This window comes from Syngnathus floridae, chromosome 6 (assembly GCF_059516105.1).
Source record: "Syngnathus floridae isolate MCC-2025c chromosome 6, RoL_Sflo_1.0, whole genome shotgun sequence".
Lineage (NCBI taxonomy): Eukaryota > Metazoa > Chordata > Actinopteri > Syngnathiformes > Syngnathidae > Syngnathus > Syngnathus floridae.
In genome coordinates this window covers 1457736-1560000 of record NC_142418.1, presented here as the reverse complement: position 1 = coordinate 1560000, position 102265 = coordinate 1457736, and the positions used below count along the sequence as shown (strand labels likewise).

General features: G+C 42.6%; 2 protein-coding genes and 2 long non-coding RNA genes across 7 annotated transcripts in view; 1 reads left to right on the top strand and 3 right to left on the bottom strand.

Moving 5' to 3' along the window:
- The window catches only part of chst6 (carbohydrate sulfotransferase 6), a 49826-nt gene extending 32780 nt beyond the window's left edge, over positions 1-17046 (bottom strand). The window contains exon 1 of the mRNA XM_088379888.1: positions 16685-17046. The gene's annotated coding sequence lies outside the window, so the exon portion shown is untranslated. The remainder of the gene's footprint in view (positions 1-16684) is intronic.
- Positions 17047-19679: 2633 nt separating this feature from the next.
- Positions 19680-90656, top strand: tmem231 (transmembrane protein 231). 2 transcript variants are annotated; one of them, XM_088379890.1, is made up of 8 exons: positions 19680-19794; positions 20093-20179; positions 20288-20454; positions 20549-20677; positions 37731-37874; positions 83890-83971; positions 88644-88749; positions 88904-90656. In XM_088379890.1, the coding sequence occupies exons 1-8, from the start codon at positions 19695-19697 to the stop codon at positions 89064-89066; spliced, it is 978 nt and encodes a 325-aa protein (XP_088236016.1). In that variant the 5' UTR covers positions 19680-19694; the 3' UTR covers positions 89067-90656. The 2 variants fall into 2 exon arrangements, with proteins under 2 accessions (XP_088236016.1, XP_088236017.1); XM_088379891.1 differs by having other exon boundaries at positions 19685-20179.
- Positions 58263-69518, bottom strand: LOC148395936 (uncharacterized). The gene is made up of 2 exons (XR_015859261.1): positions 67078-69518; positions 58263-59376 (listed from the first exon to the last, which is right to left on the bottom strand). It is a non-coding gene; the product is annotated as an uncharacterized LOC148395936 (long non-coding RNA).
- LOC148395935 (uncharacterized) lies at positions 71644-81640 on the bottom strand. 3 transcript variants are annotated; one of them, XR_015859259.1, is made up of 4 exons: positions 81058-81640; positions 78827-79550; positions 77738-78088; positions 71644-75542 (listed from the first exon to the last, which is right to left on the bottom strand). It is a non-coding gene; the product is annotated as an uncharacterized LOC148395935 (long non-coding RNA). The 3 variants fall into 3 exon arrangements; XR_015859258.1 differs by having other exon boundaries at positions 71644-74146; positions 81058-81638; XR_015859260.1 differs by lacking the exon at positions 78827-79550 and having other exon boundaries at positions 71644-74146; positions 81058-81635.
- Positions 90657-102265: the final 11609 nt, after the last annotated feature.

The window sequence follows — 102265 nt, the reverse complement described above, 5'->3', positions numbered from 1 at the left end:
TTAGGGGGAGTCAAAGAGCCATATTTTCAAGAGCCACACAATTAACTAATAAAATATTGATGATTTTGCAAAGCCTGAGGTTATTTTTAAAGGTTTCAGGGTTTTCTTGCATGTATAGATTTTGTATTTTCTTGGAGAACTCTGCATTGCCACAGCAACAGCACCGGCAAAACCTCACACTCACTCAAAGTCACTCAAACTTTGTGTTTTAGCATCATGAAGGCCTCAACAGAGAAAATTTGAAGTACATTTGGTTAACCCTGCCAGAACAGCAGAGCGGCTTTAAAAGTTACTTTGTTCTTATTGTCGCAATATTTATAGTGCTAGTCTAAAACAGTAAACAAAGTCATGTTGAATCTTTTGGAATTCAATCACAACCACTTTCAATAATTTATTCTTTACACTGTCTAAATCCTTTAAACAAAATCACTTTTATTAAAAAAATTATATTTATTTTTATTCAATTATTCGACTCTCCATACATATACAGGAATAGGACTTTATTGATATAGCACTTTCACAACGTCTTTTGTTGTATTATAACTACCGTAATTTTCGGACTATAATTCGTGTTTTTTTTCATAGTTTGGGTGGGGGGGGGGGGGCGACTTATACTCAGGAGCGACTTATATATATGTTTTTTCTACAAAGTTTTACTTGATCATTAACACATCATTTACTTACAAATATAGTTGACCACTTCACATGTTATTTTTAGTATAGTTGATCACTTCACATGCTTTTATATCTTTATCTTGAACATATTCAAAACATGAAAAATGGAGAGAAAAAAATCAAATAAAGCAATTAACACTTAAAAGCGCCATATCCAAGTCTACTGTCTGCTGTATGCACACTTGCTCCATTTTTGCTCCTCTTATATTTAATATGTTATTTAATTTGTTATTTGTTTATTCATCACACTTATTTATTCATTGTTTGTGCCTTCTTTTTATTTTTTGTGTTGTTTACTTGTATGCATATTGTGTACTATGTCTTGTCACCGTGGGATAGTGGGAACATAATTTCGATCTCTTTGTGTGTCTTGGCATATGAAGAAATTGACAATAAAGCAGACTTTGACTTTGATGAAACAACCAAATAAACAAAACAAAAAACAGTTATTTTCAGACGAAACTGGATGAGGGTGCTCTAAATTTTACCGTTGGCCGTGACTCATCAACTGGGAAGGGCTTAACAAAAATGGCACCAAAAAGAAACTCATATTCTGCAGGTTACAAACTTTTTCAAAATTTCAAAATTCAAAAAAAAAAAGAAGAAGAAAAAGTTAAACTGCGATAAACGAACCGTGATGTAGCAAGGGATTACTGTAATTTGAATTTCAAGTGACATCAGTGGCACGGCGCGGCGGTTGTTTACATAAAGGACAAAGATTCGATCACGGGATGACGAAGGGCCCCACGTACTACCGGCATCAGTCGCGGCTTTGTTTGAAAGTGACACGGAGGACGAAGAGTTTGAAGGATTTAATGATTAGAAGTGACGTAGAAGGTTTGGAAAACATTTTTATTTTTGTTATAGTTCTTTGATATATATTTTATTTTGTGTAGCAACTTCTATATGTTTTTATCGTTACAGTTCATAGTTGTTGGCTCGTTGAACTCTTGTTTTGTTAAATAAAGGGCCGTTTACCAAACCCACGTCTTCCCTTGAACTTTGTTAACGCTACAATATATTTATATACTACATCTGTGGAATAAAACGAGTCGCAACTGACCCACGAGGCTGATGTCAGCTGCTCACGCGCGGTGTTGTTGACATAAAGGATGAGAAATTTGGTCGATGGATTTAATGATTTGGAGTGACACAAATGGTTTGATAATATTGTTGTTTATGTGATAGTTATTTAAAATATAGTTTATATATTGATGTATGGGCCTGTGGAATAATTTGAACTGCGGCGCGGCACACCGCATTGTTGACAGAGGACGATCGATAAAAGACGAGAAATTTGATCGATGGATTTAATGATTTGGAGTGACACAAATGGTTTGATAATATTGTTGTTTATGTGATAGTTATTTAAAATATAGTTTATATATCGTTGTATGGGCCTGTGGAATAATTTGAACTGCGGCGCGGCACACGGCATTGTTGACAAAGGACGATCGATGGATTTAATGAATTGGAGTGACACAGATGGTTTTATAAACGTGTTATTTATGTAATAGTTTTTCTAAATAACTCTGAATGTTACGTCAGGCCCGTTCTCAGCTCCTTGTTTGTGTTTGTCATGTTAGCATACCGTATCGTTTAGCCTGTTGTTGCTTGTTCATGTCTGTTCTTGGTGTTGGATTTTGTCGAATAAATTGCCCCCCAAAATGCGACTTATACTCCGGAGCGACTTATTTATTTTATTTTTTTTTCACTTTTTGGGCATTTTATGGCTGGTGTGACGTGAACTCCGGAGAGATTTATAGTCCGAAAATTACGGTAATTGTAATATAGAAGCTGGTGTAACAACAGATTTTTGGTTTTGGTGTGCCTAGAGATTTTTCCAATGTAAAGCTGTGCCGTGGATGAAAAAAGGTTAGGAAACACTGCTTTATGGAGGAAAAAAATAATAACAAAAATAATAATTTCTACAAAAACAATATGGCTCTCGCAGCGGTCGCAGCTTGGGCCTTAATGAAAAATAATTTCCGCAAAAATAGGGACCTCAAAGTGGTCGCTAATCAGGCTTCCAAAAGAAGAATTTCTACAAAACAATAGGGACCTTATAGCGGTCGCTACTCGGGCTCTAATAATAATTCCTACAAAAACAAAAGGGACCTCGCAGTGATCGCTGCTGGGGCCCGAATTGGTTATATTTCAAATACTATTACTCAATATATACAAGGATAATTGAACATTATTGAAAGCGGGCACTCATTCCCACAAGATTCCAAGTGATGCTCTCGAAACTATATATGGTGGCTGTTAGGGTTTTACAGAGTATCCTTATCGTATGATTATGTTGGAATGCAACCGGTAATGAATCCCATTCTACACAAGGTCGTAAAACACCCCCTGATATGTTTTGACTAGAGCACAAGGGCTTCCTATTCAGTCTACTCTTGCCCCCACTCTTTCTCTTAATAAATATGTCCTTGCAGTTGGGAGAGTTTCAGACTTCACTCCTTCAACGTGTGAGCTCTCCACCTGCAGGTGTCTAAAAGGACTTACTTGTCTCCTGTGTGGTTCTTGCAAAATAAGTTGGAGTGAGCAAATCTCTAACAGTGGCTTTGTAGATTGATAATGTGTGAGCAAATATTTAACTGAGGTGTTGCAATGAGTTATTTGTTTAAAGCAGGAAATCCTTCTCTGATGACTTTTCACCAATAGGTGTGTCAATATGTTTACTCAAGGCAAAGAGATAGCTTGGAAGCATGGGCACAAATGGCGAAGGGGCGTGGGGTTGTAAATCTTACTAGTATTTACATTGTAAATATAAACATACAATTTGGCACATTAGACCATATAGTACTTGAAAAATAAGCACATTTCATTGTGCGATTAAAGCTCCCATTTCAAACGACCCACATAGGGCAGTAAAATCAAAAACATAACATCACTTTACTCATGACAAGACCCGTTGTATGAGCCATTTTTGTCCTTTTGCATTATTTCTGCATTGATGTAATAGAGGGACTCGTGTGCATTGTACTCTCTCTCGGTCGTCCTCAGACGAGCTTCCATAGTAGAAGCTATACATTGCGCATTAATAATGACTATGGGGCGCAGCTCCTCACAGCATGCCCAATCCAACCCTTAATGCTGAGTTTCAAGCAGGGAGGCATCAGGTTCCATTTTATAGTCTTTTGGTATGACTCGGCTGGGGTTCGAACCCACGACCTCCCAGTCTCAGGGAGGACACCACAAGGCCACTGAGATGGTTGGTACTGGGAAGCATATAAAACCCACGCTGAATCTGAACATCTGATTACCTTTATGTTATGAGTTATTTGCTGTGTTGATGACTTGGCTAAAAACCTGCAAGTATCGTTTTTACCTTCATTAACTCCACGCGTTTTTGAAAAAAGAAAAAAAAAACTAAAATCCCAGCCGATTGAGCATTTTCACTCATTTTTTACGTGTATGATGGCGGTGGCTTGTGATGCGGACTTCGTTGTCTGTCACGTACTCACAGCCACCTCCTCTAAATTCACTCTATCGTTTTGCTGTACTGCACTCAAACAAGCAATACTTTGCTCGATTGTAAACTGCTTGAAAGCCAATTGTTTCCGTTTCGCCATGTTCCAAAACTCCAATTGCTACTCACGACCTGTATGCCTGAGCCGGAGGTGGCTTTTGAAGCGGACGTCCGTGTTTGTCGCATACTCACAATCATCTCCTCTAAATTTGCTCCTTTGTTTTGCTGTACCGCAATCACAAAGAGCGATAGTTTGCTCAATTGTAAGCTACTTGAAAGCCAATTGCTTCCGTTTCGCCATTTTCTCTCACTCTCTGACTTCTTCCTCCATCACTCTACAACATTCCCCATTGTTCTCCCATGTAGGTTGGGCTTACAGTTTACATCACCTCTCTATGAGCCAGCAAGCGCAACTGCTATCAAGTGGGCAGAGTTAGCCACTCCAATGCACTTTGCCGGGGTGTCAAACTTATTTTGGTCGCGGGCCACATCATAGTCATAGTTTGCCTCAAAGGGCCATTCAAATTGTCAACCCAAATAAATGTATGAAAGTCTCATATGGTATATATAGTATAGGTCAGTGGTCCCCAAACACCGGGCTGATTAATTAATTGACGATCAATTAATTCAGGTCAAGACGCTCGTCCCGGTCACGTGACATTTTCCCAGTCGAGCCCGCAAAGCTAGCAAAAATGAGTACGAATTTATTATGAAAAATTAAAAAATTTGGCGAATCTCTCCCAATTACATCTGTCGGTGCATGTGAAAAATTAGCACTCTTGACACAGGACGCTCGTCTCGGTCACGTGACATGTCACCACAGTTGAGCCCATGAGGCAAGCAAAAATTACCAAGAAACAGAGAAGTTCGAAAAGGAAAAAACGCCCAATGAGGACACTGAAGAAGAAGAGGTTACAACTTCTAAAAAAAGGAAAGCTGCATTTAAACGAACATTTCTGGAGTCCTACTTAAAATATGGATTTATCGCCACAGGTGACTCTGACGCACCAAGTGCACTCTGCATATGTGGCGACAGGCTAGCTAACGAGGCAATGAAGCCTTCAAACATGCTTTGGCACATGGAGACCAAGCATCCTGCATTAAAAGACAAACCTTAACCACTTCGTGTGTCATTGTCTCCGAATACGCCAAGATGGGAACGGCTCATTTCTGAGAAACAAGCTCGGTGCTCCCACTAATTCAACCTTTTATTTTTAAGTGGTTTATATTTGTTTTTATGCCAGTCGTATCATTTTATTTCATCCTATTTATATATATAAATATGTAAACAATAAATATATAAATATGTCTATTTATATCAAGGCCGGTCCTCGAAAATATTTCTGACACATAACCGGTCCGTGGCGCAAAAAAGATTGGGGACCACTGGTATAGGTCACACAACAAACTGATGAATAACTAGTTTTCAAAACATACACTAATAAAAACTTTTCAAATATTTAAAATTGAAATATTGAAATCAAATCAAATATCTACCGTATTTTTCGGACTATAAATCGCGTTTTTTTTTTCATAGTTTGGGTGGGGGGGTGACTTATACTTAACTAACCGCGATGTAACAAGGGATTACTGTAATTTGAATTTCAAGTGCCTTTAGCAGCGGTTGTTTACATAAAGATTCGATCACGGGATGACGAAGATGACGAAGGGTCCCACGCACTACCGGCATCATTAGCGGCTTTGTTTGGAAGTGAAACGGAGGACGAAGAGTTTGAAGGATTTAATGATTTGGAGTGACACAGAAGGTTTGAAAAACTATTATGGCTTTTACGCACACCCGGTCCTACTCTACAGAGCTCTCTTTCACCTCCGTGGATGGAAGTCGGGGGCCGGTGCTCGGCCGGGTGGCTGTCCGGGGACGGTGGATGGGGCTCGGACATGGCTTTTACGCACGCCCGGTCCTATTCTATGGAGCTCTCTTCCACCTCCGTGGCTGGAAGTGCCACCTCCGGGGATGGAAGTCCACGCCGCCAAACGCCTGGAAGTAGACTCCGGTCCTTGGGGCCGTGTGGCGGTTAACTATTTATGTTATAGTTATTTGATATATTTTATTTTCTGTAGCAACTTGTATATGTTTTTATCGTTACAGTTCAGTAGTTGTTGGCTCGTTGAACTCTTGTTTTGTTAAATAAAGAGCCGTTTACCAAACCCACGTCTTTCTTTGTACTTTGTTAACGCTACAATATAGTTATATTCTAGGTCTGTGGAATAACGACGAGGCTGACGTCAGGGCGCATGCGTGGCGTTGTTGACAAAGGACAAGGAATTTGATCGATGGATTTAATGATTTGGAGTGACACAGATGGTTTGATAATATTATTGCTTATATAATAGTTATTTGATATAAATTTATATTTCGTTATATGGGCCTGTGGAATATTTTGAAGTGCAAGCGCCGTCAGCGGCGCGCACCCATTGTTGACAAAGGACGGTCGATGGATTTAATGAATTGGAGTGACAGATGGTTTTATAAACGTGTTATTTATGTAATAGTTATTTGAATAACTCTGAATGTTACGTCAGGCCTGTTCTCAGCTTTTCGTTCGTGTTTATGTCACGTTAGCATACCTATCGTTTAACCCAGACCTGGGCAAATTACGGCCCGCGGGCCTCATCCGGCCCTTTGAGCCCTTTGAGCGTCCCTGTCCGGCCCGCATGAGGCCAATCGTAAATTATATTTGATTACTACTTAATTAAAAAAAATACTTGCTTTTATTTTGAAAGGTGTCGCACTTCCGTGTAGCGTACCTGTATGTGAGCTGTGCGAGAAGGTGAACAGTGCGAAGTAATGCTGCCCGAGAAATGTGTGCTGACCCTCAGAAAAGAAAAGTTGACAAGGAGTGCCGTGTTTTCAACAAGACATGGACTGCCAAGTATTTCTTTACAGAAATGAAAGGCAAAGCCGTGTGCCTGATTTGTGGTACACAGGTCACTGTGTTTAAAGAATATAATTTGAGTCGCCACCACACAACTAAGCATGAGAAAAAATACATCTGTCTGATAAACAGGGTGCATCAGAGGCTGATGCATTGCTAGCAAAACTGCAAGCCCAACAAGAACTTTTTATCAAACTTCACACCCAGAGATGCAGCGGCTTTGTCATTTGAGGAAAAGTTAAAGAAGATAAGAATAAATTGTACTGAATAATGATTGGTTTTTTATTTGACCTATACACCACAATTTCACATAGCTTAATATAAATATAAACAGAATAATTGTATTCTTCTAATTACCACTACCAACTATTTAAAATAATTTAGTGCATTTTACAATGGAAGAAAATTGAGCAGGTTTAAGTTATCGTAGGTGTGGCCCTCTGACACAACTCAGGTTTTTCATGTGGCCCCTTGTAAAAATCAATTGCCCACCCCTGGTTAAACTTTAACCTGTTGTTGCTCGTTCATGTCTGTTCTTGGTGTTGGATTTTGTCGAATAAATTTCCCCCAAAATGTGACCTATACTCCGGAACGACTTATATGTTTTTTTTCACGTTATTGTGCATTTTATGGCTAATGCGACCTATATTCCGGAGCGACTTTTAGTCCGAAAAATACGGTAAATTTTTTTTTTTTTTTTTTAAATGAATGGAAAAAAAATAGCTAACAATATGTATTTTGGAAAAGTGAAAACAATTTGAAAGTTTGGAATTGACATGAATTCAATGCACAATTTGTCTTGGGCCACCTAAAATGATGTGGCGGGTCGTATCTGGCCCCGAGGCCTGGACTTTGACACCGGTGCTCTATAGACTTGATTTTAAGTGGAGAGGTGGCCAGTAGTCTTATCTACCCATTAATAAAATAAAAATAAGTTGACGAGAATATTCGTCAACGGGATCCTAAATCATTAATGTCATGATGAGTATTCCCGTCGCTGCCATACAAAGAGTTAACAGAACTCCACGTCTGCTTACTTTCGTATTTTTAAGTGGCTTAACACTCTATCAGCCTTAGGAATTGATTGTATAGCGTTTAGTCAATTCACCCGTGTCAGATTTTTATTTTACTTTAGATAATATAGACTGGTCTTTAAAGAATTTACTTTTATTCATCCTTTTTCTACCCGAGAGCAGTCAGAGGTTTTTCATTCATATTTTATTTATTTAAACAATGTTGGCTGCCCCAAAGAGAGTTATTTAAAAAAAACGTGTTATACCTCAGACTGGTTCAAGAACAGTTCCATTTACTTTATTATGTCAAAGTAGACTGATCATAAAACAAATGTTTATTTTAGGATTCTTGTTGAATTGAAGTAAATAAAAGGACACGCGAAAAATCAACTTTTTTTGCTTGTATTTGGAGTCTCCAGGAGTGTAGAAAAGTGTAACCTATCCCTCCAGGTGCTGTAGAAATACTTTTATGTTCTGTTTCGGGGCTATTTTTTACGCCGTTCAGATTTCTCCATTTTCTGTTATGTATTTTTATCTATTACATCACATCTGTCAGGGCGGGACAAACCAAACAAGGTAATGGGTGTTGCCAAACGGAAATCCGAGCAATAAACATGGCGGATTTGTGAATTTGCCATGTTTATTACGAATCCGCCATGTTTATTACTCGGAGAGACTTTTACAGTCAAGGATGTTGAAGTGGATGGATCAAAATGTTCTGTTGTTGGATGCATCAATTCATTGCACAACATCAGAACCTCAAAGAAGTGCCTGGTCAAATTTCCTTTTTCAAGCAGTGTTCCCACGTCTGTGGGCAAAGTCCTACTTGTTCAAAGAGTGTTTCAGAAATCTTTTATCAGTATAGAGGAGGATTCGCCGAAAGACTTCGTTTCATTGATGGTTCAGTTTCTTCAATCTATGGAAATGACGGACACAGTATAGCGCAAGCTTGAGATGACACAAAAAAAACCAACCTGTATTTCACGTTGTCTATGCACTCGTTTTCATAGTATTAGCTTCAGTCTTTCTGATATTTTTGGAGCTGTGCGCTCTATGTTTACTTCTTGTGGGTGTGTTTTGAGTAGTTGTATCAGATGAATTGCATCAAAGGTGCTGTATTATTCTTGGGGAACACAATAATGTGGTAAATGCATTCGTTAGCTTCTCGCTAACGCTTGCGCTAACATTAGTTTACTTCGTAGCTTGACTGCAGTGCTTGTTTACAAGACGTTCATAAATATTGCGAGGGGATTTATTTTATTATGTGTTATTATTTATAGTTGAATGGCCAAGTCTTCTGCCGTTGATATCCTTTAATAATCAAAATGTGCAAGTAAACGCTACCTTGTTTAAATAAAGCAACAACAACAAAATGTAAACGCTACCTCGGCTAAAAAAAGTATAAATATGCCGACTGGAAATATATTTGTGTTTCAGGTGTTTAACAGGGCTGGTCATCTTTATTCGTTCGATGGATGGATGGATATATACACATATATACAAACATATACTGTACATATACATATGTACAAGCAACTAGTAGCTCAATGTTCCAATATCCATAAACGGCACCTGCTATCACACCTCGAGATTGATGAGATACAACACAAATGCCATAGCGAAGGCCAACCAGAGCACCAGGTCAGAGACGAGTTAAATCCATGTAAAAGTCCAGAGGTTGGGGACGAAACCCCAATAAGCACAATCAAGCTGAACGAGGCAGCAACTGACCTGAAGAACAAGATCATGGTGAGAATGAATGCTCGGGAACCTAGATACACACTGCAGAGGCTAAGTGAAGTACCCTCAGAAAGTCTCCTAGAAGATGTGAATGCAGCATTGACAACAATTCCTACGGCTACCATCACTGAAACCAATGAGCTGATATACACCTCAGCAGCAGTGATCCTAGAAATGCTTGGCTACAAGAAGAATGACCATATGCGACCACAACAGTGCCCACCATGGAAGAGAAGGCTGGAGGCCAAAATCAAGATAGCACGGAGAGAAGTGAGCCAAATGACAGAGGCCCAGAAAGGTGCAATGAAAAAGCAAGTTCCCAAGAAATACAGCCAGATGCCCATACCTGAAGCACTCGAAACTGCCAAACAAAGACTCCAAGCCTTGGCCAGCCGCCTAAAGAGGTACGCAAGAGAGAATGAAGCCAGACGAATAAACAGGTTGTTCACAACACAACCAGCGAAAGTGTACGCTCAGTGGCAGGGGAATAATAGCAGAGCAGACCCACCAAGGCTGGAAACTGAACAGTACTGGAAGGATATATGGGAGCGGGAGGCATCACATAAGAAGGATGCACAGTGGCTGGTGGCTCTGAGAAAGGACCACAGCAAGCTCCCTGAACAGAACCCAGTAACCATCACAGTGGCAGACATCCAGAGAAGAGTCTCAGGAATGAAAAACTGGACAGCACCAGGCCCTGACATGATCCACAACTACTGGCTCAAGAAACTTACAACTCTCCATGAGCGCCTGGCAGCACAAATGAACCAGCTGCTAAGGGATGGGACTCACCCTGAATGGCTAACCCAAGGGCGTACGATCCTGATCCAGAAGGATCCATCAAAGGGTACAGTCCCATCCAACTACCGGCCAATCACCTGCCTCTCCACAACATGGAAGCTGATGTCGGGCATAATATCAGATAAGATCAGCAGGCACATGGATCAATACATGAGCACTGCTCAGAAAGGGATTGGTAAAAATACCAGAGGAGCAAAACATCAACTCCTGGTGGATAGAACAGTCACCCAAGACTGCAGAACTAGACGTACCAACCTGAGCACTGCCTGGATTGATTACAAGAAAGCATATGACTCAATGCCACATACTTGGATCACTGAATGACTGAATCACTTGAGGCTGTACAACATCAATGGGACTCTGAGAACCTTCATCGCCAACTCGATGAAACAGTGGAAAACCACACTTGAAGCCAATGGCAAGCCACTTGCACACGTGACCATCAAATGTGGTATATACCAAGGAGACGCTCTGTCCCCAATGCTGTTCTGTATAGGACTGAACCCCCTCAGCCAAATAATCAACAAGACGGGCTATGGATACCAACTCAGGAATGGGGCCACCATCAGCCCCCTCCTCTACATGGATGACATAAAGCTGTACGCTAAGAACGAGCGGGACATTGACTCCCTGATCCACACTACCAGGATCTACAGCTCTGACATCGGAATGTCATTCGTACTTGAGAAATGTGGCCGCATGGTGACTAAAAGAGGAAAGGTAATCCACACAGAGGGGGTCTCACTCCCAGAAGGAACAATAGCAGACATTGAGGACAGCTACAAATACCTTGGAATTCCACAGGCAAATGGCAACCTTGACGAGGAAACAAGGAAAGCAGCCACAGCCAAATACCTCCATCGAGTAAGGCAAGTCCTAAGAAGTCAGCTCAATGGCAAGAACAAGTCCCTAGCCATTAACAGCTACGCCCTACCAGGAATCAAATACCCTGCACGAATCATACGGTGGCCAAAGGAAGATATACAGACCACAGATATCAAGACACGGAAGCTCCTAACCATGCATGGAGGGTTCCATCCCAAGTCCAGCACCCTGAGACTGTACACTAGCCGTAAAGAAGGAGGCCGAGGACTAGCGAGCGTGAGAGCCACTATCCAAGATGAAACATCCAAGATCCATAAGTACATCAGGGATAAGGCCCGAACGGATCACGTGCTCAGTGAATGTCTCAGACAATGGGCATCAAAGGAAGATGAGGTGCTGGAGGGACCATCATGGGAGGACAAGCCTCTACATGGGATGTACCACCGAAACATAGCTGAAGTAGCTGATATCCAGAAATCCTACCAATGGCTAGAAAGAGCTGGTCTGAAGGACAGCACAGAGGCACTGATCCTGGCTGCACAAGAACAGGCCTTGAGCACCAGAGCAATAGAGGCCCAAATCTACCACACCAGACAAGACCCCAGGTGTAGATTGTGCAAAGAAGGTCCTGAGACAATCCAGCACATAACTGCAGGGTGTAAGATGCTGGCAGGTAAAGCATACATGGAGCGCCATAACCAAGTAGCTGGAATCGTGTACAGGAACATCTGTGCAGAGTATGGACTGAAAGTCCCAAGATCCAAGTGGGAAACACCTCCAAAGGTGGTAGAGAACGACCAAGCCAAGATCCTCTGGGACTTCCAGATCCAGACAGACAGAATGGTAATGGCGAACCAACCGGATATTGTGGTGGTGGACAAAGAGCAGAGGAAAGCCGTTGTGGTTGACATAGCCATCCCAAATGATGGTAACATTAGGAAAAAGGAACATGAGAAACTTGAGAAATATCAAGGGCTCAGAGAAGAGCTGGAGAAGACCTGGAGAGTTAAGACTTCAGTGGTACCTGTGGTCATTGGAGCACTAGGGGCAGTAACCCCCAAACTGGAGGAGTGGCTGAAACAGATCCCAGGAAAAACATCTGACATCTCAGTCCAGAAAAGTGCAGTACTAGGAACAGCAAAGATACTGCGTAGAACCCTCAAGCTCCCAGGCCTCTGGTAGAGGACCCGAGCTTGAAGGGAAAAAAGAGACCACCCACGGGGGGTGAGGAAAAGGTTTTTTTTTATATATATATAAAAATATATATATATATATATATATATATATATATATATATATATATATATATATATATATATATATACCGTATTTTTCTGACTAAAAGTCGCTCCAGAGTACATCGCATCAGCCATAAAATGCATCATAAAGGGGGAAAAACATATATAAGTCGCACCGGAGTCTAAGTCGCATTTTGGGGGAAATTTATTTGACAAAATCCAACACCAAGAACAGACATGAACCAGCAACAACAGGCTAAACGATACGGTGTGCTCTCGCTCGGTCGTCCTCAGACGAGCTTCAATCTATCCGGTTCTCCATACACCCAGCCAACTCGGAAGAGCTTTCAGCTGCTACGTCCTTCTTCAGAACGTCCACGTATGTTAGCGTGGGACATCCTCATAATCGATGCCCGCGCATGCTAACATGACATAAACACAAACGAGGAGCTGAGAACGGGCCTGACGTAACATTAACAGTGATTCAAATAACTATAACATAAAGAACACGTTTATCAAACCATCTGTGTCACTCCAAATCATTAAATCCATCGAATTCTTCGCGCCGCTGACGTCAGACTCGTCGTCAGTTGCAGTTCAAATTATTCCACAGGCCCATATAACTAGATATAAACTATATTTCAAATAACAATAATATAAACAACAATTTTATCGAACCATCCGTGTCACTCCAAATAATTAAATCCATTGGAATCTTCGTCATGTGTCACTTAAAAAAAAAAAAAAACAGCTGTTGACTCGCCGCTGACGTCAGACTAGATCAGGGGTCACCAACACAGTGCCCACGGGCACCAGGTCACCCGTGAGGACCGCATGCGTCGCCCACAGGACTGTTCCAAAATTAGCTCAAATAGCGGCACTTGTCAGTGAGCTGCATCTATTTATTTTACAGTCAAACCTCGGTTTTTGAACGTACTGGTTCTCGAACAAATCGGAATTCGAAAAAAAAAAATTGAGATTTTTTTTTTGCTTTGGTTGTCGAACAAAATTCGGAGGTCGAACCTCGGGAGGACCCGAGAAAAACCCGACCGCGCGGCCCAGATGCCGACTGACTCCGTTGTTATTGTATTTTTGTTAATTTGACCCCTAATCTATTAACCCCTAATCATGCCTCCAAAGAAAGCAAGTGGGAGCAGTAAAGCCATCCTAAAACACAAAGACGCTCTTAAAGCGCCCGGCGCTCTGCGGTTACGCGATCGGTCCGAATTAAGATCCCTGCGCACTGAGGTCCACTTAAATTTTGGAAAGTACATCAGGACTTTAAAAATATTTTCTATGTTTCAGCGACGGCTCTGTCACAATAATGCGACCAGCGCGGTGCAGTTGCACGGTGGGCGACGCGCTATGGTTGCGCGTTTGGCGGTGCGCTGCAGTTGCGCGATCAGACAAATATGTGCAAATCAAAAAATGCTTTATAAAGGCGGGTTTTTTTTGTCTGGATACGGATTAAAAAAATGTCCATTATTTGTAATGGGAAAATTTCATTCATAATTCGACCGATTCGCTTCTCGAACCACCTTCTGGAACGGATTGTGGACAAAAACCAAGGTTTGACTGTATTTTTGCTATTCTTGTTAGAATCACAGTTACATGTGAACTGGAAATGACAATAATAACATAGTGAAAGCCAAATTGAGCAAATTGACTATTTCAGAAGTGTGTGTCAAACTGGTAGCCCTTTGGCTTAATCAGTACCCAGGAAGTAGCTCTCGGTTTAAGAAGGGTTGGTGACCCCTGGACTAGATATATCAAATAAATATAATATAAACAACAATTTTATCGAACCATCAGTGACACTCCAAATGATTAAATCCATCGGAATCTTCGTCTTGTGTCACTTAAAAAAAAAAAAAAAAAAAACCACACCTGTTGACACCGGAACTACGTGCGCCGCTGACGTCAGACTACAAACGTAAAATAAATGTAATCTAAACAACAATTTTAACGAACCATCCGTGTCACTCCAAATCATTAAATCCATTGGAGTATTCATCCTCTGTGTCAATAAAAAAACAAAACAAAAAAAAAAACAGCTGTTGACTACCGACCTACGTGCGCCACTGACGTCAGCCTCATTGTCAGTTGTGGCTCCAATCATTCCAGAGATCTGAGTATATAACTATATTGTAGCTTCGTGACGTGTGGTGAGGTTCATGACTGGGGAGGCACTGACATCACCCCCCCAACCCAACCCCGGTAAAATTTGTCCGGCACCTAACCGTGTCACAAAAAAGGTTGGGGAATGCTGCTCTAATGTAGCTTATTCATTATTTCATTTGAACTATTTTAATTAAAATCTCATATCAGCAGTCTTCACACATAAAAACACTCAATGAAGCACATGAAATCAAAAACTTGTTTTCGATCGTGCATACCACTCTGTTTGAAAAGACATGCTCCTAAGTCCCGTTGTCCGAATCAAACCTTTTAACTCCGGAGTTGCTCTTCCTTTCCTGATGACCTCCTGCTTCGACCAAAAATCCATAGTTGAAAATCTTTTGGATATGTAATCCTTTATTGTAAAACAAAATGTAAAAACGAGAAAAAAAAACAAAAAAAAAAACAAATGTAAAATGAAATAAATGGACGACTGCTCCTCAGTTGTTCACTGTAAATTTGAACTGGAGATCTTGTTAGAGATTTGCTCACTCCAACTTATTTCGCAAGAACCACACGAGAGACAAGCAAGTTCTTTTAGACACCTGCAGGTGGAGAGTTCACACGTTGAAGGAGTGAAGTCTGAAGCTCTCCCAACTGCAAGGACATATTTATTAAGAGAAAGAGTGGGGGCAAGAGTAGACTGAATAGGAAGCCCTTGTGCTCTAGTCAAAACATATCAGGGGGTGTTTTACAACCTTGTATAGAATGGGATTCATTACCGGTTGCATTCCAACATAATCATACGATAAGGATACTCTGTAAAACCCTAACAGATCTCTTATTCTACAGGTAGGCACATGAAGCATCCCGGGATCACTAGCACCCCCTGCCATAAGGCTGGACAACCTTTTTTTCGTAGCCTCCGTAAAGTCTCTTTTCAAAGCTGTTTTTTTCATCCAAAGTAACACAACGTTACAGACAGATGACAAAAACACAAGATATGTCTTTGGCATGTGGAGAAATTGACAATAAAGCTGACTTTGACTTTGATATACATCAGCTTAGCTACAGAATTTAGTTAATATAGCCACAGTGTTTGAACACTTAAACAGGGACATAAAGACAGAGAGAAGTTCAGTCTAACTGCATAGCCTGTCAACATAGGCAGCCGTATGACTACACAATCCTCAGAGGAGGCTAGGGAGGAAGTTGGCTCCTCTGAGCGAATCGTCTTCGGTTTTAAAATAATTAAAAAATTCAGCGATTTTGGTTCAAAATGATACAAAACTATTGAAATGAAATGGAAAATGACTTTATAATAAAAAAACGTTTGTTTTTCCCCTTTTCATGATGGCAGGGGAGGCGTGGGTATGGTAACCGGCTCTTTATTTCACAAAACAAGAGCTCAACATATGTGTGTTTGCATATTTGTATATATATATATATATATATACACACACACATACATACGCGCATGTACATTGTACATACATAAATACATACGTGTACACACACAATAAAAGTTCATTTTAAAAAATTGTAGTCTGAACTTGGAACTGTTTGTCTCTTTAAACAATTTTTGTCCTTCTTTAAATGTAAATAAAACTATGTCTCGTTTATTTCTCCTAGTTAATTTTCGGAGAACCACCTAAACATGTAAGACAAAAGTGCATGTAATATGAGCTTGAGATGAGCTCTCACGTTTGTCTCACGAGCCATAGATGAGCAAGCAAAATTTTCCTTTGGGCCGCTAACTGCACGCCCCCTCCCCCCAAAAAAGCATTTGCCTCAATGTATTATCTCATCTTTGTATTGCTTCCGTCCCTTGGAAACTCGTTCAACAAATACGAGTCATCCGAGTGAGTGAAAAGAAATTATTCCGCAGGAAAAACTTACCGTGTGGTTGCTCCAGTATTTGTTTGAATAAATCACGCAGTTTAAGCTTACTTCGAGGGTTGTAGGATACTGCAGAGGTTCGAGACAGAGCTGATGCACTTTCCTCTACCGAGACCTCGCGATTCGTTTCTCCACACTGCTCCCTGCTCCTCTGCTTTTTCCTCCCACAGCTGCTCACCGACCGCGTATACTCCGGCTGAGTGCAATAGTGTTGGCTCGTGAGTGAACGATTCGTTCAAAACAACGAATCTTTTCAGTGAACAAGAGTGAACGAATCGCTTCCTAAAGTGATTCGGTTTTTTTTCAGTTCATATGACTTCAACCAGTAAGTGTCGGTAATGCCCATTGAAGCTGGTGTCACCTCGCCGTAAAACAAAACGAAGACGAAAATGACGTAACTTCCCATTCACGAACGAGTTGTGAATTGCATTTCCGGTTCACCAACGAACGAATCTGTGAGTGAACGAATAAGTGAGTGAGTGATTCGCATTTCTAGTTCATCGTGAGAACGGATCAGTGAGGGAACGAATCCTGACTTTCTCGTTCGCGAACGAGTCAATGGGTGAACTGCCTTCCCGTGCATCAACGGATCAGTCAGTGAACATGTTGCGTCTCCTGGCGTGAACTATGTACACTAGAATGTAGATTTACGATTTACTTATAGTAGGTTTTAAATAACGTGTATGCATATATATGCCTAAATATTGTTATCTAATATATCAACTGCAGTTTCACATTAGATTGCTGGTTTGAGATGTACTTTTATTCTTCTTCTTCTTCTTATTATTATTATTATAAACATTTATGTTATAACTTGTCAGGTGTTGTATTCCTTGTTTTTATATTCGCCAACCAAAACATAAAAATTAGACATTTGGTTAACTGCTCTATATGACAATATATATATGTGTTTTACGTTGTTAAATGAGTTGGTGGCCCCCCTAATAACAAATGTTGGCATAACGTTTTTTTTCCAACATTTTATTCAAACACAAACACATTTGGTATATTAACACAATCAACTACAAGCCAACAAATACAAAATTAAAACATCAATGTCAGCATAACGTGTGTCGGCTGGCAATGGCATAGCAGCAATGCTGTCTGTCACTCACTCACTCACTCACTCGTGAATCTTCGTGAACGACCAATCAGCAGCGCCAGTGAGCGTTAGATGGAGGAGTAAGTGACATAACTTCACATTCATGAACGAGTCGTGAATTGCATTTCCCGTTCACTAACGAACAAATCTGTGAGTGAACGAATCAGTGAGTGAGTGATTCGCATTTCCAGTTCATCGCGAGAACGGATTAGTGAGGGAACGAATCCTGACTTTCTCGTTCGCGAACGAGTCAATGAGTGAACTGCCTTCCCGTGCATCAACGGCAGTGACGTGCGGTGAGGGTTGGGGTTGGTGAGGCACAAACGTACTGTATGACGCTAAGGCACTGGTTGTTATCCCATTCTTGATTAAATTTAATAACATTTTAAACACACTGTTGGATTTTGTCCACAATTTAGGGAGCGCGTTATCTGCGCCTCACGGCAAAAGCCATTGCCAATCACCTGTTATCCAATTTACTCACTGCGTGCTCGTTTGATTTCTTCAGATTTAGGAAAATGCTAAGACACTGAAGCAGAAATTAGACTTACACAGGTTGGTTGAGTTCAATCACAATTCTTGTTCAAAAAGCTCTGTCTTCAGGAAAGTACAATACAGCGCTGGGCCTTTCAAGAGCGGAAAGTCTCCATTCAGAAAAGGCAACATTCAACGTTTTTTGGTCAGCTTATATTCAGTTGCACATGCCAGTGTGGGCTGAGTTTGATGGGTGATGAGTCTTTGGGGCGGGACAAGTTCGCAGGAGAGTCTGATTCCATGGGAGTGGGTGCTGGTTCGGTGAGAGCTGGTTCCATGGGGTTGGGTGCTGATTATGGGCGATTCGATGTGTGGGGGCTGTTGTTTTCCTTTCCGTCTTTCAGCCTTGACGATCATCTTTGGCTGGGCTGTCTCCCTCTGGCACCTGCTGGTTTTATCTCCAAGTGACCTTCCTGTAAACATTCTCCTCCATTCTTGCACATACACTGTCTCACCTAATTCTTTCATCATTTTTTCAATTTTGTCATTTTGTACGTAATTATGTGAGCTTTTGGCTGTGACATCATTAATCTATTACTGTTCCCTGACTATGCAAAGTTTGTTCTTTTGATCTCCACGTACTTGCTTACGTCATCATATTCTTAGTTTAATCCTGCTTTCAACGCCATCTGTTACGCATGGAGGAGGTAATGTGATGGTCTGGGGTTGCTTTGGTGCTGGTAAGGTGGGAGATTTGTACAGGGTAAAAGGGATTCTGAATAAGGAAGGCTATCACTCCATTTTGGAACGGCATGCCATAGCCAGTGGACAGCGCTTGATTAGAGCCAATTTCATCCTACAACAGGACAATGACCCCAAACACACCTCCAAACTGTGCGAGAACTATTTAGAGCAGAAGCAGGCAGCTGGTATTCTATCGTTAATGGAGTGGCCAGCGCAGTCACCAGATCTGAACCCCATTGAGCTGTTGTGGGAGCAGCTTGACCGTATGTTACGCAAGAAGTGCCCATCCAACAAATCCAACTTGTGGAAGCTGCTTCTGGAAGGGTGGGGTGCAATTTCTCCAGATTACCTCAACAAATTAACAGCTAGAATGCCAAAGGTCTGCAAGGCCGTAATTGCTGCAAATGGAGGATTCTTTGACGAAAGCAACGTTTGATGTAAAAAAAATCTTATTTCAAATACAAATCATTATTTCTAACCTTGTCAATGTCTTGACTCTATTTTCTATTCATTTCACAACGTTTGGTGGTGAATAAGTGTGACTTTTCATGGAAAACACAAAATTGTTTGGGTGACCCCAAACTTTTGAACGGTAGTATATATATATATATATATATATACATATATATATATATACATATATATATATATGTGATTGATGACCCAGTTCTAACACAGCGGCGCAGGTCGATGACGTTGCACGCAAGTCCAATTTCTGCTGTTTTCGCACTCTTGCAGCCTGTACACTCTGACACTTCTACTAGGTGTACACTTCACCGAGGACCGAAGGGTGCGAATTTTTTAACAGATGACACGGCACACTAGATGAGCATTATATCAAAATATTTTGTTTCAGCAGCGGTCGATCTAGCGTAAACATGTCTTTGTGAGTGTGGCCGGAATTTGTCTTCCCGTAGCATGCAGTTGGTTTGCTACTTTGATAGCTTGAATCAACCGTCTCGTCATTAGCTTGTTGCCGGGTACACAATAGAGTCATTCGTCACACGTATGAATGAACGTAAACTTATAACAAATTATGGCTTTTTATGAAATTTATTCTCATCCCGCTTTGATTCGATACAAAGCAGGTGTTTATACGAGCGCGACTGTGTTTGCCGTTGTGGTTGTGTGCCTCACTTACATCTCACCCCTACTGGTGGCGTACAGGAGCCAAGGTCAGTATCTTAAAGTTACGTGTATTAAATCAATCTGTTAAAATGTTGAGTTAAAGTGAAAATACAAATACTTGTGGGTTCAAACCAATATATTTCACCTTATTGTAGGTTTCTGGATGAAAAGGAACACTTATGAAGAACAAGCAGTAGTTCGGTTCCAGTATGAAACGTTGCTGGTGGCTGCAACAGATACAAATGGTGATTATGTGGCGTGGAGCACCTTTCACCATCTGAACAACATGCTCGGAAAGAAGCTGAGAATCCCTGCTGTCTCTGTAGGACATTTTTCCTCAACAATTTCCACAAATGTATATAACTGTTAGATTTTGTTCAATTTGTTATCATGGTTTTAACCAATGCAATCCACAGGTGAGGGAGGAGGACCAAAACCAGGATGGAAAGTTGGACCGTCTGATTTTTCAACTGCAGTTACCCCTGAAGAATGAAGAAAATGTGTACAGTGTCCAGCTGCTCCTGACATTCAGCTACCAGCTCTTTGTATGTATTTAACATGATACAGTAAAATAATTGAACATCTACAGTAGACACCATCTGTAGCATGCTTATAACTACTTAACTCAATTTGAGTCCAGAAAGCAGTGGGAATGCATTTTTATTTCACATTTAAAGCAGGACTAGATAACTTTTTGACCTTCATAAGATTTCCTGTGATGAAATATTGACTTACATCTAGTTGAATGGTACCATTCATGCCCTCGCGGCGTCTGTATTGCATTTACTGACACAACAAAACTTTGAGGAGTATGGCAGTGTGCCTCACAAAAAACTAAAAATCTTTACAGCGTACTTCGTTACGTTGCAAAGATGGAAGTCGATGAAATCGCCTACCTGCAATTATTGTTGTCATTAGCTCCACAACATCCAAAGAAACGGCTGCAAGATGTAAAGATTTGAACCTGTAACATGCATGATTGAAACAGTTCCATCACGGTGACTGTTTATGCCACTACATGCATATGAGGCGCACTCCATCATGCAGAATTTGTACTTTTGTCTTTCAAGTGATTCACGGCAACGCATGATATAGTATGATGAATAATGACACATGATGAATAGTAACTGCCTTGCTTCCTATTCTTCTCTCTCCATCGTACTCGGTGCTTAAGGAACATGCAGCTGGCTCGTGAGTAGGGTTGTCACAATACCAGAATTTCAGTAGTCGGTACCAATACCTATGATTTTCCACGATTCTCAATACTAATTCGGTACCACGGTAAAAAACAACAAAACAAAATAATCCATGTACTTTTAAAATCACGAATCCATCTGCTATAGTGCACATAGGAGGCCCATCCCTTCTGCCGCTGCATATCAATGGAGAAGAAGTCCATTTTGTAACATCCTTTACCTACCTTGGCTCCATAATCACCAGCAACGGCAACATGCTACCAGAAATAAATCGAAGACGTGCTCTGGCAGCCACTACCATGAAAACACTTTGGAAACCACTGTGAAGACATCACTCCATATCAAGGGAGACCAAACTAAGAATATATAACTCCTCAGTTTTGTCCATTCTCCTTTACGGAGCAGAAACCTGGCCTCTCAACAAGACCCAGGCTGCCAGAATCGATGGCTTTAACACCAGAGCACTGCGCACTATAGAGGGGATAAAATGGACAGATAAAGTCCCCAACTCTGTGCTGCGGGAACGCACCCAACAGCCCCCAGCATCCCACCTGGCAGCACAACGTCGGCTGCGCAGGTATGGCCATGTCAAAAGACTCCCCCCCCCCTGAACACCCGACTCACGCTATCCTCAATTTCCAACCAAAAATTGCCAGCTGGAAACGACCCCCCGGTGCCCCCCGCACTCAATGGATCGATGTCGTCACCATGGACCTACATCACCTGGGCCTATCGCTAGCTGAAGTTGAGCCCCTAGCACTGGACCGAACCAACTGGCGAAGACTAACTAAACTGATTGGCTTTACGCATGGCGGCACCCCAGTCGCTGAACAAGAGAACTGATGATGATGATCTGCTATAGCCAAGAAGGCTTGCACACACACCCTCAAAATGTGCCCAAACTTAATTTTGCATATTTGAGCTTTTGTCTGCGTATTTTGTCTGTGTTTGATATTAAATACGTTTGGTAACCGTCTTGCCCCAGCTGACTCATGCTGAAATGAAGGCACGTAGGCATTTTCGGGTTAACGTATTTATAACGTAACATGGCACAACAGTGATAGTAAACAGACGAATCTATAATTGTTCCGGTTGCATTCTCCTCGAATGCAAAATATTTCCACACACAACTCTTTGAGCGACCTGGCTTCTCAACAGGCCGGCGTGTTGGACTTCCACTTGCTGAAGCCATTGTTATTAAAGATCGAAGGTTTTCTTCTTCTTCAGCGCCGCTGACTACTGCTTTGTGCTGCACGGATGCGTATACTGCCCCCTTCAATTCCGGCAAGAATCCACACAGCTCGCCGAGTGAAAAGTTAAATATTCGGTTCTGACGGTACCACAAAAAGCAGGTATTGACATAGTTTTTGCATGTTGGTACTGAATTGGTACCAGAAGTGTCCGTTCTTGTGACAACCCTATTTGTGAGTGAGTGAGTGAGTGAGTGAGTGAGTGAGTGAGTGAGTGAGTGAGTGAGTGAGTGAGTGAGTGAGTGAGTGAGTGAGTGAGCGCCTGACTGTGCATTAAACACAGAAGGACGGCTCGTCTACTCATCCTCGGCCAGCCAAGATATCGGGCACATTTTTTAGATAATCCGTTGGGCAGAGCGTGTAACATTTTGCCCAAGCGAAAAAGTACAGAGCCCTGGGACGTCAGGCTAGTGATTTTGTGAGCTCTGGTCTGATTGGTTGTTCTCTATGTTGCCTGGCGAGTGAATGAGCGAGCAGGTGTCTGGCTGATTTTTGTGAGCCCTGGTGTGCTTGGTTGTTCTCAATGTTATTATTTGCCAACCACTTTGCCGCGGCACTGGTAGTGTGTGAAATTGTTCAATATTAATTAGAGTGCATTGTAAATAGGATTGCCAAACCACTGGTCAGTTAGTGCAAGGCCTGGTCAGCCACTTGCTGATCACACATGCGTGGCTAATTGGAGAATCTCGAGATTTCATCTTGTGTCGGTCTGATTGTGTTGCATTGGCACATCCTCAATTTGCTGCTGGCCTATTGTCAAACTGGTAAATAAAGGCCTGAAGTGATTAGATCTCGGCGTGCCATATATTGGACAAATGGCTTGGTTGTATGCGAGAGTCGTCACCTTATCGTGGTGGAGGGGTTTGCGTGCCCCTATGATCCTAGGAGCCATGTTGTCGGGGGCTTCATGCCCCTGGTAGGGTCACCCATGGCAAACGGGTCCTAGGTGAGGGGTCAGACAAAGCACGGCTCACCCAAGCCCCTTATGATGAAAAACACAAATGGACTTTGTTTTCCCTCGCCCGGACGCGAGTCACCGGGGCCTCCCTCTGGAGCCAGGCCTGGAGGCGGGGCTCGAAGGCGAGCGTCTGGTGGCCGGGCCTTCGCCCATGGGGCCCGGCCGGGCATAGCCCGAAATGGAAACGTGGGTCCCCCTTCCCATGGGCTCACCACCTGTGGGAGGGGCCGAAGGGGTCGGGTGCAATGTGAGCTGGGCGGCAGCCAAAGGCAGGGACCTTGGCGGTCTGATCCCCGGCTGCAGAAGCTGGCTCTTGGGACATGGAATGTCACCTCTCTGGCTGGAACGGAGCCCGAGCTGGTGTGCGAGGCAGAAAAATTCCGACTAGATATTGTCGGACTAGCCTCCACGCACAGTTTGGGTTCCGGTACAAGCCCTCTCGAGAGGGGCTGGACTCTCTTCCACTCTGGAGTTGCCCACGGCGAGAGGCGTCGAGCAGGTGTGGGTATACTTATTGCCCCCCGGCTGGGTGCCTGCACATTGGGGTTCACCCCTGTGAACGAGAGGGTAGCCTCCCTCCGCCTTCGGGTGGGGGGACGGGTCCTGACTGTTGTTTGTGTCTATGCACCAAACGGCAGCTCAGAGTACCCACCCTTCTTGGGGTCCCTGGAGGAAGTGCTGGAGAGCGCTCCTTCTGGGGACTCCATCGTTCTACTGGGTGACTTCAATGCTCACGTGGGCAATGACAGTGAGACCTGGAAGGGCGTGATTGGGAGAAACGGCCCCCCTGATCTGAACCCGAGCGGTGTTCTATTGTTGGACTTCTGTGCTCGACACGGATTTTCAATAACGAACACCATGTTCAAGCATAAGGGTGTCCATGTGTGCACTTGGCACCAGGACACCCTAGGCCGCAGTTCGATGATCGACTTTGTAGTCGTGTCGTCGGATTTGCGGCCGCATGTTTTGGACACTCGGGTGAAGAGAGGGGCGGAGCTGTCAACTGATCACCACCTGGTGGTGGGTTGGCTCCGATGGTGGGGGAAGATGCCGGTCCGACCTGGCAGACCCAAACGCTCTGTGAGGGTCTGCTGGGAACGTCTGGCAGAATCTCCTGTCAGGAAGAGCTTCAACTCCCACCTCCGGCAGAGCTTTTCCCACGTCCCGGGGGAGGCGGGCGACATTGAGTCTGAGTGGACCATGTTCCGCGCCTCCATTGTTGAGGCGGCCGACCGGAGCTGTGGCCGTAAGGTCGTTGGTGCCTGTCGTGGCGGCAATCCCCGAACCCGCTGGCGGACACCGGCGGTAAGGGATGCCGTCAAGCTGAAGAAGGAGTCCTATCGGGCCGTTTTGGCCTGCGGGACTCCGGAGGCAGCTGAGGCCCCGGGGGTGGATGAGATCCGCCCGGAGTTCTTAAAGGCTCTGGATGTTGTGGGGCTGTCATGGCTGACACGCCTCTACAACGTTGCGTGGACATCTGGGACAGTGCCTCTGGATTGGCAGACTGGGGTGGTGGTTCCCCTCTTTAAGAAGGGGGACCGGAGTGTGTGTTCCAATTACAGGGGAATCACACTCCTCAGCCTCCCTGGTAAGGTCTATTCAGGGGTGCTGGAGAGAAGGGTCCGTCGGGAGGTTGAACCTCGGATTCAGGAGGAGCAGTGTGGCTTTCGTCCTGGCCGTGGAACAGTGGACCAGCTCTACACCCTCGGCAGGATCCTCGAGGGTGCATGGGAGTTCGCCCAAGCAGTCCACATCTGTTTTGTGGACTTGGAGAAGGCGTTCGACCGTGCCCCTCGGGAGGTTCTGTGGAGGGTGCTTCGGGAGTACGGGGTGCCGAGCCAACTGATAAGGGCGGTTCGGTCCCTGTATCACCGATGCCAGAGTCTGGTCCGCATTTCCGGCAGTAAGTCGGATTCGTTCCCAGTGAGGGTTGGACTCCGCCAAGGCTGCCCTTTGTCACCGATTCTGTTCATAATTTTTATGGACAGAATTTCTAGGCGCAGCCGAGGCGTTGAGGGGGTCCGGTTTGGGGACCTCAGCATCGCGTCGCTGCTTTTTGCAGATGACGTGGTGCTGTTGGCTTCTTCAGGCCGTGATCTCCAGCTCTCGCTGGAACGGTTCGCAGCCGAGTGTGAAGCGGTCGGGATGAGGGTCAGCACCTCCAAATCCGAGTCCATGGTCCTTGATCGGAAAAGGGTGGAATGCCCTCTCCGGATCGGGGATGAGATCCGGCCCAAGTGGAGGAGTTCAAGTATCTTGGAGTCTTGTTCACGAGTGAGGGGAGGATGGAGCGTGAGATCGACAGGCGGATCGGGACAGCGTCGGCAGTAATGCGGACCCTGTACCGGTCCGTTGTGGTGAAGAGAGAGCTGAGCCAAAAGGCAAAGCTCCCACTTTACCGGTCGATATACGCTCCTACCCTCACCTATGGTCACGAGCTATGGGTCGTGACCGAAAGAACGAGATCTCGGATACAAGCGGCCGAAATGAGTTTTCTCCGCAGGATGTCCGGGCTCTCCCTTAGAGATAGGGTGAGAAGCTCGGTCATCCGGGAGAGACTCGGAGTAGAGTCGCTACTCCTCCACGTTGAGAGGAGCCAGATGAGGTGGCTCGTGCATCTTATCAGGATGCCTCCTGGACGCCTCCCTGGGGAGGTGTTCCGGGCATGTCCCACCGGTAGGAGACCCCGGGGATGACCCAGGACGCGCTGGAGAGACTATGTCTCTCAGCTGGCCTGGGAACGCCTTGGGATCCCCCGGGATGAGCTGGACGAAGTGGCTGGGGAGAGGGAAGTCTGGGAGTCCCTCCTAAAGCTGCTGCCCCCGCGACCCGACCCCGGATAAGCGGAAGAAGATGGATGGATGGATGGATGTATGCGAGATACTGATTGGTGTGTTAGAGTGAAGAGTGTGTTATAGTTTCTCTAATTTGGGTTTTGCTTCACCTCTAAACCAACTGGACATACAGTGGGGCAAAAAAGTATTTAGTCAGCCAGTAATTGTGCAAGTTCTCCCACTTACAAGATGAGATGCCTGTAATTTTCGTCATATGTACTGTCAATCGTGCACTTATCAAATGTAAGTGACCGGCTCTCCGTTTAAAGGGTAAAATTCTGTACTTGAACCCTTCTGCTGTAACACAGTATGCAGGGGAAACATGAATTTATTTAAGCCGGTTCGTTCTGAGTCTCACCGCTGTTCAGGTAACTAATCTATTGCTAGATCAATTCCGTCTCTTTGGACGCCAGTCCCGCTGAAATCAAAGAAACCCAAGGGTTGAGTAACTACTTTGTCGAGACCCAGGATCTCCTCAATCGCGGCCGTCAGCAGCGGCTCTCTCTCCTATTAAGATTGTTGCTTTTGTTATCCGCTCGGAATAGTTTAGCTGTCTTTGTTAAAACCGCGGGAACTCATTTATTTTCACTAGCGTACACTCACACTAGCTGAGCTTAAGATAACGGTTTCGAACCAGATCTGACACTCCTTGTTGTCAGGATTAAAGCTGTCTTCACTTAAAAAAGAACTCAACGGTTAATAGTATGACTAAGATAGACAAAGAAAAGAGATTTATAGGTTTATAAGATTAACATGTCCCCACTGTCTCAAACCTAATGCTTCTAAGCAATCCCTTAATTGAAAGTTAATGATTTAGGATAATAGAAGTTAAAGAAAAAAGGTTTAAATAGAACATCAATTTTATTCAAAACTAAAAGATTAAATGTCAGCAGTTAGTCTCAAACCTAATGCTTCTAAATAATCCCCCAATCGAAATTTAATGATTTAAGATAAAAGTTAAAGAAAAAAGGTTAATTAGAAGTTCAATGTCAATCGAATTTAAAAGATTAAAAATCAGCATTTATTATAGAAAAAGAATAAGCAATACAAGCCTTAATTATTCTTACAAACAAGATTGAATTCACTCACCAAACTCATGTCTTTTATATTGTCTGTTCTCGAGGTTCTCTCAATTGTAAAGCTCAAAAAGTGTATAAAAAGAGGATATATATCTTAAAAAATGAATGGCTATTTGATGGAACAAGTGAGTGATAAGGTCAGCTAATTCCAATCTCTATAAAAATCTAAGTAGCCACAGAGAAGAGAAGCGCCGTCCTAAATTGGCTTCTTTTTCTCTATGCTTGCCCTTTTCTCTTCTCCTTTCCAAAGCTCAAATTTTGAATAAGTCCAAATTGAAGATAGTATAAATTCATTCCAACAGACTCTGGGTTAATCTAAGTAAGAAGAAAAAAATCTATCTTTTTATAAAGGACGTTTAGCGCAATCGGACAGCATCTCGTCCCTTTGGACCAAAAAAAGCCTCGCCCTCTGTTGGATCACTTTTTTATACAGACTTGGGCTCAGTCCTCTTCCCATGACTATTTTAAAAATAAACTGAGGCATCCACCTGCTTGTGCAACGTGCCTTGTCTTCCGGAAGATGTCCATCTTCCTTGAGATGCTTTCGTGTTCCCAGAGATTCTCATCCTGATTCTCATGGATGCTACTCTGTTCTCACGGAAGCAACGCTTTCTCAGAGATGCTTCATTGACTCCCTAATTTTCCGACGCTTAATTTAGCGTGCGACATCCGTCGCCTCGTGTCAGCGTGACATCTGCCGCGGCCTGCTTTCACTCATGTTCCATCAAAAAGCACTCCCTCCCCTCTACTCAATTCTCAGTACATTCATGTGTAAGTGACACATCAATGCCACATTTATGTTGAAATGACACATTATTGCTAAATTCATGTTTAACCTTTGTTAACATTACAACTTATAACAACACGTTCTCAAATTAATTCAACAACTGATCATCTTTTGTGTACAGAATACCTTATGACAAACAAAATATAATAAGTGTATTTCAGCTTCTCTACTAGTGGTTAACATGTCACATTCTCATCTCAACAATGATCATGGGCTTTTCTAGTGAGCAGATTAAAATATTCAAGCAGTTTCAATATAATATGTCAAAGCAAAAATAATATAAAATCATCCAAAGTTGTGTGTCCATGTTTTATCCAGAATATGTCCTTCTAATCAGTTAACAATTGTGACTACCTGATAATCAGGTCAATTTAACATTAGCACCATCTCTGGTAAAATTGTTATTATTATGAATTATTAATTTGGAAAAACTAACTATTAACCTATCTTAACTCGGGCCCTTCTTCAGGTCTCTCATGTCAAGCTTTTGTCACCATCTTCTGGCGAAATTTAGAATTTCATTTAAGTCAATTGTCTAGGCCAGGGGTCTCAAAGTCCAGTCCTCGGGGGCCGCATTCCTACATGTTTTCCAAGTTTCCCTTGTTAAACACACCTGATTCAAATGATCAGTTCATCCTCACGTTCTGCAGCAGCCTGATAATTGAATCAGGTGTGTTTAACGAGGGAAACTTGGAAAACATGTAGGAATGCGGCCCCCGAGGACTGGACTTTGAGAACCCTGGACTTGGCCAAATCCAACACCATTTTAACCTCTGTCACTCCTCAGTACACTTCAACAATGAGAGATGGAAAATCACATTGTCTGATTTTTAAGAAATGTATTTGCAAAATATGGTGGAAAATAAGTATTTGGTCAATAACAAAAGTTCATGTTAATACTTTATATACCCTTTGTTGGCAATGACAGAGGTCAAACGTATTCTGTAAGTCTTCACAAGGTTTTCACACACTGTTGCTGGTATTTTGGCCCATTCGTTCATGTAGATCTCTTCTAGAGCAGTGATGTTTTGAGATAGATAGATAGATAGATAGATAGATAGATAGATAGATAGATAGATAGATAGATAGATAGATAGATAGAAACTTTATTGATCCCAGGGGAAAATTCAGTGTTCCAGCTACATTCATACCACAGAGTGGGTGTATAAAGGACATACAGATGACATTAGCGCAAACCTAGCAGGCTACAAGAAAAGGCTGCCACTCACAATGGCACCAACAAAGGAAATCAGTTTGTATGACAAGATACAAGCCATCAAGGGCAAATCAACAAAGGAAAAAAATAACTGCAGCCCTGATGGTGAGAAGCTCAAATAATACAGATTTAGACTCAGAGACTCTGAGGTCTGCAACACTGCACCCCCAAATACCCATAAGAACAATCCAAAACACACAAAAATACCTCCACAGAGTCTGCGAACCGTAAACGCAGTTCAGCGGGTGATTCGCAGACAACGGAGCGAGCAATTAGACTGGTTGTGATTCGTCAAAACCTCACAAAACAGGCAAACACGTGTGAAGCGTCCTGGGCACTCAGGTGGGACAGATGCAGATGGTACGCGTCGTCACCACAGAGCAGACTTGGTGAAGGTCGACTACATCCAAGGTCCGACGAGCACAAGGGAGCAGACGTCTCATAGGGGTCTGCGCAGCAAAGGCAAAACGCGGGAGCCGGACTCAACACCGGCTGGATGAGCAGGACGGCTGTCGCTGAGTCACGCCGGTCCCAACTGAAGCGGCACAGCAAAAATACCTGCCCGTGCCCAGCCGATCTGCATACGCCAAGGTGCGGTGGAATGTACTGGTGTCGCCGAGTGGATGGCCGAACCTGGTACAGCCCCGACCGTGGCCACACACCACTGCGGTAAAGAGGCCGCTGCAAAGAGGGAAGTTGGAGGTGCTCAAATCTCTCCCAAGTGGGAGTTGCTTACAGCTCTCCCTTTCTGCTGCAGAAGTTAAAAATGGGCAGCCGTCTCTTGTGTGGTTCTTGCACAAAAGGTAAAATGACTAAGAAAATCTCTATCAAGAGACCTCGAGGCGATCACTGCTTGGGCCCTAATAATTACTACAAAAACAATATGGATGTTGTAGCGGTTGCTGCTCCGGCCTTAATTATAAGAATCTCTACAAAAACAAAAGGGGCCTCGCAGCATTCGCTACTGAGGCCCCAATAATAGTACATAACAAGAATGTTGGGATGTACACTTACTGTATTGGCCCGAATATAAGACGACCCTGATTATAAGACGACCCCCTCTTTTTCAAAACTCAAGTTAGAAAAAAGACTGTTTGAACGCCAAATTTAATTTTTATACAGAAAATAATTACAGTACATCTGAAACAAATGATTATAACAATATATTTGAGAGAAAAAACATGTTATTTTGCCTCATTCAAATCATGCAAAACCTATCTATCACGTCTTAATATCTGAAAATTTAAATATGTAAACTAAAGTGCAATCACCTTTGTAAATGAATGGCTTCTGGTTTTTGAAATGTAAATAAACCAATCTACTGTGATAAAACAATAAAATTGCAATAACTGCATTAACCATCAAAGTGAAGTCTAACAAAGTCAAAGTCAGCTTTATTGTCAATTTCTCCACATGTCAAAGACACACAAAGAAACCGAAATTTCGTTCCCCCCTATCCCACGGTGACAAGACATGGCTCACAACAGACAAACAAGTAAACAAGTATAACAAAAGCGTGCTGAATAAATAATGAATACATAACACAACAATAAATACATAAATAAGAGGAGCAGAAAAAAAAAAAAAAAAAAGGAGCAAGTGCGCGTACAGCAGACATTCCCGAAAATAGCGCAACAGTGCCGCACGCTACGCAGAAGGGGGTAGCGAGTTCAGGGCCCTAACAGCCTGGAGAAAGAAGCTGTTGGCGAGTCTGGTGGTGCGGGAGCGCAGGCTCCTGTACCTCTTCCCAGAGGGCAGAAGGTCAAACAAGGAGTGAGCCGGGTGACTCACATCTCTGGCAATCGAGGTTGCCTTGCGGGCGAGATGGGAGGTGTAAATGTCCTTCAGGGAGGGAAGCGAAGCACCAATAATCTTACCAGCCGTATTCACTATGCGCTGCAGGGCCTTCAAGTTCTGTTCAGTGCAGTTACCACCCCAGACAGCGATGCAACTGGTGAGGACGCTCTCAATGGTGCCACGGTAGAATGTAGACAGGACTGCCTGAGGAGCACATGCACGCCTGAGCTTCCGCAGGAAATACAGGCGGCGCTGAGCTTTCTTTGCCAGTGACGAGGTGTTTGCGGACCAGGAGAGGTCCTCACTGATGTGCACCCCCAGGAACTTGGTGCAGCTCACCCTCTCCACCACAGCACCGTCGATGATCAGCGGCAGGTGTGTTGTGTGACCCTTCCGGAAGTCAACAATGATTTCCTTGGTCTTATTGACGTTCAGCAGGAGGTTGTTGTCCCTGCACCACGTGGTCAGAAGGTCAACTTCCGACCTGAACCGAGTCTCGTCGCCCTTCGTGATGAGACCCACCAGAGTCGTGTCGTCAGCAAACTTCACTATGCGGTTGTCGCTGTAGGTCGCAGTGCAGTCATGCGTCAGCAGGGTGAAGAGCAATGGACTGAGCACGCAGCCCTGGGGGGCCCCCGTGCTCAGCGTGATGCTGGCGGAGATTTTGTCGCCAACACGCACCACCTGAGGCCTCTGACAGAGGAAGTCCAGTACCCAGTTGCAGAGGGAGGTACTGAGGCCCAGCTTGTCGAGTTTGCAGATGAGTCGCTGCGGCACAATGGTGTTGAAGGCAGAGCTGAAGTCCAAAAACAGCAACCTCACATATGAGTCCTTTCTCTCCAGGTGGGTGAGGGCCGAGTGGAGGGCAGAGCAGATGGCATCCTCAGAGGACCGCTTGGCACGGTACGCAAACTGGAAAGGGTCAATGGTGGGGGGGAGAACGGACTTGATGTGCTCCATGACCAGCCGCTCAAAGCACTTTATGATGATGGGCGTCAGTGCCACAGGGCGGTAGTCATTGAACTAGGACGGTGCAGGTTTCTTCGGCACAGGAACGATGGTGGCAGCCTTGAAACACGAGGGGACGATGGCCTGCTGCAGGGAAACGTTAAAGATGTCCATGAAGACACCCGACAGCTCCCCAGCGCAGTCCTTCAGCGCTCGACCCGGGATGTTGTCAGGGCCCGCCGCCTTACGGGTGTCAATTGCGGCAAGCGCCCTCCTCACACTGTCGGCAGAGAGGCGCAGGGGCTGCTCGTGTGGGGGGGGAGCGGTCTTCAGCGGGCAAGTGCTGTTCTGGGCGTCGAAGCGAGCAAAGAAGCGGTTCAGATCGTTCAGCAGACGGACGTCGCCCTCACAGCTCCTCGGCGCGGGCTTGTAGTCCGTGATGGTCTGAATGCCCCGCCAAAGGCTACGTGCGTCCTTGCTGTCCTTGAAGTAGGTGGAGACCTTGCACGAGAACGCCTTCTTCGCTTCTTTGATGCCTCGGGACAGGTCGGCCCTCGCTGTCCTCAAGCCAGCCTCATCCCCCGCTCTGAAAGCCTTGTCCCTGGCCCTCAACAGTCTGAGGACAGCCCCCGTCAGCCACGGCTTCCAGTTCGCGCGAGTGACGACGGATTTCGAGCAAGTCACATCATCGATGCACTTCGTGATGTAAGAGGTAACAGTGTCAGTATACTCCTCTATGTCCGTCCAATCGTTGTAGGTGGCTGCCTGCTTAAACAAGTCCCAGTCAGTGGTGTCGAAGCAGTCACGAAGTGCATCGGAGGCACCCTCAGGCCACACTCGAACCTGCCTCCGAACCGGCCTGGATGCCTTTACCAATTGTCTGTATGCGGGCAAAAGCAAAACGGTGTGATGGTCAGAAAGCCCCAGATGGGGGAGGGGGGTGGCTTTGAAAGCTCCCTTTTGCGCCGAGTAGACTAGGTCCAGGAAGCTGTCTCCACGTGTCGGAAAAGGAACATGCTGGTGAAGCCTCGGGAAAACAGACTTCAGGTTGGCATGATTGAAGTCTCCAGCGAAGATGGTGAAACCGTCAGGGTGCGCTGTTTGCTGTTCACTGACAGCCTGGTACAGTTCACCAAGCGCCGCGATCCTGTCTCCTTCGATGTTGGCGGGATGTATACCGCGACTAGCAGAATCGCGGTAAATTCCCTCGGCAGATAAAAAGGACGGCACTTAATGATCACAAACTCCACAAGCGGCGAGCAGTGCTTACATACCACCACAGAGTCCCGGCACCATTCTTCTCGGATGTAGACGCATATTCCACCTCCTCGCGACTTTCCCCCTCGTACAATGGCACGGTCCGCCCGATAGCACGCTAGCCGCTCCAGATGCACTGCAGAGTCCGGAATGTTGTCACTCAACCAGGTCTCGGTGAACACGAGCACACAGCAGTTCCGCACCGTCCGGTTCATAGACCTCAGCAGGCGAACGTAATCCATTTTGTTGTCCAGCGATCGAACATTCGCCAGAAGAATGGAGGGCGCCGCCGGTCGCGCTGGGTTGGCCGCCAGCCTGGCCCGGACGCCTCCGCGCTTGCCCCTCTTCTGCCTCCTCGCACACCGTTTCCGACGGCTCCCAACCGGGGGAGGAATAGCGGGTGAGGTCGGCGACGTTTCAGGACGTAGCAGTCCGAGCGCCTTCAATGTCGACGCTTCAAAGTCCAGAACGCCGCAAAACCCACTTCTGCCGATGTCAAGCAGAACCTGCCTGCTGTACTTGTAGCACGGACGAGACGAACACACAAGACTGTCGGACGAACACTCATTAGACGAACAAATCACCGTACTGACGGGACAGAGAGTGGCCGCTGCGTGTGCACGCGCCGCCATCTTGAATCAGAAGATAAACTGTAATTGTAGTCTTGAAACAAATCTGAATGAGGAAAAACATTGCAATAAAATAATGCAAACTGGTTTAAACTTGAGACTTGAGAGTAGCTGAGATCTGTCATGTCAGAACATAACTCCTCACAAACATCCTCTGCCTCGCTGTGCTCAGTGTCACTGTCCACGTACGCACACACCCTCCTGTTGAACTCTTGAAAGCGGCCGCTCTGAGGACCATGGAAAGCTTTTCTCTGATTGTGAGCATTTTTTAGGCAATCTTTTTGAGCTCTCCATCTCCGTACATTACACTCTGTGACACCATATTTCACAGCCACTTTGCAATTGTTTGCAGACTCTGCCTCATTCATCACCATCATCTTGAAGTTTGCATCATAACTTCTCAGCTGCCGGTTAACCTGGCCGATCTTCGAACCATTTTTCTCCAGATTGTCGCTACATTTCTCCATTTTCTGTTATCTCTTCTCTTTTCTTTCTCACTGCTATTTTTTTATCTTTCTTTTTTGTGCTACCACTATTTTTAGTTTTTTTCTTCGTGACAGGGGTTCACTTTGGCCTGGAGAGTTAAGCTCAGCATTCACTTTAAAGATATCTGGCGCCATCTAGCGTTGTGAATGGATATAATGTCTAGACCCCGAATGTAAGACGACCCCCACTTTTTCAATCTTATTTCAATGCAAAAAAACGCCGTCTTATATTTGGGCCAATACTGTGATTTTTTTTTTTTTTTTCACGAGTCCAAGCGGACTGAACTGGACCTAAAGCCATGAGCACAAAACAAAGATTTGAACTGAACCATGTATTTAGTCAACTCTGTGTGTGAGAGTATCTGAGTGTGTGTGTGTGTGTGTGTGTGTGTGTGTGTGTGTGTGTGTGTGTGTGTGTGTGTGTGTGTGTGTGTGTGTGTGTGTGTGTGTGCGTGCGTGCGTGCGTGCGTGCGTGCGTGCGTGCGTGCGTGCGTGCGTGCGCGCGCGTGCGTGTGAGAGTGAGAGTGAGTGAAGGGAGGGGGGGGCTGTGCGTATGTGGACAGTACTTTGCCACCATAACATTAGTTGTTTTGGCAATTCCGTAGCAGTTATATAAACACATTTTTTACAAAAATGGCAGACCTTCAAAGATGAGCTGTAAATTTATGTGAAAACAATTCATACTGTACACCTATGCATTTAGTTTTTTGGTCCATCTACCTGTTAGCAAGCTCCTATTTTAAATGGCCACAAGCTATTTTCCAGGAATTTTTACCACAAATATTTACTAAAGCAGCGCTGTTTGTACATTTCATCAAGACCTACCAAAAATTACCTATTTAGCTATTTAATTTGGCAAACACTGTTGCAGTGGAGATGTGTTTGCCATGAAAAATTACTTACATTTTGTGATTTACTAAAAGTTGGAGACTTATTTAATAGCCCAAGACCTACAAAAGGTCTCTAAACTCAATAGGAAGTTGGCCGTTTTTAACATACTTTCATATCTTTCTTCGTTTTTGGCCTTTTATAGAGATCAAAAGTATTTTGTGAAAGTCATTTTTAATTTGATGTAATTCATTTAAATAAAATTTAAATCCCAACGTCCCAGTACCCCAACGTGGCCATGGCTGTGAGAGGCTTGAAAGCTGTTCGTAGCTCTAGTTATAGCTGGAGTGTAACTGTTGTTGCTGGACCTGTATGTGCTGTATCTTATTTGGCAACTTCAAAGTAGCACCTGAGGGGTATTCTAGAAAGCGGGTTATGTGAAAATTCTGAGTAAATAACCCTGAAATGAGGGAAACTCTGAGTTATCCGTTCCAGAAAGAGCGGTAACTTAAACTCTAGGTCAGTTACTGTGGTAACTTACTCTGTGAACATAACCTGCTCGCTGGCAGGTTTACTATAAGAGACCCAGAATTTCAACCTGTCTCTTCCCACACAAAGAAAGCGGTTAATCATGGATTGGCCATTCATCCAAAATCCCATCGACATCGAAGCCGTAATAATTCTAAACATTTTACGTCCTGAGAGAATCTTCTGACCCAGATTAGATTTATCATTTCTAGAAGAATATCTTTACGAACGGTACCGCTTTTCATTGAACAGTTTAATTTATCTCAATAACCTTCTACAGGAATGGGATGCCTGATGGTGTAGTGGTACACTTGCCTGTCTTGTGTACAGGCACCCCAAGTTCGATTCCCACACACAGCGGACAAGCACTCACATTAGAGGAAACTTTATGCATAGCACTACGTTTTTTTTGCGAGTGGCGTTTTTTTTTTTTATAATATCGGGGATTATTTATATATATAATTATTTTTTCTGTTGGCTGAGCAGAACTCAATGTTTGTTATAAGATAGTATTTTAATGAGTGTTGGTGTAGGCTACAGCGTCACATTTTAAATGACTACGATAGGTATAAAACATAAATGCGTTTGTGTCAAGTGTCAATCCATGACGTGTAGAATTAACTGAGAGCACGTTGGAAAACACTTTGTTTGGGGTTTAAATTATTTGAAGTAGTCACTGAATTAATATTTTAGTTTAAATTAATATTTACTTTGTTTAATAGCGTAAGTCCATTTAAAATAATTAAATTAAAATCAAAGCGTGGTGCAATCCAGTTTAGCAAAACATGCCTTACCTTTTTGACTGTTTTTGTTTCATTTTGAGCTGCTTTCAAGTCCTTTTTTCTCCTGTTGGATTGCACTTATAATTACATAAGCACACAATATCCACTTATTATTTTACAAAATAAAGCAATGCGGATCATTCATGGGGCAGGATACAGGGATCACACAACTTCATTATTCTTAGAGTCAAAACTAGAGTATTTGGGATTATTAAAAGGGGGTGGGATTAAATAAATTATACTTCTTCCCACTCCTTTTCAGGCATGTGAATGTGATTTATGGTTACTTTGTGGTTATATCTTTATTTCTACTTTTTTAGTTTGTGTGTATATATGTGTCCATATGTATATATAGGTATGTGTATATTTTATAGGTATATGTATATGTATGTATGTATGTCTGTATGTGTATATATGTATATGCATGTATTTTGTCATGTCTTTTCATTGTGTACAGTAATCATATTTTTTTTTCTTTCACGTTTGAAATAAATGAAACGAAACGAAACCTAAATGAAAATCAGATTTCATTCCTACTTAAATTCATAACTATAAGCTATGCTCCGATCTTATGGTTAGATGTTACATCAATGAAATAGTTCATTCAAACATGCGCATCTGGCAGCAATTTCCTCCCATGACGTCTCTCTCTCCTTCGCTGCTGCAGCCGTATTAAATTTGCAGCGAAAAATACGTTCGCCGTAGGCTTGCATGAGGACCTCCAACTATTGTGGTAAAATAAGGTGATCTGTTTTTCCTCAGTTGTCATGGTGACTTGTGGTATCGGGGCTCCATTGATGATGGCTTTTTATAGTGGTTGTGCACGTGTGTAACTCAAGGTTAACATACTCAGAGTTGATTGAACTTAGATAAGTTGTTCTGGAACCGAATACTCAGTCTCCCATCTCAGAGTAAGTCAACTCAGAGTTCAGGGATAGACTCAGAGTATGTTGATCTTGCTTTCTGGAATACCCCCCTAGAGAGACATGAGCCAAACAAATGATATTCTATGTGTGTTTGTTAGACCAAGTCAACAGTGGTGATGCAGAGCCTGGCCTACGTGCAGCATTCCTCTTCTGTTTCTGGAGCAAAGCTGTTCATTAGTGGAGATCTGAGGCTGCAGCAGAGAACACCTTTGTCTCACCGTGGCCTGTTCAACATTTACAACGTGAGTGTATTTACGGACTTTCTCACAAAAATGCATATTCTTAATGATGTATCGTATTAGCCCGAATATAAGATGATGTTTTTTGCATTGAAATAAGACTGAAAAAGTGGGGGTTGTCTTACATTCGTGGTCTAGACATTATACCCATTCACTTGTGCGTAGCGGTAAGTTTAAGGTTGCTGGTATCGACTGAGTATGTTGCTGTGATCGTGTGCGTCTTTGACACAAAGTGAGTACCGTAATTGCCAGACTATAAACCGCACCGGATTATAAACCGCACCAGTTAAAATATCTTTTTTTTTTCTTACATAAACCGCACCGGACTATAAGCCGCACGTGCACACGAGTTTTTTACAAAGAGAGACAGTACGTAGAAAGCCTTTTAAACATTTTAATAACATACTTGAACATGTCTTTCTAAACATTGCCTGTGACGCAGCAGTAGTACCGCAGCAACGCGGAAGTGTGCACGCGAGTTATTAGCAAAGAAAGACTGGACACAGAAATTTTTTTTAAAGCTTTAATAACATACCTTAACATTTCTTTCCAAACACTGCCTGTGACGCGGCAGTAATACCGCAGCAACACGGAAGTAACACAGCAAAATCACTGAGACGCGGTGGTAACACAGCAGCAACACGGTAGCACAGCACTAACAAGGCTGGTTAAAAAAAACATACCAGTAAAAGTAAAAAAAGAGCCGTCTTCATCTTCCTCCTGTGCACTGAAACCATCGAAGTCTTCCTCCTTAGTGTCCGATTGGAATAGCGTTAGATATCCTTCGCCTCACACCTTCTCAGTCTCTCTTTCGTCATCGGTTTTATGCATTTCTTCGAGTGTGAAGAGGGTCTGTTCATGCTAATCTTATTCATATACGAAGCGCTAAATTACATTAAACTAGCGAGCGACACATATAGCTTAAAAGCGGCATCATGTGCATTTCTTTTATCCCCTATAATGACGGTTTGTGTATAAAAGCTTCGTGTCTTTGTGTGAATGCGGGTGTGTGCGTGATGCGCGAGACGATCACATCTCCTTCGGCGCATTATCTCTTCTTCGTCTGTCTCGCTCTTGCTTCCTGCTAGAGCGCCCCCTGGAGACCGGAGGCTGTAAAAATCCATAAGTACGCTCCAGAGTAGATACAAGATAATGTCATCAACATCGACTGCCTTTGGCTTAAAAGCGGCATCATATGCATTTCTTTTGTCCCCCATGATGACGGTTTGTGTATAAAGGCTTCCTTTCAGTAATGTCCGTCTTGATCGCGTTCTGCATGATGCGCGAAATGTAAACACAAACTAGCACGTCTTCTTCGGCGCATTATCTCTTCTTTGCCTGTCTCGCGCTTGCTTCCTGCTAGAGCGCCCCCTAGAGGCCGGAGGCCGTAAAAATCCACAAGTACGCCGCGCCGCCGTTTAAGGTTCAAAGTAACCTTCTGAATAAAATGCATTAAAAGTTCACATTCATTACAACTTGTTTTTGGTGAGCAAAATGTCAGAAGAATTGAATTTAAATGCTGATTGATTGGGTTTTAATACAATGCAGTTGGTCCAAACAGCGCCACTGCTTTGTATAATCTCTGAGTGATATGGCAGAGTAAGAGAAAAGGTTTAGAGCACAGGTGTCAAACTCAAGGCCCGGGGGCCAGATACGGCCCGCCACATCATTCTATGTGGCCCGCGAACACAAATTGTGCATCAAATTCGTGTGTCATTACGAGAATTGCAAATTGTCTTCACTTTTAATATCTTTTTTTTTTTTAAATATTTGACCAGTTTTTACTCGTCTGATTTGTAAACGAGTTATTTGTCAGTTTGTTTCGTAGCTTTTACTGTATATTATATGAGGTGCTCAGACATTTATTTGGGTTGACAGTCATAACGGCCGTCCGAAAGAAGCTATGTGGCCCGCGAAAACAATGAGTTTGACACCCCTGCTTTAAAGCATTAAGAGTTTGTTTTGTAGTTTTTACTGTATATAATAGTGTTAAGAGTAAAAGTGATCAAGTCATCACAAAAATCCCGAAAAAAATCTTATATAAGCCGCACCTGACTATAAACCGCAGGGTCCAACATTTTGGAAAAAAGTCGCGGCTTATAGTCCGGAAATTACGGTATACACCTTTCATTGTTATTACTGTCCACTGTTGTGCCGTTTGTCCGATCGCGGTTTGCTTCGTGTGCGCGCCGTTTGATCGACAGCTCCGGCGCGCTCCTTTAAGTTTGCCTCGCATCGTACGAGTAGCTGTTACACAGCACCATATCTCGATGTTGTCTCGATGACTTCTGTTTGGTGTGTTGCCAAGCAGCGTACAATCATGACCGTTACGCTGCGGCACGGCGACTAACGGTCGCCAGCAAATGTATTTTGTTGTTTTGATGACTTATGTTTGGTGTGTTGCAGAGAGCATTTCATTTATGGTTATTTAGTATAGCGGAACAGTTACGCGCAGTTAGTTATGTAATGTGTGCCGTCGACTAGTGTTGTGTGACGTCAGAAGTTGAGCGTTGACTTACGTGCTGTATTTCTCTCTGTTGCAGAACCACTCACACATACACGCACACGCACACACACACACAAACACACACACACACACACACACACATACACACACACACACACACACACACACAGCCACATAAACGTCAACAAAGCCCGTCACAGACCTAGGTTTATTGGACGGACACCTCAGCTCTATCCTAAGAATTACCACAACAAATTTTACTCCAGACCATGATGCCCTAGCAAAAAAAGGAGACCAGCAATACTATTGATTTCTTCATTACTTTATTTAGATGTATTATTTCACTGATTCTTCAAGATGGTGTATTTGGTCAGAATGTTTGCCGTTTGATGTGATTTCGCCTCATTAGATAATCATACACACACACATTAGATAAACACACGCAGCGGCCACTCTCTGTCCCGTTCGGTGTTTTGTGAGTGTTTACTGAGTGTTTGTCCGGCAGTTTTGTGTGTGTTCGTTTCATGTGATACGTCGTGCTACTAGTGCGGCGGGCATGTTCTGCTCAACATCGGCGGAAGTGGGTTTTATGGCGTTCTCGACTTTGGTGCGGAGAGAATAAGGGCGCTGGGACTGCTTCGTCATGGAGCGACGCCGGACTGGCCTGCTCTTCCTCCCCCGGTTGGACTGCGTCGTGAGCTCGGACTGCTCCGTCCTGGAGCATTGTTGGGATGCGTCGGCAGCGGGTCTGCGAGGCAGCGGAAGAGGGGCCAGCGCGAAGACGTTGGGCCAGGCTTGCGGCCAACCCAGCTCGCCCAGCCGTGCCTTCCATTCTCCTGGCGTACGTTCGTACAAGATGGGTTGCGTTCGCCTGATAGGATCCACGAACCGGACAGTGCGTGCCTGCTGTGTGCTCGTGTTCGCAGTGGCCTGGTTGACTGTCATCTTTCCGGACTCTGCTGTCCATCGGAAGCGGCTAGCGTGCTATCACTCTTATATGTTCATCTTCTTGTTTTATTTTTCCTGTGTTGTTTACTTGTATGTGCGTTGTGAACTCTGTCTTGTCATCCTGGGATAGTGAGAAACGTAATTTCGATCTCTTTGTGTGTCTTGACATGCGGAGGAATTGACAATAAAGGAGACTTTGACTTTGACTTTGACTTTGATATTTCATAAATCTGACCTGCAGGTGCTGAAGTGATGGAAACTATTATTCATAATAACAGTGTCGTATTTAATGAGAGTCACTGATAGTAGTTTTTTGGTGAAATATTTTTTTAATGCTGTTAATAAGTGCATTTGTTTACAAAAAGCTTTTTTTGAATATCCATGCTTTACTACCTACTAAAAGTAACAACCTTTTATGCAATGACCTTTACATGTCATTTCTATTACTTCACACAAATACTACATCCATCTGCTCCTGGTTCGGGCCTCTGGTCAAACTTTAGAACCCAATTCAGCCCGAAAGTCAAAAGGTTTGCCCACCCCTGGGCTAAACGATACGGTATGCTAACGTGACATAAACACAAACAAGGAGCTGAGAACGGGTCTGATGTAACATTAACAGTTATTCAAATAACTATAACATAAATAACACGTTTATCAAACCATCTGTGTCACTCCAAATCATTAAATCCATCGATTGAATTTGCCCTCCTTTCTGTTAAAAACGCCGCGTGTTCAGTGCGCCGCTGACGTCGGACTCGTCGTCAGTTGCAGTTCAAATTATTCCACAGGCCCATATAACGATATATAAAGTGTATATCAAATAACTATCATATAAACAACATTATCAAACCATCTGTGTCACTCCAAATCATCAAATCCATCAATCAAATTCCTCTTCCTTTATGTAAACAACGCGTGTGCGCCGCGCCGCTGACGTCGGACTCGTCGTCAGTTGCAGTTCAAATTATTCCACAGGCCCATATAATTATAAACAACAATTTTATCAAACTATCTCTGTAACTCCACATCATTAAATCCATCGATGGAATCCTTCGTCCTTTATGTAAACAACGCCACGTGTGCACTGCGCCGCTGACGTCGGACTAATCGTCAGTTGCAGTTCAAATGACAATATTCACTACATTGCGTTTTTTTTTCCAAATTAAAAAAAAAACAAGATTCAAAATAAAACTTTTAAATTGAGGAATTATGGCACATATGTTGCGTCAGCAGAAGGTGCGGAGTGCCCACACAATTGCAGTGCATACACGTGTACCTTTTTATAAAAAAATTTGTTACATTAATAAGAGTTCTAAAAACACATTTAAGAGTATTATAACTTGTTATAGAAAAATCATTATGATAATAAAACAGTTCTAAAAACATATTTATACTATGTACACTTCCTTCCGTACCTTGTTATTAAAATTGTTATAATAATAATGATTATTATATAATTATAATAAGCTGTTCTAAAAAGATATTAACAGTATGTGTTAAGAATTCTGCATGTTATTTATGTTATTCAGCCGTGGTTTGATTTTAGGTAGGGTGCTTTATTTTGAAGGCCGTTTTCAGATGATACCATTTCAAATCATTAAATCTCCTGACTCTGGAAGTCAATGAATGGAACTCATTGTCAGTGAGGCTCCAATTATTCCACAGCCATAGTGCGCCCTTGTGCGGTTTAAAGTGAAAATAACATGTGAAGTGATCAACTATACTCGTACGTAACTGTGTTTATAATCAAGTAAAAATCTGTGAATAATTTCACATATAAGTCGCTCCTGAGTATAAGTCACCACCCCACCCAAACTATGAAAAAAAGCGCGACTTATAGTCCGAAAAATACGGTATATTTCTCTCCAAATAAAATTGACACAGACAATAAAATGGTATGTATTTAAAGCAGGACAGAGTAAAATCAGTCAGCATCGATCTATAAATGAATGTTGATGACTCGTACAGTTTCTGATGTCCACAGATAAAAAGCAGCTTCTTCTTTGTGTGCGGTAAGGAAACAACAAACTGTGCTGCAGTAACTTAATGGTCAACCATGATTACAATAATTTACCATGATTGCATTTTATTTTTTATTATACTAATCTCAAAGTCCTTGAACAACACACTGGCATCTTCTCCAAGATGGTCGATAAGACATCAGAGGACAACCTCACATGTCTGTTGATAAGGGATTTAACTGCAGAACAGAAGTGTATTAAAATACTAGTCTACACATTGAAGCAGAACTATTATTTTGGGGGGAAAATGTATGTCCAACCTTTCAATTGAATTTACATTAGTGTAGTGATGTAAGAATAACAAAACATGTAGAATGGTGTGCAGAGGATGTGAGAGATTGAGAGACAGAAAACTAAGGAAAAAAGCAGGTGTTAGAGATTTGTTCACTCCAACTTATTTTGCAAGAACCACACGGGAGACAAGTAAGTCCTTTTGGACACCTGCAGGTGGAGAGTCCATTCGTCGCTGTGCGTGCAGCGATGTTCGAATAGAGCTCTGGACTCTCCTTCCTGCAAGAGAATATTTATTAAGAGAAACAGAGTGGGGGTATGAGTGGGCTGAATAGAAAGCCCTTGTCCTCTAGTCTAAACATCTCAGGGGATGTTTTACGATCTTGTGATAAGGACGACAAGGTAAGGTATTTATTACCTGTTGCATTCCAACATAATCCTATGATAAAGATAACCTGGAAAACCCTAACAGCAGGAACTGTTAAGGAAGACTGGAGGATAGGATGAGGAATGAGGGAGTGTCATAGGAAAGATAAAGATATCTGATTTGGATATAACTGTAATTATTGACAGGAGAAAAATGTGAATGAAATAGTTGGAGTTTTTATTCTTGCAGGTAAAGTATGAATTAAATTGGTGGAGGATAAATGTTAATACCTGAAGTAGAAAATTCATGCCCGATGTCTCTCCCCTGCAGCACCTTTCTTTGCTTGAAACAAGGACAGCAGTGTAGGTGTATAGGTGTCCTACATTTACCATGAATTTTGGCTCAAGATTCAGTGTGGTGACTCTCTGAAATTCTGCACTAACGTGAAACACAGAGATGAGAAAAGAGAAAAAAAAAAGAACTGGTGACTCATCTCGTGTATCTTTTGTCACCAGCCACTTTATTAGATACACCTATCTAATGCAACCCAGTACTAGTACAGTAATTTTGGGACTATCAGTCGCGTTTTTTTTTTCATAGTTTGGGTGGGGGGGCGACTTATACTGAAGAGCGATTTACATGTGAATTTTTTCACAAATTTTCAAAATTCAAAAAAAAAAAAGAAGAAAAAACAGTTAAACTGCGATAAACGAACCGCGATGTAGCAAGGGATTACTGTAATTTGAATTTCAAGTGACGTCAGTGGCGCGGCGCGGCGGTTGTTTACATAAAGGACAAAGATTCGATCACGGGATGACGAAGGGCGCCACGTTCTACCGGCATCATTAGCGGCTTTGTAAGTGACACGGAGGACGAAGAGTTTGAAGGATTTAATGATTTGGAGTGATACAGAAGGTTTGAAAAACTATTATGGCTTTTACGGACGCCCGGTCCTACTCTATGGAGCTTTCTTTCACCTCCGTGGATTGAAGTCGGGGGCCGGCGCTCGGCCGGGTGGCTGTCCAGGGACGGTGGATGGGGCTCGGACATGGCTTTTACGCACGCCCGGTCATACTCTACGGAGCTCTCTTTCACCTCCGTGGATGGAAGTCGTAGGCCGGCGCTCGGCCGGGTGGCTGTCCGGGGACGGTGGATGGGGCTCGGACATGGCTTTTACGCAGGCCTGGTCCTATTCTATGGAGCTCTCTTCCACCTCCGTGGCTGGAAGTGCCACCTCCGGGGATGGAAGTCCACGCCGCCACACACGCCGGTGCTTGGGGCCGTGTGGTGGTGAACTATTTATGTTATCGTTATTTGATATATTTCATTTCGTATAGCAGCTTGTATATATTTTTATCGTTACAGTTCAGTACTTGTTTGCTCGTTGAACTCTTCTTTTGTTAAATAAAGAGCCGTTTACCAAACCCACGTCTTTCCTTGTACTTTGTTAACGCTACAATATACTAGTTATATACTAGATCTGTGGAATAACGACGAGGCTGACGTCAGGGCGCATGCGCGGCGTTGTTGACAAAGGACGAGGAATTTGATCGATGGATTTAATGATTTGGAGTGACACAGATGGTTTGATAATATTGTTGCATATGTGATAGTTATTTGATATATACTTTAGATATTTTTATATGGGTCTGTGGAATATTTAGAATATTTAGACGTCAGCGGCGCGGCGCATACGCGGCATCGTTTCCATAAAGGACGATCGATGGATTTAATGAATTGGAGTGACACAGATGGTTTTATAAACATGCTATTTATGTGATAGTTATTTGAATAACTCTGAATATTACGTTAGGCCCGTTCTCAGCTCTTCGTTTGTGTTTATGTCACGTTAACATACCTATCGTTTAGCCTGTTGTTGCTCGTTCATGTCTGTTCTTGGTGTTGGATTTTGTCGAATAAATTTCCCCCAAAATGCGACCTGTACTCCAGAGTGACCTATATATGTCTTTTTTCACATTATTGGGCATTTTATGGCTAATGCGACCTATATTCCGGAGCGACTTTTAGTCCGAAAAGTACGGTAACTTCTCCATTTAGCTTATAGATTTTTTCACATACTCCAGCCCAATCAGAGACTGCAGGTTAATTAAAGGCTATATCATTAAAATGTGTCTTTAAACGTGTCTTAAATGTTTCTAATGAGGTAGCAGTTCTAATATCCATTGCTAGGGGATTCCAAAGCTCTGGAGCCCGAATAGAAAATGCTCTAGACTACGGGTGGCCAACCAGTCAGAGACTAAGCCGCATTTGTTACTGTGTTACCGCACAGAGCCACATCAGACACATAAGCACACGGCTTCTCGGTTTTAAATGGGCCACGTTTAGGTGTGCATTTTTTCCCTGCCATTTTGAGAGCGAAATTGACTAATTGTTAACTTGAATGGGTTTGCCCCTCCTCCCTTGCGGGATTTCACCTCATGCGCGTTTGATGAAAATACTATATTAAACTCAACCGAAGCGTACACACAGCGTTTGACGAAAATACCATATTGAACTGAAGCGAAGCGAGCACGTACAAAAAAAAAAAAACAAATGTTGATATGAACGTGAAGGAGTCGCATGAAACCAGGCAAGGAGCTGCATGCAGCTTGCGAGCCGGGGGTTGGCCACCCCTGCTCTAGACCCTGCAGACATCTTTTTGGCCCTCGGGGTCACTAAAATACTAGCGTTTTGCGAGCGGAGGTTATGGGACGGAACGTAAGGAACAACTAGGTCGACGAGATACGAAGGTGCGAAGCCATGCAATGATGTTTAGGTTAATACAGTGTTTCCCAACCTTTATTCATTCACGGCACACGTTTTCATTGGAAAAAATCTCAAGGCACACCACCAACTGTTAAGTGTTACATCAGCTTCCATATTATTATCAGTTATATTACAACTAAAGACGTAAAGTCCTATTTCTATACATGTATGAAGAGTCGAATAATTGAATAAATATAAATACAAAATATTATTTTAATTGTATTTCTTTTTTTAAATAAAAGTGAGTTTTTAAAAAAAAAAATTAGACAGTGTAAGGAATAAACTATTGAAAGTGATTGTGATTAAAATCCAAAAGAATCAACATGACTTTGTTTACTGTTGTTGACTAGCGCTATAAATATTACGACAATAAGAACAATGTCATTTCTAAAGACGCTCTGCTGTTCTGACAGCAGCTGAGTGGCTATCACAGTCGAGGTGTCTCGACTTGACTGTATATTTTATGTTGGGGAAAAATTAACAATCCAGGTTCTCTGGTTGAACTGCATACTCTGATTTCCATCGCATCACAAACGCACCACATCCGTCATGGTGTCTGTCTGTCACTGTTAGCAAAAGCACACAGCAACACACACATAAACTGAATATGTGCCGATGGAATACAATCAGACCGACAACATGAAATCTCAAGATTCTCCCATTCTCCACGCATGCACGATGAACAAGTGGCTGACTAGGCCTTGCGCGAACTGACCAGTGGTTTGGCGATCCTGTTTACAATGCGCTCCGTAATTAATATTGGACAATCCCACGGCACAGCTGAACATCTCTCATGGCACACCAGTGTGCCGCGGCACAGTGGTTGGGAAACACTGGATTAATAGAAGAACCTTGAAGTCACATCTTAAATGGACCGGGAGCCATTGTAATATAATATTGGGGTAATGTGATCAAATTTTCTAGTCCGTGATAGCAGCCTTGCAGCACCATTTTGTACTAACTGTAGACTTAGGAAGACAAGAGAATAATGGGTTACAGTAGTCCAGGTGCGACGTAATAAACGCATGTATAATAGTTTTCGCATCACCGGTCGAAAGAATCGGACGAATCTTATCAATATTACTGGGGTGAAAAAACGCAATTCTAGTTGTGTTCTCAATGTGCTTTTGAAAGGAGAGCGTTTGGTTAAATATTACCACGAGATTAGTTACAGTATCGTTCTGAGTGATAGTACAGTTATCCATAGTTATAGTGGTTTCCTTAAATAAGTGGTGATAATGAGCTGGACCAATTATCAACATCTCAGTTTTATCTGGGTTTAGACAAAGGAAATTGAGAGAGATCCATTGTTTGATCTCCGCAAGGCACGCCTCAAGATTACGACAGTACCGCGGATTTGTCATTAATAACGGCATATATAATTGAGTGTCATCCGCGTAACATTGAAAACTAATGTTATATTTACATATTATGTCCCCAAGCGGAATCATATAAATATTAAATAGAATTGGTCCGAGTACCGATCCCTGTGGGACACCACACGTAACGTTATAGAGCTCAGAGGTCGCATTGCCATGGACCACTCGGTGAGTCCTGTCTGATAGATAGGAATACAGTGTCAAAGGCTGCACTAAGATCGAGTAATAATAAGACCATAACGTGTTTGAATCCATAGCTATGAGGAGATCATTAGTCACTTTAGCAAGGGCTGTCTCGGTGGAATGATTATCTCTAAAACCAGACTGAGAAGATTCAAATCGATTATTGGCGACCATGCAATCAATCAGCTGCTGCGCTACTACTTTTTCAAGAAGTTTTGCTATGAATGGGAGATTTGAAACCGGCCTATAATTACTGAGACAGTCCGGGTTGATATTTGGTCACTTAAGTAGCGGTTTAATGATAGTGGTTTTAAAGGCTGTTGGGACTATACGAGAGGAGACAGGCAGATTAATTATATTTAAGATGGATGGTCCTAAAATTTGAAATAATTCTTAAAGTAGTTTGGCTGGAAGCGGGTCGAGTAAACATTTTTGTTTAGCCGCACTAACCAATTTTGTAAATTTGTCAAGGGACACGCGTTTAAAATTTGAGAGGGTTATTGCATGATCATCAGCGGCCGTCAGCGGCCATCAGCGGCCGTCTCGACTGAGCGATTGGAACAGTCATCTTGATCTCATCCCTAATGGATTCAATCTTTCGAGAGAAAAATTTCATAAACTTGTCGGCTGAGTGGAAGGAGCTATCGGAGGTCGGCTGGCGTAGTGTTAGCTTGGCCACTGTATCAAATAAGTATTTAGGGTTAGTTAGGGTTTAGTGTTAGCTTTGCTACCGTACTGAATAAGTATTTCGGATTGTTTTTATTGAGATTAATTTGCGAGAAATAATTAATTTTTGCTAAAATAAGCACATCTTTGTATTTCAGGAGGCTGTCATGCCATGCCTGATGGAAAATGTCAAGTTTGGTTAAACGCCATTTGCGCTCATGCTTTCTACATACAGTCAAACCTCGGTTTTCGAACGTCCCAGTTCTCGAACAAATTGGAATTCGAAAGAAAAATTCGAGATTTTTTTGCTTCGGTTGTCGAACAAAATTCGGAGGTCGAACCTTGCGAGATGAGCCGAAAGGACCCGAGAAAACCCGACCGCGCGGCCCGGATACCGACTGATTCCGTTCGTTATTGTATTTTCGTTACTTTGAGGATTGTATTAAACCCTAATCATGCCTCCAAAGAAAGCAAGTGGGAGCAGTAAAGCCATTCTAAAACTCAAAGACGCTCTAAAAGCAATGCGACATTGAGCGCCCGGGACGTTGCGGTTGCACAATCGGACCAAATTAAGCTCCCTGCGCACTGAGGTCCACTTAAATTTTGGAAAGTACATCGGGACTTAAAAAATATTTTCTATTTGTGACAGAGCCGTCTCTGTCACAATAATGCAACCAGCGCGATGCAGTTGCGCGGTCGGCGGCACGCTACGGTTGCGTGTCCGACAAAAATGCTCAAATGAAAAAATGCTTAGAAAAGGAGGTTTTTTTTTTTAAGTCTTTAACAGATTACATTTTTTTCCATTATTTTTAATGGGAAAAATATATTCGAAATTCGACCGATTCATTTCTCGAACCGCCTTCTGGAACGGATTGTGGTCGAAAACCGAGGTTTGAATGTAATTGCTTAAGCGTACGTGTTTCATCTGTGAACCATGGAGTAGGCTTTCTATGACGAGTTTTCAGACGTAGTGGCGCTACAGAGTCGATGGCATTGTCGCATTGAATTCATTTGTAACATTATCAATAGAGCCGATTTATGCAGGAAATATGGCAGTTGCCAGCGGCAGTAACTCAGATAGCGCAGTCACAGTTACGGAGTTAATATTACGGCTCGTGGTCTGTTCCTGGCGAGGTTGGACTCCATCTTCCTCATGTAGTCCGCTTTGGCTTTTTTAATCCCTTTCTTCAGGTCAGCCTGAGTTGAGTTGTAAAGGGCTCTGTTGCCTGACCTGAAGGCAGAGTCGCGGGCCCTGTGGAGTGTGGACCTGGCTGGACCAGGGTTTCTGGTTGGGAAAGATACAGATGGTTTTGTCCACGGATACAGTCCCCATATTGATGTAGTCCAGAACCGTCCCTGTGAACATTGCCAGGTCTTGATGGTGAAATAAGCCCCAGTTGGTGTCTTGGAGGCAATCCTGGAGTTGGCTGAGTGCATTTCCAGGCCAAGTTGTTACAGTCCTTGTGGTGGGCCTGGATCTGCATCTGAGGGGGGTGTATGCGGGGATGAGTAGCAGGGAGAGATGGTCTGACTGTCAGAAATGTGAGAGGGGCAGGGCTCTGTACCCGTGCTTGATGTCTGAGTACACGTTGTCCAAAGTCCTTTCCCCTCTTGTTGGGCACTTCACGTGCTGGTGAAACTGTGGGAGTACAGTCTTCAGATTGGTCTTATTAAAGTCTCCCGCTATTATGTGAACACCATCGGGGTGGGCCCGCTGCTGTTCATTGATGGTGTTCAGCAAGAGAGAGAGTGTCGCGCTAGCGTTAGCATCTGGCAGGATGTAAACAGTGGTGATGACCACAACTGTTATCTCTCTCGGTAGAAAATAAGGCCGGCATCTAACAGAAATCTACTCAATGTTGGTGGACCAGTGCTTCACTATGATGCTGCTGTTGTTGCACCAGTCCTTATGTACGTAGCTACAGAACCCCCCACCTCTACTTTCGCCGGAGTCCTCAGTCCGATCCCAGCGGTGGAGAGAACGTCCTGCTAGCTGCACGCTAACATCGGGGATCTTCGGCTTCAGCCAGGTCTCCATGATGATGGGGGCGCAGCAGTCACGAATGTAGCAATTTCCCGCAAGCTGTAGTTCCAGATCTCCCGTCTTGTTGGTGAGGGATCTGGCGTTGGTGAGATACAGGCTCGGGAGGGGTGGCTTGTGCGGTCGGTTCTTTAGCCTTAGCAGGAGGTTGGACCTACGGCCTTGCTTCTGCTTCCTCTCCCTCCTCCGCCTGCGCCGCTTTCCAGACCCGACAACAATCCACGGGTAGTCTGGCGGTCTTGCTAGTTTGTCCGGGATGTTGTGGCTGTATTGAAATTCCCTCGAAACGGCAGTCTTGTGTCGGTAGCCAATGTCTACGAGGTCTTGTCGGCTGTAGTGGTGTACCGCCGAAGCAAAAATGCAAAAAGTCCCCAATTAAACACACAGAAAACGTAAAAACAAACACTGAAGGGGAGAGCCGTGAGCCGCAGCGTCTGTGCACGCCGCCATTTTGGATCTTAGTGCCTTCTACAATAACAATCTGGGAAATCATAACAAAATCAAGTAAACCACCAGTTGACCCATAAGGCAAAACCATCAAATTCACATGTGTTGGATAAACTGCCTTGAAAGACTGCTGTATTCCTTTATCAAGTATGTCTAATGGAAGAGGTGATATTTTTGTGACACACCGCAAGTTTCAAAGCATTTTCTTGTGAACTGTATGCTAGCATCATTTGGTGCTTAGAGGAAAATGACAAATACATTTCTGAAGTTTTTTGTGTGTCTAACAACTTGTTCGAAAAGCTATGTTTTGCCTCAAATTGTATAGTCCAGAGGCTAATTAATCAAAGAACCAAACCTTCTTATCAAATCAAGATAATGCTCCAAAAATATGGTGCTTTGGAGTCAATTTCTGATCTGGGAAAACTTCCAACAGCCTGTGACAGTGTTCTGATATTAGCATGTCAAGGTAGCAAATACTTTCCTCAGTATGAACAAGCTCAGTTATATCATTAAAAATCATGAGAATGTGCCATGCTGTTTCATTCAGTGGGATAGTTACCGTAATTGCCGGACTATAAGCCGCACCGGATTATAAGCCGCACTAGCTAAAATTCAGGGATATTTCATTTTTTTTCTTACATAAGCCGCACCGGACTATAAGCCGCACTTGCACACGAGTTTTTTACAAAGAAAGACAGTACATAGAAAGCCTTTTTAACGTTTTAATAACATACTTGAACATGTCTTTCTAAACATTGCCTGTGACGCAGCAGTAGTACCGCAGCAACGCGGAAGTGTGCACGCGAGTTATTAGCAAAGAAAGACTGGACACAGAAAGTTTTTTTTAAAGCTTTAATAACATACCTTAACATTTCTTTCCAAACACTGCCTGCGACGCGGCAGTAATACCACAACAACACGGAATTAACACAGCAAAGTCACTGAGACGCGGCGGTAATGGCGGCGGTTACACAGCAGCAACACGGTAGCACAGCACGAACAGGGCTGGTTAAAAAAAACATACCAGTGTCCGATTGGAATGGCGTTAGATATCCTTCGCCTCACACTTTCTCAGTCTCTTTCGTCGTCGGTTTTATGCATTTCTTCGAGTGTGAAGAGGTTCTGTTCATGCTAATCTTATTCATGCGCGAAGTGCTACATTATATTAAACTAGCGAGCGACACGTATAGCTTAAAAGCGGCATCATATTCATTTATTTTATCCCCCATAATGACGGTTTATGTATAAAAGCTTCCTGTCTTTGTGTTAACGTGGGTGTGTGCGTGATGCGCGAGACGATCACGTCTTCTTCGGCGCATTATCTCTTCTTCGTCTGTCTCACTCTTGCTTCCTGCTAGCGCGCCCCCTGGAGAGCGGAGGCCGTAAAAATCCATAAGTACGCTCCAGAGTAGACACAAGATAATGTCATCAACATCGACTGCCTTTGGCTTAAAAGCTGCATCATATGCATTTATTTTGTCCCCCATGATGACGGTTTGTGTATAAAGGCTTCCTTTCAGTAACGTCCGTCTTGATCGCGTGATGCGCGAAATGTAAACAAAAACTAGCGCGTCTTCTTCGGTGCATTATCTCTTCTTCGCCTGTCTCGTTCTTGCTTCTTGCTAGAGCGCCTCCTGGAGGCCGGAGGCCGTAAAAATCCATAAGTACGCCGCGCCGCCGTTTAAGGTTCAAAGTAACCTTCTGAATAAAATGCATTAAAAGTTCACATTCATTACAACCTGTTTTTGGTGAGCAAAATGTCAGAAGAATTGAATTTAAATGCTGATTGATTGGGTTTTAATACAATGCAGATTACTTCACTGGTTTCTTTTATATCAAACAAGTTATTATCAAACAACTTGTTCGATTTAAAAGAAACCAGTGAAGTGATTAAAAAAAGGAAAAACAAGATGAACTTAGAACAATTACAATGCAGATTGTCCAAACAGCGCCACTGCTTTGTGTAATCTCTGAGTGATATGGCAGAGTAAGAGAAAGGGTTTAGAGCACAGGTGTCAAACTCAAGGCCCGGGGGCCAGATACGGCCCACCACATCATTCTATGTGGCCCGCGAAGACAAATTGTGCATCAAATTCGTGTGTCATTACTAGAATTGCAAATTGTCTTCACTTTTAATAATAGCTTTTTTTAGAAATATTTGACCAGTTTTTACTCGTCTGATTTGAAAACGAGTTATTTGTCAGTTTGTTTTGTAGCTTTTACTGTATATAATAGTGTTAAGAGTAAAAGTGATCAAGTCATCACAAAAATCACGAAAAAAATCTTATATAAGCCGCACCTGACTATAAGCCGCAGGGTCCAAAATTTTGGAAAAAAGTCGCGGCTTATAGTCCGGCAATTACGGTAATAATGATGAGTGATAGTATTTTTAACAATGTTGAGTTTTCACTGGTGTTCCCACCGATGCTTTTACGAGAGGCAAAATTTGCTGGGATAGTTTTATCAGTAAATTTGTACGGAAATTGAGTGATGGACTTGTTAAGCTCTGTCAAGTACTTCTTGCGGATGAACACATTAAGACTTAGTGCCAGTTCCAAAGTAAATGAAAACAAAATGGAAATGACTTAATTTCACAGTGAAGGGACAAAGTTTCTTCACACCACAACAGTGTACCAGAGCAGGATTTCTCTTTCCCGACTGAACATCAAAATCCTAGATCTCTTTTGTTCTTGATGGAAAATCTCCTGAATGTACATATTTTTGCTGATAGTCAGAAGGGTCGCCAACACAAAACCTACAGATATAATGTCCACAAAGGTCTTCTACAAGTCCACTTAAAGAATGTCCCCTAAGATTGTCTGCTGAAACGCAAAAAACAATACCTCTAATATTTTTTCCAACCTGAGGCAAAAATGTTGTGAGATCCTTCAAAAGAGGATCAAGAACAGTTTCATAGCCACATTTTTTTTTATATTCTTTGCTTTACAAAGAAGAGCTAAATACATGGATGTTAACTGTGATCTCAGTTCAGGTGGTGCATTGGCTAGTACCCAGTAAACTGCTATGAATTTCTTCCGTGACATTCCAAGAGGATTGCAGAATTCAAAATAATCTACATACAGTATAAGTGAAATTCTAAACTCCTCATTAGCATGTAATTCATTTAGCTTGAAATATTTACCATCACGGAAAAATGCCAACTGTGAGTAGTCTCAATGTTTAGTCCATAAACTGTTTACAATGTCTTCCTTTTTCAACAATAGCTAAAAGAACAGACATGTACTGAAAGCTGCAATTCTCCTCTGGATCCAAAATATACTCTACTGGCTCAATTACACTGAAGTTGTGCTTATAATACTTTGCTCTCTTAAATTTAGAAGAAAAGGGACCGGCGGTACCAGTGTTCCCTCTAATTTTTCAAGTGTCTGTGCAAACACACAAGCTCCCTGTGCACACTGTGGACCACTGTGTGCAACACCAGATTCATTAATTTAATTAATATGATTAATGAATTAATATATTGGCAATGAGAACTTTAAGATCCTCGGGGTCGGATTTTGTTTTGTGTGACAGCTCATTCATTTTCTGTCGGTCTTTTGTGCTCTCTCGTAATAATGTACTGATCCCCTGTCCCATCTTGAGTCCTTGTTCAATTCTAACAGCTTTCAAATGACATTTCTGCTGAATGTGACGCTTGAGGTAGTCCAACTTCCATTCCTTCCATATTTTACTGTCCGTAAACTCGTTCGCCACTTTGGCTTCACTGCATGTTGTGCAGAGGAGACCTTTCTCATTCGAAAAAGAAAATCTCAGCCAGTTTCATCGTTTCCTCTTGTACTTGCACACACTCCGACAGCCATTCAATCTTAAAAGAACTGCCACATCTCTTATAAATTTTGGCTTGGCGAATGGATGTGTCGCTGCTCATTCGTTTCGCCATGATTAGCTAATTTAGCATTTGCATTGCTAGACACTGTCGTTCGCTAGCGAACCTGCACGGCACGGATGGGCAGGACACATGTTCAGGCACTGTCAAGCCTATGATTGGCTATGTAGCGTACGTGAACCATATCATATCATTGGCTAGACACCTATCAATTACTGATTTACACTACAAAAAAACACGGAAAGAAAATCATTCGTCCACTTAATTAGATTAGATTATGACTAACATTGGATATTAATCGGTCAGTTTATGCAAAATTTTATTTTGCGTGCAGCATGGAGTTTCTTGTCCGCAGAGACTGTGCGACCAGTGCGCAATTGAACAGCTGCGCAATTGCGTAGCTGCGCAGCTTAGAGGGAACACTGGGTAGTACCCAAAGCTGCAGTAAAAAGATTGGAGTGGCAGTTTGTCTACTGACTCACTGACAATAGCTTCATCATTAGCACAGTTATTCTTTGTACAAACCGGGTTCGGTTGAAGTTGGAAAATTGTGTAAAATGTAAATAAAAACAAAATACAATGATTTGAAAATCCTTTTCAATCTATATTCAATTGACACCATCACAATACAAAGCCAAACTCATAAACTTTTTTTTATTTTTCAAATAATAATTAACTTAGAATTTCATGGCTGCAACACGTGTAGTAGAAGTTGGGAAAGGGCATGTTTACCACTTCGTTACATCACCTTTCCTTTTAATAACACTCAATAAACGTTTTGGAAGAGAGGAGACTAATTCTCTTAGCTTCTCATGTGGAATTCTTTCCCATTCTTGCTTGATGAACCGCTTCAGTTGTTCAACCATCTGGGGTCTTCCCCGTTGTTATTTACGCTTCATAATGTGCCACACATTTTCAATGGGAGACAGGTCTGGACTGCAAGTGGGCCAGGGGAGAACCTGGACTCTTTTACTTCGAAGCCACGCTGTTGTAACACGTGCAGAATGTGGCTTGGCATTATCTTCCTGAAATAAGCAGCGGCGTCCATGAAAAAGATGTCGCTTGGATGGCAGCATATGTTGCTACAAAATCTGTATGTACTGTCAGCATTTATGTTGCCTTCACAGAAATATAAGTCACCCATGCCATGGGAACTAATGTACCCCCATACCATCGCAGATGCTGGCTTTTGAACTTTGCGTTGATAACAGTCCGGATGTTCCTTTGGTCCCGAGGACACGATGTCCAGTGTTTCCAAAAACAATTTGAAAAGTGGATTCATCAGCCCACAGAACAGTTTTCCATTGTGCATCAGTCCATTTTACATGAGCTCGGGCCCAGAGAACCCAGCGGCGTGTCTGGATGTTGTTCATAAACTTTTGCTTTGCATGGTGGAGTTTTAACCTGCACTTACTGATGTAGTGACGAACTGTATTTACTGACAGTGGTTTTCTGAAGTTTTCCTGAGCCCATTTGGTGATATCCTTTAGCACTCATGTCAGTTTATTGTGATTATTGTGTGTGGTTATTATTGTGGTCCCTTTTATTGTGTGTGTGATTATTGTATGTAGCGTGTGAAGGGATCGTCAGAGGGATCGAATGTCACGGTCATTGAGTCTTGGTTTCCGGCCGTGGCGCTTAAGTGCAGTGATTTCACCAGATTCTCTGAACCTTTTGATGACATTATGGACTGTAGATGTTGAAATCCCTAAATTCCTTGCAATTTTGCTTTGAGAAATGTTGTTCTTAAACTGTTCAACTATTTTCTCAAGCAGTTGTGGACAAAGTGGTGAACCTGGCCCCATCCTTGCTTGTGAATGACTGAGCATGTTTGGGGAGGCTCCTTTTATACCCAATCATTGGTACCCACCTGTTCCCAATTACCCTGATCACATGTGGGATGTTCCAAATAGGTGTTTGATGAGCTTTTCTCAGCTTTCTCAGTATTTGTTGCCACCTTTCCCAACTTCTGCTGGACGTGTTACAGCCATGAAATTCTTAGTTAATTATTAGTTGACAAAAAACAATTAAGTTTATCAGTTTGAACATTAAATATATTGTCTTTTTAGTGTATTCAATTGAATATGGGTTGAGAAGGATTTTCAAATCGTTGTATTTTGTTTTTATTTACATTTTACACAATTTCCGAACTTCAACCGAATCCGGTTTGTAAAAATATCACTCACTAATTTTGGAATATACTCAGTGGATGATGTGCACATAAACTGAAACTGTTCCACAAAGTCATCAACAGATCTGCTAGAGACATTGTAGATGCTTTCCAATTTTTACAAGAAAGAACAAAATGTTTTACTATTTCACCTGAAGTATACCTTCTACAACCCAAATCTAAGGTACTGTATTAGCCCGAATATAAGACGACGCTGATTATAAGACGAACCCCTCTTTTTCAACAGTCAAATTTGAAAAAAGACTTTTTGAACACCAAATTTAATTTTTATACAGAAAATAATTACAGTACATCTTAAACAAATGATCCTGTTGAGCTCTTGAAAGCGGCCGCTCCGAGGACCATGGAAAGCTTTTCTCTGATTGTGAGCATTTTTTAGGCAATCTTTTTGAGCTCTCCATCTCCGTACATTACACTCTGTGACACCATATTTCACAGCCGCTTTGCAATTGTTTGAAGATTCTGCCTCATTTATCACCATCATCTTGAAGTTTGCATCATAACTTCTCCTCAGCAGCCTGTTAACCTGGCCGGTCTTCGACCCACTTTTCTCTAGATTGTCGCTACGTTTCTGTTGGGGAGCCTGAGGACTGGGGGGTTGGCTCAGAAGGTTATGCTCGTTTCGCCCCCGGGTGTCGGTTAGAACACAGGAGGGAAGACGTGGTTAAGTTTTGATTGCTTTGCTGAATTATTGGCAAAAAAGTAACAGGCACTGTGGCTCATAGGGGCATACAGGCAAACTAGCAAAAGAGTATAGGCACACGTTTGGTCGTAAGGATGTGAGAGCAGGTGTCTGTAGTGTACATAGGTGAGTCTTTGGGTGTATGAATGTGATTCTTGTGTGTGTGGTTATTTGTGTGTGTGTGTGTGTGTGTGTGTGTGTGTGTGTGTGTGTGTGTGTGTGTGTGTGTGTGTGTGTGTGTGTGTGTGTGTGTGTGTGTGTGTGTGTGTGTGTGTGTGTGTGTGTGTGTGTGTGTGGGGCAGGGACGTGCGGTGAGAGGAGGCAAGGGAGGCCACGCCTCCCCTGCCATCATGAAAAGGGGAAAAACAAATTCAATTGTTTTTATTATAAAGTCATTTTCCTTTTAATTTTAATCATTTTGTATCATTTTGAGGATTGCGTAATCACACGGCTGCCTATGTTGACAGGCTATGCAGTTAGACAGAACTGCTCTCTGTCTTTATGTCACTGTTTAAGTGTTCAAACGCTGTGGCTATATGAACTAATTTCCGTAGTTAAGCTGGTGTATATAATATCTTGTGGTTTTTGTTATCTGTCTGTAGCGTTGTGTTTCTTCAGATGAACAAAACGGCTTTGAAAAGAGACCTTACGGAGGCTATGAAAAAAGGTTGTCCAGCCTTATGGCGGGGGGTGCTCGAGATCCCGGGATGCTTCATGTGCCTACCTGTAGAATAAGAGATCTCCAGTTCAAATTTACAGTGAACAACTGAGGAGCAGTCGTCCATTTGCTTCGTTTTACATTATTTATTTATTTATTTATTTATTTATTTATTTATTTATTTATTTATTCCGTTTTTACATTTCCTTTTACGATGGGGGATTACATATCCAAACGATTCTCAACGATGGATTTTCGGTCGAAGCAAGAGGTCATCAGTAAAGGAAGAGCAACTCCGGAGTTAAAAGGTTTGATTCGGACAACGGGACTTAGGAGCATGACTTTTCAAACAGAGTGGTGCGCACGATCGAAAACAAGTTTTTGATTCCATGTGCTTTATTGAGTGTATTTATGTGTGAAGACTGCTGATATGAGATTTTAATTAAAATAGTTCAAATGAAATAATGAATGAGCCACACTAGAGCAGCGTACCCCAACCTTTTTTGTGACACGGTTAGGTGCCGAACAAATTTTACCGGGGGGGTGACTTCAATGCCTCCCCAGTCATGAACCTTACTGGACGTCACTGGTGTGGGGTGTGTGTGGTTCTGCAACAGACAGAAATACAGCACGTAAGTTAACGCTCAACTTCTGACGTCACACAACACGACGGCACACATCACATAACTGACTGGACGTCACGTTTCCACTATACTAAATAACCATAAATGAAATACTCTTGGCAACACACCAAACAGAAGTCATCGAGACAACATCGAGACATGGCGCTGTGTAACAGCTACTCATACGATGCGAGGAAAACTTAAAGGAGCGCGCCGAAGCTATCAATCAAACGGCGCACACACACGAAACAAACCGCGATCAGACACACAATGGCACAACAGTAGACAGTAGTAACAATGAAATGTATATATTCACTTTGTGTCAAAGACGCACACGAGCACAGCAACACACTCAGTCGGTACCAGCAACTTTTAACTTGCCGCTGCGCACAAGCTCCAACAACGGCGATCAGCTGAGGGAACTCACGTGAGACTTGAGGCGCGGTGACGTAACTGTCCAACATTTTACCATCAACATAGGAACCTTTCTAACAGTTTCAACATTTTTTGTTATCTCTTTTCTTATTTTCTTCTTACCGCTATTTTTTATTTTTCTTCTTTGTGCTACCGCTATTTTTATTTTTATTCTTCGTGACAGGGGTTCGCTTTGGCCTGGGGAGTTAAGTTCAGCATTCACTTTACAGATATCTGGCGCCATCTAGCGTTGTGAATGGGTATAATGTCTAGACCCCGAATGTAAGACAACCCCCACTTTTTCAGTCTTATTTCAATGTAAAAAACACTGTCTTATATTCAGGCCAATACAGAACTATCCATATGACCATGCAATTCCAACATGAAATTCTCAGTATTCTCAGTAGCAACAGGATGCTTAGCACACACACATCACATCAATCTTGAAGTCTTTCCATGAATTGGACTTTCTACTTCTGTGTGTTGCATAAGTCCCAGATATTTTTGTCTTGAAATCACAGACGTTAAAAGCACATTCTACGGTTTCATGTTTTTTCAAGTTGGGTTTAATATGCTGGAAAAAGTATTTTGTAATGAGATAAAATGTGTCACATTTTTTACATCTGAAAGATTGCACACTGTCGCACTCTTCACTTTCCTTTGAATTGTGGTTTATGAACCTATATTGTAGTTTTATACACTTGATTGTTTTTTTAAACACTTTTCGTAATTTTGAACACTTTTGTAAATCTTTTAAAGTCAAACTGACTTGCAGAAACATTCTTATTGATTTAAATAAATAAATACATAAATAAATAAATAAATAAATAAGAAAATAAATATGAGTAAATATATTGTTACAATTTCCAGAAGACTTTTATGAACCTTTTTTGAAGTGTAAACGTGTCTGGCTCTTCTCTGCTCTTGTGTGCTGGCCGACTGACTCACCCCCGCGGCCCAGCGTGAGTGCATCCGCACAAGACTTTTATAATTTTATTTTTATACACTCTATTGTACTTTTAAATTCGTTATTGTATTGTAAACACTTTTTAAAACATTTTAAAGTGTCACAGCTCCTCTCTGCTCTTGTGTGCTGGCCGACTGACGCGCCCCCACGGCCCAGCGCGAACGCATCCGCACAAATGTTTTATAATTTTAATTTTATGCACTCTATTGTACTTTTAAATACAGTCAAACCTCGGTTTTCGAACGTCCCGGTTCTCGAACAAATCGTAATTGTAACGAAAAATTCGAGATTTTTTTTTGCTTCGGTTGTCGAACAAAATTCGGAGGTCGAACCTCGCAAGATGAGCCGAAAGGACCCGAGAAAACCCGACCACGCAGCCCGGATGCCGACTGACTCCATTCGTTATTGTATTTTCGTTACTTTGAGGATTGTATTAACCCCTAATCATGCCTCCAAAGAAAGCAAGTGGGAGCAGTAAAGCCATCCTAAAACACAGACCCTCTTAAAGCAATGCGACATTGAGCGCCCGGTGCGCTGCGGTTTCGCGATTGGACCTAATTAAGCGCACTGAGGTCCACTTAAATTTTGGAAAGTACATCAGGACTTTAAAATTATTTTCTAAATTTCAGCGACGGCTCTGTCACAATAATGTGACCAGCGCGGTGCAGTTGCGCGGTTGGCGGTGCGCTACGGTTGCGCGTCCGAGATGCGCTGCAGTTGCGCGATCGGACAAAAATGCGCAATTGAAAAAATGGTTAAAAAAGGCATTTTTTTTTTTTTAGTCTTGGAATGAATTAAAAATGTTTACATTATTTGTAATGGGAAAAATAGATTCAGAATTTGACCGATTCACTTCTCGAACCGCCTTCTGGAACGGATTGTGGCCGAAAACCGAGGTTTGACTGTACGTTATTCTATTTTAAACACTTTTTAAAACATTTTAAAGTGTCACGGCTCCTCTCTTTTGTGCTGGCCGACTGACGTGCCGCCGTGGCCCAGCGCGAGCGCATCCGCACAAGGCTTTTATAATTTTATTGAAAAACATTTGATTGTATTTTTAAACATTTAAACATTTTAAAGTGTAAATGTGTCACGGCGGGCGGCTCGGTGGCGCACTGCTTAGCACGCCCGCCTCACAGTTAGGAGGGTGCCGGTTCGATTCCACCTCTGACCCTCCCAGTGAGGAGTTTGCATGTTCTCCCCGTGCCCGCGTGGGTTTTCTCCGGGCACTCCGGTTTCCTCCCACATCCCCAAAACAAGCTTGGTTGGCCAATTGAGCACACCAAATTGCCCCTTTGTGTGAGTGCGAGCGCGGATGGTTGTTCGTCTCTGTGTGCCCTGCGATCGGCTGGCAACCGGTTCAGGATGTTCCCCACCTACTGCCCGATGACTGCTGGGATAGGTTCCAACACGCCCGCGACCCCCGTGGGGACAAAGCGCTACAGAAAATGTATGGATGGATGGCTGTGGATCACGGCTCTGCTCTGCGCTTGCGGTGCTGACCGGCTGATGCACCCCGGCAGCCCAGCGCAAGGGCATCCATACATTGCTCAGAGGCACGCCCTGCGCTTATTGCTCATTGTCGGCTAATGACAACGCAAATTAGTGAGGGATTACTGTATATAGAGTATTGTATTGGTTAACTCTGACCACTTGAGGGCAGAGTTGCTCTTGCTAGCTCATAAACAGTTGACTGTAAGCCCATCCCACATGGGAGAACAACGGAGAATGTAGTTGTAGTTATGGAGGAAGAAGAGAGAAAATAGCGAAACGGAAGCGATAGGCTTTCAAGTAGTTTACAATTGGGCAAACTATTGCTCTTCGTGATAGGGGTAGAACAAAACGATGGAGCCAATTTAAAGGGGATGGCTGTGAGTACCCAACAGACACGGAAGTCCGCATCACAAACCACCTCTGTCACACACGTAGTGTGTGCTTTGTGCCACAGGTTGAATGAATCGCCGTCATCTGACAAATATTGTGGGATACAGTGACGCACGAATACATCCCTTCTAAATAGCAAAAAAGTGACCAGCTCAGTGGCCTAGTGGTAAAGTGTCCACCCTGAGACTGGAAGGTTGTGGGTTCAATCCCCGCCCGGGTCATACCAAAGACTATAGGAATGGGATCCATTGCCTCCCTGCTTGGCACTCAGCATTAAAGGTGGGAATTGGGGGGTTAGATCACCAAATGATTCCCGAGCGCGGCGCCGCTGCTGCTCACTGCTCCCCTCTCCCCCAGGGGGTGGATCAAAATCACACGGGGATGGGTTAAATGCAGAGGACAAATTTCACCGCACCCAGATGTGTGTGTGACGATCATTGTGACTTTACCTTCTAAAACACAAACACGCATTTTGAGCTCCCACGCAACTATCTCTGTAAATAGCCCAAAATATTTAACTAGTTCCTCAAATGTGAAAATGTTGCTGTTTGCACAAGTTATCAAATATTTAAATAAATGTTTTTGCCATCAAAAATACATTTTCATTGTTTTAGTCCAGGTTTTATGGAAGGGAAGGGCTGCTGAGATGTTTGAGATGTCACTAAACCAAAAAATATTAGTGTCAAGGTCGCAGTTGTGCAGAAAATACGTCTTGCACTAAAACCTAGTTTTCTCCTTATTTTGTCTGAAATTGCTGATTTGAATGAAACCATGCTATTTTCAAATGGTGATAACCAAAGAACGATATAAGTTAAAACCATACTGTCTTTTCTAATTAAAGAGTGTTTCATTTGGTCCCACCCGTATATATATGTATGTATGTATGTATGTATGTATGTATGTATGTATATAAATATATATATGTTTAGTTTAGTTTATTATTTAGCACATATTAATATAGCAATAACAGTGCAAGGAGGGAGACGAAGCCTTGGGCTTGTAAGAAGCTCCACTCCTATTATATATACAAACAAAGTGCAGAACAAACAAAGTGCTGTGCAGTCAAATGTCATTCAAGTGTTTAAGAAAATAAATATATAAGTAAATAAACAAAAGCATTACTTTATCAATTGGAAGTAATGAATAATTTCTAAACAGTGGTGACGATGGTTCATATCTATTTGAAAAAGAGATTATTTTTAGGAACTTCTTTTGTAAGATGAGTAATTTGTTGAGGTATGTTGGATATGTGGCTGCCCAGATTATGTTGCAGTAATTGAGTAAAGGAAACAGGAAACTATAATACAGAGTGAGATGAGCAGAAGGATGGACCAAGGGACAAACTTTTCGTAAAATATCTAGCATTTTCATAGATCTTTTGCAAACCAAATCAATGTGTTCGGACCAATTTAAGTGTTCGTCTACTATAACTCCTAGGAATTTGGTGCTAGTAACTTGATGGATTTCGTTATTGTTTATGTAAATTTTGGTCTGTTCTTTGGGGTAAGATTTGTTTATATTGCAGAAGATCATGAAGTTACATTTTTTTATGTTGAGTGTCAACTTATTTGTTTTGAACCATTTTGTAATAGCGTACAATTCAGCATTCACACTTGCAATGAGGGAATTAAAATCATCATGGGTGGCAATGAGGTTGGTATCATCTGCAAATAACAAAGGGAGAAATTTTGAACAAGACATGGAAAAATCATTTATGTACACCAAAAATAATAGAGGACCCAATATTGAACCCTGCGGGACCCCAAATAGTATTTTAGATCTGTTGGAAGAACAACCATTTAAATATACATACATATTTCAGGGCAGAATCGTTCACTCCATATCTCTCTAGCTTAGCGATAAGGATCTTATGGTCGACAGTATCAAATGCTTTAGTTAGATCTAGAAAGACACCAAGAGCAAATTTCTTATCGTCAAGAGCTGTTGAGATATGGTTGACAAGCTGAAGCAGTGCATGCTCAGTGGAAAACTTTTTGCAGAAACCATATTGATGCTTATAGAGAATATTATTTGTTTCTAGGTGCTTTGCCAATCTTGAATAAACCAATTTTTCTAGAATCTTGGAGAAGCATGGAAGAATGGATATAGGCCGAAAATTACCATATTCATTTGTCTCGCCAGCTTTGAAAATAGGAATGACTTTAGCAATTTTTAGTTCTTGGGGTACAATGCCAAATTTTCAAGATAAGGAGAAAATGTGTGTTAGTGGGATTATTATTGAATGGATGATTTTCTTAATAAGTAAGCTTCTGATCTCGTCATGGCCAGGGGCTGAGTTTTTCAAGCTCATGACAATGCTGTAAACTTCCTCAACACTAGGAGGGTCAAGAATGGAGAGTGAAGGAAACTGCCCTTTAATTAGGCAACAGGGGCTTGTATCAGAGGTTGAGAAGCTAGATGCCAAGGTAGCGCCAACATTTACGAAGAAATCATTGAAACCATTAGAAATATCTACTGGGTTTGAATGGGTTCCATTTTTCCCCAGCATCTCATTTGGGGTAGATGTTTTAGATTTTTTGCGATGTGATAAATGGTTAAGATTCCACCAGAGGCTTGAGTAAATTTATCAGCATAGTAAGTTTGTTTGGTTTTCCTTAGTAAGACTGTAAATTTATTTTTATATTTCTTGTATGTTTCTATATTTATAGGGGTGGGATTTGCAATAGATTTTCTATAAAGTTTATTTTTTTTACGTGAAGATTTTTTTAGTTCATCCGTTATCCATGGTTTCCCTTTGGAGTTATTTTTACGATTAGAAATTAAAGGAAATGAGCACTCTAATGCATTTCTGAGTATTGTTAGAAAAGAGTGATAGGCTTTGTTGACATCTTGCAACAGGATAACCTCATCCCATGACACAGAGCTGATGGTAGATATAAAAGATACCATGTTTTTCTCGGTAAATTTGCGGAATTTCATTTGATCACCAGTATGACCTTTGATTTTTGGACCACTATCATTGTGGATGAAATTGAAGACAGGAAGATGATCAGATACATCACAGATCAACAGGCCAGATGTTTTTTTGTAGTCTAGAGAATTAAATAAAATGTTGTCAATGAGAGTGGCCGTTGAGCTTGTGATCCTGGAGGGTTTGTTAATAAGAGGGAAAAAGTTACTGGAGTATAATGTATTAAGGAAGTCTGCTGTATGTGACTGCTTAGTTTCAAGCAAATTAATATTATAGTCACCAAGTAGGACACGCAATTAGTTTTCTTTGTTTATGATTTCTAGAGTGGAGTCGAGGGCTTAATTGAAAGTGATTTTATCAGAGTCTGGTGGTCTATATATACCGTATTTTCTGGACTATAAGTCGCTCCGGAGTATAAGTCGCACCAGCCATAAAATGCCCCAAAAGTGAAAAAAAACATATATAAGTCGCTCCGGAGTATAAATCGCATTTTGGGGGGCAATTTATTCGACAAAATCCCACACCAAAAACAGTCATGAACGAGCAACAACAGGCTAAACGATAGCAACAACAGGCTAAACGATAGGTATGCTAACGTGACAAACACAAACAAAGAGCTGAGAACGGGCCTGATGTAACATATAGAGTGATTAAGGACAACTATTACATGAATAACATGTTTATAAAACCATTGGTGTCACTCCAATTCATTATATCCATCGATCATTCGATACGATAGCAACAGGCTAAACGATAGGTATGCTAACGTGACAAACACAAATGAGGAGCTGAGAACGGGCCTGACGTAACATATAGAGTGATTTAGGACAACCATTACATAAATAACATGTTTATAAAACCATCGGTGTCACCCCAATTCATTAAATCCATCGATCGTTCTTTGTCAACAATGGCTGCGCGTGGCTGAGGGCGCTTGCACTTCAAAATATTCCACAGGCTCATATAACGATAGATAAACTATATTTCAAATAACTATAATATAAGCAATAATATTATCAAACCATCCGTGCACTTTAAATCCATTAAATCCATCGATCAAATTCCTCGTCCTTTGTCAACATCGCCGCGCGTGCGCCCTGATGTCAGCCTCGTCTTTATTCCACAGATCTAGTATATAACTATATTGTAGCGTTAACAAAGTACAAGGATAGACGTAGGTTTGGTAAACGGCTCTTTATTCCACAAAACAAACTTCCAAGCGTGTGGCGGCGTGGACTTCCAGAGACGATAGCTCCATGGCAGAGGACCGGGCGTGCGTAATGGCCATGTCCGAGCCCCATGCACCGTTCGCGGACAGCCACTCGACCGAGCGCCGTTCCCCGACTCAGTAGAGTAGGACCGGGCGTGCGTAAAAGCCATAATAGTTTTTCAAACCTTCTATGTCACTCCAAATCCTTAATTCCTTTAAACTCTTTGTCCTCCGTGTCACTTAGAAATGATCACCGCTAATGATGCCGGTCGTCCTTACGTGGGTCGCGCCGCGCGGTGCCACTGACGTCACTTGAAATAGTAATCCATTGGTACATCACGGTTCTCCAAACTTTCTTTCTGCTGCTCGATGACTGTTTTCAGCTGCATATTTTACAACTTGAAGTTTGTAACTTGCAAAATATGACTTTCTTTTTGGTGCCATTTTTCTTAAGCCCACCCAGTTGATGAGTCACGGCCAACGGTGAAATTTAAAGCGCCCTCATCCAGTTTCGTCTGAAAATATATTTTTTTTTTAAATGAAGTTTTTTGTTTTATTTATTTGGTTGTTTTATCAAAGACAAAGTCTGCTTTATTGTCGATTTTTTTTTTTCATATACCAAGACACACAAAGAGATTGAAATTACGTTCCCACTATCCCTCGGTGAGATAGTACACATATCCATACAAGCAACAGAAAAAAAACGAAGAAGGCATAAACAATGAATAAATAGGAGTGTTGAATAAATGATAAATAAACAAATAATAATAAATAATAATAATAAATATAAGAGGAGCAAACAGACCGTGGACTTGGATATGGTGCTTTAAAGTGTTAATTGCTTTGATGTTTTCTCTATTTTTTATGTTTTGAATATGTTCAAGATAAAGATATAAAAGCATGTTAAGTGATCAACTATACTAAAAATAACATGGGAAGTGGTCAACTATACTTTTAAGTGATGTCTTAATGATCAAGTAAAAATTTGTGAGAAAAAACATATATAAGTCGCTCCTGAGTATAAGTCGCCCCCCCACCCAAACTATGAAAAAAACCGCGACTTATAGTCCGGAAATTACGGTACATCCAATTATCACATTTTTGTTGTTTATAAGTGAGCAAGATGAAAGTTCTATAAACACAGATTATGCTACAGTCATATCAAAATTAACACTTAGATCCTTTCTGGGAGAGAAATTGAAATTATCAATCACATACAGTGAGACTCCTCCACCTTGCTTGTTTGGTCTACATGAGTGTATAGGAGCAGTGAGAGAGAGGGTAGCTAGATGTATCATCCACCATCCAGGTTTCAGTAAGAGCTATTACTGAAAAGGAATGTGTTAAGGTTGATAAATAAGTTTGCATTCCATCATGATTTTTAGAGATACTCCGTACATTAAAGTGGACAGTGGAGAATACATTTGTTTGGCAGTGGCCAGGAGGAGTATTGCACAGTTTGTTAAACATATCTTCAGAAAAATATTCGCATGACAATTCAACAGATTTTAGCGAAGTGTAATTAGTATCTGGGTTCAAGAAGGACTCATAAATACCAGCAGTAACATTCTCTAGGTCAAATGAATTAAATAATAAAGAGTCTAGATTCAGTGCGACAGAAATTCCTGCATTATTGAGAGTGTCACTGGATGGCATGAAGGGTATAAGGGGACGGTCTACCTGAGTTGGATGTCCTCCCCGCCAGTTTCTGTTTGCCATGTTGTGCTCTGCTGTAATCCACCATTCTCGTCAGGAGGGTCCAATAGGTACCAGTTTATGGTCATGAGTTCAGCCATTGTAGATGTTAGGTTGCACCAGGCCATAGATCTTCAGTTCCTCCAGTTCACTCACAACGAGGGTTTTGACATCTTCTGGTGTTGCTCCGTTTGTTTTAATCCATACTTTGCAGTTTCTGACCCACGTTGCGAGAATCTTGTTTTCCTTCTTCAGTTTGTGTGCGTTCCAGGCTATCTCAGCATTCTTCGTAGTGAGGTGTTCATTTAGGTAAACACCCGTTCCTTTTAGTTTCCTCCCTTGCTTCAAAACATCCACTTTATGTTTCCTATTGACGAACCGAATGATAATTTTCAGAGCATCTTTTGGTCGTTTTCGGTTTCTTGGGAGTGTGTGACAAGCGGCAATGTTTCCTTTCTGGAGTTCCATATGCTTACTCTCGAAAAACTGTACTACCTGATTTTCAAGCGTTGACAGTTCGTCCGCTGGAGAGTCATCTGTCGAGGGATCCGGAGGACCCGCTGCCCTGGCATAGGAGCGGTGTGTTGTTTTAAGACCAGTGATTATGAGGTCTTCTTGTTGGGAGTACTGCTCCAGTGCATCTACTCTCCGTACAAGCGACAGGATTTTCTCATCTTTCTCCTTGGATAATTTCTTAAGCTCCGTTAGTTCAGACGTTAGCTGGAGCAGGGTGGCTTGCTGCTCTAAGAGTGTGGTAAGGTCTTGCCGTATCAAGTCAATGGATGATTTGAGTTCATCGTAGCCCTCATTTTTTTTGGGCGGCATGGCGTAAAGTTTCGAAATGAAAACCAGCAAGCCGCTACAACTCGCCTACCTCAACCTTGTCTGGAAGGGAGCTGTTGTCCAGGGAGGTGTCTTCGTGGTTAAGGCATATATATATATATATATGGAAAAAAAAATGCATGTATGTATATATATATATATATATATATATATATATATATATATATATATATATATATATATATATATATATATATATATAAAATTAAGTCCTCATCCCCCGTGGGTGGTCTCTTTTTCCCTTCAAGCTCGGTCCTCTACCAGAGGCCTGGGAGCTTGAGGGTTCTACGCAGTATCTTTGCTGTTCCTAGTACTGCACTTTTCTGGACTGAGATGTCAGATGTTTTTCCTGGGATCTGTTTCAGCCACTCCTCCAGTTTGGGAGTTACTGCCCCTAGTGCTCCAATGACCACAGGTACCACTGAAGTCTTAACTCTCCAGGCCTTCTCCAGCTCTTCTCTGAGCCCTTGATATTTCTCAAGTTTCTCATGTTCCTTCTTCCTAATGTTACCATTATTTGGGATAGCTATGTCAACCACAACGGCTTTCCTCTGCTCTTTGTCCACCACAACAATGTCCGGTTGGTTCGCCATTACCATTCTGTCTGTCTGGATCTGGAAGTCCCAGAGGATCTTGGCTTGGTCATTCTCTACCACCTTTGGAGGTGTTTCCCATTTGGATCTTGGGACTTCCAGTCCATACTCTGCACAGATGTTCCTATACACTATTCCAGCTACTTGGTTATGGCGCTCCATGTATGCTTTACCTGCCAGCATCTTACACCCTGCAGTTATGTGCTGTATTGTCTCAGGACCTTCTTTGCACAATCTGTACCTGGGGTCTTGTCTGGTGTGGTAGATTTGGGCTTCTATTGCTCTGGTGCTCAAGGCCTGTTCTTGTGCAGCCAGGATCAGTGCCTCTGTGCTGTCCTTCAGACCAGCTCTTTCTAGCCATTGGTAGGATTTCAGGATATCAGCCACTTCAGCTATGTTTCGGTGGTACATCCCATGGAGGGGCTTGTCCTCCCATGATGGTCCCTCCAGCACCTCATCTTCCCTTGATGCCCATTGTCTGAGACATTCACTGAGCACGTGATCCGTTGGGGCCTTATCCCTGATGTAAGAATGTACAAATGGGCGAGATGCGAGAATATATATGCCTAGCACACAATATTCTGTAGGCCTTACAAATGAGTGAAAATACTCGAATTCGGCTGGTATTTTAGGGGCTTTTTTTCGGAAAATGTTTGGCATTCAAAGAGCTAACTGTCGGATTTTTCAACATTTATTTTAATATTTCCAACTCAAATAATCAGCTTCTTGATTTTCAGAGATTTTAACATAATGTACATTTTTACTTCAATGATATATCGTAAGGTCCTGAATGACTTTTTAGAGCAGGGGTGTCAAACTCGTTTTTTTCGCGGGCTGCATTGTAGTCATAGCTTCTTTCGGAGGGCCATTCTGACTGTCAACCCAAATAAATGTATGAGCACCTCATATTATATACAGTAAAAGCTAAAAAACAAACTGACAAATAATTCGTTTTCAAATTAGACGAGTAAAAACCGGTCAAATATTTTAAAAATGATATTAAGTGAAGACAATTTGCAATTCTAGTAATGACACACAAATTTGATGCACAGTTTGTCTTCTATGATGTGGCGGGCCGTATCTGGCCCCCGGGCCTTGAGTTTGAGACCTATGTTTTAGAGTGTAGATATTTGCAAAATATTTCACTGTATAAGGAACTTTGTCTACAACAAGCTGTGGTTATTATTCCATCAGAAGTTTAGACAGATAATGAGATTATTTGTTACCTCTACTAGTTTTGATGTCATCTGCTATTTTCAAGTGCTTAAGAAGTCCTCCTGATCTTCTGTCATTTCAGGAATCGATATTTTCGTTTTTGTCATCAAATGAATTCATCTGCTCTTCTTTTAAGTGTAATAGTTGCATTTTTAGAGGTAAAATATTCACACACACACACACTCACGCACAGCTACACACTCACACACACACACACACACCTACACACTCACACACACACACACACACACACACACACACACACACATTCCAAATTCCTCGTTTTGATGCCATAACAGGTCCCTCTTTTCTACTTGTTCTGAGGTGCGGGTCAGAGCAAGCCGTTTTAGTGCGGTCTCTTTAAATGCAAATGAGATACTTTACACCCCACACACCCCAGGCCGCAAGATGTGCGCCTGCCTTTCCGGTCAACATGGTTGTTGTTAGAGTTGTGCACACTCCAACTTATTTTGCAAGAACCAAACAGGAGACAATTAAGTCCTTTCAAGCACCTGCAGGTGGAGAGTCCATTCGTCGCTTGGTGGACAGCGATGATCGAATGAAGTATGACTCAGGTCTCTTGCAGGAGCATTTTTATCGAGAGAAACAGAGCGGGGGTGAGAGTGGGGGTCAGAGTAGACAGGATGGGGCCGAAGCCCCTGGCCTGCTGATCAAAGCACAGCAGGGGGTCTTTTACGATGTTGTGTAAACAAAACAACTTTGATTGCTTCCTCTGCAGCTAGTCAATCAGTTCAGAAGATCTTAGCACTTTGTTCTACTATTTTTGTTAAGACAGGACAAGCGAGTTTAATTATTACAGGTTACATTCCAACATAAGCATAGGATCAAACTCATCTATCAACCCTAACATATCCCTCCTGATTATCATATGATTATGTCAACCCCGATCAATCAAACACAATTAAGAAAACACAATGACAGCAATAATTTCTAGTGAAGATGAGTTTTTTGTTCCTCAATACTCCAGTCCAAAGTTATTGTATGAGTGAAAAACCTGCGGCCAGATAATTGCAGGAAAAGCCTCACACGGTCCCTCTGCCTTAGGCGACCAGAATGTTATCAATAAAAATAATAATAAAAGAAAAAGAAAAACACAAATAATACATCATTGTACCCATCACTTGCAAGGCATTTTGATGGTCAAATCATCAAGTTTTCATAAAATAATGCTGAGCTAAACAGCATCTATGCAATCCACGTTTCGCAGCACATTATAGTCATCAGATCCGTCATGTCCTAGAAGTTGTATATGCACTTGTGCCATGGTAGAAGACACAACCCTTGTCACAGCAGACTTCAAACACGGGATAACACAGGTCGTAAATAAACACAACAATACCAGCACAGCAAGCACAGGAGTCACAAGTTTCAACAGCAACTGCCATCATGTGCCAGAGAATAGCCATGAAAAGAAATCCCATTGATGTGGGATTTTATCCTCCGCCATGGCCTGCTGTAAATTCTTCAATGAGTCCATGGCATCTTTGATGTGCGTGTCATTATCTCCCGGAATGTATGTGCAACAGGAAGTCCCAATGATGTGGCACACACCACCTTGTGCTGCAGTCATCAAGTCCAGAACCATCCTGTTTTGCAAGACCATCAGCCTGATAGCCTGAATCTCTCTATTTTGTCCATCGTTGACTTGCAGTGAGAGATTCACAAAGGAATTAAAACAATAGTTCAGTGTCTCGATGAAGAGTGATTGTTTTCCAACTCCGATCCAAGGAAAAAGCACATGAACAACTTTGTCTCCAACGGACCATACTTTATGATCGTCTGGAACATTCGCACCCCAGACAGGGTCGTGGGGGTCAAAGGTTGCAATTGCCCTGCGTCGACGTTCAGAAGAGTTGTGTGCTTTTGTTAGCTGATGATGTTGTATCTTGTAGGTGTGGTCTGTCACCCACACTGGTGCACACACTCCTGTCCAGTTGGCAGGCAGCATCGGATAAACCCTGTGACCACAAAGCCACCAGCCATTCTGTATGAAGTATGTTCCGTTCGATGGTGCAGCCATGTTGGTCGGAGAGCCCTCACCACCTGAAATGGCTCTCTTATCCTGACACTCAGCGGTGATGTTCAAAGCTCCCATCCAGTTTCCACCTGGAGAGCAGTCACTGTCAATGCATTTGTGGGTCTCATTTCCTTGTATGTAACACATATAGTTCACTCCAGGCCGGTCTGTGTAGGCCACCTGCGGCAATGTTCGTCCTTTAACAGTCACATTGAGATTTGTCCAGAAAAGCTGATCACAGGTACCTTCCGCAAGTCCAGGGCGGGAAGGGTCGGCATCACTGACTGTGACAGCACGGTGTTGATGTCCAACTCCTCCCATGGATGCCATACATTTTGCTTCAGTGACATTCATTGCTCTGGCCTCCAAGTGAACTTGTGTAGAGGAAGGAGGAAGATTGGAACACACATAGCAACCCTCCTGTGTGTGTGATCTCACAGTGAACTTGACGTACCGGTACCAAGTGTTGGTTTTGTATGGGGTTTTGGGGTCCCATGACCAGTCCTCAAAGTTCTCATCGTGTGACCATCGTTTTCCACGGTCAACATTGTCACTTGGTCTGTTCAGATGAGTCCATAGACCATCGCACGCTCCAACCAAAACGCAGCAGATGATCCATCTGGCATATGGAGCCCCGTTGCTACTAGGATGGCAGAGACACCGGGACATCCCCTCGCCTAGCGGAGTGGGGATCGATGGATTCTTCACCAACATTGAGATGCCCCACCCTGAACGATGAGGCCCCTTTGTAGTCAGCCTTCCCCACCACTCCGAATTAGGGGTCCAGCACTCTCTGCAACTTGCAGTGGCTGAGGTGAATCCAGCTGGGCCGTTGAGAAATCTTTATTGCGGTGGGGGTAGCCAGCAAAACTTGGAATGGTCCCTCCCACCGTCAGCTGGCCCAGTTCTTTCTTTTGATGACCTTGATGTAGACCCAGTCTCCTGGCCTGATGGGGTTGACGACCTGTGAGGAGGAAAGATCAGGTGGCAGTAAATTTGCATTTGACACCTTTGTCAGTCTAAGCGTTCTGATCACGTAATCTGCTAAGGACTGTTCTTCATCTGCCTTTTGTAACTCTTGTAGTCAATTTTATTGCCCTTTTTGAAATGGGCAGATAGGAGTGTTTGCAGGAAGAGTTTCAGCTCTTCCTAATGATTCCTCTGAACCAAAGACCATTTATGACAGGGACTATCCCATTTATTGCCTCCTGTTTTAAAGGAGACTCTCTGGTCTTGGTCGGATTTGGGCTGGGGGAATGGATGTTAAAACCTGTAGCAAATGGTTCCTTTGATCAGTCAAACAAATGTTGATTAGCCGGGGAAGCGCATAAGCGCGTGCCCTTCCAAACACATACACCACTTCCTTATAGCTTCTTTAGTCATTTTTCAATAATCTTCCAATTGTTTACAGCAAAACTTTGAAAAGCTTGAGGAAATTTTAACTTAATGGTATGACGCCACATGTATTAGAGAATCCATATGTCATAAAGTGTTGTATTTTTACTATCTTTCACTGTCTGTCCTACTCCCCCCCTCCTTCTGAGGCTTGGCAACGCCCATGCCTCACACCTTGACAAATATTTTGGGACAATGTGTTCTTTACGACATATGATTCTATCATCATTTAATTTGACTTTTTTTTTTTCCAAAACCCTTCTCAATTTCCCAGTTCACACATCTCCTGCATGTGTTACAGGTTCTCCAGGTTTTTTTTTCTCTAGTTAATTATCAATACAAAAACAACCTGGTTTTTTTTCTCAGCATTTAACTTACTTAAAATGACTCTTTCTTCAAAGTCGCTCTACCAACCTTCCATAGCAGTCACCAACAACTTCACCCATCCAACCTGTATTTTCCTTTCATTCAGGTAAGCATTCATCAATGCTCATTCCCATCTCACACACAGTCTGTCCATCACATTGGTCCCAATTCACCCATGCCCCCCCACACAACATTCATATACCATTTTCAACTCAACGTTCCTGATAGATCAATCCACCAATCCAAAAAAAACTCAACACAAAAAAACTGCTGGCAAATTATTCAGAATTTTTCTTTGTTTTTAAATTCAAAGAACTCAATTTCTCAGATTTAACTCGCATATAGAAGTTTGTATAATCTTGTAACACAACCAATCATCCATCCATCCATCCATCCATCCATCCATCCATCCATCCATCCATCCATCTTCTTCCGCTTATCCGGGGTCGGGTCGCGGGGGCAGCAGCTTTAGGAGGGACTCCCAGACTTCCCTCTCCCCAGCCACTTCATCCAGCTCATCCCGGGGGATCCCAAGGCGTTCCCAGGCCAGCTGAGAGACATAGTCTCTCCAGCACGTCCTGGGTCGTCCCCGGGGTCTCCTACAACCAATCCATTATTCCTATTAAATGTAGCATTACAATGTCTTAAATTCACAATTTTGCTTCTTCCAATTCCTGAAAGCATGTTCTGTCATTTTGTTTTTGTTTTTCTCGAATTTCTCATGAGGGCTTGACACTTAACATGCACTAGTGTGGATCAGTTTTTGCTCGCAAACAGATTTCTCTCTTTTCCTCTCATTTTTATCTTTCAAAATCGTTTCTGTTCTGTGGTGCAAATTGGATAGACCACAGTCTAGCAAATTTCTTTATACTAAAACTTTAGCCAATGTTCATCATTTTAACATATACGCACACACATGCACAGCTCTCGCGCGCGAAAGGTAGGTCCCAGCACCAATGATTCGTCACAGGCTGGCCATTTCCTGTGGTCGATCATGAGCTGGTCCCTCCCACGCACACGAGGACAGCACATTCTAATTTTTCATTTATCTTTTAGAAGCAAGTTGTATTTATTTACCACTTGATTTGCAAATTTTAACTTTAGTGTACACACACAATTTGATCTCTGGTCATTTGTCATTGGGCATACAAACAGCATTGTCATACTTCTTGTATGGACAGGAGCTCTAATAATTTTATTACTGTTTTACAAGCCTCGGTATCACACAAAAACTCTACTTCACTTCCTCCAATGTTTAAGGTAACATGGTTTTTCTTTTAAAGCATTCAAAATGTCCCATGCTGCATGGATATCCACTATCTCTTCCTCTGTGGGAGCACAGGAGATCAAAGGGGGGAATCTCGTCATGCTGAAAATTTGGCTTTTCCTCTGCCCCTTCCTCCACCATTTGATTGGTATTGTTTTGCAAAACGACACCCTCGTGCAAAGTGTCCTCGTCTCCCACAGTTCCGACAGTTGTCTGAATCTGGTGGGGGTTTTGATTTGAATGGTGGCTTGCGACCTTGTTGGCATCTAACTCTTCCTCTCCCCCTTTGGGAACTTTGGAAGAAGATCGTTGCATCTTCATTTAGATCATTATCATCATCTAGATGAAATACATCAGAACTTTTGCCTTTCTAAATCCCTTTGTCAGCGTCTCTGGGCCACTGCATGTTTTTTTTTAAACCAAGCAGTGTCCGCTTCCACCAAGTGTTTCCTCACCCAATTGCCTAAGTCAGGGGGGAAACCATTGAGGAGCGCAATTTTAAGATGTTTCTGATGAGCACTCTCATCTGCATCATTGAATGGGATGCCACTATGTACCCAGAATTCTTTTTCAAATCTCAATTGAATGGCGGCCTCATCACTTTTCAACTTTCTATCTTTTGTCTTTTGGATTTGTTCTCTTCTTTCTTGTGAAGCTTTCAACCACACTCTAGCACAATTCACTTCTCTCTCTTTTTCTTTCTTTTTCAGTCCTAACGTCCTAGCGACACTGTCCTCCAAAACTTCAACCACTATCTTCCACACTTCAACTTTCAACTTCCCTTCTACACCATACTTTTTCTTCCACTTTGGCATGTATTGCATACAACTAATAAATCTACTCGCCATGTACTTCTCATCTCCGTCAAGAGTTAGAGATTTACCGTTTTTATTCCCCATCTTAATTTTAGTAGTTTTAGCTTTTCCAATTTTTTTATTTATTTTTTTTGTCCAAAAATATATATATATTTTTTTTTCTTTGAGGATCCTCAATGCAGGTTTAAATTGACCTTTCAACAAATTACTAGCCTGTGTTATTGCCATGGATCAATGCTAGAACTGCTTTTTAGTCAATTTATCCTACCAGTCACACTCTCAACCACACAAACTCAAGCGCTTTTTATTTTTAGGCCTATTCAGGATGGGTGTAAAACCCTTCCAAACAGCTTAGAAAAATGGACAAAAAAAAAGAATCTACGCCCTTCTTCAATTAGGAAAAAGAAGCTCTGTTTTTTCTTAGCCCGTTCCTTCCACTGGGACTAGAATCCCAACTGTTTCATGGCTTGGAAAAACCAAAGCCGTATTCTCATAGCCCAGACAAACCAAAGCCGTATTCTCATAGCTCGGACAAGCCAAAGCTGTATCTCATAGCTCGGACAAACCAAAGCCGTATCTCATAGCTCGGACAAACCAAAGCCGTTTCTCATAGCTCCGACAAACCAAAGCCGTATCTCATAGCTCCGACAAACCAAAGCTGTATCTCATAGCTCCGACAAACCAAAGCCGTATCTTTGGCGCTTTAACTTACTTGTCCCCTGGTTCGTTGCACTGCCGGATCCCGTCAATCCACTTCTGTCAGACGAAGGCAGACCAAAGATGCTGGCCCAGTGAAGAATTTCCTTCCCAGGTCTTTCTTTACCAGTTCCTCCTAATGAATGCTGGCCCGTCGACGGTGTACAGCCTTGTCTTCCTTCGCCGGTCAGATGGTGGGTATGAGGATCCCGGGTTTCGGCACCAAAATGTTAGAGTTGTGCACACTCCAACTTATTTTGCAAGAATCAAACAGGAGACAAATAAGTCCTATTAAGCACCTGTAGGTGGAGAGTCCATTTGTCGCTGTGTGGATAGTGATGATCGAATGAAGTCTGATTCAGGCCTCCTGCAGGAGCATTTTTATTGAGAGAAACAGAGCGGGGGTGAGAGTGGGGTCAGAGTAGACAGGATGGGGCCGAAGCCCCTGGCCTGCTGATCAAAGCACAGCAGGGGGTATTTCACGATGTTGTGTAAACAAAACAACTTTGATTGCTTCCTCTGCAGCTAGTCAATCAGTTCAGAAGATCTTAGCACTTTGTTCTACTACTTTTGTTAAGACAGGACAAGCGAGTTTAATTGTTACAGGTTACATTCCAACATAAGCATAGGATCAAACTAATCTATCAACCCTAACAGTTGTAGTTCTTTTAGTCGAGGTAGCGTTTACTTTTTTTTGCTTTATTTAAACAAGGTATCGCTTACTTGCGCCGCAAACTTTTTGATTAAAATAGATCAATGTCAGAAGACTTGTCCATACAATCATACATGACACACAATCCTCACAATATTTATGAACGTCTTGTAAACAAGCACTGCAGTCAAGCTACGAAGTAAGCTCATGCTAGTGCTAGTGAGAAGTTAACGAATGCATTTCACATATTAGTGTTCCCCAAGAATAAAACAGCACGTTCGATGCAATTCATCTGATACAACTACTGAAAATACACCCACAAGAAGTGAAAATATAGAGCGCACAGCTCCAAATTCAGCAGAAAGACTGACTAATGTTATGAAAACGAGTGTAGACACACAATATTATTAAAGTGACATACAGTTTATTACTTTTGTGTCATCTCAAACCTACCGCTTTATTGTGTCCGTCATTTCCATAGATTGAAGGAACTGAGCCGTCAACAAAATGAAGTCTTTCAGCAAATCCTTCTCTATACTGACAAAAGATTTCTGAAACACTCCTTAACAAGCAGGACTTTGCCCACAGATAATAATAATAATAATTCATTTAATTTATATAGCGCTTTTCAATGGCCCAAAAACGCTTACAGGGAATAAAAAGGGTGGGGACAAATGAGGGGGGGGGGGGGGGCAATAGGATAAAGTTAATAACAGGACATCGGTCAGTAATGCGAAGGAGATGGATAGAAGAGCAGGAGGGGTGGGAGCAGAGATTGTTGAGGTTGGCAGTACGGGAGGTGGGGGTGACGGGGGAGTTGGTATTCCAGAAAGAGGGGATGGGTGTGCCGTCGGGGAAGTGCCGGTTAAAAGACAGTCCAGATGCAGTGGTAACGGCAAAGGATCCCAGCCTCTTGTGGAAGCAGCAGTGGACCAGGTGGTGATGCCGGTCGACCTTGACTGCACCCGCACGAATGGCAGGCCCCAACGCACGACGGCGGCACACAGCCGAGCCACAGTCGGCGAGCCCGCAGGGAGTGGAGCCCGTCCCCCGAGGACGCCTGCCGGATGGCCAGAGAGCAAGACCGGAGCTGCCGTCGACTCCAGAGCAGGCGGCCACAGGCTCAGAGCCGGGAGGAAGGAGGGTCCGGTGGTGGTTCTGGCCAGCTGGCTAACAGCTGGTAGTCCAAGGGAAAGGAAACAGATTGGTGAGAGCGGAGCTGCGGGAATGCGAGGTGGACGGAAGACAACAGGAGAAAAATAAAAAAAGAGACGGGTGCACTGAGAACGGAAAAACGAAAAACAAGTAACGGACACGGAAGCGGCAGTCAACAGATCTGACGCCAGCATTGCTCTAACCCGGAAGACAACAGACGGTGGGGGATGTGGGAACACTGCTTGAGAAATGAAATTTGACCAGGCACTTCTTTGAGGTTCTGATGCTGTGCAATGATTTGTGTGGATTGGTGCATCCAACAACGGAACATTTTGATCTCTCCACTTCGGCATCCTTGAGTTGTTTGGACTACAAAAGTCTGACAGAGTAATAAACATGGCGGATTCGTAACAAACATGTTCACAAATCCGCCATGTTTATTACTCGGCTTTCCGTTTGTCAACACCCATTACCTTGTTTGTTTTGTCCCGCCCCGTAGTAGATAAATAAAGTCATAGAAAACGGAGAAATCTAAACAGAGTAAAAAACAGTCCCCCAAAACGATCATAACAGTATCTCTGCAGCACCTGGAGGGATAGATACTCCAGATACACAAGCAAATGATTTTAAAAGCAAAAAAGTTGATTTCCCATGATAAGTGTTCTTTAAAAGAATACAGCATTTCCTCATTTTCTGCGGGAGATGCGTTTCAGGACCACCCGCGAAAAACAAAAATCCACAAAGTAGAAACATTATTATTTCATGTTAAGGCTTTATACCCCCCCGCAACATTTTTGCTACATAAACCCTTAATAACCATTCCTTCCTCCACTGTTTTGTGCATGTATAGTACGTAGTATGTATAGTAGAAATAAAAGAAGAAACGCAAACTGTAATTCTTTATTGTGGTATAATATAGTGCAGAACAATAACTGTAATGCTATATTCTATATTGTGAAGTACTACAATACAGAACAATAACTGTCATATGTCCTTTATTGTAATGTAATACAGTACAGAGCAATAACTGTAATATGTACTTTAATAATATAAGTAAAAGTCTAAACACAGTAAAAGTAAACCAATCTCTCTCTTGCTCTCCTTCTCTCTCCACGACACGACGTTGGAGTGACCACGTCCTTTTTACAGCCATAAAGGATTAGGTGCAATTTGGTAATTCTCGGGTAAATTAAGCTTGTTAAGAACGCGGATATTCGTTAATTTACACTAGCGCGCACTTGCCCGAGCTGAGTTTAAGATAACTATTTTGAACTAGATATGACAATTCCTGATGTTAAGAATTAAAGCTGTCTTCACTCTAAAAATAATTGAATGGATTTAAAGAATGACTATGATATGGAAATAAAGAAAATCTAAAGTTCTAATTACTGCACATAAAACCATGCTCAACATAGTTAATGTGAAATAATCGATAACCGAATTAAGGATTAAGAAGAAATTTAATTAATAAGCAAGAAAAAGAATTACAAGTCTCAATATTTCGAACAAACAACAATAATTCTACTCACCAATCTCAGGGCAAAAGAGGAGACAAAAGGTATAAAATACTATTTGGTGGAATAAGTGATCAATTCGCTTTAGTTCCAAAAATCTGAATTTTGTTTAAAAAGAGGATATGTCTGCTGATGAGGAGATAGCCAACGCCCTAACAATGGCGTCTTCCCGTTGCTGCCACAGAAGCAACTGTCTCCTCTGCCTTCCTCGAAGTTTAAAATTTGACAAAGTCCAATTCGAAGACTAGAAATTAATCTTCGTAGATTTCGGTCCAATCTTATAAAGAATGAAAAATCCATCTTTGTCCAAACAGCGTGCTTTACTCCAGGCAGCGTCAGGGCCATCGCCCGGGTGGGGAAGAGCCCTTTTCTCGTCCGAAACCAAGCTTTTATAGGCTCGTCAGCTCCTCTGGCATTACCTCATCGGAGCGAGAGGAATGCCTGGTATGCATGGCATCCTTGGAATGCATGGAATGCATGACCTCATTGGTATGTGTGGAATGCCTGGCATGCATGGCGTTCTTGGTATGCTAGGAATGCATGACCTCATCCCACTTCCTCTATGCCTGCATGGGAACCACTGGTTGCCTTGGCAACCTTGCTCAAAACAGTAACCATTGCGCATGACTTGTCTCTGCTACAGGATGCAGCTGTTTTCCTGTTTTGCTTGTTCTTTCAGCCGATTACCACCCCTAGTATCACTATTAACCCTTGATGTCACCTCTCAACTTAATACATTCATGTAAAAATGGAACAACAATGTTAAATACATGTTGGATATCGATTAAACATTGCAACATGAATAAAGCATGCTTTCACAACAGTCAACTTAACAGATAATCCTCATTAGCCATAATAATGGGTTCTTCTAACTTTAACATATATGATGATATTGCTCCAGCTGTTACAGATTAAAATCATGGCAAAGCAAAATCACATTCCAAAGTTGGGTGTTTCTATGTATTTAAACAGGTCATGTCCTCCCAATTGCTAACAATTTAATTTATTAGATTTATTAGTTCACATCAAGTTACCCCTATGTCAAGCTTTAACACCATCTCCTGGTGAAATTTGGAATTACTACATGTTTTAGGATTGTCAATTTGCCTGGGTCAAATCCAATACCCAATTACACACCATCTGAACCTCCATGCCACTTGACTAGTGATGTGCATTCCAGTCCTTTTAGGTGAACTGAATCTTTAGAATCAGTTTACTCAAAAGATTCGTTCAAACGAATTGTTCAACAAATCGTCCCCTTCATCCCCCCCCCCCCCCCCCCCCCCCACGCACACTTAATTGGAAGGTGTGTGACAATTTTTTATGCTTATTTTACATGGTTGTTCAAACAATATTAATTTAAATGAAGTACTGGTCTATGTCGTTGTACTCTATGCAACTGTATTGACACCTGCTCAAAGATCTGAATTATTTTACACAATTGAACGTTTTTGAAAAGGTTATGCAACAGTTATTTTCCTAGTAAGTAGTTACATTTATGAAGGAGTAATTCAATTAGTGATTCAATTACCTTTTTGTAAAGGTAATTAGTAACTGTATCTAATTACATTTTGAAAGTAATTTCCCCAACACTAGTGGTAGGAAGAAGATGAACAGATTTTCAACGGAGGGTAATCGGAGGATGCATAATTTTTCACTGACTAGCCCAGGTTATGTATATTTGTTTTTTTATCAGGGAAATGAAAAATATTAGCGTTTTTTATTTTGTCCATTCATTTTGGTGAAATAATGAAACAAAAAAACGCTTTTAAAATGCCCACTTTTAATAAGGAATAGGGCCACACACCCCTCCTCTCCGTGTCTTAGTTGATGACGTCACGGAATGAAGAGACCCCCATTGGAAATCATTGTACAGACTATCGCTTAAAATATCCCAAAACAGCTATCAATTGGCACCAAAATGTACATGGACATCTCTACTTCACCATATCACAAGGATTAGCCTCTCCGTGGCTGATTTAAGAGAAATGAACAGCCTCTCTGCAGCTGAAGTGCCCTGTCACGTCTGTCTATTTTTTTCACCAGTCACTAACATACGCAAACACGATGCGGTCCAAGAGTCTTTAGTCAAGCTGAATTGTTCATACATTGTTAAATAGTCAATTGAAATGGATAAGGGTTCATTTAACTTACATTTCCCTTGAAGTCCAAGTCTGGGGTTGCACCTTCACCGCCTCTACAAAAAGGAGGTGGTTTAAACGACCACACTCAGCTGAAGAGTCGGCCTCCTAGCTGGAAATACAGTGCTGCTAATCTTTCCAACAAGCCGACCTCTGGCCGTTGTGTTTGTAAATTTCCATTTTTAGAAATTAACCTTATTTCCTTTTGTTTTCTTCTCATTTGCATTCTGCAATATGCCCACGGTGTGTTTAAAGACCACGCACAGTCGGAAAACTCATCAACTGCACTAAAAACTGGACATTCTGACTAAACCCCGGCTGTACCTAATGTTCTGTCCAAGATAGCTGCTCCACAGGTGAAGCCAAAATACAACTGTGGAAGCCAAGGGACGACAATGCGAGAAAAACTGCTGCTCATAGGAAAAAAAATTGAGCCTTCTGTAGTACACGCCCGCACATAAAACAAAGCACACCGACCAAAATGAAGCAGACAACTTTTACGTCCAAAATTTTAGCATTCTACTACATTGCAATGTCAATTTGAATTTTGTTGAAAATTCAGCACTGGTCAGTGTACGCAAGACGAGTTAGCAGTCAAACAAAAACATCAGATTCACCAAAAATGTAGTGGACTCAAATAATTGGAATCCAAAGAGAATGCATTCCACTCAGAATAATTTTCCTATTTGTGTTCTTTTCTTTCAAGGTCTCTGTGATTCAAGGCTCCAGCCCCTTTGCAAGTGCCTATGATCTCGACAACATCATGAGGCGCTACCAGGGCCGTAACTGTAAGGTTTAAAATAGCTCATGGTTTTGTTCAATACTGCTGATATTTCATGCAAAATATGAATTTTGTACCTAGACAGTTTGCAAAAGCTGTCATACTACTGTCAGTGGATGTACCGTTCACAAGTTCAAACTCTACTAGGCAGCAATTGCCTCAGGCTATACATACTCGAGCTGCCAAGATTAAGCGACTGAGCTCAACAATGTGGACAATCAAAATCATTGATCATTTAGTAATTTGATCATTGACATGTCATTAATGTATTTATTTGGTGCTTCATGATCTTAGGTTATACATACTCGAGCTGCCAAAATTAGGCGATTGAGCACAATGACGTGGACAATCAAAATAATTGACAATTAATTTGATCATTGACGTGTTGTTAATTAATGTACCGTAATTTCTGGACTATAAGCCACACCTGATTGATTATAAGCCGCACCAGCAAAAATTCGAGGCAATTATTTTTTTTTTTTCATGAATAAGCCACACATGAATAGCCTTTTTACGAGTGTATAAAAGTGATCAAGTCATCACAAAAATCACGAAAAATCCATAGATAGGCCGCACCGGACGACAAGCCGCAGTGTTCAAAACTTGAACAAAAAGTAGCGGCTTATAGTCCAGAAATTACGGTATTTATTTGGTGATTTATGATCTTGAAACTGCCTCAACTTGTGCTTCAGCCGCTGTCTATGAGCAGTCATGACGCACATACACAGTAATATTAATCCAGGTCATCCGTGATGTAACCAAAAACATTGTGGGTAATGCAATATCATGGCTAACCCCTTTTAGCAACAGAGTCCGGGGCGCATTTGAGCAAAAATACTTGCTGTAATACGATGCAAACATCCGAGGAGGTGGGTCGATGGCAGAGTTCACACTTTCAGTCATTCATTTTTCTGACTCTCTAGCCCAGACAGAGGCAAATGCTGACGTCACAGCTCACACTCGAAATTCGGCACCGATAGAACATACAGCGTGGAGTGCGCTGGGTCCGTACTACTGACTGAGTACGAGTATAGGTACGGGCAGGCGTTTCCCCATCTACTGGCGAAACACAGTCATTGCAGGGATAATAACCCCGAAAAATATTTAATACAATTCATTCAGTTTGTGTTTTCGCTCCCTCCCCACATCCCCTCCCACCCCTCCCCGGCTGGGGAGGTGGTTAGGTGACTCTGAGTGACCCCGAGGGCCAAAAAAATGTCTGCACGGTCTAGAGAATTTTCTATTCGGGCTCCGGAATGCCCTACCAATGGATATTAGAACTGCTACCTCAGTAGAAACATTTAAGACACGTTTAAAGACATTTCTATGATATGGCCTTTGTCAATCGTGCACTTATCTGATGTAAGTGACCGGCTCTCCGTTTAAAGTGTAAAATTCTGTACTTTAGCCCCTCTGCAGTAACGCAGTCTGTAGGGGAGACGAGAATTGATTTAAGCCGGTACGGAAAGAAGATTCGTTCCGAGTCTAACCGCTGTTCAGGTAACTAATCTATTGTTAGATTAATTCCGTCATTTCCGGATGCCAGTCACGCTGAAATCAAAGAAACCCGAAGGTTGAGTAACTACTTTGTCGAGACCCAGGATCTCCTCGATCGCGGCCGTTTCAGCGGCTCTTCTTTCCTATAATGATTGGGGCTTTTCTTAACCGCTCGGAATAGATTTAGCTGTCTTTGTTAAAACTGCAGGAACTTGTTTATTTACACTAGCGTGCACCCACACTAGCTGAGCTCAAGTTAACGGTTTCGAACCAGATTCTAACACTCCCTGATGTCAAGGATTAAAGCTGTCTTCATTTAAAAAAGAACTGAACAGTTTAAAGTATTAGTATGATAGAGAAGCAAAAGAGTTTTAAAGCATAAAAGATCAAAATAATCATTAAGCAAAATTAAATGATTATAAAGTAGAAATTGAATGAATAAGCAAGAAAGAGGATTACAAGTTTCAATTGTTCGAACAACTAACAATAATTTCCACTCACCATTCTCAATAGAGCAAAAATTATACAGTCTCGAAGTTCTCTTGATTGAAAACTCAAAAATATAGTAAAAAAGGGTAAGAGGCTTGAGGTCTAAAATGCTGTTTGGTGGAAAGGTCGAGTGATCAGTTCTCCTTGTTCTAATATCTGAATTCTGTTTAAAAGAACAAGCTGGCTTAAAGAATGGAGATAACGACGTCCGAAAAACGGCTCCTCTCACCGAGGTCTGCATCTCCTAGCCTGTCTTTAAGCTTAAAATTTGACTAAGTCCAATTTGAAGATAGTATAAATTCATTTTAACGGACCTTGGGTTAATCTGAGAAAGAATGAAATCTATGTTAGAAAAATTGTATATATATGTTATCATGCGTTCTCTAATGAGTACTTATTCATAATGTTACTGAGCAGTAGCTCAGTATGCTTGCTGCTTTGCCTTGCTTATTCTTATCTTGTGCAACAGAACAGAAGGATTACGGCTGGGTCAGGGGCGAGATGATGGGGAGAGCCCACCGGGCGAGAGAGAGCGATGCTCTTTGTCCGAACGAACGTTTTATACCAGTCCAGTTCGTGGGTACTATTTCCATAACAGTTTTTTCCATAACGTCATACATTGGCCTCAGATGACCCAAATGCTTCCAGAATAGACTGCACCTGCATCTTGGCTGGTCTCAACCGGATTCAAGCAGATGAGGTGACCGTGTTCTCACGGAAATAATAATTTTCTCAGGGATGCTTCATCCTGTTTCCCACTCCCAAATCTTGTCAACTGTCCGTCAACGTGACATTTGCAAATGTTTTTTCTCTGACTTGTGCTCCGTCAAAGAGCATTTTGTTTAGCCTTCAACTGGATGAACGTGACAGAGGTCACTCTCATGTGTGGGATCTCAGTCTTACACCACTTAGTATCACATTAACCCTTTCCGCCTCCTTGTCTTCGCTCACATTTATACATTCATATGTAAATGGAACATCAATATTACATACGTTTGATACTGATTAAACATCATGACAATAATAACATATATTTTCACAATAGTCAATTTAACACAATCATAACTATGATTGTGGATTCTCCTAGTTAGCAGATTAAAACTCTCAAGCATCTTCAAAATATATTTTGACAAGATGGTGACCTCTAGGTCAAGCTCAAGCGTGGGATTGCAGTCTTCCACCCACGGTATCACTGTCAACCCCTTGTCCTTACTCAACTCTTAATACATTTATGTGTAAATGAAACATCAGTGCTGCTCAAGTTGCTACTAACTATACAATATTGCAAAGCAGAATAAAATAAAGTGTATTGCAGCTTACTCTAACTGTGATTAACATGTCTCATTCTTATTACCTAACGATGAGCATGGGCTTCTCTAGTTAGCAAATTAAAATATTAAAGTAGTTTCAAAGTATATTATAGCAAAACAAAATAATATAACATAATCCAAAATTGTGTGTTGCTGTGCCTCAGAACAAGTCTTTATCTAATCGATGACTTTTTAAACTATTAATTTACTATGTTAGGTCAATCTGACTTTGGCACCATCTTCTGGTGAAATTTGGAACGGGAATGGAGGTTTACTGGTTCAACCAACAAATTCCCCTTTACCAATTTAACAATAGTTAATTTTGAAGAACTAACTTTTAAGTAACCCCTACTCAGGCCCCCTTCTTCAGGTCTTCCATGTCAAGCTTTGAAATTTGGAATTTCATCTTAGCCAATTCGTCTGGGCCAAATCCAATACACACTCAGCACCATCTTTTACCATCCTATCCACCATGTAACTCGACACCTTTAATTAACCTGTAGTGGCCGATTCGGCTGGAGTTTGTGTTTTCGCTCCCTCCCCCCATCCCCTCCTGGGCCGGGGAGGTGGTTAGGTGACACCCAAGCTGACAGCAGCTGTCTGGATTCTCGTGGACCAATTAAGATGAGGGAACAGCAGTGGATTATCCTCCTCGAAGACACTGCCAGGACAATCGAGGGCACCTCCTGCAGCTCTTCGCTTTGAGTTGGACATCCACTTTTTCTTTGATTTTTTATAGTATGTATTTTATGTGCCCTCTCTGTATCCATTGCAGCCTGGTGATCCTGAAAGGGGGATCCTCCCATCTGTGGTCCCTTCTCAAGGTTTCTCATTTTTCCCCCAATAGGGGTTTTCTGAGTTTTTCCTTGCCTTCCTGGGTGTTTTAGATCAAGGGATGTTTGAGAATAATTGTCAATTTTTGTACATGTGAAGCCCTTTGAGACTTGCTTGTGATTTAGGTATATAAATAAACTTGACTTGACTTGTTTTTTTATTAAATATGAAAATATGACTTGGTCAATTTTACTATGTGGCTGACGATATGAACATGTAAATTATGCTTGTCCTTGAGTGATTGTATAAGTGTAGGCTCCAATCACTCCATTGGATCAGCAGAGTTTGAGAACTGACTGGAGGGGTGCTGGTCAGTGGGGATCAATGCATTTGTAACTCAAATGTCCAGTCAAAAGGATGATCACCTTAAAACTAAATTGAGAAGGGGAAGCTTGCAGCTGCAGCAGAAAGTTCCAAGTATTGTAGTGTAAGATTTGTTATGTTTAATGTTTTATGCGTACACATGTTCTTTATATTTTATATCGATTGTATATTTATTGTATGAAATTGTTCTTCAAAATTATTTTTTAACTCAACATTTTATTTCAGTGACCACGGTACTTTCCTGTCCCACACTGGTGTGGACTACTGGACGGGCTGCTGGTTCTCCTTTCCATCTTATTGCAGACATTCACTACCCTGTGGAGGTCATTAGATATCCTTTCATAAATAGTATACTTGATCTAAGTTTTTTTTTTTATTCTTATGCAATTAACATCAAATCTGTTTGTTTTACAGTATTATACAAAATGTATTTATAATGTGTGAACGTGTGCATAGTCATTACTTCTTTAACTGTTTGCCTTCACCTATTATCCTGGCTTCTGGGAAACCATCAAGTTTGCCTGGATCCAGTATGTCAGCATTCTTCTGATCTTTCTCTGGGTCTTTGAACGAATCCAGACATTTGTCTTTCAGAACCAAGTTTTAACCACTGTACCCATAAGTATTGAAAAACCTCACCAGCCTTGATAGTGTGTGACCGTAATCATTTCATTAAATTAGTGAAATTAATGCATGTAGGGTAAGCACTGTTCCGGGGCTAAATAAGGACTAGTGTGTTTAATATTGATTAAATAATATATCTGATATCTGCAGCATTTTCCCCCCATTCCTTTTAAAGAATAACTAGTTTTGTTTAGAGAAGGCACCACGACAAATTAAAAACTATATTCTGCCTCCTGTCATAAAACACATTGTGGTTGCATCCATCCTGTAATTTAACGACATTTTGCAGAAAATTGTTTCAAGCAAAGAATCAACTCAACTTTTTTGCAAACACTTTCGAAAAGAACATCCATCGATTTTCTGAACTGCATTATCCTTACGGGGGTTACTGACGTGCTGGAACCTTTCCCAGTAGTCTTTGGACAGTAGGCAAGGTACACCCTGAAATGGCCACCACCCAACCTCGCAGACGAACAACCATTCACATTCATATTCACTCTTCTGGGCAATTTGAAGCGGTCAATTGGCCTGCCATGCATGCTTTTGTAATGATGGAGGAAACCGCAGCACCTTGCACTTGTGAACCGTGAGGCGGACGTGCTAACCAGGGTGCTGAAAACTTCCATAGCTGAAACAAAGTTCTCTACGTGTCAAAGTAAAGTCAAATTTATTTATAAAGTCCTGAATGACAAAATAGTCTCACCGTTGACAAATATTGAGGACATTCCCTGATCTTAACCCCACAGGAGGGCAAGGAAGACTAAAAAAATTCCGCTGGGAATAAAGAAAAAAAAACATTGGGAAAGGGCCGCAGATGCGAAGAATCCTCCTCCCATGACCAGGCTGGAGCTCGAATTGATAATACTGTAGAACCTGCAGATCTTTTGTCTTTGCTCTCTCGATCACTAAAAGACCAGCGTATTTTGAACTAAGGTTCCGGAAAAGAGCACATGGTACTAAAAACACCAATTTTATCCATTTGAGGGTGCTGCTATTTCGCCCTACACTGACCCCGTGGTGGCGACTGAGACTGAATAGGGCTCACTATGTCAATTTCAGTCTTTAGCAGGAGTCTGTTGGGAAATATGTCAAATATTGTCATTAGATTCTATGTATCTTAGTGTGGAACATCTTCCCGTATGTGACAGTTCGACCTTGTGCTCATGACTTGGGAGCGTGTGGCTGGCTAAGGAGCACATGACTAGAGTCATGAGTCGCGTCAAACAATAAACTCCTTGGTTAGCTAGTCATGAGAAGATCATGAGATGGCTGAAGCAGACAAATGTCTTGGTTTAAGTAAAATCATGAGTGCGCCATGAGTCATATGCATCCCATGCGCACCAAGACTACGTCTTTGATAAACTAAAGTCATGAGACAACCATACTGCTATTTTCAACAATATCCCTGTTTTATTGAAGTCATCAGAGTATCATGAGATATCCCGTACTCTTTAAGAAGCTATGAATTTGTGTAAACTCCACCAATTAAGATGTTGAAGACTTAAACTCAATAAAAGGCAGAGCTAACTCTAGCGAGAGCGCAGGTCGGGCCACACATCCTGTGTGTGTGTCTCGGGCGCCCTCCTGCAGGAGTCGTTGGCCTGATGAAGACAACACCTAGGTCTGACGAAATTATTTGTGTAAAATGTTGATGAACCCAACATTTCTTGGGGGATCGTCCGGGATCCCAAGAAATCTGCTCGCTGATCCGAGTGGTGTTGAAGACGCCGAAATCTGTGCACGGCTGGAAAAAAGCCCTGGGGAGCGACCTTCATCCACCTGGCCAGCGAAGTCCAGTTCAGCACCTCTCGGCGGCGACGATTGACAGGAATCTTCAGAGAAGTCTTTCGCAGACCCGGTAAGTCTCTTCATTGCCAACGTGTTAGGGTTTTTAGTCCACAGAAAAGAGGGTCCCTGGTAAGAACGGCAGAGTCCTTGGTAATGAATTCTGAGGTACTGGAATTCGGTCTACAGATGTAACTTGCAGACATAAAAGCACCTCGTTGTGTTGAAAAATTCTGCGGGAAAAACATGTGTTTGTGTGTGGATGGTAACACATCACTTGATATTGTGTTGCATGTAACATAGTGGGAAGAAATAATGAATTTCTGTGGAAGCACAGGCCAGAATTCCTCACCAGTATACTGGTCGAAGAAGGAATTACCACAGGAAGTCATTATCCATCCATCCATCCATCCATTTTCTTCAGCTTATCCAGGGTCGGGTCGCGGGGGCAGCAGCTTTCGGAGGGACTCCCAGACTTCCCTCTCCCCAGCCACTTCATCCAGCTCATCCCGGGGGATCCCAAGGCGTTCCCAGGCCAGCTGAGAGACATAGTCTCTCCAGCGCGTCCTGGGTCATCCACAGGGTCTCCCCAGGGAGGCGTTCAGGAGGCATCCTGATGAGATGCCCGAGCCACCTCATCTTGCTCCTCTCAACGTGGAAGAGCAGCGGCTCTACTCCGAGTCTCTCCCGAATGACCGAGCTTCTCACCTTATCTCTAAGGGAGAGCTCGGACACCCTGCAGAGCAAACTCATTTCGGCTGCTTGTATCCGGGATCTCGTTCTTTCGGTTACGACCCATAGCTCGTGACCATAGGTGAGGGTAGGAGCGTAGATCAACCGATAAATTGAGAGCTTTGCCTTTTGGCTCAGCTCTCTCTTCACCACGACAGACCGGTACAGAGTCCGCATTACTGCCGACGCTGCACTGATCCGCCTGTTGATCTCGCACTCCATCCTGCCCTTACTTGTGAACAAGACCCCAAGATACTTGAACTCCTCCACTTGGGGCAGGATCTCATCTCCGATCCGGAGAGGGCTTTCCACCCTTTTCCAACCGAGGACCATGGACTCGGATTTAGGACCGTCCATCTTAAATATAAATAATCTGTCTATCTCCTCTGGGATAGTGCCTTTAAAACCGCTGTCATTAAACCGCTACTTAAGCGACCAAATCTCGAGCCGGACTGTCTCAGTAATTATAAGTCAGTTTCAAATCTCCCATTCATAGCAAAACTTCTTGAAAAAGTAGTAGCGCAGCAGCTTATTGATTACATGGTCGCCAATAATGGATATGAATCTTTTCAGTCTGACTTTAGAGCTAATCATTCCACCGAGACAGCACTTGCTAAAGTGACTAATGATCTCCTCATAGCTATGGATTCAAACACTTCATCGGTATTGTTATTACTAGATCTTAGTGCTGCCTTCGACACTGTATACTTCGATATTTTATTAGAGCGTCTTAAATGCTGTGTTGGTATTTCAGGGTCAGCACTAGGCTGGTTCTTTTCTATCTATCAGACAGGACGCACCAAGTGGTCCATGGCAATGCAACGTCTGAGCTCTATATTGTTACGTGTGGGGTCCCACAGGGATCGGTACTCGGACTAATTCTATTTAATATTTGTATGATTCCGCTTCGGGACATAATACGTAATTATAATATTAGTTTTCAGTGTTATGCGGATGACACTCAATTATATATGCCGTCATCGATGACAGATCCGCAGGACTGTTGTAATCTTGAGGCGTGCCTTGCGGAGATCAAGCAATGGATGTCTCTCAATTCCCTTCGTCTTAAGCCAGATAAAACTGAGATGTTAATTGGTCCAGGACGTTATCACCACTTATTTAAGGAAACCACTATAACTATTGATAACCGTACCATCACTCAGAGCGATACTGTAACTAATCTCGGGGTAATATTTGACCAAATATTTGACCTCTCCTTTCAAAAGCACATTAAGAACATGACTAGAATTGCGTTTTTTCATCTTCGTAATATTGCTAAGATTCGTCCGATCCTCTCGACCGGTGATGCGGAAACGATGATACATGCGTTTATTACATAGCGCCTGGACTACTGTAACGCATTATTCTTTGGTCTTCCTGAGTCCAGTAACAAAAGTCTACAGTTAGTATAAAATGCTGCTTCAAGGCTGCTCTCGCAGTCAAGAAAATTTGATCACATTACCCCAATATTAGCTAACTTACATTGGCTCCCGGTCCGTTTGAGATGTGACTTCAAGGTTCTTCCATTAACCTATAAATCATTGCATGGCTTAGCACCTTAATATCTCGTCGAACTAGTTGTTCCTTACGTTCCGTCTCGTAACCTCCGCTCACAAAACGCTAGTCTCTTGGTGACCCCTGTCAATCGTGCACTTATCTGATGTAAGTGACCGGCTCTCCGTTTAAAGGGTAAAATTCTGTACTTTAGCCCCTCTGCAGTAACGCAGTATGTAGGGGAGACAAGAATTGATTCAAGCCGGTACGGAAAGAAGATCCGTTCCGAGTCTAACCGCTGTTCAGGTAACTAATCTATTGTTAGATTAATTCCGTCATTTCTGGACGCCAGTCCCTTTTTAAAGCAACAGGATCCCAGTGTTGAGTAATTCCTTTTCGAGACCCGGGATCAAATTGTTCGCGGCCGTTTCAGTGGCTCTTCTTTCCAATAATTATTGGGGCTTTTGTTAACCACTCGGAATAGATGTAGCTGTCTTTGTTAAGACCGCAGAAACTCGTTCATTACACTAGCGTGCACCCACACTAGCTGAGCTCAAATTAACGGTTTCGAACCAGATTCTGACAAATCCCTGATGTCAAGGATTAAAGCTGACAGCATTTAAAAAAGAACTAAACGGTTTACAGTATGACTAGGATAGAGAAACAAAAGAGATTTAAAGCGTAAAAGATCAAAATAATCATTAATCGAATTCAAATGATTATAAAGTAGAAATTGAATGAATCAGCAAGAAAGAGGATTACAAGTTTCAAATGTTCGAACAACTAACAATAATTTCCACTCACCCTCACACCCCTGGAATGTGTGTGTGTGTGTGTGTGTGTGTGTGTGTGTGTGTGTGTGTGTGTGTGTGTGTGTGTGTGTGTGTGTGTGTGTGTGTGTGTGTGTGTGTGTGTGTGTGTGTGTGTGTGTGTGTGTGTTTTGACTGAGAGTGATCTCATTAGAGCTCTCCTCTATATAAACACACAGGATTGTAAACAGTGGCTTTGTGTGGACGCAGAGGCAAGGACTCTCAGCTTCCTCCGGGAAGGTGAAAGGAGACTCACCACACATCAAACATTTAACCACTGTCCTGTGAATAAAGTTGGCTTTTAGGACACTGTAGGTGCCATTCGAATTGCCAACTCCGCAATTTAGAAAATAAACCATGGGAAAATCAAATAGCAAACAAAAGCCGTTACCCCAACACGAATTAAAATGCAAAGATTGGAAATTAATGGAGGGGGTCGACCCCTAAAATATAAAATATCTTGACAGATGGATAACCGATTACAAATTTGATGGTCAGCTGAAATCGAATTCGTTGAATAACCTAAAGCAATCAATTGATGCTAAATGTGGCGTAAAGAAGAATAAAGACGGATATCATCTAATAGTACAATGGGAATTGGAAGCTGAGAAGAGAAAATGTGGGCAGATGAGAAGAAAATTGAAAGATAAGGAAGCCGAAGAAAAGATAAAAAAAGAACTTGCTGTTGCACAGACAGGAAGATGATGAGACAGTGTCAGAGCGGGCTCGCTTGAGAACCGAAGCTGACAATGTGAAGAATGATGACGAGAAAAATTATCAGATTATAAAGACGGAGATTGCAGCACGCCAAAGCGAACCATTTTTTCCGTCTCTGTAACCCAAATTACAAAGTACAGATCATCCTCCTGAATATAGTGATTCTGCTCGTGGTATGTTGACGCGGAGCCGTGCTAAGTTGGGTCCCTCGGCTGACGCATACCCGATGATTCAAGTGGCCAATCCTCATGATGATGGAGGACCCACAATTTTAGTATACAGAACATGGACCCAAGCTGATATAAAATCAGCAATTGAGGGTATAGCGTTGCCCACTGAAGATGTTGATCAATACTGTATCGACATTAGACAACTCATTGCTTCCTATAATTTGAGAGGCGATGAAGTACAACAGGTTTTCATGGCATCCTTAACTAAACATTGGGCAAGCGTTGAAGGCACCTGGAATCCTTTTGATTCCCAGGGCCGTCCATTGGAATGTAACGCGGTGCCATTACAAACAGAAATTGACCAACTATTGGGCAGGATAAAAATAAAATTCGAACGTAGAGCAAATTACACAGACATTGCCCGAACCAAACAAAAAGAAGATGAGTTGTTTGAAGACTTTAGACACAGACTAGAAAGAGTGTTCAAAGCCAATAGTGGCTTGGAGCATGGAACTGATGTTTATGATCAACAACTCAAAAATGCTCTACATGCAAATTCGCGACCAGCAATCCAAAACTGGATCACTAAACATATGATCACTTTCCGGACATCTACCTTGCCACAGTTCATTGATCATGCTATACACGCCGAAAAAGTTGTCAATTCAAAAAGAGCAAAAGAGAAAGGGAAAACAGGCACCATTTTTTTAGTTAAAGGAGAGCAGTCTGAAGTGTTCTATCAAAATAGGACCTTCGAACCACGCCTAGGGGGGCGTGGTCGTAACAAATTCCATGGCAAAGGTAGCGGGGGGTATAGTCGTGGTTCTCCCAATTATGAAACAAATGACCAGCCCGCCTCAGGTCAGTCAAAACGGTACAATGCTGAACCTCCTATTTGCTGGTCCTGTGGGAAAAAAGGCCATATAGCAAGAAACTGCCCAGGTAATCATAAGGGCGAGAGTAAACCTCCCTTATGACTAGCCGACGGTCAAAATACAGTTGAAACAACTGCCTTGCCAACAGCTCCCCCTGTTGATCATTCAAGATTTGTAGATGAACAATATTGAGAAGCCCGTGATAACTCTAATGGTAAACGGGACTCCAATAACTTTTTTGTGTGACTCAGGGGCATGTGTGACCACATGTTGTGACATACCTGCAGATGTGCGAAAAAACGGTAAAACTTTTTGGGTGAGAGCAGCAAATGGGCTGGCAACCCCAGTTCCCCATTCTCAACCAGTTTGGATACGGGACCCAGAAGGGGGAAGTTGTTGCATTCCCATTTTGCTGATGCCTAGTTGCCCTATTAATTTGCTAGGTAGAGATGCTCTCACTGTCCTTGGGCTTTCCCTTGTGTCTCTTAACGATCAAATTATTGTCAAAAGGCGACACCAGTTACAGATTTTTGCTCAATTTCACTGCTACTATTTTTATTCATTGGATTTGGCTGATGCAGAAGTGGTGGAATTTGGTTCCCCTCTTTTGGCCCATGTGGCCACTCTTTTGCACTGCCCTGAACAGGCAATGGAAGCCAATAAACTACACATAACTATGTGGCATAAAGACACACCTGGTCCTGATCACAAGTACGAGAACATGCTTGGGGCTGCTACACCTGCCTCTTTGACGACATCTTTCCTTCTGCATGATGGTGAAAGCCGTGCTTGTGTAGTCATACAAACGGCTCCCCCTGCTGTTCAGAAGTTGCACGTGTCTCCCACTCCGCTCCACATCTCTCTCTACAGGCCTCACACTGCAACGTGGCAAAGTTTGGGATTTATGGCTGGTGATGCCTTGGCAGCTTCTGACTGGACTCAGGTTAATCCTGACTCCTTTTATAGTCCTTCCACCAAGCTCTTCAAACAAAATATGACTCAAGACTTGTCATTTATTAGTGGAATCCACGCTGATTCTTGTGTTGAACAAACACCCTCATTTTGAGATTTTGTGACGAGCACATCCTCGCTGAGGTCCCAAGTCATCTTTGGTCTGCGGGTCCTTCTGACGTTGGTTTAGTGAAAGGTGCGCTTCCTGTTGTCATAAGACCTCGAACTGAATACCGCCCTTGTGTGAGGCAGTATCCTTTAAAACCTGATGCCTTACAGGGTATCGCACCTGTTATTTCTGATTTGTTAAAAGCAGGTGTCATTGTTCCTTGCCCTGATTCTCCTTGCAATACTCCAATTTTCCCTGTAAAGAAGGCGCACCCTTCTGTGGGGTGGAGAATGGTGCAAGACTTGCAAGCTGTAAACAATGCTGTTATTCAGAGATCACCTTGTGTCCCTGACCCGCATACCTTGTTGAATTCATTGACACCTGATGCGAAAATCTTTACCGTGATTGACATTAGCAATGCTTTTTTCTCTGTCCCTATTGCAGAAGAGAGTCAGTTTTGGTTTGCATTTACATACGCTGGCTCAAGGTACACCTTTACAAGGTTACCACAAGAGTACTGTGAAAGCACAACAATTTACTCGCAGGTGATGGTAGCCAGCATGGCTAAATTTGTCCCGCCAATGGGAAGTCAAATCTTGCTCTATGTTGATGACATTTTAATAGCATCTCCTGATTTTGCCTCTTGCCAGAAAGACACGCTTGCAGTGTTGCATCACTTGGCAAGTGAAGGCCACAAGGTCAGCAAGAACAAGCTTCAACTGTGGTCCACTGAAATTAAGTATTTAGGCCACAATCTAAGTTCCCAAGGTCGATCTATAGTTGAGAGCAGAAAAGCCTCTATTTTGCAAGCTCCTAAGCCACTCACAAAGAAACAAATGATGTCTTTTTTGGGTCTCACAGGTTATTGTAGAAGCTGGATACTTGATTATGCCCAAATTGTTGCTCCTCTGTCCAAATTGATGTATGTGGAAAACATCTCAATGTCCACTCACTTAAAATGGACTCCTGAAGCTGAGGATGCTTTTGTTTTGATCAAACAGACTTTGGTGTCCAGCTCCACTCTGGCCTTACCCAACTATGACAAGGCATTTGTCCAAACTGTTGACTGCAAAGGTCATTACATGACCTCTGATTTGCTCCAATCACACGGCTCAAAGTTGCGACCTATTGCTTTTTATTCCTCTAAACTGGACAGTGTTGCATGTGCTCTCCCACCATGCGTGAGGGCCGTGGTGGCGGCCTCCATGGCTGTGGAGAGCAGTGCTGGTGTTGTGTTGTTTCATCCTTTGACACTGAAAGTTCCTCATGCTGTCTCGGCTCTTCAGCTACAGACTAATATGACCTTTCTGTCGCCTGCACGTCATCTTTCTTGCATGGCTACGTTGCTGTCTCAGCCGCACCTGACCGTTGAAAGATGCACGACACTCAATCCTGCCACTCTCATTCCCCTTCCTGACGACGGCGAATTCTATGATTGTGTCGATGCTGCTCAACAGATTGCAAAGGCTCGGCTTCATTTGGAAGATACGCCTCTGCCAGATGGTCATGTGGTTTTTGTTGATGGGTCTTCTAAGAAAAATGAATTTGGTGTGACCCTTACTGGGTATGCCATTGTTACTGCTGACGAAGTTTTGGAGGCTGCTAATCTGCCATCCTATATGTCAGCACAGGCCGCTGAGCTCATTGCTCTAACTGAGAAGTGCAAATTGTTTGCAAACAAATACGTCACTATCTGGACTGATAGTCAGTATGCTTTTGCTACAGTGCATGTTTTTGCTCAGCAGTGGAGCAACCGTGGCATGATAACTTCTACGGGCAAGCCCGTCACCCATTCCACATTACTACTTCAACTTTTGGACGCTGTCCAGCTGCCCTTAAAGGTGGCGGTTTGCAAATGTGCTACTCACACTGCAAGCTCTGATCCTGTTTCTCTCGGTAATGCTTTTGCTGACAAATCCGCTAAGGCCGCTGCAGAAGGCCTGCTCCATGTCCTCTCGTCTCTCACTGATCATGATTTGATGTCACACATCTCCCCTGATGTGTTGCTTGACATGCAGTCTCAGAGCCGCTCCCAGGAACGACTCTCTTGGGAAAAGCGGGGTGCAACTGAAAACACTGATGGTCTTTTTGTGTGACCTTTGGGCAAACCTGTCTTGCCTCGTAACTTGTTCAAATGGGCTGCTATTTCGAGTCATGCGGTCACCCATGTCTCGACTGGGGGGGGGGGGAATGGCGAAACAAGTTGAAGCTATTTATACAACATACGGTTTTGCAGCTTTTTTACAAGGCAATTTAAGACCTCAGAGAGGAAAGTTCCTGACTCCATTGTATCCGTTTCAGACAATACATATGGTTTATATCCAATTACATAAATGTGAAGGGAAAGAATTTTTTTTTTCTGCATTTATTTGTTTTCTGCATTTATCTCATTGTAAAAAGGTGATCTCCGCAGACCCAACCTAAGTACGGAAGGTGAGCAAAGTCTGGTAATAGTGCCTGATCCTGGTGCCAAGATCCAGGGTTGACACGAAAGCTAGCAGAAGCCAATTTCCAAGACACCAACCCGAAGCTCAGGGTGTTGACTCTGAGGAGATCCAAAAACATGAGCATTAGAGAGTCATTTGGTGAGTACTTTAATCGGGCAGTGGCCTGCGCAAAGTCTGCCATGTGTTTTTGGTTGCTTTTGCTGGTTTGTGTTACCATTGTATTTTTTTTCGGGGGTTATTTTATTTGGAGGGATGGAGTACCATGAGCCTCGAACATTCTTCTTTCGGGCAACTACCAACGCTGATTCTAATCAATATGGCTCATGGGGAAAAATTGCTAGACATAAGCGCAACACAAAATACCCTTTTGATCATGTTGTTTGTACACCAGACCGCGTTCCAACTTGCGTACCATGGCTTTTGTCTTGGACTTACAATAACTCATTAATGTTTACTGTGGCTCCTAATACATCTTCTTCTATTATTTTACCTATGAAAAGTTTGAAAGGTTTAGAAATGGTCACCCCGCTCTCTGGTTCCAGTGAAGAGGCTGTGTTCTTTGCTAAACGAGTGACTTTGAAGAATCAGGGCACAAGCCTCCTTTTGACTCTTACACTCCCTGATGGTCAAATTTGTCCTCCAAATGCCACCTTGTTTAACACTTCTTGTTGGGGTTTTCAACTGTGGGCTTGGTCCTCACTTTCCTATTGCTATTTGCATTAACAAAACAATGTAGATCGCAGACTGTCCCGTTACAAATAATTACACCCTGTCAGCAGGAGCAAAAATCACAAGTATGCTCCTCACTGATATAGACAGCTATTTTGTAGCCTCCACAGGAATAAGCGGTCAAACCAACAACTGGCTTCTTATGGCTGAGCAAGCCACAAAGATGGCTAACACCAGTTGCATTGCATGCATGGGTCCAAGACCTCTTTTGAAAATCATACCTGCAAATATAGTTCCTAAGTGTGCTGTTGTTTTAATGTTAAACTCATCCATTTCACCCACTCATGATTGTTTTAAATGGGATAAGGTTTACCCTGTTGCCTCTATGACAAAATATAAACCCCTTTTTTCGTCCGATGTAGCTAAGGGTAATTTTACATGCATTAGATTACCTGGTACTGGTGAGAAGCTCGGCGCCCTACCTACTCCATGGTGTGAGTCCATGACCAATGTCACTGCCCCTTTTTTGCCCATTGCTCGTAGTGATATTTGGTTTTGGTGTAATAGGAACAAACTTTATGATAGGTTGCCTTTAAACAGCTCTGGAATTTGCGCTCTGGTAACCCTATTGTTTCCTGTTCATTTGATACCAATGTACTCTTATGATCTAACATCTTTTGCTAAGTCCGTAGTGCCCGAATACTGGCCGAGAACGAAGCGAAACGCCGAATGGCAGGGCGCAGCTAATCCAACTTACATAGACGCCATTGGTGTTCCAAGAGGAGTACCGGATGAGTATAAGCTGGTGAATCAGATAGCAGCTGGTTTTGAATCTGCCCTGTGTTGGTGGTGTACTCTTAACAAAAATGTTGACAGGATTAACTACATCCACTACAACGTGCAGAGGCTTGGAAACTGGACCGAGGCGGGTTTCAAGGCGGTCCACTCCCAACTGGCCGCTACTTCCCTCATGGCTTTCCAGAATCGAATGGCCCTTGACATGCTACTCTCAAAAGAGGGCGGTGTCTGCGCCATGTTTGGTGAGCAATGTTGCACATTTATTCCAAATAATACTGCAGCCGACGGAAGCCTGTCCCAGGCCCTTGAGGGTCTGAGGACCTTGAATGGGAGGATGAAGGAACACAGTGGGGTGAACACGGAGGTTTGGACCGACTGGTTGAACGTGTTCGGAAAGTACTGCACCCTGGTTTCCTCGGTCCTGGTCTCCATTGCCGTTTTCTCTGCCATTTCGACCCTGTGTGGATGTTGCTGCATTCCTTGTCTCCGATCCTTAATTAATAAGCTAATTACAACTGCTATCTCTCCACCAGCTGAGACTTTTCCGTTGCTCCAAAGGGATGACTTTTCGATCGACGGGAGTTCTTTCTCTAGTGACGACTCTGTCAGCGAATCCAATGTGGTAAACCTGTCCGATTTGTTTCGTGACTCTGGCTTTGACGATTAAGACTCAATTTCCTCCCAAGTGTAAGTTAGTTCTTGCGAAATGTGATCCCTTGGCTGAAAATCTTTTGAAGTGGCCATATGGGTGATAAGTTAGTCCCCGAGAACTTATGATAAACAGGGGGGAATTGTTAGAAAAATTGTATATATATGTTATCATGCGTTCTCTAATGAGTACTTATTCACAATGTTACTGTTCAGTATGCTTGCTGCTTTTCCTTGCTTATTCTTATCTTGTACAACAGAACAGAAGGATTACGGCTGGGTCAGGGGCGAGATGACGGTTGTGTCAAACAAGATGCTGCTGGCAGCTCAGCGTCCACCAGAACAGATCGTGAAAACAACACGTCAAACGATGCGTCATGAACCTTCTGATCTTCCTTAAAGAACGTCACTTTCTCTTTTTATCTCTCGGTATACCGCTTAAACTGTTTTGCTGATATAGCCATATCTGCACGCAACACTTTGTGCGTTACTTTTTGTTTCTTTTCTTACGAGACGAAGCCACAATCTCTTTCCCCCCCCTTAAGGGCTAATCGTCTCACACTGTGGGTAGGGCATTTCCAAATAAAAAGAGCGAGGAGTGTAAAACAGATTTTTAGTGTATTTCGGGACTGCTGTAAGTCTGATTGCACTCCTCGCGAGAAAAGACTCAACATTCTGCCTCACTGGTTTTGTCTGCTGATCCTTTTGCTGATTCTGAACCTGACAATGACCTTGATAAAGACCCAGTCTCCTGGATTGATAGGTGTTAGAGATTTGCTCACTCCAACTTATTTTGCAAGAACCACACGGGAGACAGGCAAGTTCTTTTAGACACCTGCAGGTGGAGAGTTCACTCGCTCCAGAATGAAGTCTGAAAAGTCTCCTTCCTGCAAGGGCATATTTATTAGGAGGAACAGAGTGGGGGTGAGAGTGGACTGGTTTGGTGAACCCCCGGCCTCTGGTAAGATCAGAGCAGGGGGTGTTTTACGATGTTGTGGGAAACAGAACAACTTCGATTG

Coding starts and splice junctions, on each gene's coding strand:
- tmem231 (XM_088379890.1), top strand. CDS start 19,695: ATGACGTTGCACGCAAGTCCAATTTCTGCTGTTTTCGCACTCTTGCAG. Junction 20,180..20,287: donor GGTGGCGTACAGGAGCCAAG/GTCAGTATCTTA, acceptor ACCTTATTGTAG/GTTTCTGGATGAAAAGGAAC. Junction 20,455..20,548: donor TGAGAATCCCTGCTGTCTCT/GTAGGACATTTT, acceptor TGCAATCCACAG/GTGAGGGAGGAGGACCAAAA.